We start from the raw sequence: 144,179 nt of genomic DNA, 5'->3' as shown, positions 1-144,179 counted from the left end.
AGGATTCGGACCCACATATTTACCTTTGGAGGGGACCTAGAGAAGACTGCAGTCTTGGGAAAAGGAATGAAATGATTGAAGTATACTGTTCCGAGAGATTCAGATCCTCGAAAGAGGAGATACGAATTCGAATCACAGTCCAGCACAAAATTTTTCAACCTCTCTAGTTCAATCAAGTACAAGTGAAATAAGAGCCCTGTTCCTTTAGACGGCTATCAGTTCTTCAAATAAAATAAAATTTTCTAATGTAAGTAAGTTTACTGGTGACAGTCTAACTGTTTACCCTGACCTCCACCTATGTCATTTTCCAACGTAAACCGGCTCTGCCCAGTTTGGAATGAAGGAACGTGATGTTTAATGCGGATTCTGGATTATAACAGCTTTCTTTTGAGGTTACCAGAGGTAAAGTAAATCTGTTTGTGCCTCTTAAAAGTAAATGCCTGAACTCACGCATTGCACTTGTGATAGTTCTTTCCACCAGACCATTGTGGCCACATTTCCCAGCCCCAGAATTGTGCTGTAATGGATGATGTGCTTAGCTTACCAAACTAGTCACGGTGGAAAAAAACGCGAGTCTATTAAATGGTTAAGTAGAAGCAAGCTTCTGACGTGGAGATTGTGCAATTCTCATGTCAGCAGGATGTAAAGACTCTTCTAGGCGTCGTAGCCTCGATTTGAAGCCATTTTGAAATTTTCACTAATTCAGGTAATTTCTTAGTTTCAGAAAATCCACTGTGAAGTGTGAAGTTACCAGATAATTCGATTATCACCGTCATTATTACTATCATTTTCTTCATACCGCTGCTGGAACACATGCGCTTGAAGATCATTTAAATCTTTTTGGTCATTATAGATATAGTTGCCCAAGAACAAGTTCTTTCCCTCTTTACGGAATGCTTTTCATGTTAATATCAAACATCAGCAATTACTCGTAGATCACATTAAAACTAAAGTAATTGATGAAGACGTTACTTGATAACGAAAATGCGCTGCCTTTCTTCATTTACTTGCGCCTAGAAATGGCTGTAGAATACTGCCAAACCAAAATCCAAGGGATCTTACTGCCTTCCAATATAGGTCGCTGTCGGTTCTTCCATATGATTTGGTCGACGTGACCTGTTTGAAGTTGTGTATGACACAGAATGTTTTAGAAAATCAGTTGTTTCCTTTTTGTTTTCTTTTGCAATAAACAGAAAGATTTTCATTCTAAGCTTGTAAGTAGGCTGTTTATGTTTTCTTATTGGCAACGTTACGTAGCGCTCTGTATGAAAATCACTGGCTGTGCTGTGTGCAGTCTGTGGCTAGTTTGCATTGTTGTCTGCCATTGTAGTGTTGGGCAGCGGCAGCTGGATGAGAACAGCGCTTTAGCGTTGCGCAGTTGGAGGCGAGCAGTGGTGGATGTGGGGAGAGAAATGGCGGAGTTTTGATATTTGCAAGAATGGATGTTATGAACTCCTATATATATTATGACTTTTGATGACTATTAAGGTAAATACATTGTTTGTTCTCTATCAAAATCTTTCATTTGCTAACTATGCCTATCAGTAGTTAGTGCCTTCAGTAGTTTGAATCTTTTATTTAGCTGGCAGTAGTGGCGCTCGCTGTATTGCAGTAGTTCGAGTAACGAAGATTTTTGGTGAGGTAAGTGATTTGTGAAAGGTATAGGTTAATGTTAGTCAGGGCCATTCTTTTGTAGGGATTTTTGAAAGTCAGATTGCGTTGCGCTAAAAATATTGTGTGTCAGTTTCTACATCTACATCTACATCTACATCTACATTCATCTCCGCAAGCCACCCAACGGTGTGTGGCGGAGGGCACTTTACGTGCCACTGTCATTACCTCCCTTTCCTGTTCCAGTCGCGTATGGTTCGCGGGAAGAACGACTGTCTGAAAGCCTCCGTGCGCGCTCTAATATCTCTAATTTTACATTCGTGATCTCCTCGGGAGGTATAAGTAGGGGGAAGCAATATACTCGATACCTCACCCAGAAACGCACCCTCTCGAAACCTGGCGAGCAAGCTACACCGCGATGCAGAGCGCCTCTCTTGCAGAGTCTGCCACTTGAGTTTATTAAACATCTCCGTAACGCTATCACGGTTACCAAATAACCCTGTGACGAAACGCGCCGCTCTTCTTTGGATCTTCTCTATCTCCTCCGTCAACCCGATCTGGTACGGATCCCACACTGATGAGCAATACTCAAGTATGGGTCGAACGAGTGTTTTGTAAGCCACCTCCTTTGTTGCTGGACTACATTTTCTAAGCACTCTCCCAATGAATCTCAACCAGGTACCCGCCTTACCAACAATTAATTTTATATGATCATTCCACTTCAAATCGTTCCGCACGCATACTCCCAGATATTTTACAGAAGTAACTGCTACCAGTGTTTGTTCCGCTATCATATAATCATACAATAAAGGATCCTTCATTCTATGTATTCGCAATACATTACATTTGTCTATGTTAAGGGACAGTTGCCACTCCCTGCACCAAGTGCCTATCCGCTGCAGATCTTCCTGCATTTCGCTACAATTTTCTAATGCTGCAACTTCTCTGTATACTACAGCATCATCCGCGAAAAGCCGCATGGAACTTCCGACACTATCTACTAGGTCATTTATATATATTGTGAAAAGCAATGGTCCCATAACACTCCCCTGTGGCACGCCAGAGGTTACCTTAACGTCTGTAGACGTCTCTCCATTGATAACAACATGCTGTGTTCTGTTTACTAAAAAATCTACAATCCAGCCACACAGCTGGTCTGATATTCCGTAGGCTCTTACTTTGTTTATCAGGCGACAGTGCGGAACTGTATCGAACGCCTTCCGGAAGTCAAGAAAAATAGCATCCACCTGGGAGCCTGTATCTAATATTTTCTGGGTCTCATGAACAAATAACGCGAGTTGGGTCTCACACGATCGCTGTTTCCGGAATCCATGTTGATTCCTACATAGTAGATTCTGGGTTTCCAAAAACGACATTATACTCGAGCAAAAAACATGTTCTAAAATTCTACAACAGATCGACGTCAGAGATATAGGTCTATAGTTTTGCGCATCTGCTCGACGACCCTTCTTGAAGACTGGGACTACCTGTGCTCTTTTCCAATCATTTGGAACCCTCCATTCCTCTAGAGACTTGCGGTACCCGGCTGTTAGAATGGGGGCAAGTTCTTTCGCGTACTCTGTGTAGAATCGAATTGGTATCCCGTCAGGTCCAGTGGACTTTCCTCTGTTGAGTGATTCCAGTTGCTTTTCTATTCCTTGGACACTTATTTCGATGTCAGCCATTTTTCGTTTGTGCGAGGATTTAGAGAAGGAACTGCAGTGCGGTCTTCCTCTGTGAAACAGCTTTGGAAAAAGGTGTTTAGTATTTCAGCTTTACGCGTGTCATCCTCTGTTTCAATGCCATCATCATCCCGGAGTGTGTGGATATGCTGTTTCGAGCCACTTACTGATTTAACGTAAGACTAGAACTTCCTAGGATTTTCTGTCAAGTCTGTACATAGAATTTTACTTTCGAATTCACTGAACGCTTCACGCATAGCCCTCCTTACGCTAACTTTGACATCGCTTAGCTTCTGTTTGTCTGAGAGGTTTTGGCTGCGTTTAAACTTGGAGTGAAGCTCTCTTTGCTTTCGCAGTAGTTTCCTAACTTTGTTGTTGTACCACGGTGGGTTTTTCCCGTCCCTCACAGTTTTACTCGGCACGTACCTGTCTAAAACGCATTTTACGATTGCCTTGAACTTTTTCCATAAACACTCAACATTGTCAGTGTCGGAACAGAAATTTTCGTTTTGCTCTGTTAGGTGGTCTGAAATCTGCCTTCTATTACTCTTGCTAAACAGATAAACCTTCCTCCCTTTTTTTATATTCCTATTAACTTCCATATTCAGGGATGCTACAACGGCCTTATGATCACTGATTCCCTGTTCTGCACTTACAGAGTCGAAAAGTTTGGGTCTGTTTGTTATCAGTAGGTCCAAGATGTTATCTCCACGAGTCGGTTCTCTGTTTAATTGCTCGAGGTAAATTTCGGAAGTGCACTCAGTATAATGTCACTCGATGCTCTGTCCCTACCACCTGTCCTAAACATCTGAGTGTCCCAGTCTATATCTGGTAAATCGAAATCTGCACCTAAGACTATAACATGCTGAGGAAATTTATGCGAAATGTATTCCAGATTTTCTCTCAGTTGTTCTGCCACTAACGCTGCTGAGTCGGGAGGTCGGTAAAAGGAGCCAATTATTAACCCAGCTCGGTTGTTGAGTGTAACCTCCACCCATAACAATTCACAGGAACTATCCACTTCTACTTCACTACAGGATAAACTACTACTAACAGCGACAAACACTCCACCACCGGTTGCATGCAATCTATCCTTCCTAAACACCGTCTGTACCTCTGTAAAAATCGTTTAAGCACAATCGTGTATAATTGTTCAAAGGGGACGTTTCATATGGCGAATGACATTCTTTATTTGAAGTAATTTCTGTGGGATTAAATATGACTTAGCATTTGGTTTCTTTGACAGCTACACAATTATATCACGACGCTAGTAATGTGTGACACAATTTACGTTGTTGCTTTGGCGGTGTATCTGTTTTATATCTGCACAGTTTTTCTGAATTATTCTATAAAGTAAAACATGCTTTAGTAGTAACTTTTGTGGTATAGCTACAATGAGACAGCCTTTTCCGTAGCACAACAACACGTTACAGCACAGTACTTTCTTCATCACGGCAATAAGCGTAATAACTAAGATATCTATACGCAAAGCATTTCACTTTTGTTTATCATGAGGTAAGTACATTGACTTCTGCAGAACTTAGCTTTCGGAGGACGATAACTACGACACTTCCACAGAGATTATCTTACAACAAGACGCACAGTTGAGCGCTACAGGACACGTATTTGAGTGATTAATTTTGTACTTAAATCATTTATTTTTAAAGATATTTGAAGTACAATGATACAAAGGTTTTCCGTGATACATTTCATTCCATTGCTGTAATCTGTAACACCTGAGGGTATAATTATATCCTCATGGGGGTACAGGCCTACTTTGTGTATCATGTGTTTGGCAAGCACAAGGAGCCCTAGGTAATATCGTATTTGCTTATACAACTTTACACATCGGTACCATATTTCCCTAATACATAATTTACACAGCTATCTGATCATTTAACTGAGAGACAAACATTTTTTTACTACATCAATGACAGATGTTTACGTAATTACATCGTTGTAGTAATTCACACTTACAAAATTGTATTTTGTCTGTACTTTTGAACTGTTCATATTTTTTCACACCCATTGTGATATTATGAGAACTTTGAATGATATATTTGGTATCGGATTACGATTTTTAAAGTACGTTTGAGGCAGATGACACTTTTGACACGAGCAGAGAATTTTTTTTAATTATTGGAGGAAGCTACGACGGTTTTGAGAGTTGACTGAGGTGTTATGATGTTATTATTACGATGACTATGTGTATTATGCTGTTGCAGTATGTTTATGATCAATAAGCTGATGCTATATGAGTTATTTGAGTATGATACGTATCTGTTATGATGAAATATTGAAAAAGTGTCGACGAATAAGGTAAGTAATAATGAGTAGTTGTTAGGGACTCTGGTTTGTGAAAAAGGTTGTTGGAAACCAAGAATCGTATTTTAAGAGTTATGAAATGTGTGTACATGTGTGAATGTATCACAATGCCACTGAAACTTTTTTGGACACTGTTATATTCATAGGATTTTGTTTCTACACATTTTTATATGAGACTGCCACTGTAGCGGAAACTGCTGTCGTAAATATTTCCGTAAGAAAGTTAAGTGACCACCTGCACGTAATGCGTCGTGGGCACCCAGCTGTGTCAGATGCCTGGAGAAAAAGCCATTAGTGTGTGCCTTCTTCAGAGGCACAGGTAGAAAAAAAAGGGAGGTCATTATCCTCGCTATTGACATTCCTTTGTAGAAAGCATCGTAAATAGGACACCTTCAAACTTGAAAACATATGATTATACTGTGGAGCTCTTAATTTATGATATTTCCTAAAATGCCTAATGAAACGATGAGAAAAATTTCGTGGCTATTGTCTTGCTAGTTGAGAGAAATGCCATATGGCTTGCTTTATGTATTTATTTACTCATTTTGTTTAATATCTAGTTTCTAGCTGCACTGCAGCATTGGTTAAAATAAAATTTAATAGATGTACTAATATAAATACACTCCTGGAAATTGAAATAAGAACACCGTGAATTCATTGTCCCAGGAAGGGGAAACTTCATTGACACATTCCTGGGGTCAGATACATCACATGATCACACTGACAGAACCACAGGCACATAGACACAGGCAACAGAGCATACACAATGTCGGCATTAGTACAGTGTATATCCACCTTTCGCAGCAATGCAGGCTGCTATTCTCCCATGGAGACGATCGTAGAGATGCTGGATGTAGTCCTGTGGAACGGCTTGCCATGCCATTTCCACCTGGCGCCTCAGTTGGACCAGCGTTCGTGCTGGACGTGCAGACTGCGTGAGACGACGCTTCATCCAGTCCCAAACATGCTCAATGGGGGACAGATCCGGAGATCTTGCTGGCCAGGGTAGTTGACTTACACCTTCTAGAGCACGTTGGGTGGCACGGGATACATGCGGACGTGCATTGTCCTGTTGGAACAGCAAGTTCCCTTGCCGGTCTAGGAATGGTAGAACGATGGATTCGATGACGGTTTGGATGTACCGTGCACTATTCAGTGTCCCCTCGACGATCACCAGTGGTGTACGGCCAGTGTAGGAGATTGCTCCCCACACCATGATGCCGGGTGTTGGCCCTGTGTGCCTCGGTCGCATGCAGTCCTGATTGTGGCGCTCACCTGCACGGCGCCAAACACGCATACGACCATCATTGGCACCAAGGCAGAAGCGACTCTCATCGCTGAAGACGACACGTCTCCATTTGTCCCTCCATTCACGCCTGTCGCGACACCACTGGAGGTGGGCTGCACGATGTTGGGGCGTGAGCGGAAGACGGCCTAACGGTGTGCGGGACCGTAGCCCAGCTTCATGGAGACGGTTGCGAATGGTCCTCGCCGATACCCCAGGAGCAACAGTGTCCCTAATTTGTTGGGAAGTGGCGGTGCGGTCCCCTACGGCACTGCGTAGGATCCTACGGTCTTGGCGTGCATCCGTGCGACGCTGCGGTCCGGTCCCAGGTCGACGGGCACGTGCACCTTCCGCCGACCACTGGCGACAACATCGATGTACTGTGGAGACCTCACGCCCCACGTGTTGAGCAATTCGGCAGTACGTCCACCCGGCCTCCCGCATGCCCACTATACGCCCTCGCTCAAAGTCCGTCAACTGCACATACGGTTCACGTCCACGCTGTCACGGCATGCTACCAGTGTTAAAGACTGCGATGGAGCTCCGTATGCCACGGCAAACTGGCTGACACTGACGGCGGCGGTGCACAAATGCTGCGCAGCTAGCGCCATTCGACGGCCAACACCACGGCTCCTGGTGTGTCCGCTGTGCCGTGCGTGTGATCATTGCTTGTACAGCCCTCTCGCAGTGTGCGGAGCAAGTATGGTGGGTCTGACACACCGGTGTCAATGTGTTCTTTTTTCCATTTCCAGGAGTGTATTTTATGCCTACAGATCCATTAAATAGTAACTTTATGATGGAATAAAAAAAAAACGAAGGAGCACAAAAAAAAATCCCTTCACAGGAATTGCATACAGAATTTTCTTTCCAAGTTCTTGGTAATTTATTTTGTAGAATAAGTTGTGGTGCACCACTTTAATTACATACATATTAAGATGTGAACAGACATTTCCCTTATCTGCATTGTTGTCTTTAATGTAATATTTTTTCTGCTTGAGCTATGTAATGTTTATATATAATTTATTTCATTTGCTGCTGCTGTTTGCCAGGCATAATGTTACTGAATTTGACTTTGTATTACGCTGTTAAGCCAGTTTTACTACGCATTTATTTTTCTTGTTTGCTGCACAGTGCCTTATGTTAGTTGTAATATTGCAATTGCTTTGCCAATTTGAATTTTTTTGTCATTGATGTTTGTGTTAATTGTTTTGTGCTGCTGCATTGCCTAGTCCCTTAGTTTAGCATCTGAGCTCAGTAGATTTAAGTTAGCTTAAAATGGGGTAGGCCATATAAGAGAACAAGCTGTGATGAATTGGAAGAAATACATTGAGAAGCTATAAGAAAATGGTTTGGCCAAAAAAGTATTTTGAAATCGGATATGAACAAAGAAAGTAGGGTTTAGGGACAACAGGTTTAGGTAGGATTTTCTTGGAAATAAATAATGAGGTAAGAAATATGTGAACAAATAAGTACAGAAAGCATGCTTGGATAGGATTTTTTTGGTGGAAACAAATGTTGAAATAAGTCGAAAGATCTATGGAATGAAGTTTTGGGTTGGACTGCAGTAACAAATGTTACACTGAAAACAAACCCTGTCGTGTATTTTTGTGTTATTACACTATGTGAATTTGTGTTTTTCCTGTCTTAATGTGTTTAGCTAATAAGAGTTATGTTGTAGAATTTTCTGACAATATGTTATTTTCCTTGTAAAGATGTTTAGACATTATTTATTCTGTTTTGTTTTAATGCTCATGTGTGAAATTAATGTTTCGAGAACTATTCTCTTTATTTTATATATTCACTTATGTCATAATTCCTGTAACACTGATGTATCTGTTTATTTCTATTCTTTTGTAAAGCCTGTACTACTACACATTTATCTGTATTGTTATGTTCTTTAATTATGTATTTTGTACCTTTGTTATTGTATTCTTATGTTATAAAATTGTAATTGACACCAGTTCATCAAATTAAGTAACTTGTAAGTTACATTTCACTGCACACGTTTCTGTTGGTCATAGTATATGGGCAATATGTGAGAAGTAGGGACTGATAGTGTTTGCACGTGTGTTAATAATTCAGCAAGGGACTGGATAACAGCATTGCCGGTTCTAAGGACATTTCAAACAAATTTTTGTGAGTGGACAAGTGGTGGGTTATGGACTTGCTATATTATCCGCAAGACTCTTCAATGGTGATTGTGCACCTGCACAGTCACAACAGATGGCTGCTGGCCATTTCTACAAGGACTACAGTGGGCTCACCAATACCATTATTTCTACAAGGACTGCAGTGGGTCTGCGCCTCTGGTGGCCCACCAGTACCGTAATCTCTACCAGGACTACAGTGAGTCTGCTCTGTGATGACCTACCTACCAATATTCTTCAAAATGTCGAATGACACTGCTGTGGGTTTGCTCCGTTGTGGCCCATTATCTGTCAGCATGTCAAGAGTCAGCACTGTCTTTCCGTTGGAAGGACAACACTACTTCTTCAAGACTGCATGGAAATCCACTACTTCCGTGTGCATTTTCTCTTACTGCTCAGACTTTGAGAAAAACACTGCAATGTTACTGTGATGAATGATCAGGACTGTCTTTATCGACTGTGAGAAAATTTTAGCTTTTGACCAACATTGTATCAATAAGTGTGTGCCTTTGATTTCTTTGTTATTGTAATTATGAAAAATTTTATCAGATCATTATTGGCCACTGCCCAAAAGAATTTGTAAAATTTTTTGTGGGGAGCATGGGGGCTATGTAAGTAGGCTGTTTATGTTTTCTTATTGGCAACGTTACGTAGCGCTCTGTATGGAAATCACTGGCTGTGCTGTGTGCAGTCTGTGGCTAGTTTGCATTGTTGTCTGCCATTGTAGTGTTGGGCAGCGGCAGCTGGATGTGAACAGCGCTTTAGCGTTGCGCAGTTGGAGGTGAGCCGCCAGCAGTGGTGGATGTGGGGAGAGAAATGACGGAGTTTTGATATTTGTAAGAATGGATGTTATGAACTCCTATATATATTATGACTTTTGATGACTATTAAGGTAAATACATTATTTGTTCTCTATCAAAATCTTTCATTTGCTAACTATGCCTATCAGTAGTTAGTGCCTTCAGTAGTTTGAATCTTTTATTTAGCTGGCAGTAGTGGCGCTCGCTGTATTGCAGTAGTTCGAGTAACGAAGATTTTTGGTGAGGTAAGTGATTTGTGAAAGGTTTAGGTTAATGTTAGTCAGGGCCATTCTTTTGTAGGGATTTTTGAAAGTCAGATTGCGTTGCGCTAAAAATATTGTGTGTCAGTTTAAGCACAATCGTGTATAATTGTTCAAAGGGGACGTTTCAAGCTATCCAAGTCCAAAATTTTCGCAATATTAGTTCAAATTTAATGTTCGCTTCTATAACGTAAGGAAAGAATTTCACAGTTGCAAAACCCGCATCCGACTCACTGTCCTTACAATTAGTCGCTGGCCATAAATCCTAGCTCAAATTGACGCCAGTTTAAGTAACCTAATCTAGCGAAGACAGTGCTCTTTCTCACCGTATAATATGCAATTCACTCATTGGGCTCCATAAGTACACTGTAACAGTAATTTCTGTGTGTATGCAATGCATACGGATTGTAGAATTTAGTGGCGCTCTCTCTTCCACCTCTGTGTACAATATGCCTGACCTAAACGGGCCCTTTATCATCACAGGCCCTGGGCGGTGCAACATCATATTGACAACAGTAATGTGCTTATACTGACAACCTCATTGTTCGTTTTACCCGATTTTGTAATCATTTAAGTAAAACAACAAGACTTTCGAGTTGGAGACATTTCGTCTCCCTTTTCCTTCTGTGAAATTTGTCAGTAAGCTTTTTGCCTTCGGACCAGCGAAATGCGGCAGATTACGGCAGGTAAACGATTCACAAACCACGATTTAGTGCCGTTAACACGATTTCTTTAAACATTGGCGTAGCTGAAGGAATTTAGTTTCTTCTTAAATCGTCTTATGCAGCAACGTTCACAGATATCTCAAATAGGAAAAGCTCTTTATCCAGGTTCGAAGGTTGTAAAACAAACTTCCCACAGTTTGTATCAGGCTGATCTTTTCCTCTGATAGCACTGCGCAAGTATTTTGTGTAAGAGGTATTAAAGTAGTGTTCCTGTAGCTGTGGGAATCATTGGTAGAAAACGAGTTTCACACCAATGGTAACAGTACTGATAAATATTCAAAATGATTATCAACCTAAGTCTGCGTTCATCCACAAACAGGGGCGTATTTGTAATATTAAGGCTAGACTAGGTATCCTTGTCTTCCTTGAGTGGGCATTTGAAGGCGTTTACACACACGTATACGAGGGTAATCCCAAAGGTAAGGTTTCCTAAGGGACACGCAAGTGCCAACGCAGGCACAAACGAGAGATCCTTAATTTTAATTTCAAGCAGAAACCACAGTGTCGGCTGCATGGTGGCAAGGTGATAAAGAGCAAGACTGTGGATACGAAGGTCTCAGGTTAAATCCCTCACCAGTCCCACGATTTTTATGTGCCGTTTTACACATATTTTCCCTGGGGCAGTGTTTGTTGATGTGAAAAATGCCGAATTGCACTGTGGTCCGAAAGCCACGTAAAACTGTAGGTTCCCCTGTTAACTGGCTAGGTAAGTCAACTCAAAGGTCGGATGAAAACAACAGCATACCACCTCCAACAAGTCCGTGCCTATTAAAGCACTGTGGTGTTCAAACCACTCTTGCGACTGATGACTGCTTTACTTTCTATGGGTTCCAAAACTAATGATCTTCGGGTTATTAACATTTTTGTGTTTTCATGCTGTAGTTTTGATACCAGTAAACGGAAGTAACCAGCCGAGCACTGTCACCGCTCGAGTTGTCAAGGTGGTAGACGACGATGCTGTCGACCCCAGTTACAATTTTGGTCATGGCTATGTTTCAGTCGAATACCTCTATGGGCCTTTCTGCGTATTTCAAGATATACTTTTATACACTTGGTACGCTTCCAAATTGATATCTGATAGAGCTGTATTTAGCAACATGAATCAGATATGTTTTCCGTGAAATGTATCGGACAACACGTCAGTGCAGCGAGATTTCGTTTATGTGTTGCGCATGGTGCAAGAAATATTTGTGTTTTGCTTGCTTCTGTGATAGGTTTCACCCAACTGAATGCGAGGAAGCTCACGAATAGACTGTCAGTAACTGGAATAACGCAATAACACACTTAAAAGTTGTATTTTTGCATTATGTATCCCGATGAAAATAACTGTAAAAAGGTTATATGCCTACTTGCTTATTATCGCGCTTCTTGATGCTTTCCTCAAAAGATAAAAATAAAAAGAGAGAGAGAGAGAGACAGAGAGAGAAAACAGAAATGTATTTGAAATATCAGCTCAGTGACGCCATTTTCGTCTCGTGATGTAAAGCAAGGATAGTTTTAACGTAATATCTCGTTGTACTAGCGATATGTATGGCTACAGGGTTCTTTGTTTTCTCGCTGCAAACAACTAGAACAGAATTCAGTAACAAAGCGGTAAGAACAGCTACTCAGTGTGCCAATTAAACACTCAGCCATTCTTGGTTATTTTGTTAATCGTCTGTAATGCAGTGAACACCCTTGATTATTGATTTGTAATTACTACCATTGTTATTGTTATTCGTCACCCCACAACAGCTTTCCTATCACTCATTGCCGCCGATGAACGTAACGAATGGATCAGGATGAATGGAATGTGGGATGTTTCGTCACGGAGAATATACACATTTATCTCGGCGTCTTGTGTCAGGGTAATATGAAAATCTCAATAAGAAAAGACGACAATAACACCCAACTATTCCTGTCCACTTAATAGCATGACGACAGACAAATTGGAGTCTCACTGTATTTTGATTATAATTCGTTAGCCTTTTTGCGACCTCATTTTAATACCTCGTGGGAGCAGGCATAATATTTTGCTTTTTGAACACCGAACAATAACACACAAAGATGGTAGATAGAAGGATACAAAAAAAAAAAAAATGAGACTCATGTGTTTGGATCCAGTTCATCATAAGAAGACTAAACAAGAGGGAAACGTTACGAAAGCAATGGATATGCTGGTGAGTATACATTATTTCTATAGATCTGAAAATGAGAAAGCGCAGATCTGCACGGTGCCCGCATCTGCACTTCAGTTTCTGTCTCAATGGGCATAATTTTTAGTTTCTTCTTAATTATCAAATGAATTGATTATTACATGGTACAGAATAATTAGGTAACTGTGTTTCTTACAGCTTCCATTCGCACCAACATTTTTCTACATTCTCGTGCATTTCATGAAATTCTACTTGTATGATCACAAGACTGCACATAGATGCAATCGATTTCGAGGTGCAAAGTGTTTGTTATCTTACTTTTCGTGACAGGTTGGCAAAGTTGATTTCCAAAGACTTTTTATTGTACTGAAATAATCTTTTGTAACAAAGTATCAAGGTAAGTGTTTTATTAGTATATATACTGTGGGAAACTGTAATCGTGATGGAAGATTACACACCTGAATGTAGGAGAAAACGCTGCTTATTAACCAAACCCCGCGCCTCCTCTCCGTATTCTCCTATGACACGAGCACAGGATTCTCCTCCTATAACGCTACAGAGCTGTTCCTAGCAGAGCTGAGAATTGGCAACATCGTCACAAACATTTGGCTACACTTAAACAGTGCAATCACTTCTCCGTATGGTACTGAACTGACTCGCTAAATTCACTTGATATTCCCTTTCCATTTGAATGACTCGTGGTATATAATCCTCACGTAAACTAAGACACTGAGACAGAAATTTCAATTTTTTGGCAAAAGAAATGCTATTCTTCACATAAGCGACAACTTTTAATATCTTTCACGATGCGTTATGAGGCTCAGCGACCAATACCATGACGAGAGTGGCGTGCTGGCAGCAGTGTGTCTTTAGCCCCGTGTGTTCCAACGGCTAAGAAAATCGTCCGTTCGGACTGTGGTAGGGACAGCGCGTGCGAGCTTTTTTTGTGGATTATTTCATGGAGCTGCGAATTCCCAGACAAAAATCTGTAACAAAATCAGAAGAAAACCTTCACACATCAAATCCTCGTGGCAGCTCGACTCAGTAAGTTGTGTTAATGGTCGTAGATCCCGGCTTTCTGACTGCCAAGCTGCTATACAATACAAGCGTCTCTGAAGAAATTCGAATCGACCGTCAACGATACGAAATTCAATAATGTTCTTCACTTAAGACTCCCATGCCAGGTTGATACGTATGAAGGAAATAAATTGGTAAGCAAATCGCAAGACAATTCTTTCAGCTCAAAGCGCAATGGTGAAAAACTTACAATGCTCCACAACAGTTAACACCTCTTTCCGCTGCTGACAAGCAAATTTTGGGTTTCTAGGAATACGTAACTTTATTTATGAAATGCCAAGTTTGCATACCTGTTGAGTATGACACAGCATACCATTTAAACACAGACCCAATCGAAATCTATGAGAATAGTGTTTTACTAAATCGTGCAGATAGAGGCACGCTTGTGTACAGATAATCAGTTTTGTTAAAACAGACTTACTGTCGTTGTAAGGTTATCGTGGGTAGTTTTATTTCATTTCTTACAATACAGTGCACAGTTTTCGTAAGGTTTCTTTTAGTGTTGTTAAAACAATACTAAACATGAGAGAGAAATTAATCATCAACGATATATGCGAATTCTCTGATGTTATCTATAACAGTCTGACAATGCACATGCAATTTATTGATTACATGCATGTAGAAAACTTGTTCTGAGTTAAAGCTGTCAAACAAGGTTTGAAGAAGAATAAAATGCCACTACCAGACGACAGCTAATGTAGAAAATACTTTTCTGACTATTTTGGCACGATGCGCTCTCCCCATACATAATACAAATGCTTCGAGACGCATCTGCTGCCTGGCCGTCTATTAAACCTGAAAAGAACAAAATGACGCAGAAGTTAGCCTTTTTCCACATGCGACTATTTTGGGTTGAGAAGTGAAGAGAATTATGTTCAAAGTTCCATTACATTGATAATTCCAGCAGACAGCAGAATTGCGTTTTAAAAAAATGTACTAGCGAATGTAATAGAACACGCGACGTCTTACCAATAGTGCGCGACGCTTACCGTTACGCTTCTAGCTGTGACGTAGCTACAGCACCTCTGGCAGTGAACAACAGTTCCTCCAGAACTTCGGCATTCCACAGTGCTGTGAGATAATATATATGGACGGATATAGACTTCTGAGAGACAGACAGTTACATCATTTCTTTTGCACTGCACGATGGTTTCAACAAATAGATAGCGCAATAGAGTAGCTCAAATGGAAAAGAACACTTCCTATTTAAATTTCTGCATCCTACAGTGTTGGCAGTTCTCTGTAGGTGGCAGTTACATTATGTTACGAAGTGGCCGTGCGGTTAAAGGCGCTGCAGTCTGGAACCGCAAGACCGCTACGGTCGCAGGTTCGAATCCTGCCTCGGGCATGGATGTTTGTGATGTCCTTAGGTTAGTTAGGTTTAACTAGTTCTAAGTTCTAGGGGACTAATGACCTCAGCAGTTGAGTCCCATAGTGCTCGGAGCCATTTGAACCATTTATTACATTATTTTATTTCGGTGATTACAAAATAGAGTCGAATGTATGCACTGGGATGATAGTTTCATATGATGATGGTCTCGGTTCGATTCCAACTTCTGCCGATGATCTTTGATAGGGAGAGGCAGATTCTATTCTCTTCTGGCTACGCCATGTGAAGAAGGTATAATGGCATTGTGGTCTGAAAATCACATTAAACATGATATTCCTTCTCTACTTGGTTAGGTGGAGCCACAATAAAGTAAGGAGTGGCGACATGTAGAAACTCTATCAAAATTGTTCAAATGGCTCTGAGCACTATGGGACTAAACTGCTGAGGTCATAAGTCCCCTAGAACTTAGAACAACTTAAACCTAACTAACCTAAGGACAGCACACACATCCATGCCCAAGGCAGGATTCGAACCTACGACCGCAGCGGCCGCGCGGTTCCAGACTGTAGCGCCCAGAAGCACTCGGCCCCCCCGGCCGGCGAAACTCTATCACCAGTAACCTTTCTTATACTAGTTATTTATTTCTAGTGACGAAACACACCCTATGTTTGGTCACAGCACACTTATTCCGTCTTTTATTTGAGCACCTGTATGTCGATAACATTGGTTCTGAACTGGGAATGCAACTCAGACCGCCCTTAACGCGGGATTTGATCCCTTCGTGACAATACAGCTCGACTACAACTTGTTGTTTGTTCAAAACTGCTGATTCCTCAGCATCTCCACATATTGCGCATGAATGGGTTGGAATCCTGGCTCAGCACTAAACGTTTGACGAAGTATTATCAAGCTCTAGCATGAGAACACCTATCTGCTGGTGGATAACAATTTATATTTTTAATGCGTCTTCATTCGTTGTCAACACTAACGATATCTGACGTTTTTGACTCCCAGTGAGACACAGAACTATTTGCGAGATCACTGTAAGTTCAAGGATGTTACTCCGCGCTGCTGGTGGAGAAAAATTCGTTAGCTGACGTCTCTTTGTGTGTAGTCAACAACGATTGTGTGGGGTTCGATTCCTAGTCAGCACTGAACTCTTTGTCATATTATTTCTAGTTCGAACATGCTCACATGTCACTGCTGGTGTAACAAACCCATACTTAACGTTCCTTTTCTCTAGAATATAACTGCGATATGTGCCGGGTTGGAGTCCTGGGAAAGACAAAAATAATGTTTCGTCTCGTCATTTCAGTTAATACGTCTAGCTACTGCCGAGAAAATCCGATATGTCAAAGTTGATTGTGCTTCGATAACAATCCGATTAGGTTCTGGGATCGAATGCCTGTCCAACACAAAGCTTTACCTCACTGACATTTCAAGTAAGTTACTTGTGAAGTAGCAATATTTAACATCTCTCGTAGTTCGTTAACAGGGACAATAGATGCTGTGTAGGAATTCGCGGCCGTTAAAAATGTTACGTTTTGTAATTTAAAGTTGATATTTGTTAACTGATACTGTCTAAAATCGAGGTATATCACTCTCTTTATGCCTAGTCAGGAATGACTGTTAATTTCCGTCAGCCACGAAATATTAGCCTGCGTGATTGGTTCAAATGGCTCTGAGAACTATGAGACTCAACATCTGAGGTCATCAGTCCCCTAGAATCTAGAACTACTTAAACCTAACTAACGTAAGGACATCACACACATCCATGACCGAGGCAGGTTTCGCAGTGCCTAGAACCGCACGGCCACCGCGGCCTAGCCTGCATTACCTGGGTTTGAATCTAATGCAGAACGAGGCGGTTCGTCGTGTCATTTGAAGTTCATACATATTCTCAACTAGCTGCTCGTGGATAACGTAAATTTTTAATGACATTTTGTGTTAAATAACAAGTATGGTATGTTACTTTGAAGAGGAAATCATGAATACGACAAATTTACTACGTGCATTTCCCATCTGACGTAATAATGAGAGTTCTAACATTTCAGGTATGTCATTTATTGCAATAAATGTGAGCTTACAACCTTAAGGACAGTCTTATCTGTGATGAGGTGTTCCCTGATATTTGTAGTATCGTGGTATTACTTTACGTCTAGAGTTATTGCGATACAGAGCAGTGTTTTCTAGTGGTGTTTTGTTGGAACCATTTTCAATACTCATACGACTGTACCAAGGAGAGATTAAAGGACCTGCTAGACTGCTGCGTTATGTAGGTCACATGGGAATCAGGTGATATGCAATTCAGGTCGTTCGGATACTTTTGAGCACGACTGTACATAAAATCAGAAGTTAAATATCAAATGGTTTCACCAATAGCAAAATGCTAGAACCTTAATTGACGATACAATTGTTTTTGCCTGACTGGGATTCGAACCCAGCATCTAGCACCGTCCTTTTCTAGCCAGGAACAGACGATAAATAGCTACTGTTTGTTCACCAGTAGCGAGATGGGCGCATGTTTAGGTAGACGTCAGGCGGCGAAAAGTTCTGTGCTGAATGGAATTCAAACCCCGCACACGTGGCCATGAAGAAACTTAAACTATCAAATTCTTTTCCAGTAATAGCTAGGAATGGCTTGTTTGTACTTTCAATGATGTGATGGAAAATACTCTGCTGGCTAGAAGTTGAATCCACAACATTTCGTCGTTGGTGATTACAACAGACACAACGTCAAACCCAAATCCGTTTTCACCAGTAGGATGGAGAGGAATGTTTGAACTTGAAAAGATGTAAGGAAACGTTTGATCTTGTAATGTGATAAAAAGCTCATCATGGAGCTGTGAGTTGAAACGAACACGTTACAGCTGACAACGCACGAAGAGACGTTGATAATGCAACTATTTTTCACCAGTAGTTTGGAGAGCACATGCTAGGGCTTGAAATGAAATAATGCATATTTTTTGCTGATCAGGATTCGAAGCCAGATAGGTGCCTTTCGAGGACGCCTAGATGAGTTTGCAATCTTCAGGAACACAGTGAAATCGAATTCTAATCCCAGTCCAGCACCACAATTTTCAACGTCTCAGTTTCAAATAAAGTAAGAGCCTTGTGAACTTACATGGCCATTGGTTCATTAAATGAAATACGTTTTCTAGTTTCCGACGGCTTGCAGGTGACAGAGTCTCTGCCTTCCGGGGTTTCTCCATCTGTCACAGCTCAAACGAATGCCCAGTCGGCAGCGAGAGGATGTTATCTTTACTGCGGATATTGAACTACGGAGCTTACTGGCGTTCTGCACTTGGCGTTACTAGGGGTGAAGGAGAGCTACTTGCGTGTGTTAAAAATCTACACCTGACGTGAGATGAGAACCTACACGTTTTACACATCAATACAAGATTAATCACCGGCCGCGGTGGCCATGCGGTTCTAGGCGCTGTAGTCCGGAAGCGCGCGACTGCTACGTTCGCAGGTTCGAATCCTGCCTCGGGCATGGATGTGTGTGATATCCTTAGGTTAATTAGGTTTAAGTAGTTCTAAGTTCTATGGGACTGATGACCTCAGCTGTTAAGTCCCATAGTGCTCAGAGCCATTTGAATCATTTTGCACAAGATTAATCTACCATACCACAGAACCCACTGCCAAGCACATAATTATGAATTGCAGAGTATTCATTTAGATGTAGATGCAGATGTCAAGGGACGCGTAACAGGAAGGAGGGTGGGATCTGGGAATGGATAGAAGTGCAGAAGTGCAAAATATAAGCGTGAAATGCTTGCAAAGTATTGCTTACGTAGATGTGTGCCACATTTCGTTTTATCTTAGGACAGAGAGATAAGGAAGGACTGTTCTCAGAACGAAGAATGAGTTATAGGGAAGGGGAGATCAATGAATACGTTTTCATAGGTGGTGAGAGGAATGATAGAGAGTAAAGACAGCAGCAATTAAAAAAGAAAATGTAGCGTCATTGGAAACCGCTGGATTTGTTTACAAAGTTTTGGGGGAGTGTAATAGGTCACTTGCTGCGATAGTGTCAGAGAGAGAGAGTGTGAGAGAGAACAGAAGAGATATTAACAACGAGTAAACATAAATGTTCAAATGTGTGTGAAATCTTATGGGACTTAACTGCTAAGGTCATCAGTCCCTAATCTTACACACTACTAAACCTAAATTATCCTAACATACACACCCATGCCCGAAGGAGGTCTCGAACCTCCGCCGGGACCAGCCTCACAGTCCATGACTGCAGGGCCCTAGACCGCTCGGCCAATCCCGCGTGGCGAGTAAACATAATATGAAATCCTTGGCGTATTGTGTGGAGGACGGAGGGTGTATTCATGGATGGAGGGGAAAAGAGAGACGTATTTGAAATAACAAAAACTACTGTGACAGAGCCCATCTACGTTGATTAATTTGTAAGTATGTAGACAGGGCATAAATGAAATCAAAATAGAATACTTAACAAACTGTATATTCAAAAGAAACCCACTTCAATTAAAAGGGCAACTCAAAGGAAAGCTAAGCCACATTGTATCTTTTCTATTGCCACGCGATCTTCCACTAGCATGAGGAAAAATGACGAAAAAGAAGACATAACAAAACATTTTAAGAACTCTAATATTTTATTCAGAATCCTTCATTAATCTGTACTTCTATGACGCGTCTTGTCATAGAATGTATAAGCCGTCGGACGTAACAGCCTGAAGAAGCGACTTCCTCCCAGGCTTCCAGGACGCAGTCCCAAAGAGTGTCCGCAGTAGTTGGTTGGTTTCGTGGCCAGTTCTCTCTTAGTGTTCTGGCGACCTCAGCCTATATGTTTTCCATGGAGTTCATATCAGCCGCCCGTGGCGGCCAGTCCATGACGTTGACGCCAATCGTGGAGAGCTGCTGCTGAACAAATGCAGATTTGTGAATGGGAGAATGGTCCTCTTCCAATGTGACGTCCCCTTCTGCGTACAGCTTTCGCACTGACGGAAGCATTACATTTTCCAATATGTGGGCATACTGCGCGCTGTCCAGAGTTCCTTCTATCCCGTGAAGAATTCCCGCCCCTCTCGCAGAATTCCAACCCCAGCAGGTAACAGATAGCCGGCCACTTCTTCTCGTCGTGGTTACATATTCGCGTCGATCGCGAATCCCTTGCGGCCTGTAAACGATTCGTGTACCGTCGTTATTGGTGGAAACCACCTTCTCATCAGTGAAAATGACGTTGTTCCACGACACCCTCAGATGGAGCTCCGCAAATGCTAGCCGGTATAAAACGTTGTCTTCGCTGAGCTCTTGTTTCACGGCGGATCGTCGCGCATGCAGTCCAGCGTCCCTCAGCGTTCGGCGAATCGTGTCACTGGAGCCGTGAATTTGGTCTCCCGCTGCAACTGCTTCGCGTTCAGAAAGGGATTTTCTCTGCTCCTTGACACTAAGTACCTGTCTTCCTGCTGTGAGACCACTCTCTTCCTGCCTGAGCCAGGAGCCCTGTTGGTGGTGCCTCTTTCAAGGTAGATCCTCCACCATCTCCTTGCAGTGGTATGTGGTACACCATACCGGCTGCCAGCTTCTCTGATGGAACATCCTCCTTCCTCAATGAGAGCGACGACTCTACCTCAGCCGGCCGGAGTGGCCGAGCGGTTCTAGGCGCTTCAGTCTGGAACCGCGCGTCCGCTACGGTCGCAAGTTGAATCCTGCCTCGGGCATGGATGTGTTTGATGTCCTTAGATTAGTTAGGTTTAAGCAGTTCTAAGTTCTAGGGGACTGATGACCTCAGACGTTAAGTCCCATAGCGCTCAGAGCCATTTGAACCATTTTTTGACTCTACCTCGAATAGACCTCTCCCAGTGAGCCATTACGGCAGACAGCCTGATGTGTATTTCTGCTTGCCGCTCTTATACTGATTCCAGGAGAGGAGGTAAACATATTTATGTCAAACGGAGCGACAGAGGCAGAGGCATGCGGCGCAGCCGTGCTGGCTCGTCCCGGGCTGTTGGCCCACCAACGCCAACGCCAGCTCGCTCACTTGCGTCTCTCCTCGGCCAGCCTGGCTGGCCCGTTGCTCGCGAGCCGCGGCTAGTACAGACCCGGGCCGCATGGCCACGATGACCCCTTGAAGGATCAAAAGTTACACCTAACCTAACCAAGTCTGTAGTACAAACTAACGCAGCTACAGCTATTATGTTATAACATGTGCACGCACACCTACAGTTGACGATTTATTCAAATATTTGACGAACAATACTTTCAAAAATACATTCATTTTAAACATAGCTACCACAAAATATTTCACCTAGCTAGGAATAGCACGACGCAGGAAACTATACTTTCTTGTTAGCGCTGTGCATTAGATGTACCCTTAAGAAAACCTGTATTCAACTACGACAACTAAGCGGAATGTAAAAGTAAACAGGTTTGACGGCAGCTTCTCCAAATAATAGTATATACTTAGTATATAATACACGTTTTGTGCACTTATAACATGTACTCAGTGTCTCTGAAACAATATGTGCTGCACGACGGAAATTACTTTCCGCTGAGGCACTTCATTTACATCTCAATGATACACCACTACTAGAGAACATTGCTCTTTACGGCAGTCAGTCCGCTTGTAAATGAACATCATGATATCGCCGATATTAGGCAACTCGTCACTAGGGATGAGAATGGCCTTAAGGTTTGCAACTAAACATGCTATTCCTAGCTACTACTGAATATCGAGTTGATTATTTAAGTGTCTTCATAATCATGTGTGCGGCGTTCGACTCTCAGTCAGCATAGACGTTTTCGTCACCATATTTCTAGTTAAACGTGTGCACATCTCGCTGATGGTGGACCAAGATTGGACATTTCTCGTCTGTTCCTGGTTAGACAACAACGGCGGTAGGCGGCGGGTTCGAATCCCGGTCAGGCAATACAACTTCAGTCGTCATTCAAGTTTCCAACCCCACTACTGGTGACAAACTGTGATATCTACAGTCTGATTTTACGTACTTATTCAACAATCCGATTAGGTGCTGGGTTCGCATCCTTGTCCCCAGCATGACATGATGGCATTTCAATTTTAAACATGTGCATCCTTTATTCCTTGACAATGCAACACTATACAACATCTTTCGAGGTTAATTACCAAGAAGGTAATTGTCATGTTTGGGTTCCTGCTTTCGTACAAACATTATCGTCATTTACGTTCAAGTTGAGAATTGCTAACTGATACTGGTGCAAACGTCAATATTTGACGTCTCTTTCTGCCTAGTGATCGAGTCTCGATAAGGCACAAAGCTTTGCTTGGTTAACAATGGCTTTACGGTCTGGGTTTGCATCCAGATCCAGAACGATGACGTTGGTCATGTCATTTAAAGTACAACTGCATGTACAAGTAACTGTTGATGAGTAATGTGAACAATGATATTACTTGTGATTCGCTGTTAATGTTGGGATTTCCGTAGAGTGGTACTATCGTGTGTTACTTTACATCTGGGTGGACTGTCATAAAGACTGGTGTTCTCTAGTAGTCTCTAGTGGTACCCATTGTGTATCTTACAACGACTCTACTATGGCGGGTTGGGAAAATGTGCAACACAGTTATGCTATGTTGGTTGCATACATTCAGGTGCAGCCTACACATTGGAATTCAGGGGTGACCCACTTTTTTTGCTGTCGAGTGTACTTAATCATGGGGATCACACTGCCCAACATACGACGTGACATCGCGGCCGAAGCCGAAAAAACCAAGCAAGAAAAAGACATGCATCATCCTTTATATGGACACCAGCCTGCTGGCAGACAGCTTTGTTCAAGGAAGAGTTTCCTGTCACGTACCCGATCCCTGGAAGGGTCGGCTGCAGAGAACCGTTTGAAACGGTGGGAAATCGACCTGAGAAACGCCCATAAAGATGTAAAAGAAGAACTGGCGCCTGGTGGAGACCTACCATACACAGTCTGGAGGACCCTAAACCGTATGATGGTAGGAGTTCCAAAGTGCAAGACAAACCTGCAGCAATGGGGTTTCCTAAAAGAGAGTGAGAACACTCTCTGTCTGTGTGGTTCTGTCCAGGATCCTCAACACCTGCTTATTTGTCCATATTTATACCAGCCCTGCACAGTGAATGACTTATGGGAGGCAAGTGACAAGGCCATATTGGCTGCTGATTTTTGGAAGTCTAAAGTCTAGTTCCGGACACGGAAAGTAAGTACCGCTTCGCCTTCAAGCTTGCGTACAATGCACCTCAGTTCTGCTTCGGATTTGTTTATCTGGCAGTGTGACTTAAATTATATGATAGCAATGACACAAAGCACTGTTGTTGTTGTTATTCTAGTCTTCAGTTCGAAGACAGGTTTGATACCGTTACTCTTGCTAGTCCATTTTGTGAAAGCCTCTTCATCTTCGCATAACTACTGCAACCCACATCCATTTGAACCTGCTTGTTCTGTTCAAGTGTTGATCTTAAACTGACATACCATGATGCCACAGAATGCGTCCTACCAACCGATCCCTGCCTTTAGTTCATTTTTACAATAAACTTCTTTTTCCCCTAATTCAATTCAATACTTCCTGGTCAATTATTCGGCCTATCCATCTAAACTTCTGATTTTCTCCATTGCATCACGTGTTACAGATTATATTCCTTACTTGTGTGAACTATTTATCACTTCCAAACGAACAATTTTATCTTAAAATGTTAACAAACGCCTCTTTCTCAGAAATTATATTCTTGCTATAGCCAGTGTACGTTTTATATCCTTTACTTCGGCCATCGTTAGCTGTTTTGCAGCCTTAGTAGTAAAACTCATCTACTACTTTATGTTTCTCATTTATTATTCTGATTCCTTTAGCATCGACTGTTTTAATTCGGCGACGTTCCATTTCCAAACTTTTCCATTTGTTGATCTCAAAAGTTCTTTTCAACACACTATCTATTTCGGCGCACTACTCCTCTAGGCCGTTGCCGTAACTGACAGAATTATGTCTTCACTAAACTCAAAGATTTTACTCATTGTCCCCGAGCTTCAATTCTTTTACAGATTTATCCTAGGTTTTCTTCACAGCTCCCATCTATTTACAGTCTGAATGGCCATGCTGATAGGCTACATCCCTGCCTCACTACCTTCCCAACGATGGCTTCCACCTCATGTCCCTCGGCTCCTCTAACCGTAGTTTGATAAATGAAATTCTGACCCCTGTATTTTATCCTTCCTACCTTCGAATTCTCTAAGCGTATAGTCCAGTCAAAATTGTCAAAAGCTTTCTCAAAATCTGCAAGTGCTATAGACGTAGATTTCTTTAGTCTGTCTTCTAGGATAAGTCGTACGATCAATACTATCCTATTTGTTCCTGCATTTCTCAAAAATCCAAACTGAGCTTCCTCAGGGCCGTCTTCTTCAAGGTTTTTCACTCTTCTGTAAATTAATCGCGCCAGTACCTTACAACCATGGCTTATTAAATTGGTAGTATTCAAACTTGTCAGAATTCTTCCTAAAGGCTGAGAGTGTTTCGGCTGTCTCACTTGTGCTGCAAACAGGGTGCAATAATTCTCTAATAGTTTGCTCTACCAAGGATCTCATAAATTCTGAGGGAGTGTCGTTTACTTCGGGGGACTTATTTCCAATTAGATCCTTTAGTTCCCTGTCTGATCCCTCTCGCAATGGTGTATCTTGCATCCGAGATTCGCCTACTTCCTCCTCTCTTTTTGTAACAGAGTCACCAATTTGTTTTTTTTTATTATTATTATTTAAACCCTCTACATGTTCCTTGTACCTTTCAGCTTTCTCTCCTTTTTTTAGCACTGGCTTGCCATCTGAGGTCTTGATACTCATGTAGATCTTTTCTCCAAACGTCTCTTTCTTTAGGTATGCATGCATCTACAGCTTTTAATTTTTATCTCCATCCATTTCTTGTCAGTCATTTTGCATTAACTGTAAGTCTTATATCTCAGACGTATGTAATCGCTTTCACATGCTCCTTTTGCTGCTTTTTACATCGTCTTCTTTTGTCAAATTTATAGTCTTTTGGTGTGTTCAGGGATTTATGCTAGGCCTTGACTTTCCACCTAGTTGATGGTATGCTGACCTCGCTAGTTCAACAACCACTAGTGCCTCTAATTCCTCTTAATTTCGCAACATTTTCTTTCTTCAGTTTAAATGTGCTATGCGTAACAAATAAATTATGACCATAGTCGACATTTGCTGCTGGAAGTGTGTTACAATTTAAAATTTGTACAACTTAAAACCAGTGTAAACTGGCAATTTTTATTCACTCGATAACTAGATAAGGGCCGAGACACATTCTCAAATCATTCAACAGGACCTAAAACCAAATTTTGAGTCATATATAATACAGGAATTACCACATTTTTAAGAATATTCCGGCCGCGCGGGGTAGGCATGCGGTCTCGGGCGTCTTGCCACAGTCCGCGCTGCTCCCCCCGTTGGAGGTTCGAGTCCTCCCTCGGGCATGGGGCATGGATGTGTGTGTCGTCCTTAACGCAAGTTGGTTTAAGTTAATTTAAATAATGTGTAAGCTTAGGGACCGATGACCTCAGCAGTTTGGTCCCATAAGTCCTTACCATAGTTTTAAAAAAGTGTAACCATATGCCAAAATGAAAAACATATCGTTACAAGGCTTAAGTAAGACAGTCGAAAATGGTCTTCCCGAAGATGTGAAAACTATATCAAAAATTGTGCAACGAACTGTTACAGCGCATACAGATAACAGGCAGTTTACTCCTTCCGCTGCCGTAAGGAAATTTCGGGAAGGGTCCCGTTCTGAGGATAAAGGAAAATTTTTTATTTATTACAATGTTTTCCAACCATCAAGAATACAACAGTCTCGTGATGACTGGGTGTTGTGTGATGTGCTTAGGTTAGTTAGGTTTAAGTAGTTCTACGTTCTAGGGGACTGATGACTATAGATGTTAAGTCCCATAGTGCTCAGAGTCATTTGAACCATTTGAACCATTTGAACCCTTATGGCAGCGGAAGGTGTAAACTGCCATTTATCTGTATGCTCTATAACTGTTCGTTACACATTTTGGACACTGTTTTACATCTTCGGAAATGCCATTTGCTACTGTGTTACGTAAGTCTTGAAATGACATGTTCTGTATTTTGGCATAATCTTAGAAATTTGGTAATACCTGTATTACAAATTAGTATAAATTTGGTTTTCTGCCCTGTAGGATGATTTGAAAATGAGACTCGGACTGAAACTAGTCATCGAGTGAATAAAAAAAGTAAAATCTGCAATTTTGGACTGTTTTTTCGTTGCACTGGTTAACAGAAGTTGCTGACCTACAGCTTCTCCAGCATGCGGGAAGTTTGTTTAAAATTTGGTTTAGGAATCTCAGTCTTACGACTGCATAACCAGCCTGAAGTCCTCCACTGTCCCCAGGTCTCTTCCACGTATATAAACTTCCCTCATGACTCTTAAACAAAGAATTAGACATAATTGTAAGGACAGGACAAAAAATTAGTCTCCGTAGTGCACAGGCACAAATGAGTAGCTAAACTTTCAGATGGCGCAGTGATCGGGTCACGTGCTCAACGGCGTGCGCACTGCCTTTACGTGAGCGGAAGACAGCAGCTATCACTGAGTCGTTCATGTTATAAGCGGATATTGCACGTAAGCATGGGGACATAAGAACGTGACAGAGGGGCAAAAAGGGGCTTTTTTTTCGGCCTTGCCAATGGCCATACGGTGTGTGTACAGGTGGATTTGTTGGTGGTTCGCGATAGACTGTTCAACGAATCTACAAGGAGTGGTGTAACGCATCGTCAGAAATGAGGTCAGAATTGAATCCTGACTGACATGGACCAGAGACACGTTTCACGGCTTGTCATTCAAAATCGCTTCCAAACCCGACAGGACATGTTGTTGCAAGAAGTGAATGAAGTTTCCCAGCCAACCATTTAATGAGAGAACATTGCGACAGGATTTGCCAAAATAAACATTTGGAGCAGGTAACCTAGCAAGAGGCCGTTGGCCACAGAGGCACATAAAGACGATAGCAGCAGAGTTCATCGGGCTTGAAGGGTTCTCCGTACACTCCTCCATCCATTTACATCTCGACTAGCCTGCAAAATCGCCTGAATTGAGCCCCATAGACATTTGGGACATGTCTGAACGGTGGGTAAGATGTCAACGCCAGCATTTCCACATATTGGTGGGCCTAGGCTATCAAATTCTCTGCGCGTAGACTTACTGGTACGTGACATACCTAAGCAAGCTTGTGGACTAACTTCCTAACCGAATCCAGGCGGTTATCAAGTCCAGGGGCAGAGTTATTCGCTACTAATTGATAGTTGTAATGATTTTTCTAGGGTTGACTAACTTTCCGTCCGGTCAACTTAATACGCAGTTTGTGGAGTTCTACCAGGTGGCTTTCTCTTTCGTTCCTTTTGACCAGGCCATTTTACCCAACTGCTCTTTTTCTTGTTATCGAATTTCAGTCACCCATCACAATTAAATGTCGTCCCCCATAACACTCCGAGTACTTTTTTTATCTTATTATATATTGTATAATGTCATCATCATCTGCGGAGGTAGCTCGCATATTAAATTCTACTACTGTAGTAACCACAACCACCAACGGGAACGCCTTGGGTTGCGGATCGGAGCCGCCAAGCGGGGAAGCCGCCGGCAGTGGAGCACGCACCACCGGGTAAACACAGGACAAGTCGGACGACAGACCAACGACAACTGACAACAACCGTCCACGACCGACTATGAGCGACACAACATGGAATAGATGAACAACAGAGGCTTGTGGAAACCACAACACCAATCACCAAACGTAAATCCACTCGGAACCAGAGCCAGGCAAATGTCAACAATGAATGAGCAACAACCAGAACGCAGTACCGCCGAGATAGAAACGAAATCCAGAGCGAGTACCAGACTGGCTGGACTAGTTTTTTTCTTTATTGTGATTTCATTCCCCTGCCCCATATGGGCAGGGGAGGGCTGTCAGCGGCACAATCCACCGCTCTTCAGCCGAGTGACACTGCAACTAAAACAAGAATAAAATGATACATACATAAGGAGATAAAAAAGGGGAACATAAAACGGAGTAAGGGGAGAAAATGGAGGTAAAATATACACTGACATGGAGACGTTCATGGGGGACAGTTAAAAATGTCACCAGAAAGTTAAAAACACAGTTGGCGATTCTTAAAACACAGAGAAGAAACTGAATGCGCAGGCACAGGTTAAGAGTCGGCCACAGTAGTAAAAACACTCTGGAACAACACACTTAAAACCCACTTGGAGCACACACGACGAAGAATAAAACTGCCAAGTGGGACCTGCCGAGGGAAAAGGTCAGAGAGGATGGAAAAGGAGGGGAGAGCATGGGGCAACTGGGGAAGCGGCGGGGTGAAGAGAGGAGGGGCATCAGTGGGTTCACGAAGAGGCAGGAGACATGTGGTGTGGGAGAGGAAGAGGGAAGACAGGGCAGGACGGATCGCAGAGACACTGAAAGGAGGCACAAGAGATGGAGGGGGAGTAGGACGGGAAGCCGCTCAGGAGGAGGGAGGGGAGGAGAGGGAGCCCTGAGGAGGAGGCAGGAAGAGGGGGTTGGTAGGAATGGTAGATGTCAGGGCGAAGCACATTATCCGGGAGCGGTAAGCAGTGGGAGTTGTGTTGGGAAAGGAGATGGAGGGTGTGGAGATGGAGAGAGGGTGGGACACAACGGTAAAGGTGCGGCAACTGGTTGGGGGTGGAGAGGATGGGAGAAACCAGGGGGTGAGGGGGATCAAGGCAGCGGACAATATATAGTGTGCGGATGTGTTCAAGGAAAAGGAGAAGGTGGGGGAAGGGGATGAGGTCGTAGAGGATGTGCGTGGGGGATGGAAGGTGGATGCAGAAGGCGAGGCGGAGCGCATGGCGTTCGAGGATTTGGAGGGCTTTACAGAACCGGGGAGGGTCGGAAATCCAAGCGACGCTGACATAACAGAGGATGGGGCAGAACAAGGATTTGTAGGTGTAAAGGATGGTGGAAGGATGCAGACCCCACATCTGGCTGGACAGGAGTTTCAGGAGGCGGAGGCAGTTGTGAGCTTTGTTTTGGACGGTAAGGAGATGGGGAGTCCAGGTGAGGTGGCGGTCGAGTGTGAGGCAAAGGTATTTGAGGGTAGGAGTGAAGTGGATAGGACGGCCATAAATGGTGAGGTAGAAATCATGGAGGCGGAAGGAGCGGGTGGTGCGGCCTATGATGATCGCCTGGGTCTTGGAGGGATTAACACGGAGGAACCACTGGTTGCACCAAGCGGTGAATTGGTCAAGGTGGGTTTAGAGGATACGCTGGGACCGTTTAAGGGTAAGATAAAGGGCTAGGAAGGCGGTGTCATCAGCGAACTGGAGAAGGTGAACAGAAGGGGGAGGTTTGGGCATATCAGCAGTGTACAGGAGATAGAGGAGAGGGGAAAGGACAGAACCTTGGGGCACGTCGGCAGAGGTGTAGAAAGTACAGGAGTTGGAATTGTGGATAGTCACATCAGAATCAAACGATAGAGATGTCAGATATTGAGGGTTCATGAGTTTATGTTTAGTAATGGACAAACATTGATGATTCTCTTTTTCACGCATACTGTGGACTCCTATTCCTTGCGGGTGTATATCGCTAACGTAGGGAATCTACAAAACGTTTGTGGAATAAGGATACGGCGCGGAAAATGTTTAGAGCAACCACGTCCCTAGATACATTTGTAAAATACGGCGCGTCGTGTGATTTGATAAGAGACCCACAAAAGAGGAAAGACGATAATCTGATAAACTTGCCGCAGTTCGCAGTAGTGGTTAGAAGTCCTTCAAAACTGTACAATCTAGGGGAAAATGTTACCGTCGACAAACAGCTTGTAGCATTTAGAGGCCGCTGTCCATCCAAGCACTACATCCCAGGCAAACCGGCAAAATATGGGATCAAGATGTAGACTCTGTATCACAGCAAATCTTCACATGTACTGAAAGCCCTAAATTATACAGGAAAGGAGAGTGGAGCGGCATCAGAACACAATCAGGGGACGAGAGTATTTGCTAAACTTGCCCCTGATTTGAGACATCAGAATGTAAAGTGACAATTTTTTAACGTCATACAATTTGCAAGAGCTGCTCCCGAAAAGGAAACTGACAATGTTAGGAAACACACGCAAAAATAAACCAGATATTCTACAAAATATGATCAACATGGAGGTTCATAGATAATGTGGAAATAAGTGACAGAGCTGATAAGAAGCCAAAATATGACTTTAGATTATAATTCAATCAAAGGTGCTGAAGACCCACTCGAACAGCTAATAGGTACCTATACACCCAAACGAAAAACCAATAGATGGCCCATAACAGTTTTCTACAATATTCTAGATGGTGCTGCTTATTATGTGTATGTCTTGTGGACTTCGATTGACCCTAACTGGAATGCAAGAAAATTGAGTAGAAGGAGAATATTTTTGGAGGAACATGGAAAGTTACTGGTTGCAGAGTACATTGCATCAAGGAATCATTTTCGAAGAACTGAAAACTTTTTGAGAATGGTCAGGAGCGTGCTAGACCCTGAAGGAGTGACAGATATGGCTAAATCAGTAATAATAAGGAACTCTACTAAACGCGCATGCTGTAAGTTGTGTTCTTCAAGCAATAACAGTAAAACGAATATGTTGAATGGAATGTGTAATAAACATTTATGCATAACACACCTCACCTATTTGTGTCGAAACTGCAGTGAGTAAGAAGGAAAGAAAGTGATATGGGCAGACGGATAGATGGTTGTTGAGAGTGACCTTCTTGTGGAAATGACTGTTGTTCCTAATACAGCCAGCATTAATATTAAAATAATAATCTTTAGTGAAGTTCTGCGTATTATTATTATTATTATTTCTTTACTTTCTCAGACTTTTTAGAAGTCTGGTTAAGAATGGAGTGACGCGGACCTTTATCAAGCGTCACTTCCTTTTTGCTGTACGGTACATGTTATATTGCATTTAGGAACTTTCGGGTAATTGAACATGTATCAATAATTACGGATTTCTGTAATTGTATATATATGTTTGGATGTAGCTGTATTGCATTGATGTATTGGTGGATATTGTGTGGTATGACTCCTGTAGTTGATAGTATAATTGGTATGATGTCAACTTTATCCTGATGCCACATGTCTTTGACTTCCTCAGCCAGTTGGATGTATTTTTCAATTTTTTCTCCTGTTTTCTTTTGTATATTTGTTGTATTGGGTATGGATATTTCGATTAATTGTGTTAATTTCTTCTTTTTATTGGTGAGTATGATGTCAGGTTTGTTATGTGGCGTTGTTTTATCTGTTATAATGGTTCTGTTCCAGTATAATTTGTATTCATCATTCTCCAGTACATTTTGTGGTGCATACTTGTATGTAGGAACGTGTTGTTTTATAAGTTTATGTTGTAAGGCAAGCTGTTGATGTATTATTTTTGCGACATTGTCATGTCTTCTGGGGTATTCTGTATTTGCTAGTATTGTACATCCGCTTGTGATGTGATCTACTGTTTCTATTTGTTGTTTACAAAGTCTGCATTTATCTGTTGTGGTATTGGGATCTTTAATAATATGCTTGCTGTAATACCTGGTGTTTATTGTTTGATCCTGTATTGCAATCATGAATCCTTCTGTCTCACTGTATATATTGCCTTTTCTTAGCCATGTGTTGGATGCGTCTTGATCGATGTGTGGCTGTGTTAGATGATACGGGTGCTTGCCATGTAGTGTTTTCTTTTTCCAATTTACTTTCTTCGTATTTGTTGATGTTATGTGATCTAAAGGGTTGTAGAAGTGGTTATGAAGTTGCAGTGGTGTAGCCGATGTATTTATATGAGTGATTGCCTTGTGTATTTTGCTAGTTTCTGCTCGTTCTAGAAAGAATTTTCTTAAATTGTCTACCTGTCCATAGTGTAGGTTTTTTATGTCGATAAATCCCCTTCCTCCTTCCTTTCTGCTTAATGTGAATCTTTCTGTTGCTGAATGTATGTGATGTATTCTATATTTGTGGCATTGTGATCGTGTAAGTGTATTGAGTGCTTCTAGGTCTGTGTTACTCCATTTCACTACTCCAAATGAGTAGGTCAATATTGGTATGGCATAAGTATTTATAGCTTTTGTCTTGTTTCTTGCTGTCAATTCTGTTTTCAGTATTTTTGTTAGTCTTTGTCTATATTTTTCTTTTAGTTCTTCTTTAATATTTGTATTATCTATTCCTATTTTTTGTCTGTATCCTAGATATTTATAGACATCTGTTTTTTTCCATCGCTTCTATGCAGTCGCTGTGGTTAACCAATATGTAATCTTCTTGTTTAGTGTGTTTTCCCTTGACTATGCTATTTTTCTTACATTTGTCTGTTCCAAACACCATACTTATATCATTGCTGAATACTTCTGTTATCTTTAGTAATTGGTTGGGTTGTTGATTTGTTGCTGCCAGTAGTTTTAGATCATCCATGTATAGCAAATGTGTGATTTTGTGTGGGTATGTTCCAGTAATATTGTATCCATAATTTGTATTATTTAGCATGTTGGATAGTGGGTTCAGAGCAAGGCAGAACCAGAAAGGACTTAATGAGTCTCCTTGGTATATTCCACGCTTAATCTGTATTGGCTGTGATGTGATATTATCTGAATTTGTTTGGATATTAAGTGTGGTTTTCCAGTTTTTCATTACTATGTTTAGGAACTGTATCAATTTAGGATCTACTTTGTATATTTCCAATATTTGTAGTAACCATGAGTGGGGTACACTATCAAAAGCTTTTTGGTAATCAATGTATGCGTAGTGTAGAGACCTTTGTTTAGTTTTAGCTTGATATGTCACCTCTGCATCTATTATCAGTTGCTCTTTACATCCTCGTGCTCCTTTGCAGCAGCCTTTTTGTTCTTCATTTATAATTTTGTTCTGTGTTGTATGTGTCATTAATTTCTATGTAATGACTGAAGTTAATATTTTGTAGATTGTTGGTAGGCATGTTATGGGGCGATATTTAGCTGGGTTTGCTGTGTCTGCTTGATCTTTAGGTTTCAGATAAGTTATTCCATGTGTAAGTGTATCAGGGAATATGTATGGGTCTGCAATGTAACTGTTAAATAATTTAGTTAGATGTGAATGTGTTGAGGTGAACTTCTTTAGCCAGAAATTTGCTATTTTATCATTTCCAGGGGCTTTCCAATTGTGCGTAGAATTAATTGCTCGGGTGACTTCATGTTGCAAAATTATCACTTCAGGCATTTGTGGTATCATCTTGTATGTATCTGTTTCTGCTTGTATCCACCGTGCATGCCTATTATGTTGTACCGGGTTTGACCATATGCTGCTCCAGAAGTGTTCCATGTCTCTTATGTTTGGTGGATTGTCTATTTTTATGTGTGTGTTATCTATTGTTTGGTAAAATTTCTTTTGGTTTGTGTTGAATGTTTGGTTTTGTTTCCTTCTATTTTCACTTTTTTTGTATCTTCTAAGTCGTTTCGCCAAAGCTTGTAATTTTTGCTTCTTTTCATCTAATTGCTCTATTGCTTCTTGTTGTGAGATTTTACCTAACCTTTTTCGTTTTTTGTCTGATATTTCATTTCTTATAAATTGTGTTAACTGTCCGATGTCTTTTCTCAGTTTTTCTATTCTGATCTGTAGCCTGTGTTGCCATGCTGGTTTTGTGGGTTTCTTCTGTGTGTTGGTTGGTTCTGATATCTGCCTAGTGTGTATATTTAGTGTAGTGAGTGCTCCTACATAAACCAGTAGTTGTAACTCTTCCATAGTTGTGTATTCATTTATTTTGTTGTGTATGATTGTGTTGATAGTTTTTATTGTTGTTTCGACTTGTGGGCTATTTGGTGGTCTATGCAAGAATGGTCTAATGTCTGTATTTGTGTCTTTGTATTCTATATATGTCAACTGAAATTTTTCTTCTATATCTAACATGTGTGTCACTTCATGTTCTATTTGTGCTTGTGCTGGTGGCTGTCTTAAAATTTCATTTTCCTCTGATTGTTTAATTGATGCGTGTTGTTCTTTGTTTGTTTGCTCTGGGATGTTTGAGTCCATTACTGTATTTTCTTCTTCTTCTTCTAATTGCACATTATTTTGTTCCAGTATTTGTTGTACTTGTTGTTTGATGTTTTCTAATTCTGACTGGGGTATCCTGTTATTTTTTATTATTACACGAATCTGATCAGCTAGACGTTGTTCTGTTAAAAATTTTAATTCTGGGTATCTGGTAATAAATGTTGTGTATACTTGTCATCTGTATCCAGTTGTGTTGGTTCCTAGGTTTGTTGCTTGGGAATAACAGAACATGAGGTGTCGATTAACTTAATCTGACCATCTCATCCTCTGTCTTTGTTTTCCTTCTAGGGTGGTTGCAGGAAGCATATCCTGCAAAACACCTCTATTTGGATTTAAATCATTTTCCAGTTGGCTAGCAGTGTCATTACCACTGTGGGCGGGCATAGGGTTCAAGCGCCGTCCCCGACCATGACGGCGCTTGTCCGAGGCTTCTTTAGTTCTGTCCTGAACCAAGTAATCACACTAAAAGGGGGGTTAGCCCTATTAGTGGTTTGTTCTTTTCGTCGCCTTTTACGACTGGCAGAACATACCGGAGGCCTATTCTTTTCTTATTATTATAACAATTATTATTCTTGCTATGATCATGAACAACATGTAAGGTAACAACAATGTCGATGGCTTCCAATTGTACGAAAGGTACGTGTGGGTAGAAGCTTTTTCACGATATTATTATGTCGGATCATATTGGCCTGAACAGTATGTCTGTATAGTACAAGTGAACAGAACATCTGGGTTAAGGTCCATCTTGTAACATGATCGTCAAATTAACACTCAGCCGCCATCTATTTAATTCCAAAGGGCTATCCAACGTAACCGCAACGGCACACAACCGCCTATTCCAGTACCTTCCTCCTAATTACGACCTTTCTCGGCCGATGGCGATCGCGCCACGCCTTTCCCAACACACTACACTGGGCCTCCTAACTGTCTCCAGACGTAAACACTACTCAACCCCGTTCACGCTGTGCGAGACTCTACAATCGCGTTTTCGGCAGCTCACGGCTCTCTCTCCTCGATAAATCCCCAGGACTAGATCAATAAACGGCATTCGATCGAACATCACCGGCGGCTTACCAAAAAAGTAGCGTTAATGTCCGAGTCTTCTTTTTGACATGTTCAAGGTGTGGATTTGGATTTCGAGTATAGCTGGGAAACAAATGCGGATATGTTCAGGTCTCTGGGTTCACTAATCGATAAGACTGCCCAGTGTGAAGTGTACATACCCTTCAGGATAAGTCAAGCGAAAGTAGCTAACAGGTCATTAAATGGAATGTTTGTGAATCAGCAGACATTCAGACGAACAAATCAAATACCGCCTTTTGCTGTGGTTGAAAGTATTCTGGTATAGGGTTCAGAGTAACGGAGACTGAACGAGAGACGAAGGGATAAAACTGAGGCTGTCAAACTTGGCGGGTTACGGGGGAGCAAGACAGTGAACCGCTTGGATTCACTTAGGAATGTATATTTAAGGAACGAGATGCTTTCATTGGAACCAGTCACAGATGGAATTGATACTCGAGAACTGAGATGACAATGACATTGATGTGTCTGTCGAATTGAGAAACACTGATGGCTGCAAATATATTGTCAATTGGACCCCGCCAGGGAGAAGAAGCAGAGGGAGGCTGAGGCTAAAGTAAAGGGGAACTGCAGCTCAAACCATGGAAGGCAGGGGACTGTTGGAAGAAGATTGGCGTTATAAAAGTTTTCGGCATCTGAGAACAGGCAGCTGCTTAAAAATGGACACGTCTCATAAAGCAAAAGTAAGTATATTTGGTCCAAGAGGATGCCATCACCATTAAGCCAAACAGGAGAGATGAGTCCCCTCAGAGAAAACAAAAAATAACAGCAGTAGTTTTACTTCTCTTACAGTTTTTCGCAATACAACACAGCAAGCCTACGTTGGCTAATATCACAGTGTCAGATTCGTTAGTCATCCGGACTGTTGCCTAGCAACAACCAAAATAATGTTGCACACGAACCACAGGATCGTCAGGCATCTACACACATACCCCTCCATTGTAGCTACAGTTACATTACGGCTACCTGTGTCGTTGATACAGACAAGTTACCCCTTCGCAGCAAGATCCACGTTCATGGTACACGATTCACGAAAAGGGCACAGCGGTATGGACAGATCTGTTGAAAAAGTATTGGAGAACATGCACCTCGAGTAAAGGTTCACTCAATGGAAATGATGGGCGGCTTGACGACACTACGCTGGACTGTATTTGCAACTATGGCAACCATATCACATTTCAGTAGCATTTTTTTCCAGCCTAAAGTACAAGCAGGCCAGGAGTAAAAATGAAGGAAGGAAAATTAGGGTTTGACGTTCCGACGATAACGAGGTCATTAGAGACGGAGCATGAACTCGGCCTCTTTCAAAGAAAGGAGAGGAAATTGGACACGGCCTTTAAAAGGAATCATCCCGTCATTTGCATGGAGCGGTTTATGGAAATCAGGATAATCGGATGGGAAATTGAACCGCCAGTCTTCCGAACTCCCGTTTAGTGTGCTAACCACTGCGCCATCTCGTTCATTGCGCTGCAGACGTGGCAGAGGGAATCGTAATTCGCCATCTAGGATAAGATTATGAATTTCCTGAAAGTAAGATTAATATTTAGTTTGTATGTTTGTTGTAGTTGTGTAGGAGTGTGTGTGTGTGTGTGTGTGTGCATGTGTGTGTGTGTGTGTGTGTGTGTGTGTGTGTGCGCGCGCGCGCGCGCGCCTGAGTGGGCTGTGATACGGTGACAAATGACGGAAACCGCATAAAAGTAATTATTACATATTCACCTCTTACAATATCTGCATCTTACAGGCTTTTCCACTCTAACGAAGGTATTTTTTCACAAAGTAACTGGTCTAGCAAAACGAATAAATAATAATTACAGCATTACTGTGTTAGAAATCACTGGAGACCACATACAAAATACTTCAAATTCACAGAAACCGTCTCTTAATAACCTATAAAATCTTGTCGGACGACCTCTACTTTACCCTCTGTAGCAGTGTTCTTAAGCTATATTAGGAAGAATAAAGCACAGTTTTGATCTTCCTATCTGTATCTTGCGAATATATTAGATATTCGTGAATTTCTCTCGGTAGTTTTATCCAATTTATTTGCCACTGAATTTACGCGTAGTTTGTGTGGTGTCACCGCCAGACACCACACTTGCTAGGTGGTAGCTTAAATCGGCCGCGGTCCATTAGTACATGTCGGACCCGCGTGTCGCCACTGTCAGGATCGCAGACCGAGCGCCACCACAAGGCAGGTCTCGAGAGACGTACGAGCACTCGCCCCAGTTGTACGGACGACATTGCTAGCGACTACACGTACGAAGCCTTTCTCTCATTTGCCGAGAGACAGTTAGAATAGCCCTCAGCTAAGTTAATGGCTACGACCTAGCAAGGCGCCATTGGTACCATTGCATGTATCTGAAGATAGTCTCACTTGTATCATCACGAATGCTGTATACCAAAGGACGATATAAAAGTTAAGTGTTCTAGTAGCTACGTTCTTTTCTTGATCACATTCATTACGAATCCTGTTCCAGACTTAACGCCAGACGGCGTGAGTTGACGCGTGCCCTTTCGGCTACTTCACTGTGGACTGGCTGCCTTGTCAGTCCACTACATTGGCGGCGAGTCTAAAACAGGACTTTAGCGTTCGTATTGTCTTAATTTGCTTGTGTCATGGCTTCGCCACATTCTCCAGATGTACTGTCCGAATTTTTTCGCTTGCAGAATCAGCAGACGCAGGCCTTATTGGATGCCCTTGGACAGCTCGTCCAGGGTCAACGTGCGCTGCAAAGCGATGCGGCCGCCGCCGCTTCATCGCTACCGCAGCCACAACACGCCGTTGCACCGTCCTTCCGTAGTTTTGATGCAGCCAACGAATCTTGGACAGAATGGTCCCGACAATTTGGATTTCATCTCGCCGCCTACAGAATTCAAGGTAATGATCGGCAGCCGTTTTTGCTTTCGTGTGTAGGTGTGTCCACCTACCGTGTGAAAGTGAAATTGTTTCCCCGGCGCGACGTGCAACTCTGACATATGAAGAAATTTTGTCTGCTTTAGATGCCTATTTCAAAGAAACAGTAAATGTCGTTGCAAAAAGGTATACGTTCTTTCGTACAACACGTACGGCCAGTCAGACTAATCGGGAGTGGGTTGCAACCTTGCAGGGACTTACTAGGGAGTGTGCATTTGAATGTGACTGTGGACTCCCTTATTCAGATACTATGGTGCGTGATGCAATAGCACAGAACGTTTCTGATGTTCGCATACGGGAACAGATTTTGAAACTCATCAATCCCTCCCTTCAACAAGTGATAGACATTTTAGATAGGCAAGACACACTTGACTTTGCTCAGGACTCTTTTGCAACTTCGCCAGCCGTGTGTCACATTACCCGGCCCGCCGGGCCCGCTGCACGGAACGCTAACCTGCCCTTGCGCACGTCCGCGCAGCCACGTGTCCCGCGCAGGCAAGCAAATGCAGTGAAATCATGCCCGCGGTGTGCAACTAGACATTCGCGTGACAATTGCCCGTCACGCCAAGCTATTTGCTTTTAATGTCATAAGAAAGGACATGTTCAAAGTGTTTGCCGGAAAAAGCTCAGATCAGACAATCACAACCATTTCCGGCCCTTTGCTTTGCGCCGGAATAGAACCAAGGACAATGAGGCTCGTGAACCTTCGCCCATGGACATTCATGTAGTTAATTCCACCCCATCCAGTGCCACTTTCTCTAACAGTGACTGTGTTCGTCCCACAAAAAGTGTGCGTCGACGTCGACGGAAGTCCCGTCACGTCGCGCGTGATTCTGTTCCAGTGTCTGTTCAAGTTGCACAAAACAGTCGCTCTTGTCGTCAGCAGGACAATAAACTTTTTGTAGACTTGGACCTTGAAGGCAAAGTGATACCGTTCCAGCTCGATACCGGAGCTGCAGTTTCACTACTCAATCACGACACGTACAAACATCTGGGCAAACCTCCGTTGCGTGCAGCAAATGTTCAGCTCACGAGTTTTTCCGGACAAGCTATCCCTGTGTTAGGACGGTGCACTCTTCTTGCCACATACAAGGGACAAACAAAACTGGTGTCATTTTACGTCCTTCGTTCTTCTTCGGCAGTGAACTTGTTTGGTTTAGATTTATTTCAGTTGTTTAACTTGTCTATCGTAAATCAGGTCCTATCAGTGAATCAGACTGTGCCTTCAGCCAGTGTTTCTAGTCTATGTGAAGAATTTGCAGACATTTTTGCACCGGGCCTTGGTGGCGCTAAGAACTATGAAGCACATTTGGAAATGAAAGTGAACGCGCAACCGAAATTTTTCAGAGCGCGCAATGTTCCCCACGCATTGCGTTCTGAGGTCGCCAACCGCTACGATGTATTGTATCGGTCCACTGCTCAGCACGGAAACGCTGATGCGTTGTCCCGTTTGCCTGTTGCTGAGGATAAAGCATTCGATTCTTCCGACCTTGCTTGCATGTTCATTGATTCGGAAACCGATGACGTGGTCGAATCGTTTCCAATTGATTTTCGTCGTGTAGCTACGGCCACAGCTGCTGACCCTGTCCTTGCTACTGTTTTGCGTTTTGTTGCTACGCAATGGCCCTTGTCAAAGTCACGGATCGAGGATCCGTTGGTTCGCCGATTTTTTGCTCACAAGGAGAGACTTTTTGTACGACGTGGTGTTTTGTTGCTGCGTTCTGATAATGATCAGTCCGGAGTCGTGGTCCCACGTTCGTTACAGTCCTCTGTCTTACGGCTTCTTCACCAAGGACATTGGGGTATAGTGCGCACGAAACAACTTGCTCGTCAGCACTGTGCTTGGTTCGGAATCGATGCTGCGATTACGAATATGTGCTCTCCTTGCATGGCGTGAGCCGAACAACAATCCGCACCACCGCGGAAATTCTTTGGGTGGCCAAAAGCCACTTCCCCTTGGCAACGCTTACATATCGATTTTGCTGGTCCCTTGTGGAATGCTCGATGGTTGGTTGTGGTCGAGTCTTTCAGTTATTTTCCTTTTGTTGTCCGGATGTCTTCCACGACGTCATCTGCCACCATACAAGTGTTATCCGCTATTTTTTGCGTTGAAGGTCTTCCGCAGCCTATTGTTTCCGACAATGGCCCACAATTCATGTCCGCAGAATTTCCGTCATTCTGCAAGGCCAATGGTATTCAACATCTGACATCCGCGCCATTTTCGCCTCAGTCAAACGGTGCCGCTGAACGATTGGTCCGGACTTTCAAGTCACAGATGTTGAAGTCGAAAGAGTCGTATTCTCGGGAGGACGCGTTATTGCTCTTTTTGTCCTCGTATCGCTCTCAGCCCCGCGATGGTCGCTCGCCGGCTGAGTTGCTCCATGGTCGTCCTCATTGAACCTTGATGTCTTTGCTGCATCCGCCGCATCAGGTTCCTGTGCAGCGGCAGACTCCTGCTTTTGCTCCTGGCGACGTTGTCTTCTTTCGCAACTATCGAGGTTCACGGCGTTGGCTCGCAGGGCTCATTCTTCGCTGCCTCGGCCGCGCGATGTATTTGGTTTTGGGGGCCTCTGGTGAGGTGCGTCGGCATCTCAATCAGCTGCGCCTCTGCCGTCGCCTGGGTTCTGCCGCTCCCCGTCTGCTTTCAGCGACGGTGCCGTCCGGTCAGCGCCCTGGGGACCCATCTCCTGGCTCGCCTCATCCCCAGGTGTTACCGACGCTGCCTTCCATATTGCCTCATGGCGACATGCCGCCGCCGCCGCCGCCTGTTCTCCCGCCGGCGCCGCCCGCAGCGGACGCGTCGCTGCTGCCGCCGGGCGCCTCCCTGGGTCACGCGCCGCCGATCGCTTCCCGTCACCAGCTATACTCCGCCATGGAACTTGCCCGCTCCGGACCAGATGTCGTCTTCGCCCGTCGGGTGCCCCGACGCGATGGAGGTCGACCCTTCGGCCCCTCCTGTCTCATTACGGGCGCGTACACCGCATGTTGACGTGCACCCTGGACTAGGTTTTCAGGCGTTTCCTAGCTCCCCTCGGACCGAATGGCAGGGTGCGGGTGGCACAGCCTCGCCTGTTGTTAGGCTCCCCACCTCATCGCATACGTCAACATGGGGTCCTCCTTCTGGCGGGCGGAAGCCTTATCACACGACCGTTCGCCGATTTGCGGGGGAGGAATGTGGTGTCACCGCCAGACACCACACTTGCTAAGTGGTAGCTTAAATCGGCCGCGGTCCATTAGTACATGTCGGACCCGCGTGTCGCCACTGTCAGGATCGCAGACCGAGTGCCACCACAAGGCAGGTCTCGAGAGACGTACGAGCACTCGCCCCAGTTGTACGGACGACATTGCTAGCGACTACACGTACGAAGCCTTTCTCTCATTTGCCGAGAGACAGAATAGCCCTCAGCTAATTTAATGGCTACGACCTAGCAAGGCGCCATTTGTACCATTGCATGTATCTGAAGATAGTCTCACTCGTATCATCAAGAATGCTGTATACCAAAGGACGATATAAAAGTTAAGTGTTCTAGTAGCTACGTTCTTTTCTTGATCACATTCATTACGACTCCTGTTCCAGACTTCGCGCCTGCTGGCGTGTGTGTACGTGTGCCTATCGGCTACCCGTCACTGTGGACTGGCTGCCTTGTCAGTCCACTACAGTTTGCACTTCATATCCCTTAGCTATGTTAACAACTCACATACAGGGCGCGTCAGGTAAGACCTAACACCAGTTTCATTTCGTGAACGGTTCCAGGTATCGAAACGAGATTTTCGCTAACGGGCAGGTACTTCGGTATGTGATAAGAATTTGGACTCTTGTAACAATCGGGATATTAAAGCAAGTATGAGTTTTAAATTGTATGATATGTACTTTTTAATGGCATCCGAAAATGTTTGAAAAGACGAGACAGGGACATAATGCTTGGTAATGTTGAGGTTCAATTTCTTTAGAAAATAATCTGAAAAATGTTCTAAAATTGGAAAGCAATGTGGCCACAGTCAGTTATTGCGCTGTATGCGAGGCTCTGTCGTCGTATGCAGCAAGGCCGACCAACGCTGCTAAGATGAAACCTCATTTTCTATACGACATAGGTACAGAATTAGCTATAATTTTTGTATATGGACTATGACATATGGTAGCTTATGGCGCATCAGATGGGGACTTAGGAAAACTATTTCAAATGGGTGTATGTCTCCAAGATTTTTGTAAGCAACTACACTTTCGTCAGGCAGTTAACTCCGTTGCTGCTTACTTGTCAAATTCGATAAAAAATCGCTTGCCATTCATACTTCATAATGATATATATCCCAATTCATGGGAAAAGAAACTATCGTATTAAATTTCCTGGATTTGAAAAGAAGGTAACGTATCTGACCTGTTTTGCCTGCAGATGCTTGAATTCTTCTTATTAGTAAACCGTCCGCAGCTCGTGGTCTTGCGGTAGCGTTCTCGCTTCCTGCGCACGGGGTCCCGCTTTCGATTCCCGGCGGGCTCAGGGATTTTCTCTACCTCGTGATGACTGGGTGTTGTGTGTTCATCATCATCATTTCATCCTCATTGACGTGCAAGTCGCCGAAGAGGCGTCAACTAAAAAGGACTTGCAATACGGCGGCCGAACTTCCCCGCAAGGGGCCTCCCGGCCAACAATGCCATACGATCATTTCATTAGTAAACCACTTCCTGTTGGACAATTTTTTCTATAAATACTACTCGAAATTTTAACTAGGCGGAATACACTTACAAAAAAAAATACAACATTTTATTCAGAATGGCTGAAGACGTGTCACCTATAAAATATATATTTTTCCTAAAAATACGTAGTTTTATATGTTGCTGAAGTATGTGCTCAAATTTATTACTATAACTGCATGGCACATTTGTAAAGCCATTTAAGAGACAAATGAAGAAATGAAAGTACACTGAATGATATGCAATAGCATTCTGTGATGATTCGACAGCGCATATTGTCTAGCGTATTTGAGGCTTTGTAACAGACCGAATCTCTCACTGCTCCCATGGAAAGAAATCAAGAGGCGTGAAGTCAAGAAAACCTGGTCAGCTATTGTGCTGCAGCACTCCGTTCTGTCCAATGGTCAGACAACTTTCCATTCAGTTTCTGCATTGTAGCTCCGGATGAGCTATCTGGGCAACCGTGTTCGAACCACATACTCTGTCACTTATCGAGTGGCACCTCTTCTAGAAGGAACCGTACAATGTGCGTTAGAAAATGTGGAAACTTATTTGTATTTAACATCCCTGAGATAAAGTAAGGTCACTCAATGGCGTATCCTATGCACCATAGGTTGACTATTCACGTTCTTGGTTGTACCTGACGAAGCAAACATGGATTTTCTGCTGCCCAGTAGGTCATGTTACGTAAATTTACATTACCGCGGTCGCTAAACTTTGCTTCATTGGCAAAGAGCACGAGCTGGATAGAGGTAGTGTCGTCTCCCAACTGATGCAGAGCAAACCTAAAATTCTACACGATCTCCTAAATTATGTGCTGCGAGTGGCTGATATAATGACAGATGGTAAGGGAGGAATTTATGGCGATGCAAGATGTGAATGACACTCGTCCGGCTAATCCTGCATTCCTTGGCAGTAAGTCTCGTGCCACCTTTCGCCGTACAAAAGTAGCATGTCTAACTTTTCCTCGTTGGTCTACTTGTCTGCATAGGAGGACCAAGATGCTACTCCAGGTGGGTGTGAAATGCATGTGCGCAACGGAAGATATTGAACACTAAATTGATGACTTGGCCCTGTCTGACTACCCCCTGAAGCAGATCTTAGGATCTCTTAATGTTCTTTAACATATAAATTACAACATCAACTTAAATGAATGACTAAGGCTACAAATACTACTAAATTATAAACGTTGTTTCTTTTTATATATTTATTGTAGATTAAAAAACCCCTTTATATTACAATTGTCTATATTTCCTGACTAAAAACTGCTGATTATTTGCCAAACTCTGCACTTTTTTTATGGCCACGCGATCTAACATAAATAACGCGAAATGACTGTAATCATCTACATACCAAACACTAGTAGACACTACTTTCAAAGATGATCTACGGTGGCGTGGAACCTCAGTGGAAATAAACTAGCGTGATCACAGGTCATTAGCTTTATGGCCCTAATAAGCCGAATCAATTAGCAATATCACCATATGTACTGCATCCGGTTCGTCGGAGTGATGGTTCTCGTACACGTCCGCGACGATGGAAGAACTGCACCCACAAAATAAAACTCTTTAAAGCACTACGACGGCAGAAGGTGGTCCTCTGACTAATACACTCTAATACTGTCTAATACCCGGAGGAGGAGGAGGAGGAGGAAATTAGTGTTTAACGTCCCGTCGACAACGAGGTCATTAGAGACGGAGCGCAAGCTCGGGTGAGGGAAGGATGGGGAAGGAAATCGGCCGTGCCCTTTCAAAGGAACCATCCCGGCATTTGCCTGAAGCGATTGAGGGAAATCACGGAAAACCTAAATCAGGATGGCCGGAGACGGGACTGAACCGTCGTCTTCCCGAATGCGAGTCCAGTGTGCTAACCACTGCGCCACCTCGCCCGGTTAATACCCGGAGGCGAAGTCCAGAATCGTATAAGTTCGGAACAGTACAGTGCCTACCGTTCTAACTATATCTAACTATCCTGAGAGCAAAGACAGCAAGTCCGCTTGTACAAACATGGCTGATACCGAGCGACCGTCACACACAGGCGCTCGGAAACGGAAGACCACTTCCTCTCAATTGCTGGCTTCCCAGCAAGATTCGGCTTCCCTCCCTCATAAATGCAGAAGGTGAATCATATTCCCGAAACCCCGGAATATTCTCCCTCTCTACAGATTCTTCCGAACGCCGACCAACCATATTTTAGTCTTTTGTCGTCCAGTGCGAAAGATTGCGAGGGAATAGCTATACTCGTACGATGGCACGCTTCTGAGTAAAAATCCTTGGAAATGGCCCAGCCTGCATAATTGCCGAGGTTGCGCTTCCTCGTCCCTCTCTGCTGCGTCCAAGATTTGCAGACTTCCCGGTTATCCTTCCGGTCCGGCTCCAAACCGTTCGGCCGCGACTCTATTGTGATCCAGCGATCAGGTGCCCCAACGTCCGTCTTCCTACTTCCTGTGTTTAAGCACGACCAACACACCTGTGCGGGCCTTCCACCCAGGGCTGCAGTTCGCGTCCGCAGCTCGTGGTCGCGCGGTAGCGTTGTCGCTTCCCGCGCCTGGGTTCCCGGGTTCGATTCCCGGCGCGGTCGCAGATTTTCTTTGCCTCGTGATGACTGGGTGTTGTGTGATGTCCTTAGGTTGGTTTAATTTAAGTAGTTCTAAGATCTAGGGGACTGATGACCATAGATGTTAACTCCCATAGTGCTCAGAGCCATTTGAACCAGTTTTTTGCAGTTCCGCCTGCCGTTTCATCTCCACTGGGGTTCCAACCTCTACTAGTAAAGGCAATCATTCATTACGCCGTTTTGATAACAAAGACACTCCGTCGCCTTTCATGCAAAAGCGTTAACAATTATTTACAAGGCGTACATGAAAATGTCAGTCTCCTTAAATATTCCTATGTACAATGTAAAGCCTATCGAATGATACCTAATTGTGGCTGTAGATCATGGCAAAGTATGTTGATGAGTGCTTGTAAGATACGAAATTATAGCCACCTTACAAAGCAATGACGAAGCATAAGTGACCTTTAGATAGACGACAGGGTTCCTGCTAGTTCTGCAATGTAGACAAGTAAAAAATCGAAATGCTTCATACAGCGACGTAACCTGCCGAGAACGTTTTAACAACGCAATAAGCGATTCCGACCTTCTTACCTTTCGGTTTTTCGTCAACATTAACAAACATTATATCGCTGTACTCGTCCCTCGAAGGGCTTTAGTACACCATTAAAAATGGTATATCATCATATTTTTAAAAAAGTCTTAGTTGCTTCATTTTCTCGATCGATACAGGATTTTAGATCCTTCATTACATACAAATTTACATGTCCCTTAACGCACCATCATTTGCCGAAAACCTCGTTTCGATACTTGGTACCGTTCACGAAATAAACTAATCCTGTAAAGGAAATGTTAGAGTTCACAGATTTATTAGTAATAAAGTAAAATTATGATGTTCTATTGCTATTATTAAGCAGTTACTCGTGTTTAAACTGATGTGCAACTCGGGACACGAGGACTACTTTTTGCGTCATTCGCCAGGCAAACTCACCAGTGACAAACATTTCATGTCCTACGCGGGGGTGCTATAGGTCTAGATTTTTTCAAACGGAGCTCATAAGAAAGGAATGTGTTGTATGACTATATCTGTCATCTCAGTCGAGGCTTTGTCAAGGACTCGAACAGCTGGCGAAAATGTATGAATAAAATTTCTTGACTCAGAAAGACATTCATTCTACTGACAGTGCTTCTGTTACGGAGAGGCAATGATGAAATAGCCCTCTATTCACATAAGAGGAATTTTTTGTAGAGATGAGGTGTACAAATGTTTTTATTTATTTTTATGTTTTTCAGTTCCTGTCTTAGAATGTGGAGATACGGATCAGGTTGCTGTGTGTGAACATTTTGGTATTTATTTAACTCAGGTCTGAAGTGCGAATGCTTAACATTGCTTGGAAAGAGTTCCAACGTTGAGGAAACAGTGAATAATTTGCGGCATCATTAAGCGTCGCTGGTTATTACAGTCCGTCTGATGCTGCGTAGGCGGCGGCTAAGCACAGATCGCTTTACACGCTTCTCCTGGCTGGATTAATCCTAACGACGGCGGCCAGCACTCGGCACAAATCTCTTTCTTCATCCCACGTAGTCTCCCAAAGTCAGAGATGAAAAGAATAGGAGCTTTCCCTACTTCACGTCTCACAATGCAACTTCCCCATTTTAATATTTCCTTCCGCTTTGTTTTGTACATTTTTTATCCACCCTTAAAAATTTCATCTCTCGCAAATCCTGCTCATCTCCTTTATGCCGCGCGTGTCACTGAGCGTTATGGGAGTGTGTGGCGGCTGGCTTCGAGTCGGTCCCGTCCCCCTCCCTTCGCTACCGCCGGTGCCGTTGCCGCGGGATTTTCTTGTATATTTCTTTCTGTTCTCTCGTCGGCGCGCGAGCTGGCCAGAGCTCTCGCCCACGGCACGAGATGGGATGCGCCTTCTCCTTTGATTCAGTGCGCTGGCCGTGTTTGAAAATGCCAAGAACAGGGAGATGGATATCTGGAACAACTTCTGTGGCCCGCCGATAAACTTTTCGTGTGCGCACGTTTTCTCGCATTTCTCAGTATTGTCAAGTTATACATTCAGTGCGTACCGGTGGAAAATGAAACACATTTCCGTCGTCTGAAATAAATTACAGAAACTAATATTGCAAGTTTCTTAAATATACTCAGAGCATGTATGCTGATATTCATGAAGGAATATAGGACATCCTGGTTGTCACTAACTATTCCAGTGGCGCTGTTAGATGTATGGTCCTTACTAAGTGTACTGTGTATATAAATTGCGTAGTACACTGACGGATAAAAAGTCGCAACACCAAATAATAATGTATGTAGAAATAATGAAATTTTGGGAGTTCATTAAATGATTAGCACTGCAAGATCACACGTTAATGTAAGTATGAGATAATCCACTGTAAATGAGAAATGGTCGTACATTTATAACCTGTGTAACCGCCAATGTGTTGAATGCAAGTGTGCAAACGTGCATGCACTGTATTGTACAGATGCCGAATGTCAGTTTGTGGGATGCACTTTCATGCCTGCTGCACTTGGTCGGTCAACAAAGGGACTGTTAATGCCGTTTGTGGATGACGATGGGGTTGTCGTCCAATGTGGTCCCATATGTTCTCGACAGGAGACAGATTGATGCGGCTAGCATCAGCTCACCACGTCGAGCCTCAAAGATAACTAACGCTCACTTCCGTTAGAGCGTGTATTTAAGGCAAACTTTATTTGCATTTTCATAAGAGCGCTACACGCCTACCAACTTTCGTTTGTGTCGCATAACTCCTTCTTGGTGTTGTGACTTTCTTCCGTCAATGTATTTATGTTAGGCAGAATATCGTGAAAATACTTTGGTTTATAGTGTTTATGGTTCATGTACTATTCTTTGTTGTTAATTCTGTTACAAGTGTTTGAGAACACTGGAGCATAGGCGACGGACTCGCTACAGCTAGGTACGGCGTCTTGGGAAACCAGTTACCATACGCGCCTGCCTGACTTCAATGTCGAGCTGGAAGACGTCTTCGTTGTGAGCTGGCCTTTGCTCTTTATTAGAAAGATGTTCATTTGTGACTTGAAAGAAAAAATGAAAACGTTTTGTATAATTTCAAACCTGTAACAGTCAGTTGCATAATTGTCTTCATTGCGTTAAGTTGAAACTACTATGTTCGACCAATGAGAGATACTGTTACAACACTGAGGATGTGAAAATGTATTATGTAGAGAAATAACAGATGTTATTAATGAAAATTTAAAGTGTGTTTGTAAGTGATGATAATTATGATGAATGCAGTCAAGATCATTGTACTGAAATTATGCAGGGGAATTGCTAGTTGAGGGAGTCTGAGTAAAGGGATTTGGAATACCTTTGAACTCAAAGATCCTCAGAAATGTTATTCATTTCAGGCGTGCTGCCACGGGGTGATAGGTCCACAACTGTTCAGTACTGAGGAAATCGGACAACTATTTTCCTTATATATTTCGTCCATCTCAGTTACACTGACGCATTGACATGCAATTTACGCTGTAGTGGTTGCCGGCTTCGGTCTGACAGCCCCATTATCAAACAACACACCTTACTATTAAGCGTCATCAGTCACAGAATACGGTACCAAGAGGCAAGAAGAGTTTCATGAGAGAAATTTAAACTGTAGGTAACAAGTACTCTCGTAGATAGTTGCCTATATGTCTACTGCTGACAGGTGCAAAAACCCATTTACAGCGAATGAATAACTCACTATTTAGATACATATTTTACGTAACAAAATAAGGACCTTCATCCCCACTCTTACATGTAACATGTAAACAGACACCTTTTGTGAATTAACAAATAAATACATCTAGTACATTAGTAGCACATAATAACCATACACACTTATGTGTCTGTGTGTTTTTACGGATGTAGCAGTCGTTAACGAAACGAATCTTACACGGATGTCATCCATGGTGAGCTCGAGAAGTCTAGAGTTTTCGCCTTTTTATTGAATTACATCACAGGAGTAAAGATTTGTTACAACTTACAGCTGGATACATTTTTGTTATAATTCTAATGTTTTTTCTTGAAGTTTCGCATAGCAAATGAGCAAGATACTTTGTTCTTCAGAGCTCAAATCTTCATCGTTTTATGTTCTTTGATGACCTGACCGGACACCATAAAGGACCGAAGAAAGAATTTTTATTCACGAAAGAGTTCTCTGCTCAAGTTTTGCTCTGATACGAGGATTCGTTGAGATTGGTTGGAGTAAAAGTTAAGAGCCAGGATTTGTGCCCCTCGTGGTGTTGAACTAGTTACCATTCACAACTGACATAGCAACAGTAATGTCCTTAGGACTGGCACAACTGTGTACAGCTGTACGTTATCAGCATATTAGTGGTAGTTACAATAGTGAGGCAGAGATGAAATGTTTTTGATTTTTCTTAGTCATTGGCCCTCTGCTTGGTTTGATGTGGCCGGCCACGAATTTCTCTCCAGTTCTCTTCACCTCAGAGTAGCATGTGCAGCCTACGTGATCAATTAATTGCTGTACGCATTACAATGTCTGTCTTCCTCTACAGTTCTTACCCTCTGGGTCCTTGAAAGTTATTCCCTGATTCCTTAACAGATGTCCTATCATAATGTATCTTCTTCCTGTTAATGTTTTGCAAACGTTCATTTCCTCTCCGATTCTGTGCAGAACCACTTCATTCCTTACCTTATCAGTCCATCTAATTTTAAACATTCGTCTGTAGCACTACATCTGAAGTGCTTCAGTTCTCTCGTATTCCGGTCCATGTTTCAGCACCATACAATCTTGTACACCAAACGTACATTCTTAGAAATTTTTTCCTCAAATGAAGGCCTATGTTTGATACTAGTAGATTTCTCTTGGCTAGAAATGCCCCTTTTGCCACGGCTAGTCTGCTTTTGATGTCCTCCTTGCTCCGTCCGTCATTGGTTATTGTGCTGCCTAGGTAGCAGACTTCAGAAACTTCACCTACTTTGTGAGCATCAACCATGATGTTAAGTTATCGCTGTCCTCATTTCTGCTACTTCTCTTTACTTCCTTCTTTCATCGATTTACTGTCATTAGACTGTTCATTCCATTCATCAGATCCTGTAATTCTTCTTCACTTTCACCTAGGATAGCAATGTGGTCAGCGAATATTATTACTCATATCCTTTCATCTTGAATGTTAATTCCGTTCTTCAACCTTTCAAAAAAATGGTTCAAATGGCTCTGAGCACTATGGGCCTCAACATCTTAGGTCATAAGTCCCCTAGAACTTAGAACTACTTAAACCTAACTAACCTAAGGACATCACACACACCCATGCCCGAGGCAGGATTCGAACCTGCGACCGTAGCAGTCCCGCGGTTCCGGACTGCAGCGCCAGAACCGCTAGACCACCGCGGCCGGCTCAACCTTTCATTTTCATCATTACTTATTCGTTGTACAGATTCTACAACAGGAGTGAAACACTAAATCCGTGTCTTACATCCTTTTTAAACAGAGCACTTCATTCTTGGTCTTTCACTCTAATTATTCCCTCTTGAATGTTGTACAGTTTCTACATCACCCCTCTCTCCCAACACCTTACCCGTCATAATTTCAAAATTGTAACACCATTTGATATTATTGAACGCTTTTCCAGGCCAACAAATCCTAGGAACCTGCCTTGATTTTTCTTTAGTTTTGGTTTCCTTATCAACCGCAACGTTAGAACCGCCGGTGTCATTACCTTTCCTAAAGCCAAACTGATCGTCAAATAACACATCTTCAGTTTCTTTTTCCACTCTTCTGTATACCATTCTTCTCAGATATTTGTATGCATGAGCTGTTAAGCTGATAGTGCGATAGTTTCCTTACTTTGATATACTGTGAGACAAAATTTGACTAAGAAATGAAACGCTGCAAATGCCAGAGAGCGAATGAACAGCATTAACAGCCTCGCTTCACGCCTGTCTACAGCATGTCTGATGTGACCAGCCACATTGATTTAAGCAGTAGTGTTAGGGTGTTGCCAAACAACTGATTCATGTTTATCGTAGGTGCTATAAATTGCATGGTAGCCCATTATTACATTGTAAATCAGGGCCTTTAGTATCGCCCAGTGATTTTAAACTATGGTTCATGGGTATCGGTCGAGTTAATTGTCGTTTCCTCTCAGTAGCGAACGTATCACTAACGAGAGAGAGGTGCAAGATGCCTTCGAGAACTGAAATAATATTATTATCGGCTGCGTTCTTAATCATACCCATGCTCACCCCATCACTGCGTACTGCCTCAAAACATATTCTCTTGAATGGTTTCCGTACTCTGCTCGTAGAGACATTTTGAAGAGAAGAATACATTTGCTACAAAACGTTACACACAAACACATTAATAATTTGCAATGAATTAAATTGTCACAGATTCCAAGTTGTTTTCTGCCGTCCTTTCAGCAGATTTTGTAACACTGACTTTAGTTTTATGTGTGCTTTGTGGTAGAAGCTCAGCTTGTTGTAATTGCGAATGGTCTGTCTCTTGTGTTTCCTTATTTATTGTCCTGACTTTCAGTTCCCTCACCCTGTACTCACAAAAGTCGAAGGCATTTGCGTCCATAAACTTTGTTCTAATTTATATTTTATGTAGCCTGATGATAGCCAAAAGTGGTAACAAATCCTGATTGAATGATTTACTTTTCACACACGTCGAAAGCTTAGTTTTGATAACCTTATCTTCGTTCCGTCGCTATCCCAAAGAAACAAACATTCACCAATTTCCAGTAGTGTGGAACTTTGTCTTCGATATATTCAGCATATTAAGATTTATTTTCAGACCTGTTCTTATACTCATGTCATTCCTTGTTGAACTCTGTGTGTTCCAGCAGCAAGCTGTAAAATATGAACATAAAAACGGAGTTCGTTCTGTATAGTTGGTGTTAGAGCTGCACCTTTTTTAGATTGAAGTCAGCTGACAGGTACACCTGCCCAAAGGAAGTCCCTCTAACTAAGGCCTCACCTTCAGAGGACGTCATGTTTCAGTACAGAAGGAATTAGCATATTTATCAAAATATAAGATATATTAGAGATAAAGTTAGTGAACAGCTTACAGATGTTGATTCTGAAATTACTGGTATATGGGAGCACCATTTAAATAATTTGGCAATTGAGAGGCTTCCTTTACCAGGATACAGATTAGCTGCCTGTTTTTCTAGAACTTCCTTGCAGGGTGGGGGAGTAGACATGTACGTAAAGAACAGTATTCCATCTGAGTCCACAGACTTATCACAGCACTTCACTGAACAGATATTAGAATGTTGTGCAGGAGTAGTTAAATTTAGTGAAACTAAACTTCTAATCGTTGTTGTTTATAGGTCACCTAAATCTGACTTCAGACCATTTCTGCTCAAGCTAGATAGGTTTCTTGATTCACTTTATAGGAAGTACTAGTAATTAGTTACATGGGGTGACCTTCAATATAAACTTTGTATATGATGGTGCAAGAAAAATAATGCTGACAGATCTACTACATTCATAAGATCTGATGCAGACTGTGCTTTTCCAACAATTGTGCAGTGGAACAGTAGCACAGCCATAGATAATATTTTTGATCATTCTTCGTTACTAGATGGGCATTCTGTTAGTAAAAGGGTGAATGGCCTTTCAGACCATGAAGCACAAAACTTTAATACTAAAAGGCTTTTTTATCCAAACAAATGTCACATATAATTACAAACTATGCAAGAAAGGTAATCGAACAGCAAAAGAGAGTTTTGTAAACCTCGTGAAGAAACTAGAGTGTGAGGATGTTTGTAATGCCGATAACACAGATGAGAAATATAATGTTTTCCTTAACACATTCTAAACGGGGTACTAGCAATAAAAGGCAGCCCAGGTGGCTGACTAGTGGGATAAGGATATCATGTAGAACAAAGCGAGAATTATATCAAAATGTTAGAAGTGGTCACAATCAAGCTACAGTATCCTATTACAAACAGTACTGTAAGGTACTTAAAAATGTTATTAAGAAGGCAAAGAGTATGTGATACGCAAATAGAATAGCTAATTCACAGGATAAAATTAAAACCATATGGTCAGTTATGAAGGAAGTGTCTGTTCCGCAGCACAATGTTCGCGACATAAAGTCAGTTTGTAGTAAAAAATTTCCGTCACTGATAAGTCAGATGTATGTACAGTATTTAACTATCATTTTCGGAGCATTGTTGGTGAATGAAACCAAAATTTAGTTTCTGCAGGCAATCATATAACTCTCTTGGCAAATGCCTTTCCGAGACTGAGGTCTGAAATGCTTCTCCGTGATACAGACAAGGGGGAGATTGAGTCAATAATTAAATCACTGAAGACTAAGGACTCTCATGGATATGATGGCGTGCCTAGCCGAATATTAAACTGCTGCACTGCACACGTTAGGCCTGTATTTAGCCGTATTTGTAATTTTTCCTTTAGGAATCGTCAGTTTACTGAACGATTAAAGTACTCAGTAGTAAATCCGCTTCATAAAAAGGGAGAAAGAGTCAATGTAGACAAATTTAGATCTATTTCTATCCACCAGTGTTTGCTAAAGTTATTGAAAAGACTGTGTAAATAAGGATAATTGATAATTTTATATCACACGATTTGCTATCAAATGTACAATTCGGCTTTAGAAGTCGTTTAACAACTGATAATGCTATATTCTCTTTTCTGTGTGAGATACTCTATGGGTTAAACAAAAGGTTTCGAACGCTAAGCATATTTTTTGATGGGAAGTAGCTCGCAATTGGTTCACCTCTTACTTTAGCAACAGGCAGCAAAAGGTAACTAGTGTTGAGGATGGCTGTGATGTGGGGTCTAGGTGGGGTATGGTCATGTGCGGGGTGCCCCAGGGATCAATGTTGAGGCCACTCCTATTACTTATTCATATAAATGAAATGCCCTCTAGTATTATGGGCAGTTCTAAAATGTTTCTGTTTGCTGATGACACTAGCTTGGTAGTAAAGGATGTTGTGTACATCACTGGCTCTGTTTCAAATAATGCAGTGTCTAACAACCATACCACAACAAAGGTCAAAATTTAATAATGGTTGTGGTGTTGCTCACGCTGCAAAATACTGCATTTTCGGGCAACAACAAAGTTATTATGTGGCAGATGTCATTAGAGCACAGTTAATAAAGTTATTTCATGTATTAATGAATAAACTAGGCACTCATCTTTTCGTGTTTCCCACGCTGGTCTCGTTGAAAAATCATGGCTCAATCTTCGAAAATCTAGGTGGTGATGATTCCAAGCTCGGATGCAAAGAGGCCTAGGTTTTATACTGCGATATTCAAAAGTTTTGTAGAAGCGCTTCACAAACCATTCTTGAAGATCACACTTTTGCAGGACAATGGTGATGTAAAAAAGTAATCAGCACTCAGAATTTAAGTTACACTTCTTTTTTATTACTATTGCTGCAATATCACGTAACACACAAAACATCACTTAACAATACAAAACATACGTGAAAACATCTTCCTCACTGTTAGTTTCCGTTTTATAAGCTGACTACAATATGCGTCTTTCCAACATGACGTCCAAGACTTGACCTTCTCAAGGTTCGACTCTCTAACTCTCTAAGTAATAATCGCTTACGCGCCCAAAAATCAGAGTTGCAAGTACGTCAAAGATCATAGTGACAAAAGAAAGAATACACATACGAATAATATCATTGCAACATAAACATATGGATGTGTCAAAGTACCTCTACATTAATAAAATCAAATCTGATTGTTGTCTCAGAAATATGTTAACTACTTTACAGAAATACAGTAGAATATTGCTTGTATCGAGAGGTTCAAGTGAGCTGCCGTAGTGGTTACGTAATTCAAGTATTGTTACAAGTTCATGTCATAATTTCGTGGCATTTAGAAAATAAACTAACGGTAAATCATAGTAAGACTCAGTTTTTACAGTTTCTAACACACAATTCAACAAAACATGACGTTTTAATTTCACAGAATGGGCACATGATTAGTGGAACTGAACAGTTCAGATTTCTAGGTGTCGTTTGTTATTAAATTTTGGGGTAAATGTTCCCATTCTAAAATCATATTTTTGGCTCAGAAACTGTCGGTTCGGGCAATAAGTGATGTAAGTTCACGAACCTCTTGTCGACCCCTGTTCACGAGGCTAGGTATTCTGACATTGACATTTCTTGTTAACAATATTAGCTTATTCCCAAGAATAAGCAGCTTTCACTCAGTTAATACTCGAGAGAAATCAAACCTGCATTTGGATCTGACTTACTTAACTCTTGTGCAGAAAGGTGTGCAGTATACTCCTGCATCCATTTTCAGTAAGCTACCACTATAATTAAAAAATTCTTAGCAGTAATCCATTCGGTTTCAAATAGAAACTGAATAGTTTCCTAAGGGGTCACTCCTTAAATTCTGTCGAGGAGTTCCTTGAAAAATTAATCTGATTCTTGTTGTACTGTTGATTGCGTTTACTTAAACTTATGGCTTTACTTTTTTCGGGTCCACAGCATTTTATTTTTATCTGTTATTACCTTTATTTTGTAATTTCATGTACTGACACGTTCCATGACCTGGGAGATTTGCTCCTCAAATTTGTCCTACGGAAATTGACGCGTAAAATAAAATAAATAAATAAATAAAAATCATTTTCAATAATCGGATATTTCTTATTTCCCTTGTTTAATGATTTGTCAGAGTCATTTACGGCTGTTAAAAATTACTTTGTCTGAATCCTGTTTCAGTTATGGATTTCCGACTATCCTAACCTACCTCCAGTTCTAAAGCAGGCGTGTTCCCCTGACAGATTAAACTGCAGTTCCTGGCATGAGCATATTCAGGGCATATTGCCATTTAAGAAATTATTTGCCGAATACCATCTCCGCATATAAGACATATACTCACAAGAAGAAGAAGTTACGCATTACTCACCTTGAGTGGGTGGTACGTCTTTAAAAACTAAACCAGAAACTATGATGGTCATTAGGTGCAGGAGATTAGAGGAGAAACACTAACTACACAGTGAACTGATTCGTTATGCATGTTAAAAATAAATATGTACCACCAATAACAAAGTAGTATTTGGCAACATGGTCATATAACATGAAGTTATGGAAATGCTAGGAGCGTGAATACTGTGGAAAGGAGCGCCATTTCGACGAAATTCAATTTCGTCAGTCTACGATGGAATTTTCAAACAGAGTGAAAGTATTGCAACTCCTGGAAACGTCGCCAGTTTTCTCCGGCTTCCATTGAGTAATGACAGAGTCCGGAGGTGCTGTAGGCACTGGCAGTGAGGGGTGATCTTTCGGTGTCTTTCATTGAGGGCTGAGGTTGTTTTGTACTTTTGGAAATGTTTCGTAAATGGAAGGTGAACGTCAGCTTGAAGTATGCTGTAAATCAGTTAGGAAGTACACGACACAATTTTTTACAGAAAATGTCCTTAACCATAGTGATGTACTACTCATCCCACCAAGACTAAATGACAGTGTACTGCCTTCTTGATATAGCGCCAAAAGATCCCTGACTACTTAGATACGAGAAGATAATTGGTAAATTACATTAAGAAAAACTGCTCCCATACCTTGAGGAAAAAGTTAATCCAAACTGAAGGTAGGGGTGTTAATCTCAAATTTTTCAGTAGTTTCACAAAACGACATTTCCGCTTCTTGAAATCAAATGGGTATGCTTTATAGTAAACATAAAAAAGACAAAAATACTGGATAATCATACACTGTGTTATGTTTGCCAGAACCTTTCAGCTGATATTATTCATAAAAACACAACGTCAAATTAAACTTCTCGGAACGCACAGCTCAACAACGACATGATGTTCGGATTCTATCAATGTAATCTTTCTCGTAATAGTCGTAATTAAACGTTAGTTATTCCCAATTTATTTTAATTGATTCGGGAATCCAGTACGTGTAGGAAATAAAAAATAAACGAAGCCCTCATTTCAAAGGAAAAAAAAACTAGAGAATAATACTCTTCCGTGCCTGCGAGAATTTAAAACAGATCACATATTAAATATTTTAAAAATTTATAGTGGCCTGCACCGTAATGATCATGGAATCAATTAATGTAAACAGGTATCTAGCGTTATTTCCAGGTAATTAATTTATTAAAATGCACACTTCGGTGTAGCAACAGCAGTTTCTCACAAAAATGTACTGAGGCGGACTGGCTGTCTTTGACGTATTTCAACAATAAAAACAAGTTTTACTGGACCATTATGTCTGGTGGTGTCATATCTGTATAAAGTTTTGTGTTTCGCTGGCCGCTGTGACCCAGCGGTTGTAGGCGCTTCAGTCCGGAACCACACTGCTGTTACGGTCGCAGGTTTGAATCCTGCCTCGGGCATGGATGTTAGTAATGTCTTTAGGTTAGTTAGGTTTAAGTAGTTCTAAGTCTAGGGGACTGTTGACCTCAGTTGTTAAATCTCATAGTGCTTAGAGCCATTTGAACCATTTTCTTGTATTTCGGCTGTCGGACGTTCAACTACAGTTGAAGAGATGTGAATCTACATTTCAAAGGAATTATCCACGTAAGATTTACATTTATAATTCAATGTCCATCTTTCTTTGTTGCCAGAAGCCTTTCACTAAATCCTTTACAAGAATGTCCCCAAGAGATTATCGTCATCACAAAGCAAGAGAACGAAATAATTCATCTCATTTAGCATAAAAAGTGTTTCAGAAATGTAATGTACCATCATTTCTGCCAAAGTCTACAGTATCTTCTCATGGAGTCAGTGTCAATGTGACTGGCCGTCATACTATGCTCGTACTTCTGTCATTTGAAATGTTTCTCATTAAGCGTTGTGGCATCAAATAGCTTCTGATACAAGGTGCATACTTGCGTTTAGCGCATTACCATAAGGGCTCTTTATAAATGCATCCCATCTAAAAATATTTCTATTCTGTCGGGAAGCGTACACTCTACATAGTTTCGTGCGATACATCTGACCTTCGAAGTTTCCAAATTATGTTATCAGCACCTATCCATTGCTTCCTCTCTGCCTGAATAATCCTGATCGTTAATTAGAGCATATCATGGGTCACTTCCCTTAACAGGCTGTGAGCAGTTTCTATTAGCAGCCACCAATATCAGATAAAAACGAGGGTGTTTTAAAGAAAAATTCCATGCCTTTGTGTGGCAGAGTTAAATAACGAGTCCCTGTCTTGGATGTCCTTCAGTAAATAGTTACTAAAATTTCCATTTAGTAAATCACTCAGGAGATTGCGATTTTTCGTGGCACAATCAAATTTTGTAGATCTTCATTGAGAGCAGACCTCTAAGGGAACCGCTTGTTAAAATGAGAATACTACTTCAGTACAGCAAAGTATTAATGCGACATTCACTTACAACAGTAAAAATTAAGCACTTTATAATATACATATTTAGTCAGCTATGACCCACTTATGGTCACACTTAGCGTTTGCTAACTTGAAAAGGAAGTGGAATATTCCGCACCGCAATAAGTAGTTCCCATCGTTTCTGTCAACATCTTGAAATTGTGAAGAGGCAGACTTATCAAAATACTGATTAACCAAATATCAAACACTCCTAAAGTCAATGAAAAGGATTCGTTTGTTACTGTAAAAATAGAAATAGAGTTTTACACAAAACGTTTTGTCTTTGTAGTTTTTTTTTTTTTTCATTTTTAGCTTACAGAATAAGGTAACTACTTTCACAACGTATAAGGTGATGTCTGGAATCTTGTGTTTTATTATCTACTGAAAATGTCTCTAAAGCATATGAAATGATACTCCTAGACCTAGGAATAAATCAGACCTACAATTGAAGGTAAATACTGATGGGAAGAGACGTGGTTCCATCTCCGCTGTTATTCATTAACTTACAAGTATTTTTAATGACTGCATTTTACTGCGTTTCACAGACCATTCTCGAGTTCCGTTGGTATCAAGTTGATATCAGAACAATAACAGTATGGACGCAAACTCATATCATAGTCTAATTCTTATTTTGTTTGCGTGTTTTGGGTACTTGCATTGCTTAATTCATAAATTTCGGGCGTATTATAGTATTTGAGAGTGTAGCATCGCGTTTTAGTACCTGAATAGTGTAAAATCGCGTAGTCTCCTTCCGCCGCCGAGCAGTGTGTCACCAGTGCGCAAGTAGGAGCATTACTGTATATATTAGGAAATCTTATATTTTAATAACCGTTTAAATTTTGTGTGGAATTGTTTGTGCTCTCTGTAGATTAGTTCAGACGTTCTTTGCACAACATTTTTTAGCATGGATAGGGACTGCAACTGCTGTGTTCGGATGCAGGCTGAGTTGGCATCCCTTCGCTCCCAGCTTCAGGCAGTGTTGGCTTCGGTCATTGGTCACACAGCTTGAGGCTGCTGCCAGTGGGCATCACTGGGGGGGGTCCAGATGGGGGTTTGTCGGGGACGGCCAGCTCGTCCCACGCAACCCCCGATTGGACAACGACTGTGGCTGCCCGGGATACTGCCCACATTGAGGCTGATCCCTCACCTGTGGTAGAGTGTGAGGTCGTCTCGAGGTGTGGCAGGGGGCGAAAGACATTCCAGAGGGCTGAACGAAAGGCCTCTCCAGTTTGTCTGACGAAACGGTTTCAGGCCCTGTCTCAGGCTGATACTGATCTTCGGCCGGACATGGCTGCTTGTCCTTTTCCTGAGGTTTCCCCTCAGTCTGCAAGATCCGGGTGGTCGCAAAGGGTGGGCTTACTGGTTGTTGGAAGCTCCAACGTCAGGCGTGTAATGGGGCCCCTTAGGGGCACTCCATGTGCATACGGGGGGGGGGGGGGGGGAGTCATTTCAGATGTGGAAAGGGTCCTTCCGGATGCCATGAAGGGTACAGGGTGCACCCATCTGCTGGTGGTCGCTCATGTCGGCACCAATGATGTGTGTCGCTATGGAACGGAGGAAATCCTCTCTGGCTTCCGGCGGCTATCTGATTTTGTGAAGACTGCCAGTCTCGCTAGCGGGATGAAAGCAGAGCTCACCATCTGCAGCAACGTCGACAGGACTGACTGCCGACCTTTGGTACAGAGCCGAGTGGAGGGTCTGAATCAGAGGCTGAGACGGTTCTGCGACCGTGTGGGCTGCAGATTCCTCGACTTGCGCCATAGGGTGGTGGGGTTTCGGGTTCCGCTGGATAGGACAGGAGTCCACTACACGCAGCAAGCGGCTACACGGGTAGCAGGGGTTGTGTGGCGTGGACTGGGCGGTTTTTTTTAGGTTAGATGGCCTCGGGCAAGTACAGAAATGGCAACAGCCTGAAAGGGTGAGTGGCAAAGTCAGGACATGCGGGGACCAAGCAGCAATCGGTACTGTAATTGTAAACTGTCGAAGCTGCATTGGTAAAGTACCGGAACTTCAAGCGCTGACAGAAAGCACCGAAGCTGAAATCGTAATAGGTACAGAAAGCTGGCTGAAGCCAGAGATAAATTCTGCCGAAATTTTTACAAAGGCACAGACGGTGTTTAGAAAGGATAGATTGCATGCAACCGGTGGTGGCGTGTTTGTCGCTGTTAGTAGTAGTTTATCCTGTAGTGAAGTAGAAGGGGATAGTTCCTGCGAATTATTATGGGTGGAGGTTACACTCAACAACCGAGCTAGGTTAATAGTTGTCTCCTTTTACCGACCTCCCGACTCAGCAGCATTAGTGGCAGAACAACTGAGAGAATATCTGGAATACATTTCAAAATTTTTTCAGCATGTTATAGTCTTAGGTGGAGATTTCAATTTACCAGATATAGACTGGGACACTCAGATGTTTAGGACGGGTGGTAGGGACAGAGCATCGAGTCACATTTTACTGAGTGCGCTATCCGAAATTTACCTCGAGCAATTAAACAGAGAACCGTCTCGTGGAGATACCATCTTGGATTTACTGTTAACAAACAGACGCGAATTTTTCGGCTCTGTAAGTGTACAACAGGGAACCAGTTATCATAAGGCCGTTGCAGCATCCCTGAATATGGAAGTTAATAGGAATATAAAAACGGGAGGAAGGTTTATCTGTTTAGCAAGAATAATAGAAGGCAGATTTCAGACTACCTAACAGATAGAAACGAAAATTTCTGTTCCGACACTGACAATGTTGAGTGTTTATGGAAAAAGTTCAAGGCAATCGTAAAATGCGTTTTAGACAGGTACGTGCCGAGTAAAACTGTGAGGGACGGGAAAAACCCACCGTGGTTCAACAACAAAGTTAGGAAACTACTGCGGAAGCAAGAGAGCTTCACTCCAAGTTTAAACGCAGCCAAAACCTCTCAGACAAACAGAAGCTAAACGATGTCAAGGTTAGCGTAAGGAGGGCTATGCGTGAAGCGTTCAGTGAATTAGAAAGTAAAATAGTGTGTACCGACTTGTCAGAAAATCCTTGGTAGTTCTGGTCTTACGTTAAATCAGTAAGTGGCTCGAAACAGCATATCCAGACACTCCGGGATGATGATGGCATTGAAACAGAGGATGACAAGCGTAAAGCTGAAATACTAAACACCTTTATCTAAAGCTGTTTCACAGAGGAAGACCGCACTGCAGTTCCTTCTATAAATCCTCGCACAAACGAAAAAATGGCTGACTTCGAAATAAGTGTCCAAGGAATAGAAAAGCAACTGGAATCACTCAACAGAGGAAAGTCCACTGGACCTGACGGGATACCAATTCGATTCTACACAGAGTACGCGAAAGAACTTGCCCCTCTTCTAACAGCCGTGTACCGCAAGTCTCTAGAGGAACGGAAGGTTCCAAATGATGGGAAAAGAGCACAGGTAGTTCCAGTCTTCAAAAAGGGTCGTCGAGCAGATGCGAAAAACTATAGACCTATATCTCTGACGTCGATCTGTTGTAGAACTTTAGAACATGTTTTTTGCTCGCCAATCATGTCGTTTTTGGAATCCCAGAATCTACTCTGTAGGTATCAACATGGATTCCGGAAACAGCGATCGTGTGAGACCCAACTCGCTTTATTTGTTCATGAGACCCAGAAAATATTAGATACAGGCTCCCAGGTATATGCTATTTTCCTTGACTTCCGGAAGGCGTTCGATACAGTTCCGCACTGTCGCCTGATAAACAAAGTAAGAGCCTACGGAATATCAGACCAGCTGTGTGGCTGGATTGAAGAGTTTTTAGCAAACAGAACACAGCATGTAGTTATCAATGGAGTGACATCTACAGACGTTAAGGTAACCTCTGGCGTGCCACAGGGGAGTGTTATGGGACCATTGCTTTTCACAATATATATAAATGACCTAGTAGATAGTGTCGGAAGTTCCATGCGGCTTTTCGCGGATGATGCTGTAGTATACAGAGAAGTTGCAGCATTAGAAAATTGTAGTGAAATGCAGGAACATCTGCAGCGAATAGGCACTTGGTGCAGGTAGTGGCAACTGACCCTTAACACAGATAAATGTAATGTATTGCGAATACATAGAAAGAAGGATCCTTTATTGTATGATTATATGATAGCGGAACAAACACTGGTAGCAGTTACTTCTGTAAAATATCTGGGAGTATGCGTGCGGAACGCTTTGAAGTGGAATGACCACATAAAATTAATTGCTGGTAAGGCGGGTACCAGATTGAGATTCATTGGGAGAGTCCTTAGAAAATGTAGTCCATCAACAAAGGAGGTGACTTACAAAACACTCGTTCGACCAATACGTGAGTATTGCTCATCAGTGTGGGATCCGTACCAGATCGAGTTCACGGAGAAGATAGAGACGATATAAAGAAGAGCGGCGCGTTTCGTCTCAGAGTTATTTGGTAACTGTGATAGCGTTACGGAGATGTTTAGCAAACTCAAGTGGCAGACTCTGCAAGAGAGGCGCTCAGAATCGCGATGTAGCTTGCTCGCCAGGTTTCGAGAGGGTGCGTTTCTGGATGAGATATCGAATATATTTCTTCCCCCTACTTATACCTCCCGACGAGATCACGAATGTAAAATTAGAGAGATACGAGCTCGCACGGAGGCTTTCAGACAGTCGTTCCTCCCGCGAACCATACGCGACTAGAACAGAAAATGGAGGTAATGACAGTGGCACGTAAAGTGCCCTCCGCCACACACCGTTGGGTGACTTGCGGAGTATAAATTTAGATGTAGAAGTAGATGTAGAACATCTACCGATTATTAGAAACACTGTCGCTTCGAAAGCGAGAGAGTTCTACTGCAAGAACCAGATTAAAATAAAAAGTTGTCACTGCAATGCGCTAAAGGTCATCGATAGCCCATTAAGGTCACTGAATACTTGGGATCGTCACTTTTGCACTGAAAATAGAATGTTAAATTAAACGACATTTGTTTGCATTTTAAGCCATAAGAACACAGTACGTTTTTTTTTAGTTTTGAAATATGTTTGAGGCAACTCGAAGGGAAAACCTCCAGTTTTCACTATGAAAGTAGGGAGGGGTGAAGATGTAGACGCATTGTGTCCACGCAGTTTTGCCAACCTCAGAAATAGAATCCACGTTTTGTTTTTCGAGCAGAGCATCCGCAGCTGTTAGATGTTAGAGGATTAAATAATTCCATGTTTTGTGTAGATGAATTTTAAATTCCATTGTTATTGTTTGTGCTTATTGCTACAATGTAACTGTGAGTTCTCATGTATACATACACACACACAGTTTGGTCCATTGATAGTGACCGGGCCAAATATCTCACCAAATAAGCATCAAACGAAAAAACTACGACGACAAAACTCGTCTAGCTTGAAGGGGGAAACGAGATGGCTCTATGGTTGGCCCGCTCCATGGCTCAGCCATAGGTTAAACGGATATCAACTGCGTTTTTTAAAATAGGTACCACCATTTTTTACATATTTGTGTAGTACGTAAAGAAATATGAATGTTTTCGTTGGACCACTTTCTTCGCTTTGTGATAGATGACGCTGTAATAGTCACAAATATATGGCTCACCCTATATATATATATATATATATATATATATATATATATGAGAACTCACTCGTACATATATGTACACTCGTATATATACATATACTCACTCGTGTATATATATATATATGAGTGAGTAGATGTATATATACGAGTGTACATATATGTACGAGTGAGTTCTCACACACACACACACACATATATATATATATATATATATATATATATATATATATATATATATATATATATATGGTACGTCTCCTGCCTCTTCGTTTACCCGCTGACGCCCCTACTCTCTTCATCTCGCCGCTTCCCCTTCTGCCCCTTGCTCACCCCTCCTTTTCCATCCTCTCTGACCTTTCCCTCGGCAGGTCCCATCTGGCAGTTTTATTCTTCGTCGTGTGTGCTCCACTTGGGGTTTTAAATGTGTTGTTCTGGAGTGTTTTTAATACTGTGGCCGACTTTTAACCTGTGCATCTCGATTCAATGTCTTCTCTGTGTTTTTAGAATCGCCAACTGTGGTTTTTTTTTAACTTTCTGGTGACGTTTTTAACTGTCCCCCTTGAACGTCTCCCTGTCAGTCTATTTTTACCTCCATTTTCTCCCATTACTCTGTTTTAAGTTCGCCTTATTTATCGCCTTATGTATGTAACATTTTCATCTTATTTTATGTTGTCATGTCACTCGGCTGAATAGCGGCGGCTTGTGCCGCTGACAGCCCTCCCCTGCCCATATGGGGCAGGGGAATGAAATCACAATAAAGGAAAAAAAATTATGGTACATGCAGACACGGTATTTCTCCAAAGTGTTCCAGCTATCCCTAAATGAGAAGTAGGAAGACGTAAGGCAAAGTAGAACTGCACAGACAGTACCGAATACTATGGTGTAGTATTCTACAAATGATTGTCGTATAACACCACCAAAGCAAGCTAAGATTTTTCGATTGCTACGAGCTTGCAGGACAATTATTCAAAATCCATGTTCAGGGAGTATATGTGAGAGACAGAAATGTAATGCTTACGTGAAGGTTGAATTTTATTTGTCATTTATCAGCTCACGATATATACTTAAAAGCATGCCAAAACATTTTGAGGTTAAAGTTACTTATGTACTCGGAAATAAATCTGAAATTAGCTTTTGAAATTTATGGTGAAATGGTCAGCCAAATACCAGAAGAAGTACATAACATATCCGGTATGGCACATTTTTTTGGGCTTCACAAGGAGGGAAACTCAATAGTTGCTACCAGAACGTTTGCGATGTTTAACCAAGTGCATGAGACTTTCTTCAATGTCAAAGATAATTTTCTAAGTTCAGATCTGATAGGAGGCGCCAGCAAATCTGTGTTATAACATAGAGGAACTCTCACTCTTAACCAACCTGGGTCAATCATTCAAGACCATTTGCAGCAGATTGGTAAAGTCAATTCTAATAGATCCACTACATTCCACTTATTGCTTCAGTGGCACAGTGAAGAAGCGTTTTTTGATCGATGATCACAGGAGGTAAAAAGTAGCTCGTCAATGATAATCCAAAAAGCAAAAGGATTGGGTTCTCCCCAAGTAAATCGCCACGAAATATAGGTAAGCCAGGTTTATACCACAAAAAGGCGGTTAAGTGTATCATGACTATTCACGGGGCTCTGCAAGTGATTCTGAAACCTCAGAAACCTGGACAAACCATGAATGCAAACTCTTTCTGTGAACAACTGAATCGAGTTAGTCAATCTTTAACTGAAAAGTGCCTATCGTCTCCTGCAGCATGGTAATGCAAGGTCACATAGAGGAAGACGATCCCTGCAAAAAATTTATGAAATAATGCCTCATCGGCCATACAGGCTTGATATTGCGCCACCGGATTTCAGTTGATTCTGATCGCTACAACGTTTACTAAGTGGCAAAAAAATGCGAAAGTGTGGATGTTGTCGAATACGCTAACTCAAAATATTTTGCTCAAAAACCGTTTTATATCGATCTGGCATTGAACATTTTTAGACTATATTGGTAAATTGTGGTTGATAAAGAGAGCGATTACATAATTTATGAAATTTAAAAATTTGTTAACAGTTTATCTGTTTGAACTTAATATAAATAAACGACGTTACCTTCCAGTCTTCCTAATACTGCAGGTTGTGCAGGTTGTCTCAATTTTGAGAGTCAATAAATCACAAACAGGAGACATTTTTATGTTAAGAGATGTATCCATTTACTGCACATTTATAATTTCTACAGAGAGGTAGGTTCGTAAACCATAGTAGTAACTTTGCAGTTAACTGCTTCTCTGCCCCTGAGACTATAGCGTGCCTTCTAATTGTAGTTTTCATATGTTGGTTCAAGATTCAGCATGAACGACAGAATGCTTGTGCTGCTGCGCTAGTATTAGTCTTAGGAAAGGGGAATTTGGTTAAAATTCAGTAAAGGCACGGTTCGGCAATGAAGTCTGTGGCCGCTGTCAGTGTGTGGTAATAGTAGGCAGCCAGTAGGCCGGGCAGAGTAAACATGGCGCGGAGCTGCGGCGGCGTATTGCACGTACGATTTGTTTGGAATGGAGCAACAGCGAGGCAGGGAACTGCAGCGTTGCTTTGTTATTGTGGTGTATGAGGTGAGGCAGTAGGCCAGAGCCAGGATTGTGTAGGTGGCTGACGTATGGGAATTTACTACTGCCACAGTTCCTGTCTCTCTCTGACACTACTTCAGAAGCGAGAGGAAAAGGAGTATAAATAGTCAGGCACTTTTAACTTGAGGGGTGTGTGCCAGGTCAGTCGACAGTCGGGTCGGACCTGTGCTGGTCTATGCTTATAGGGGCCAGTCTGGCAGCGATGTTGTAAATATTCTGTGTAAATCTGTACTTTGTTTCTATGTACTTGTTCGGGCTGTATTCCGCCTCTTGGGACACAACACGGAGCGGTACGGAATGGCAACCGTATACTAGTAGTCTGCAAGGTCTGCATGAAGAAGAGCAGTGACAGGGGTCTGCAGCGGGTCCAGGATGGGCCACGTTCGCTTTCCGCCTGGATTACCGTGGTCCGGGCGAGTCTTATGCTGCGGGATGCGCAGCAACGCTGAAACAGCGTTAGGGACAGCAGCGTGTGTGGCCATCTGGCAAGCACCACTAGCAGCAAGTTGCGACACGGAATCCAGGAGGGTGCCTGGTTCGAGTGCGTTCCTGTCCTGGGAGGAGCAGCTGCCGAGGGCCACGGGCGACCAGTACAACCAGCTTTGTTCCATGGTCGGTCACAGCAGGCGAAACGGGGCGGAGGGCGGCGGAGACCAGCGACTGTAGCAGTCTCCAGAATCGCAGGCAGTAGAGCGGCGCCAATCGCTACGCCTCGGCGGGCGGCTACTGGGCGAGCGCGAATGACTTCCATTGTCGGGCAGCCTTGATGACCGCAGCTGCGGTGTCGACAGTCGAGAATTGCTGATACGGCTAGAACAGCGAGCAAGCGGCATACCGACATTACGCTTCTGTAAACTAGGTGAATAAAGGAACACTTCCGAATACCGCTGTATCACTCTGCACTGCCTCTTGACGCTATTGAACTTGCTTCGCCTCCTGACGAGAAACGGCGCCGTGGACCCTGGATTCGGCTCTGCCAACTGGGGTACCGGCTCCGACCATCGACGGTCCGTAACAGTGCTCACTGACATAATTATATGTTACTGATAGGCCATGGAAGAGAGCTCCCCATTTCTACGATGTAGTAAGCATGGCATGTTTAAGACAGTAGACTTCTTGCATTTCATTGATACGTTAAAGAAGAAGGGAGTCTTCACCCAGGAGAAATTGGTGGCTTAAGGCATGATGTAGAATGACCGGATTTTTGAGATGCTATAGTGGAATACCAGTGTGAAATCTCTGTTGATTCATTGTGGATGCGGGACAGCGGCTGGTTAAATATGTACCAAGGAAAATCGCCAAAGAGCTGTACATTCTGGGAAGTTGTTTTATTTTGACAAACAGTTCTGGCATATCAGTGTGCCATTATCAGACCCCTATATATACCGGGTGGTCTCTAACTAAATGTAAAAAATTTAAAGGCAACTAGAGGTAATCTAAATAAGCAAACTTCGTATAGGAATGTATTTGCGGTAATGCCACATTACAACTCTAGCTCGTACAGCAGTATGAATCACAGGAAATTGTTCTGACTTCGTGGATGACGTTTTTCCGCGTTTCCTCTATGGGATATAAATCTTCGATACACTGCCTACTGAAACACCAAACACATCAGCTCCCTTAGTTACGGAAGCACCCACCATACGTGCAGCAGTTAGAATCCACTGAGCTCTGACTTAATGAGCTCACGACTACAAAGGCAACTGTTCTGATCATGACTGACACTTGCAATGTATTGAGGACACTGCACAGGTGCCGTTCGTGGCAAACTACTGTACAGCAACGCAACCTGAAGGCTTCGCCAGCACCTGCAAAAGCAGGCATTTCTCGCTGTGTACCCATTTTTCCACTCCCTGTGTGTATTGTGAAGTAATAGTCCAAATACTCAGTTTTATGAAGGCTGTGTGCAGGAAGTTCTTGAATTAACGCCAGATATAACCTTTACAGTATGGTTTTGTGTTGTGGCGATACCGTCCCTGTAGCTTGAATTTCCACAGAAAAAGATTCTGTAATTTATTAGTCAGTGGAAAGACGCAATTTTGGTTAAAATTATTTGGGGTTCGTCGATATCTGTCATTTGCCGCTACAATGATGCCACATAGACTGCCTGCTACTGTTCGGTCATAAGTGTCACACAAATGCGGCGGGTCACTTCACAAGTGATGTTAATGTGTAAACTTGGAGCAGGGAAAAGGGCGCAGCGAGGTACGACGGAAATGCGAGATGCTCTGTCGACAGCTGATTTTAAGTCACCAGTGGATGAACTGCGGTAGACGATGGGTATTGTAACCTTGAATTTAAATCCTTTGCCGGCCGGTGTGGCCGTGTGGTTCTAGGCGCTTCAGTCTGGAACCGCGTGACCGCTACGGTCGCAGGTTCGAATCCTGCCTTGGGCATGGATTTGTGTGATGTCATTAGGTTAGCTAGGTTTAATTAGTTCTAAGTTCTAGGCGTCTTATGACCTCAGAAGTTAAGTCGCATAGTGCTCAGAGCCATTTGAACCATTTTAAACCCTTGTTCGAACATTAGTACAACCTCGTTATGTGCGATGTATCCGAGAAAACGGAGGTCAACGAACTGCAGCAGAACTAAAATTACGATCACTTTGCACATATAGATTAAAGTTAGTCTCTACTAGCCGGTTCAAGACAGAAAAAATTAAGTTTAAGGGCTAAAAGCAAACTGTATTTTGTCTCTGTCATTTGTTACTATCCTCACACTGTCCACATAATCTGCCACGTTACCAGCCGATGAGCAGTCCTCGATGGCAGTTTTACTGATTATAGACGACACATGCATATTCCAAACGACAAAAGAGTAAAAGGAAGAAAAATAAGAGCAAATAAAAAAGTCAATACGTAGGGGAAAATGACGCTGCAAAGTACTGTATTAGGAATAAAAACATACGTTACACTAATTAACTGAACAAAACTAATAATCAAACTCTTTTGACTAGAGTTAGAAATAAAAACAAATGTCACTACACTTGACGAAATAGTAACTTACAAACTTTTAGACGCCAGTTTTATGCGCTAACCTTTGCACTACGCCCCGGAACAGAGTAACGTTGTGCTATTTACAGCTGTGGTGATCCAATGCAATGTCGTGCGAAGCTTATCTAATGTAAGCGGTGATCTATGGTGTATATGACGCTGGATAGCGTCTAGTGTGGAAGTAGCGAGTAGAACGTGGTTAGTGCTGTGTATGAAATGTATGTATTTCATTAGCATCGCTGTATGCATATGTTGTTTTGGTAAGGTTTTTATGTGTGATGAAATATAAAATAAAAGGGCCAAACTCAGAGTCCAGACACATCAAGAAAGAAACCCGCTTAAGGAATAGGAACTCAACTGGCCACCTGCCGTGGCAGTTTGGCAGCGGCGAACGGTTCGGGAGTAAAGCTGAGCGCTCTGATGGGAGGAAACCAGTTCCAAGCGTGAAGTGTCAACTATCATGTAATTTTAATCTTCCTATAGTTTCTTAATTTTTAAATCGTCTACAGCAGTAATCATACGTAATGCGTAGGTACTGGGTTCTCAAGGTGAGGCCGTCATATTTGGTTTTAAATATTCAGAAAACACGTTACGTTACTCGAAAAGATGAGACTGCGGCCTAGGTCCGAATCACAAACAGTTTTGAACCGGGAAACGCCTCGCAAGCCGTTTGGCGCCGATGAGACACCCTCGCGATGTACTCGAGCCTCGCGCTGAAATATGACGTAAGACTCGGGACGCGCCCCGCAGTGCTAGGTCAGCCAGCGTCAATTAGCTGCGCGCGACGCCCGCGTAGGTGCTCTCGACTGCGGTGACGTCATAAGAACGGCGTCAGCAGCTGACCTCAGCGCAGGCGCACACGTCACAGGGCGCAGCACGGCGCGCCGTTAATGGCCAATCTCAGCTAACAGCCGCTGGCGGCCTCTGGCGGCGCAAACACCTGCCGTGGGCGCGCTCCATCACACGGCGGCGGCACCTGCTCCACTGGCTGCTGGCCGCCCCGGGACGCTGCGCTGGCACCCCTTCATCCCCCCGGCAACCCACCACCCCTACCCTCACCAACATCCTTCCGTAGCACCCGCACCATCACCGGCGCCGTTAGCGCCCCTGGAATGGCCTTCCGAAGTGCTGCGGAACTACCGCCGAATGCAAGAGCGCGACTGTTGCATTTCCTGCGCAGAATGTGCACCGGTCGACTACGAGCCCGGCGGCGTGGCTTATTGATACTTTGGCGCTGCTTCCGACCGGCAACTTCCATGAATAAATTTGTGTTCCGCTCCGGCACGCGGCACTTTACTGCCAATTCCGCGGAGCTCTTATTCCGCGCGGTGGCTACTCGCGCCGAGGTGGAATATATAAGCTTCGCTCGAAATGAAACGTATTAAAACATAAATGCCAAGTTAGAACAAAGGTCTGGTCATTGCACTTGGAACTACTTTGAGACCAGGGGGCAAGTAAAGTAAGAGACGTGAAGTGAGCGTTTCACACAAGAGTAATTTCAGGAATACCATTACAAACCGTCTACATCTGCTTCTACACACCACAAGTGCGTGGCGAAGTGTACTTTTAATGCGACTATTTTTCCACCCCTTCCCTGTTGCATTCACGACTGTCCATAAACCTCCACATGAACTTAAATTTTTCTGATTATACCGTCGTGGTCATTTCATGAGGCGTATAAGGGAGTAAGTAATACGGCATGTTCAGCTGCCTTTCCGGGTCAACCGTAGTATTTTCTCCTCAGATGTCCACATTCTAGTAGCACATTTCGCATCTCAGTACGAAAAAAAGAAATGTTTAGACCATCAAGCAAGAAGCATTACGTTATAGAGACTCTTTGGTTCAGTTATTTCAGTCACCATCCAGATTCAGATTCTCTTTTCTAAACTAATCTGAATCATACCACACGAATAACGATACGGATTTATTTGAAAAGGCCGCGGAAGACTTCCTTCTCCACCCTTGGCCACAGTCTGAGAGAAATCCATTCAAATATGAGTGGTCGAAACCCTGATAAAGGATATATGTGGTCTCGACAGATGGCTATACGGTGATAGTCAAACGCTAATTTCAGTTCTAAAATATAAAATCTATCTTGCTGTCCAACTGCGGTGAACCTCAAGAATTTGAAATGAGACGCATCATAGACCAGTGGGCACATTGCCCATTTAAGTCGCAGTCCCCAACCAGCATAACAACACAGAATTGCACCAGGAGATATTCATGTCCTTGCTGTGGTTAATTTTTTGCACAAACGACGCTACTACTCTCTCGCCAGTGGAGAGCAATATTGTCGACCCATGCACCATTATTGTTAAGCGAAGATGTGACTACCATGACACTCCACTCATCGGGGATGGATGTAACCGAAAATATATATTTAAAAAATAATTAAAATTAAAAAACTCCCTTAAATCGACGTGTAAAAATACTGAAACATCACAACCTTCTGTGTCTAGATCAAAAATCGACCTACATTAAGATACGAGCATCCGTTAACTGAATCTAAAGAACAAAAGGCACTAGATGTGAGCAAGTCTTTCGGCCAAGGAAATGACAAAGCATACACAACGAGTGGCGTATACAATGATGTGCAAAAAAGAATCAAGTTACAATTAGCATACACTCCTCAGAGGCGCTGTAGAGGCTAAGAGGTTAATCATGAAACGGTCCTGTATTCAGAAACATTTGGGAACATTCACACTTTTTTTTCTCAGAAGGCCATGGTGGTGGGATTTAAAGACCTTTTCCGTGAGTACTTCCAAGATAAGGCTGAAGATATCAAATCCCCCACGTCGGGCTAGCAGATAAGAAACCAGCTCGATATTTCCTTATTCATCTACACTCTCAAGACCCAGTCAAACATAATTCGTAAGAGTAAGAAATTTAACGAATGAAATGTACCAATAGGCCTTAAAACATAACCGCGTCCTTTTCAGGCTGAACATAATCACCAGAGACAATTAATACACCACCTCAGGCCTTTACGGCCTGAGAATATGAACGTTGCACTTGCGTATGACTTTTTAGGAACGGCGCTCTCAGAAAGTAAGATGGATGATCAGTTTGTGGGTCGGGGGATGATCTTAGTGGGGCGGACATGAATCTAAATTGCCGTCATCCAGAATGTGAGTCCAGTGGTCTAACAGTACGACATATCGTTCGGTTTCTCTCAAAAATAGGGCCTTGCGAAGAACTATGTGCCAAAAATTTTCAGCACTTATGAAAGAGGGTTCACTCAGCGTAAAATGCGTAACAAACAAATTAAATCAGTAGAGAAGCTCGTCGTTGAGCTTTACGAGGCTGATAGGCTGACAAAGCCTATAACTGGATTTAAATTAACACTTCTTTCTACACAATGATTGACAACATTTATTGGGAACTTAATATCAAGTTTTAAGGATTGAAGATTATTATAAATGTGTATGTAAAATATAACTTATCTATCATGTCTACCAGCTGCTTAAAATATCTTAAAAATAAAACTCTTAAATTTTCGGTGTCATTTACTCACGACAGTTACCTTTGACGAGAGTCATTTCAAAAATTCTTTGCACCGTATAATTCTTGTTATAAATTTTCTTTTATTTCACGGACCTTACAGACCTTCAGTGTAACGTACATTCTCCTCAATAAGAGCGAACCAGCATTTGAGCTACGTTACGACATCATCTTTGTTGATATGTCTCAGTACTCGGGTCACTGCATCAGTAGCCTACTCATTAGTTTGAAAACGTTTCCTTCGGACTGATTTCTAGAAATATGGAAACAAATAAAAGTCATGTCAATAATTTAGGGTGTATGGTGGAGGTTTCCCTGTCGATAATTCTCCAGCCCTGTGCTTACTGGTTCGGCAATATGCGGTCGTGCGTTATCAAGCACAACGAGAACCCAAGCTGCGAAATTGTCGGGCCATCTATGGCGAATTTTTACCGCGCAACATTTCGCAATGTCTGTGTAGTATTGCTCAAAAATGGTTGAAATGCTCTAAGCACTATAGGACTTCAGATCTGAGGTCATCAGTCCCGTAGACTTAGAACTACTTAAACCTAACTAACGTAAGGACACTACACAGATCCATGTCCGAGGCAGGATTCGAACCTGCGACCGTAGCAGCAGCACGGTTCCGGACTGAAGCGCCTAGAACCGCTCGGCCACAGCGGCCGTCTGGAGTATTGCCATGATACAATGGTCCCCTACAGACCTCTACCACTTGCTATCACTCCTTTCTAGCCACATGCCATAATCATCATCAGATTGACTTTAGATTGATGGTGACGGGACTTTTTAGCCGAGTTGAACTAGGAGTATCAGGATACGAGGTCAGTTGAAATAATTCCGTAACTTTATCCAAAAAATTTTCTACGTTTACTTTTTACTTATTGTGCATTGTCTCCTTCGAAATACTCTCCTACAAAACTGATACATGGCTCCCAATGCCGTTTCTACTTCCGGAAGCAGTCACAGTATGCCACTTTCTGGATCGCAAGGAACACCGTCTACGAAATATCTTATACTTCGTCTATCGTTGCAAGTGCACAATTTCGTTGACATTCCTTCCGGACATGAACGTTGTCGGTAGACGTCGAATGGCATCCTGAACGACGGTCATGAGTCGCGCCTGGATAGCTCAGCCTTAGGGTACATTCCAGCAAAAGACAACGGTCCTACTATCGAATACTGGGCTACCACAAAGATCTTATCTGCCACAATGTTTCAAATCAGCATCTACTCCGCTATAGAGTGAACATTCATTTTCGTAAGAAGGTTTTACAACTATTTACCAAAAAAGAGACTCTGTAAATTAAGCGTTCGTTCGTAAGTTTACTGGTAAAAGCCCGGTGGTGGAAAGTAGTTCCTGGGAAAAGCATCACAATGAAAAATTAAGCGCTTGTCCTAAAGTGAAGTACGTTATGCGGCAGTGTCACCAATGAAACTAAGCAGATAATCAGCCACGATTAATAATTGCATGTGGAAATGAAATAGAATGTGTGGAACCGTTCCACCAAGGATCTCATAACACAGTGAACATGAATAATAGCACAATAACAGACACTGAAGTGGTCGAAATAATGCTCAGTGGGCTGTGGACAAATTAATCCTGCCATAATGCATTCCTTGTCACCTTTATATTTCTCATATATGTCAGTCTAACGCTTGTCCTCAGCACACAACGCAAGCTCTTCACACTGAAGCAACATCATGAAAATATAGCGGGTTGTATTTATTATTTTTAACTCACTTAACCAAGGGAACAGTGTAGAAAATTAGGGATGTGTAATTGTAAGTTAAGATAGTAAACACAAAACATTTCTTGGTTCTAGACAAGTGAAGATTTGGCAACAAAATGACACAAAGCAATGGTCTGAAAAACGGAATAATCTAAAGAAAGAATGACGCAAGCGCCGTGAAACTCGCATTTTATTCGAAGACTGGAGGAGGCAAATTTTAATTAGACTTCCACATCTAGGCATCTCTCAAATTTAAGATAAAAGAGACAAATATTAAATACTCTAGAAAGAAATGAGCATAAAACATGAATAACTGAATCAGTACGTGCGAGCTGTCCAGAAGATGGATTGCTCTACAGAATGAGCAACACTTACATTTTCCAAGTAGAGTGAGTGGGTGCCAGTCAAGATGAGACGACAGGCGGGAATCAGATAGTTACCAAATGCATGTCCTCTCTCCTGAACTGCCTACTATTCTCAGTCCCAATTTCGAAGAATATCTGAACGTTGCTGCCAATGTGACGAGTTAGAATGTGCAAGTACACACATTGAAACAACAAAACGTGGCAGAAAACTCACACTCAGGCTGTAAAAAATGCATGTTATGGTTCATAATTTGATACTGGTGCCGTACAGTCTCTCTCCATTTTAGCATCATTCCGCCTCGTCTGGTGGCAGAGGTGGTACGTTGGATTGTACACGCCATAAGTTGGAGGGAAAGCAAGGAATGTGTCATGGGGTTAGAGCAGCGCCGGTAGGCGGCTGTTTGAAATGTGCAGACAAAAAGGCAAATTTGAAGCTCAAGTACCCGCAAGGGAACGCTGCGATATCGAGCAGTTTTGTGGCTGTTGCCACGGATTAGCGCCAGAAAGTGACCACAGTAACATTCCGAAAACAAGGACCTCAGCACGATAACTGGTCACTTCTCAGGAGGCTGTTGTTCCCTGAATTTGAGATACAGACGTATGTCGACCAAAATGTCGACTCCTGTGTTACCCAATTCGCTCCCTCCCCGCAAGAAATAAAATAACTTATCACTCCCAGTACAAGTAGTAAGGTCACGAAATAAATTTTCATTTAATCGTAAGTTTCATCTAATGGTAAACTGAGAAAATTATTATGATTACATTGCGGTTCACTAAAACATTGAAAACGAAATAGATTTTTTAATGGTTTTCCTGATTTGATGAGGATAGTGGGGATGGGAATGACACCCACACACAAGTGTGGGTGAGTGAGTGTGGAGTGAGGAGTGAAGGGAGGGGTGGGCTACCTGCAAGGTCAGTTGTGTGGGCAACGTTTCATTGAGTTTGAGATGGGGAGCAGGCATGTTGGAAGGGGAACGGACGTCACTTTATACTTACGGCCACTGTGCTTAACTGTAGTAAATAGTAGTAAATAGGTTGTATGTTGCGATTACTAGGCCGAGGTAAAAAAGACTTGCACAAGAAAGAGCAGCATGGACACTGAGACGTGGCGGATTCCTTCTTCCAACTCTCCCGCCGTGCGCACCAGACAACCAGCGATAGCGATTCCTCGCCATAGATAGCACTTTCCGACCCGGGGGCGCGGCCGATTCGCGGCGTGCAGCTCGTTGGTTGCTGTCAGCGACTGTGTGGTTTGCGGCATCAAGTCGGACTCGGCTACTCTCGGATTGGTGGGCTTTGTGAGGCCGTGCTTTGGTCACATTAGCCGTTGGGGTATGGTACAAGGCCTGTTCTCCGACGTTTTTCCCAGTGATCTTGCCCCTGTGTGTTCTTTGAGCGCCAAACTTTTCTTCATTTGTATGTTGAACTCATTCTCCACTCGTTTTTATGAACTAACTTACGGATATTCTGGTGTTTTAGACACTCTGCTTCGTTAGGTCCTTTAGCATTTGTATTACGGGATTACTGTGGTGTCCGTCGGCCCAGTGAGCTTTGAGCTGGTTAAGTACGTTAGGCAGGCAAAGCCAGGGGAAAGTGATATTAATGGTGTTTGGATTTGTTTCGTGTCCCGGTATCTTGTTTCCCGGTGCCCGGCAGAATCAAGGGCTGCAAAGCCTGAGATGTGGTTCTGGTAAGCGTATTGTTGGTTCTTACGCTCAGCAGTGAACCTGACAGGGTAAAACTATTTAAAATTGCATAACTTATTAGTGACTGATTTTGAGGAGAACTGTCGGCTTTTGCGGAGGTGGTGCCTACCAATGGAATCTTTTCCCGACTGAACACTCGACTACGGAAGATTGAGACACGTGCTGGTTCAAAATGGTTCAAATGGTTCTGAGCACTATGGGACTTAACATCTATGGTCATCAGTCCCCTAGAACTTAGAACTACTTAAACCTAACTAACCTAAGGACATCACACAACACCATGTGCTGGTGTATGGGTGTCGTGACACACGTAAAGCACACCGAACCCTTGGCCCCATAGTTCTCTTGTGGATCGGCCGCCTGCATGCATCGGCCGCCGACATCGTCTTCGCTGAGCCTGGCGCCTCCCGCATCACCTCACGGCGGAGAGAGTTAAGCTACGTAACATTGTTACGGGATTCTTCCGCAATAATTGTATATGTTTGTTTTATTTTCCTTTCTTAAATAGAGTTATTATCCTATTTCGTGTTTTAATTAATGTGAGGTTAAGAGTTTCACTCTGTTGGGTTGATGTTTCTCTGAGCTGTGGACGGCCGTAGCCCAGGTTGTTACATTTCCGTAAATATTATTATCTGGCGCTGGTCAGGCTTAAACATCTGACAAACCGTGATTAGGCGCTTCTTAATTTTCTAAATTATTTTTAAGGTTTTATTATCCGGACGTGGCCAACTTTTCTGAATTAAAGGGGCCTTTATATGTAGAGACAATATATTAATGGGATGCATTTACAAGTAATTGTCCTTATTACCCGTCACATTCTTGGTTTAATATTAGTCGAGATCCCATTTGTAGATTTGAATTGTGGTATGTGGTATAGGATTGTAGAAGGCTAGCTGGCCCCTATAGACAGTACCTAAGCCGCATGTTGGCACTGTAGTATTTTTCCTCTTTTTTCTAAATGTGTAAACCCAAAATTAAAGTAAATTGCGTTATTCTTTGTTCATGTTCTTTTAAGTGCCCTGTGGGATTGTTATTAAACGGTTAAATTTTTTGGGTTCATTTTATTTAAAATTTATGAAGCGGCATTAGCCGTTGTGTACTTTCTGAAGGTTTACCTTTTCTAAAATGGGATATTTGAAATTAATCATATTTTGCAATAAGTGTTTTACAAATTGTGAATGATTTTTACCCGAACACCTGTCCAGTTCTTCCACTAAATCTATCCTGAGCGCTTGGGCACCATTTGAGAGATCTGCTTGAAACCAGTGTGCGAAATAAAGGCTACAACATGAAGGAATGTCCTTTCGAATTACGAGAAGCCCTTGACATATTTGCGGTACTGAAAGCTGATGTAGAAGAAATAAGGACACGTACTTGTATAATGCTGCTGAATCATTACCAGCTCGTACAGCGTAACGCGCTAGGTTTCGAGACTGGCAGGTGAGTCACACCTGGACCGAAACCAAGCGGCGGACTGACGATCTTGTCGGGTGCTGCGATACCTGTGTTTTTAGGCAGTTCCCCACACTCGTTCTCTTCGGGCTGGTCCCCACTTGGATAAAAAGACATTTAAAATATGTTTACACCCAGAACAAAGTGTACGCAATTTACAGACAAGGGGAGCAAACGGCTTCCTTCCTTTAGGTAACTGACAGCTGCGCCGAAGGGAAGGGGATCCAGGTGAAAAATTAAATAAAAAAGGATTGGCTAAAACTTAAATACAGCAGAGCCCAGACTAAAATACGATGTAGACGCTAACTAAAAGGCAAGGGTGAACTGTGTTGAGTAAGTAGCGACTAATATGGAGGTCGGATAATTAAATACAGTCCGTGTGGTGAAGTGCAGCAACATCACAGTGTTCTAGATCCTGTATGATATCTGAGAACAACGGACTTTGCATTTTCACCCTGACTACTGGCACCTCCGCAAGATACATATGATGTCAGAAAATTAATAAGAGTGTTGCCCAGAAAGTAATGCACTTCAACATTTTCTTATTGAACGTAATGAGAATTACGCACATGAAAGAACAGTGTTTTATCTAAATACCCTATTTTTCCACAAAACCTGCATCCCGTTATTCGGTCTTCCTCCAGCACGAAACAAGGCTGTGTGTGTCCTGTCGGTACCAGTCCTTGTCCTGGTGGCGTAGCCAGTGCTTCACTGTGTGAATCACCTCCTCATCGTTATAAAAATGTTTTCCACGAATGACACCCTTTAATGGCCCAAACAAGTGGAAGTCCAAGGGGGCAAGGTCATGGCTGTCACGCATGACTGCCGTGGATGGTCTACCCGATCGCTGCCAATCATGGAGCTTCATCGAATCCGCTTCTGATGACCTTCCAACTTAGCCTACGGTGGCGGCAGTTCTCCGTCTGCCAAAGGACTAAAAACTCGTAACCACTATAGCCAAGAGGTGCCACATTTATCGATAGTACAAGGAGATCTGACATAATATTGGCCCCTGTGTGGATCACTTAGTGAGCTGAATAGCCTGACATAAAATTAGTTTAATTCCTTCAGACCCACAACAAAATAAATTACATCGTAGGGTTTGAGAACGGGTGTCATCGAAAAATTGATAACGTGGATCTATGGTGTCACAAAGAGATTTGGTAACTAATATCAAGGTCAAGAGAGAACAAACGTATAAACAGGTAGTTCAGCTGTATAACATTTCATTAACACGAACTCATGTTGATCGGCAGTATACTTGGGGAAACGAACTGGAATTTATAGGTAGCTGAGAGTGGCTACGAGAGTGGAAGAATGCCACTCTAGTCAAGCACCCTTCGCTATATCATTCCACTGACTGGTCTCTCGCATCAAATTATAATTAAGCATGCAATGGACACTGAGAGTGACTACCATGAGTACAAGGCTGCTAAAAAAAAAAAAAAAAAAAAAAAAAAAAAAAAAAAAAAAAAAAAGGGCGTGAAAACGATTGATAAGCAGCTGCTGAGTTTGTCGAAGCTGCGCATTGTTACCGATATAGCCGGTGAAAGACGAGATGGTGTTGTCTGCATGCATGCGCTGCTGAAGCTGCTAGGTTCAGTGGCGCGTCGTACTGCGGGAAATGACCCCACGTCTGCCGGTGATTGTCTCACGTCGGCGAAAATATAAAGTTTCGTCCGGGTGTCAGGACGTGTTTACAACTAACTGCCCTCTCCATACTCCGCAACGATCGAGAAACAATTCCACGCCTCTCCTGTTGCTCAAAACCTTCCTAAGAAGCAGCCGTTCCTCCCCCTTGTTCTTGAATAAACCTATCATGGCCCAGCAGTGGTTACCGTGCCAATCATGTTTTCTGTCAAGGAGCCCCGATCTTCCTCAACCAATCACTGCAGTGCAGTACACCTTCAGTGTCCAAAAATGTAGCCGATTTTAATTCTATTACTGCTACTCAATGAGACGTCCCCTCTCCCCTTTTGTTGTCGTTGTTGATGTCGAGCCGCTACTGCTACAGCTAGGTCAGTGGAATGGAGACGCGACGCGCAGTGATCGTTGTCCCCATCGGATAACGTGGAACAGCACCTGAAAATCTCTCAAGGAAATTGTTCCTCGCGTAATGTATGAAAGTCCGTTTGCGAGTCCGCACAGTCTTCTCAGCGATGCAAACTGCTGATTTTAATTGTCTGTTATGGTTTTATGATGATTTGTTATGCCCGGTTAGTTATTTATTGCAGTACTGAGTGAATCATTCATCACTGGCGTCGTTTCACACCACTGAGCCGGCCGAAGTGGCCGTGCGGTTAAAGGCGCTGCAGTCTGGAACCGCAAGACCGCTACGGTCGCAGGTTCGAATCCTGCCTCGGGCATGGATGTTTGTGATGTCCTTCGGTTAGTTAGGTTTAACTAGTTCTAAGTTCTAGGGGACTAATGACCTCAGCAGTTGAGTCCCATAGTGCTCAGAGCCATTTGAACCATTTGAACCACACCACTGAAGCGAGGAAAAATTCATTTGCGGTTCAGTATCAGTAGTTGTTGTTACGTTGCTGGGCAGAATTGTTCACTACGGCACGACGCACATTCGGAGAGAGTCTATAATGCTATTTTGCTTTCGTGGGTCGTGATATTATTTCGGCAAGACACACCTTTCAATGCTCAAAGTTCATCAAGTCACTCTTTCAATTAAAATGTTCACAGTTAATTAAATTTGATCATCAACTATAACACAGTTCAATTAATGATGGAGCCAACACGTGAGATTTCCATTACTGACGAGTAATTTTATTGTTCCTTCTTAGCAAATAGTTTATAAACAGCACACCACACGCACACCAATGGAACAGATTAATTACGATTCTTTTCAATTCAGTGATGGTGACAAATACGACATCTTTTACAACTGGCGTATTTGTATTATCTTCGTGTGGTCGTACTAATGTTTCCTACTCTAGGCTAATCAGGTATTGCAGTCTTCGATACTACGTCCTTTCTTCGTTGTGGCTGTTCACTTTGATGAAGGTTGAGTCCAACAATAATATCTCCCATAAATAAAGTTCATTAACTCGTCGTACACAATCAGAATATCACTTCAGTTCAAGTTCTGAAGTCAAAATAACTCAGAACAAAGTTCGCTCATCTCTATCACACAATATTACTTCTTTTTGAAAAGAAACAATCTCGTAGCGTTCCGTTTGTAGTACTATAACGGTGCTCTCTCACGACTTGATAGCAAGCAAGTTTGCAAGCGAGTAACATTTCCATGATCGAGCATTGTAGACGCATTGAATTTCCTTTTCGCCGCGTTTACACCTCTCTTTCACAATAAATGTTATCTCTGACCGACATATTACTTTGGACTTAACTTTCGTCGTACTAATTGGCAGTTATTACTGAGATGTTTGATATGTAATTATAAATAACCTTTCTTTCTTTCTACCTTCATATAATGACATACTCAGTAATTATCGAAATTGCTGTTCATTAAAACTTTAAGGTGTTATATTATTGTCAAAGTTTTCGTCAGGATAACATTATTCCCTACTTTAAATTATCATGACATTCTTATTTGGGTTTTCGGGTTTCTTGGGGTGTTACATCATGTCTTGCATGTACTGTGAGATCAAACAGTGGTTTACCCTAACCCTTATAGTCCATCAGATTAATATCAATCAGGGAAAATTTTGATACACCAAACGTCAATGAAACTGTACGATAATCACCGAAACAAAATGTAAGTGGAAGTGCCTGACAGATATTACCACAGCCCGGAAGGCTCCGCTGTCTTTCAAACTCAACCTCTGTGCCCAGCGACTAACTGTACTTCTGTCGACAGCAGAGCTCCATAGACTTTGCGCAAGTGTTTGTGAATATTCCCCACAATTTCTTTCTATGCAGTGAGAAACTCAATGATGGCACATTGTTTGTAACGTACATTAGCTACAGACGCCATTTTCAAACTGTCCTGCAGCTACGCTATCTGTCAGAATTGATGGAAACTTGGCGTGCTCACTAAGGTGACTTCAGATAATACATACGTAACCTTTCGCATTCATAGCATTGTTTTCGACTGAGATAAAAAATGCTGTGCGTTACTTTCTAGGCGTTCTTTGTATTTAGTTACATCGTGACACACCATTTCAGAAACACCTATATTATGAATTCATTTCAATGCACGGTTAAGGAAATATGCACTGAGAATCATTAATATGTTATTTTATCATGGAACGTTATTTGTAAGGGATTGTAAACATCAATAGGAATTTTCTATAGGAAAGTTGAGGTAACTTCCTGGGAATGTAGGGTGAGTCACACACCAACTGGCGAACGAAACGGGACAAGTCTCGTGGAAGAGCCGATGCATGGACTTCCTTAGATGGCGGAGGATTTGATAATTACGAAACGTCGCTAAATCTAGGTATATGTAACTATTAGAGATATTTTCATTGAATTAGGCTTACTGTGGAATTCAGATAAAGTAGAGTGCGCAAAATGTAATATTTACATATAAAAAGTGATTAGCTAATTGTTAAAAGTATTGAGTGCAAAAGGAGCCTGCGTCAGATACATTTCTCCAGGATGTGATGTTCTGGAAAGCGACTGTAGGACGAGTTACACGATCGGAATGTATGACCAAGAAGAAGTAGATGTATCGGTTGTGTGCAAATAACCAGTGACAACAGAATTAGGTTGCTTTAGAATTTGAGTGTGTTCCACAGACTGGATGATGGTATGGAAAACTTCAGAAATGCCAAAGCTGATTATCTAAAACAAACATTTCAGCAGAGAAATTAACTACTTAGATTAGTGTTTACAATGCAGTCAACATATTTTCACAATACGTTTCGAATACGGAATTGGATCGTGGGTCACTACTCTTGAAATTAGCGAAATGAAGGACCTTCACTTGTCAAGCGTTAGAACAGGGCTTAGTCTTGGGAGAAAGCTATCGACTCTAATACGGTACTGTCTTTCCATGAATGTGGTGAGATGTTCTCAAAGATTCTATGGATGAATTCTACCACACAGAGATTCTATTTTACCTCAAAAATCAATCGTGCTATATAAATCTGTAGCTGGCTAATTCAATAAAACCACTCCATTTCAGATTAGTGTTCCACCGTTGTCTAAAATGCTTTCAACCTATTATACCCTAAAAAAATTGACGATATGTTACATGATGATCAGTTCGCCTTTAGGAAAGGTAAAAGCATCAGATAGGAAGATCTGATGTTGTGGTTGATAATGGAAGCAATACTAAAGAAAAGCCAAGACACGTTAATGGGATCTGTTAATTTTTGGAACTCAACATACGACCAGCTTAGATACAGAAGCAATGACACGTTCTGCAGGACCTGACCATCATTTTGCAGGACAATGCTCAAGCACGTACAGTGCAAGCTGTTACTGATTTGTTTGACTGATGGGGCTGCTAAGTGCTATACCAGTTAATTCACTCACCTGACTTAAGCCCTCGTGAGTTCAATTCGATTTCTAAACTGAAGGAAACTATTCACGGCATTTGCTTCAGATCTGCTACAAATCAGTCGGGCAATCGCCCGCGCTACTCGAACTGTCAACACAACTGGCACTGCTAAGAGTCTCCTATGACTTCCACATCGCTGGCTACGGGTTATACACAATGCTGGTGACTACTTTGAATGTCAATAAAACTTTGACACTTTTATCTATTTTGTACGAGCTGTAAATAAATAGCTGCCACTATTAAAGTTCCAACCCTCGTATTTTCATTTCCTTGTTACATTTTTTGTAGTTGTTAAGATGTAATAATTTTCGAAAATGTTTATGATACAGAAAGTTGATTCTGCACTATCAGTGCAATTGTACTGAGTATTTCTATTTTTGTTCAATAGTGTTATGGGCATTACTTTGGGTAAGTAACTAAACGACATTATACATTTCAGACCGGTTGAAGCCGAGTGAAGTAGCGGCTCCAGTCCCGTAAACTGAGATGTGGCTGGGGGAGCGGTGTGCTGACCACATGCCCCGCCATATTCGCATCCAGTGATGCCTGTAGATCGAGGATGACACGGCGGCCCGTCGGTACCGTTGGGCCATCATGGCCTGTTCAGGGGGAGTTACGGTTTCCTTCTTCTTTTTTCAAACTGCATAGCTTAACAAAAATGTTTCAACTCTGTCTTTTGTCTTTAATGCCTATGAATTTTGACGGAATTAAAACAACATATTACTTGTCAAGTTAAGCCGCTAAATCAAAAGCGTTTACTTTTTCCCCAAATCTTTCTGAGATAGTAGTCAATCACCCACCCACAATCACAGCACCATCCGGACATTGTTTACGTCAGTCAAAAAACAACTTTTGCAAAAATGTTGTGTGAACCTATCTGGCAAATTCAGCCAATCAGATCGTTCCTACCCTTAACTATAAGTTCCCGAAACGAGTTACCGCCCGCTATATGTGAGTTTTACGGGTTTTACGGCAGGGGAAAGAATTTTGCAGTCTAGCGGGTGTTACAGATTTTCATTTTTGTTTTTAATGTTCCACTTACATTTTCATCTGCAACGTCCAAGTGAACTACTTGTAGTCTACATGCCAAACGAAACAGTCGCTTCAACGAAAGTTGTTTGATCCTGTGCAACGTGCTGGCGTCAAACCACAATGCACCACTGTGAGTAGCCAGTAGTGAACGAGGGACTGAATTCATGTGTTGCGTACCGGCTGTCACCTGGAGTATTGGGTCCAGACGGAGGAGGAGGACGATATTACTGTTTAACGTCCCGTCGACAACAAGGTCATTAGAGACGGAGCACAAGCTCGGATCAGGGAGGGATGGGAAAGGAAATCTACCGTGCCCTTTCAAAGGAACGATCCCGGCATTTGCCTGAAACGATTTAAGGAAATCACAAAAAACGTAAATCAGGATGGCTGGTGACGGATTCGAACCGTCGTCCTCCCGAATGCGAGCCCAGTGTGCTAACCACTGCCTCACCTCGCTCGGTGTATCCAGACGGGTCTCTCTCTCTCTCTCTCGGGCGTTGGATTTCAGCAAGCAATGACGTGAACCGCCACCCCGCAATATTAGTTTTCCGGGCTTCGTTCTGACACTAACCTTAATATCCGCTCATGGCCGCGCTGACTGGATTATGGCCTCACACGTCTGTCTGGGTGCACCCATATGTGTTCTGTATGAAACAATATAGAGGACTGGAATTTAATTTATCTTGCATTATGAAACTCACATCCATGTCTGCCATGCCCTGGAGGCACTCGGGCCCGGCACGGTCAATCGAGGCTGATACACCAGTTGTTTTAAGTCAATGAGGGTATGAGGGCTTTTCCTGAACCAGTAACAAGTGTTCTTTGTAATTATCTGTTTTAACATGAGAAGGAACATGTATTGACGACTTTCCGACTTACGCACTATTAAGTTTGAGGCTGTTGGAAGCCAGCGACGGGATCTCAAGGAGGGAAACTACAGACACATAGCAGAGGGCAGTGGCAAGTTGTAGCGTTTAGGTTACATAAGGTAAATTGTAAAGGAAGGCGCATGCGACCTGGAAGAAGCTCTTGGCAACTGTCCCACGTAAGAGTTTCAGTTCAGAGAACTAACTGGTAACTTCATACACCGTCAAACCTCTGTTTTAAGGTGTCACAGTAGATGATGGTCGCGAACAGCCACATCAATGGATTTACACAGGTTACAGTGGGTTGGGAAATGCGTAAAGCTGCTGAAACAGTAGTACCTATTCTCGAGAGAGAGTCTCCACCCACAGGACTGGGTTAAGTGACGTAAAACGTGGTTTTTGCTAAGTATATGAGAAAAATTAATGACATTTAGTTTCCAGCTGAAAGAGAGTCCGTTAGTGTAAAGTCTAGCAACATTCCAACCTACAGAGTACGAGAACGGAAAGGACCTTAGCGTTGTGGGCCAAAGGCACAGGGAGATGCGCAGCTCACGTCAAGATTGGCCAACTCTTGTAAAGTGCCGCTGGACTGACGGGCCGACTACAGCTAGAGAGAAAGAGTACAGCACCACGAACCCTTAAAAACTCCGGGTTTTCGTATTCAAAAGAGTTCTCAGTCTGAAGGCTGCGAATCCAAATCCGTGTCGCTCGGCCCCAACATTGTGCAAGCTGTAGCCTAAGAGTGTTCACTCACTTGGAGTGATGCTCTCAAATATTTGTACCTTAGGAGGCTGATAATGACAGCTAATTCACTTAGCTCTTACTTCGCAGAACCAGCCACTAATTTCTATCATGCAAATAATGGAATCCTTTGCTTTTTTTAACGCTTAGAATTAGCCATTAGTGCAGTAATTAGTCTGAATGAAGTAAATACGTTTTATTCAGATTCTTGAAATCCGTGAGTATCTTGCAAGTAGCCTTATAGAACTCAGCACTCCGCATGTATTGTAGTGTAAGTAGGCTGTTTAAGTTTTGATGTTAGTAACGCCATGTAGCGCTCTATATGAAAATCACTGACCGTGCTGTGTGCAGTCTGTGGTCCGTTTGCATTGTTGGAATTTGTTATTGTAGTGTTGGGCAGTTGGCTGTTAACAGCACGTAGCGTTGCGCAGTTGGAGGGTTGCCGACAGCAGTGATGGATGTGGGGAGAGAGATGGGCAGAATTTTGTGAGCGGACGATCTGGACGTGTGTCCATCAGAAAGAGTAAATTTGTAATACTGGATATCATGAACTGATATATATATATATATATATATATATATATATATATATATATATATATATATATATATATGAGACTTTTGAACACTATTGAGGTAAATACATTGTTTGTTCTTTATCAAAATCTTTCATTTGCTAACTATGCCTATGTAGTTAGTCCCTTCAGTAGTTTGAATCTTTTATTTAGTTGGTAGTAGTGGCGCTCGCTGTATTGTAGTAGTTCGAGTAACGAAGATTTTTGTGAGGTAAGTGATTCATGAAAGGTATAGGTTATTGTTAGTCAGGGCCATTCTTTTGTAGGGATTTTTGAAAGTCAGATTGCGTTGCGCTAAATATATTGTGTGTCAGTTTAGTGTTGATCAGAATAAGTAAAGAGCGAAATGTCTGAGTACATTCAGTTCTGCTCAGCTGTTTGAAAATCAAATAACGTAAGGGATTTACCAGCACAGTAATTCAATAATTTTTCTAAGGGGACGTTTCATACGTCGACACTTAGCCGAGGATACCTCACTGGAATCTTCTAATTTTTTTCTTGTAATTTATATAATTAGTGTAGCTATTGTTTATTGTTAGTGCGTAATTATAGAGAGAATTTCCTTTGCAGTTGTAGTTTTTCATTGTTGTACAGTAAAACAGTTACGGCATGCATATAGATTTGCACCAAGTATTTCGCAGCTGCGCTTGCAATTAACTAGATATTATTTTCAGTGCTATGTTAATGTGTTTTCTTATTTTGCTCTTAAAATTGTGCATTTCTGTGTTGTCGTGTAAAATATTGTGACAATAATGGCGTGTGAAAAACGTAACACTAGGCTCCAAATAAAAACTGAGAAATAATAGTGACGACTAGCGTAACTTATCAGCACCACCGTGTAATGAATTAACAGACATTCAAAGTAGTAATTTGGTAATTGTGCATAGGGAAATGGAGCGTGCGGCAAATAATGGCGTAGACAGTGAAACAAATAGTGAACAGGGAAGCATTACCGATCGATCGGTCGGCAACAGATCACCTCAGGAATCCGAAATGACAGCACACGATCTTGCAAATACTGTAGATTGACGTTTTGCGTCCTCACCGTTTTCTCGAATAAGTCAAGACACATTTCCTGTTGTTGAAAATGCGAATATTGCCGGTTCAAAGGCACTGCCGAATAGCACTGAGGAACATGTTTCAGACACCAGTGCATTGTTATTACAATTAATGCAACAAATGGGACAAAAGTTTCAAAAGTTAGACACAATGGAACAAAATCAAAAACAGTCACAGCAACAGCTTCAAAAAGTAGACACCACGCTTGAACAAACACGTGAAGGTTTAACTGCTGAGTTACTTAAAATCGAATCTAAATGTCAAAAAGTCTGTAATGACGTAAAAACACAAATTTGTGAGCATTTTCAACCTATTTTTCGCGTCATGAAAATGCATTACAGAATCACGAAGCAGCCTAAAGAAATGCAAACTATTGTTCATGAAAATCATGACACCTTGCAAGTTAAAATTGACTCAGTTGCATCTACTGATTCGGTTACGCAACTTGCAAAAATTCAGGAACACTAAAGGACACAGCAGATACGATTTCAACACAAATGGACACTGATACTTGGTTCAGAAAAACACACTGAGGAAATCAGTTCACTATCGGATAAAGTAGCCGAACTTTCGGATCAGTTCACTAACTTATCTACAAAGGTAGATGATGATCTGAATGACACAAGACCCGTATCCCTCAATGACATAGAAGAATCCTAACAAATTAGGAAATTCAAACAAAATCAGAATCAAGTTAATACGCAACACAAAAGAGAAATCCGGGAAGTACAAGATCAGTTGGCACAAATAATACAAGAATTGCATATTTCAGAGGAAACTCGCGCTCCAACACGGGAAGAGGGACATAGAAATACGGAACAGCCACAAAATAATAACACAGGGCACTTCGGAAATTATGAAAGAAATTGGCAAGGTACACCGAATTTTGAGATGGAACCGCCGAAACGAAGTAAGAATGACCGATATGCGACTCGCCGACATGATAATTTTGACTATAAGCTGTTCATTACTACACGTAAATTCAAAACATTTAAGAATTCTGGCAACGACATTCATCTACAAGCATGGCTCCATCAAATCTCTCATTGTTTTCCTCCCAGCTGGTCATTGGAGCACAGGTTAGAATTTATGTGGGCTACTTAGAGAATGAACCAGCTGTAAGATGCGATCGGTGATTCACGATTGTCACAGTGAAGGAGAATTTTATCATGCCTTCCTCTCAGCATATTAGTCTCAAGCTACACAAGACCGAGTAAAACATAGCATCGTAATGATGAAACATTTCGAACAATCTGAATTTTCCAGTCATGTCAAATGTTTCGAAGACATGTTACATAAGAATCAGTATATTTCAAACCCATACAGCCCCTCAGAACTCATCCGCATTTGGTTAATCAAATTGCCTGAACATTTACGACATATTATTTTGGCGGGACGTTGCAAGGGCGACATTGAAGCTTTTCAGGGACTGTTAGAAGAATTGGAAACTGGCACTGACAATAGCGGAACGCGAAAACAGGAGCACAACAATTACAGGTCACATCCGTCACAATTCCGCGATGACAGAAATAATAACTGGACACGACAAGGCTATTCTTATAACGCAAATCGTGACCAAAACAGACACCACCCGTATGACAACCGTTGGCAGACTAGTAATAATTACAGAGAAAGATCGCATTTCCATAGTAATCAATGTGACAAGGACAACCATATAAACAGATAATATGGGAACCAAAACAATTATTATCATGGGAGACAGAAAAACTTCAGACACAACGGTCCTCCGCGCAACTACGGCTCAGGGAGAAGTTCTCCACCACGTGACCGACAAGAAATTAATTACAGAAATTACCGACATGACGACAGACGATATAATCATAATGATAGATCCGAATTTCATCAGAACTGGCGAGATTCAAACAGGGCAGGACCTTCTCGTCAGGATGAATTTGTAGAAGTTCGGTTGCCTAATCCTAATAACGACGCGCGCCAACAAAGAGACCGACAACGACTCGTACCGCAGGCAGCCACGTGCACCAGCTGGCTCAGAGAAAAATAACATAAGCTGACCTTGTGAAAAATTCCAGTATTCTTTACCGACGTAAACCACATGATAATTGGGTTGATGCTGAAACTGTGAGTACTAGGAAAAGTAAAGGAATGCACCACATTTTACATGTAAAAGCGTTTATTGAGAGATAATCTGTTTTTTAATTTAGTCTCTGCTATAAAATTTTTCACTTCACGTTACTAGTACTCTTTGTCACACTTATAAACTGTTAACATGCAACTATGTTCAAAAGTTAACTATCCAATCAAGAACCTAGGGAACTTATTTAGACAAGTAGTTACAAATGCATTGTTGTAGTGAACAGAGGACCCAATAGTACTGAGTGTGTACATTCTTGCTTGTTTGTTGCACGATTACGTAACGACTATAAGACTTACATACTTAGAACATATACTGCTAATGAGATTTTAATGCAACATTTTGGTTTACTTGAAAAGACATTCTTTATTTGAAGTACTTTCTGTGACATTAAAGGTGACTTAGTATTTGGTTTCTTTGACAGCTACATGATTATATCATGACGCTACTAATGTGTGACACAATTTACATTGTTGCTTTTGTGCTGTATCTGTTTTATATCTGCACAGTTTTTCTGAATTCTTCTGGAAAGTAAAACATGTTTTGGTAGTAACTTTTGTGGTATAGCTACAATGAGACAGCCTTTTTCGTAGCACAACAATACGTTACAGTATAGTACTTTCTTGATCACAGTAATGTACATAATGACTATGATATCTATACGCATAGAATTTCACTTTTGTTTATGATGAGGTAAGGACATTGACTTCTGCAGAACTTAGCTTTCGGAGTACGATAACTACGACACTTCCACAGAATTATCTTCCAGCAAGATGCACAGTTTAGCGCTACAGTACACGCATTTGAGTGATTAATTTTGTACTTAAAACATTTATTTTTAAAGATTTTTGAATTACAATGACACAAAGGTTTTCTGTGATACATTTCATTCGATTGCTGTAATCCGTAACACCGGAGGGTATAATTACATTAATCCTCAGGGGGTACACGCCTACTTTGTGTGCTAAGCGTGTAGCGGGCGCTAGGAGCTCTAGCTAATATGGTATTTGCTTATACAACTTTACAAATCGGTACCATAATTCTCTAACACAGAATTACACAGCTATCTGATTATTTAACAGAGAAACAAACATTTTTTATTTCTATGTCAGTGACATATTTACGCAATTACACAGTTGGATAACTTCATACTTATGAAATCGTATTCCGTCTGTACTTTGTGAACTGTTCATATTTTTTCACAACCATTATGATACTATGAGACCTTTGAATGATGTATTTGGTATGGGATCATGATTTTTAAAGTACGTTTGAGGTAGATGACACTATTGAAATGCGCAGAGAATTTTTTTTTAGGTTTTGAAATTATTGCAGAAAGCTACAACGTTTTTGAGATTTAACTGAGGTGTTATGATGTTATTATTATGACGACGATATATTTTATGTTGTTGAGGTATGTTTATGATCAATGAGCTGATGCTATATGAGGAATTTGATTATGCTACGTATTTCTTATGATGAAATATTGAAGAAGTGTCGATGAATATGTATGTGTGTAATAAAGTAAGGAATATTGAGTAGTGGTTAGCGACTCTGATTTGTGAAAAAGGATGTTGGAAACCAAGAAACGTACTTTAAGAGTTATGAAATGTGTTTACATGTGTGAATGTATCAGAATGCCGGCGAAAATTTTTAGGACACTGTTATATTTATAGGATTTTGTTTCTATACATTTGTAACGCAAATTCTCAACCTGTGAAATTTTTTATATGAGACTGTCACTGCTGTCGTAAATATTTCGGTAAGAAAGTTAAGTGACCTTCATGTAATGCGTTGTGGGCGCTCTGCTGCGCCACCTGCCTGGAGAAAAAGCCATTAGGTGGAGAAACAAAGAGACCATTAACCTCGCTATTGACATTCCTTTGTAGAAAGCATCACAAATACGACACGCTCATTACTTGGAAACATATCGTACTTTGTGCTACTTACTGAAATGCTTATGAATTGATGGGAAATATTCTTACATCTGCACACCTGATTATGACAAGTGTCTTTCTACGAGAATTGAGAGCATTTTTACTAACTTATGAAATGCCACATGACTATTGAATGATATTTTTATGGTTTGCTTTACATAGTTGCTTATTTCATATATCTGTTTTCCAGCTGTGTTGCAGCATTGGTCTTATAAAATAAAATTAAACGCATTTGCTAATGTGAACACTTTCTGTCAACAGATATATTAAATAATAATTTTATGATCCACATTCTTCGAAGGAGGAGCACTTGGAAAGGAGAGAACAATAAGAAGGGATTAATAACAGTAACTGCATTCATAATTTTCTTTTCAACTATTTGGTAATTTTTTTGGTACAATAACTTGTTGTGGTGCACCACTTTAATGACATAGACACTAAGTTGTGAATAGACATTTCCCTCATCTGCATTGTTGTCTTTAGTGTACTATTTTTTGAGCTTGAGCAATGTCATATTTAGGTATAAGTTATTGCATTTGCTGCTGCTGTTTGCCAGGCATAGTCCTACTGAATTTCACTTTGTATTACTCTGTTAAGCCAGTTTTACTACTCATTTAATTTTCTTGTTGCTTCACATGGCTCATATTAGTTGTAATGTTGCATTAGCTTTGCTAATTTATATTTATTGCTACTAGCTTTGCCAATTTGTATTTTTTTGCCATTGCTGTTTGTATTAATTGTTTTGTACTGCTGCGTTGCCTCGTCCCTTAGTTTAGCATCTGAGCTCAGTAAATTTAAGTTAGCTTAAGAGGGGGTAGGCTATATAAGAGAATGAGTTGTGATGAATTGGAAGAAATGCATTGACAAGGTATTAAAAAAAGTGAAATAAGAGGAAACATGTATGAAATGAAGTTTTTGGTTGGACTGCTGTATCAAATGTCACACTGAAAACAAACCCTGACCTGTCATTTTGTGTTATTCCACTATGTGTCTGTGTACCGTGTGTATTTGTGTTCTTCCTGTCTTTATGTGTTTATCTGATACGACTTATGTTGTAGAATTTTTCTAATACTCAGCTACATTCACTGTGATGAGGAATACCGTTATCCTCAAATACAATTTGCATTTATAATATGTTATTTTCTTTGTAAAGATGTTTAGACATTATTTATTCTGTTCTGTTTCAATGCTCATGTGTGAAATTAATGTTTCGAAAACTATTCTCATTATTTTATTGTGTGTCAGTTTAGTGTTGATCAGAATAAGTAAAGAGCGAAATGTCTGAGTACGTTCAGTTCTGCTCAGCTGTTTGAAAATCAAATAATGTAAGAGGTTTACCAGCACAGTAATTCAATAATTTTTCTAAGGGGACGTTTCAGTAGGACCCCTGCGACAGTGTTTGGCACTGATCGCAGCGATCATCTGCCGTCACTGCATTTTGTCTTCCTGCATCGGCCCCAAACAGCTCAGAAATTGCAGACCAACCTGAGCCCCTTTGAATTCTCATACGCTTCATGTCAGGACATGACACAGGCAAATAATTTTTGGTGTTAGATGTGGAATAGTTTGATGGTTTTAAGTCATGTAGGTCCTTCGCACATATCCAGCCCGTCTTCATGACTGGACTGACTGTCTCTTAACAGAAACTGTGGTGTTCTGCACACTCTTCTCTTATAGGATGCCTAAAGGATGCCGCTTTCTCGGATAGCTATACAACAATTCAAGCAAATCATATTAATTTTTTATTACCATAAAGTAGATTGACAATACTTAATTTAGGTTTACAACGGTGTCGCAAGCGATGGGTGACATTCAAATAACCAATGTCTTTCGCTGTATACGATTCCATGCAAGTAACATATATGGATCACTAATAACAGTTCTTGTAGTGCTGTCTTCTATTCCGGGGCTACTAGTATCCGCCTTCTACTGTCCGGGTCTGCTAGTGCAGGTCTATTACTGTCCGGCCGAGGCTGGCAGGAGCAGCACTTATATTCTCTTCGGCTAGAGTCCGCTCCTGTCGTGGTGCGGTCCTAGTCAGCGGGCTATTGGCTGACATTGTCTCACAACCTTCTCTGCTCTTAAGTTCTTTGAGCCATCGCTTGTCGTTATGTTGGAACAGAAAAAGCAAATGCACACTAGTGAGAATAGACGGAGCGAGAAGAGCGGAAGAAAGACGCAAAGGTCCAGCGCTCGATGTAAAACGACGGTTTACACTGCCAGATCATCCTGTCTTCACAACCGCACGACATTGGGGAGGTCGCGGGAACGGCCAAGCGACAATATACCACAACGGGGATCGTGGTCATGAGAGGACCGCCAGGGTAACGACTTAGCCGCGACTGCGGCAGAGGCAGCACGGTCCACAGGCGGAGATTGCTAGGCGCCATTGCAAGTGCCAGCGGCGGCCATGCGGGCTGCGAGCGACGGACAATGGCACGGAGTAACAAAGCTGAGGACATGCGACATCGCTTGAGCTGCACAAGTCATGTACCACACTGAACTTGAGGTACACAGCCCATTCAGCGACAGCAATTTCTTGACTCTTGTTGGTACAACTCGCCAGTAAGCAATGTAGGTCATGGCCTCGTCTAACACTGCAGTTGCTGTGAGTGGAGCAGCAGCTATTCCGTAGTATTAGTGACGATCTGAAACTAATTTCCCAAACTTTTGATGGTACGAAACTTTCATGAATGTGTAAATAATGTTGGCATACATTTTGAACTAGCGCGTGCGGCGAATCATCTAACACAAATTTATGAAAACCTGTATTCAAGGTCCAGCATTGAGTATTTTCCTCGTACGTGAATTATCGTCCACATTGGAAGACGCCAGATATTATACTTTAGGAAACACTGCAACCAACCACAAATTTTCTTAAAATGATTTTTTTATACTATTACTAGTTTGTGGCCTAACCCCATCGTCGGATGGTACAACTGCCTTCTTCTAAATTTTACACTTCTGTCCTAAAATATAACTAAGTTTTTGTGAGGCATAGTTTACAAAAATTTTTATTTTACACTTTAGTCCTACAATGTAACGAAGTTTTTTGGTTACATAGCATTACACTTATATACTCTCTATACATTACACTAACTTCCTGACTGCCCTCCTTTACATATTGGAAGACATAGGTTTGGTTTTCTTTTACAGTCGGTACTGATATATGAACTCAATTAAATACAAGATAGCGGATACATTTGTTTACATTGGCTGTTGACATGATGTCCCAAAGAATGTTATATGTGTACAGATATGTTACGCTTCTGGAGTTACTTCGAAGATACTTGTACATAGTACAGACAATTTTGTATACTTAGACATTTAATAATTTAATTTAGAAACATGCTTGTACTGGCCAATGAAAAACTTTTTCTCTGTAAATCAATTGTTTCTATCGTTTGGAGTATATAAGTTGTAGGAAATTCTGGATGTAGATTTGGTTTTTTAATAATGTTCTGTAGTCAGTGTGGCTCTTTATAAATGTGCCTGAATATTTGTAATTCCTCTAAGAAATTCATCTATACTCCTTTTTCGGCAAAATGTAATATTTATAAATTCTCTTTGACGATTATGTCTGAGTTTCCGTGTTGGGTCAAGTGAGTAGCGACAGCTGACTTATTTAAGTTATTGTGCCAGAGAGCATTCATGTGTTCCCGGAATCGTACATTGAAACTCCTACCATTATGCCCAATGTAAAATTTGGGGCCCACCACGAATACCAGGCCCGTGATGTAGTTCACTTTATAAATATAATCTGAGAATAATTTTGTGTTTCATTTTATCACTCGTGCAAAAACGAATTTTGATATATTTGACATGGAGTAGTTTACAGTCTGATATGGCAATTTACCAATAAACGGTATGCAGACCTATATCACAGAGTTTTGAGAAGCTATTTATGTTAAAATGCTATTTATTTTGGACGTAGAGCTACCTTCGTTACTGTATTTCATTCTAATTCAATTGTGAGGTCTAGTGAAGGTGTAAGACATGTAACCATTATTGTGGGCTACAAGTTTGATTGTCTTCAGTTCTTGTAATTTTTCTTCCGTGTCCAAAGACATTTTTTCCATTCTGTTGAGCATTATACTATAATATGCTAGTTTCTATTGCTCGGGGTGACGTGAAGAGCTGTTGAGTATGACATCAGTTGTTGTGGGTTTTCTGTTTACTTTAAATTTATGTTCACCTTTATATTTACTAATTGTCAGATCGGAGAAATTATGTAATTATCAGTGTCATGTTCAAAAGTAAATTTTTATGTTTCGGTGGATTCCGTTAAACACTTTTGCAAACTGATCAATTTCTTCTTCTGCTCTGCCAAACAAGATAAGCATGTCCCCCACATAGCATTTGTAATATATTATTATTTTTTTATTTGTTGTCAAATTGGTATTGAAACAGAATGTTTCTGAGCTGTTTACGTAAATATTGGATAGGCAACTGCCCATTGGAAGACCACATTCCTGTCCATACAAAGAAAGCAGAAGTAGCTGTTCAAAAATGGCTCTGAGCACTATGGTACTCAACTTCTGAGGTCATCAGTCCCCTAGAACTTAGAACTACTTAAACCTAAGGACATCACACACATCCATGCCCGAGGCAGGATTCGAACCTTCGACCGTAGCGGTCGCGCGGTTCCAGACTGTGGCGCCTAGAAGTAGTTGTGAGATGGCATTACGGTTAGAAGTTCAACAAGCGCATCTAAAGTCTACCTAATATTTTTGAGCTTGTTGAACTTCTAAATTTAGTGTAATCACCTAACTACTTATCTTTAAAGTAACTCAAGAAGTGTAACATATTTATGCACGTATCACGTTCCTAGGAACATCCTGTCAACAACCGAAGAAAACAAATGCATCCGCTGTCTTGTTTTTAGTTCCGTTCATGAATAAGTACGGGTTGTAAAAGAGAACCAAAATTCTGACCTCTGTCTTATAGCATGTAAAGGAGACTTTTTCTGGAAATAGGTGCAATGTGTAGAGCGTATATAAGTGTAACATTATGCAATCCAAAAAACTTTTAAATTCTGGGATGAAAATGTAAAGCGCAATATCTTTCGTTAATTATGTATCCCAAAAACTTTGTCATATTTTAGCACAGACGTAAAACTTTCCATATTGTTTGAAATATTTTAAACTTAACATTATTCTGGCATAACATAAATAAAGAAACACACAGCACAATGGAGAACCGTATTTCTAATCCACTGCTCTGTCATCCGGGCATGTCTTCTCGTGTGCGTATGGTATCCACCGATTATTATCTTGTAATCATTTTTGATTAGAAGATAATAATATAGCCTCTCCCCGATGTTATTCAATCTGTATATTGAGCAAGCAGTAAAGAAAACAAAGGAAAAATTTGGGGTCGGTATTAAAATCCATGGAGAAGAAATAAAAAATTTGATGTTCGCCGATGACATTGTAATTCTGTCAGAGACAGCAAAGGACTTGGGAGAGCAGTTGAACGGAATGGACAGTGTCTTGATAGGAGGATATAAGATGAACATCAACAAAAGCAAAACGAGGATAATGGAATGTAGTCAAATTAAATCGGGTGATGCTGAGGGGATTAGATTAGGAAATGAGACACTTAAAGTAGTAAAGGAGTTTTGCTATTTAGGGAGCAAAATAACTGATGATGGTCGAAGTAGAGAGGATATAAAATGTAGACTGGCAATGGCAAGGAAAGCGTTTCTGAAGAAGAGAAATTTGTTAACATCGAGTATAGATTTAAGTGTCAGGAAGTCGTTTCTGAAAGTATTTGTATGGAGTGTAGCCATGTATGGAAGTGAAACATGGACGATAACCAGTTTGGACAAGAAGAGAATAGAAGCTTTCGAAATGTGGTGCTACAGAAGAATGCTGAAGATAAGGTGGGTAGATCACGTAACTAATGAGGAGATATTGAATAGGACTGGGGAGAAGAGAAGTTTGTGGCACAACTTGACTAGAAGAAGGGATCGGTTGGTAGGACATGTTTTGAGGTATCAAGGGATCGCAAATTTAGCATTGGAGGGCAGCGTGGAGGGTAAAAATCGTAGAGGGAGACCAAGAGATCAATACACTAAGCAGATTCAGAAGGATGTAGGTTGCAGTAGGTACTGGGAGATGAAGAAGCTTGCACAGGATAGAGTAGCATGGAGAGCTGCATCAAACCAGTCTCAGGACTGAAGACCACAACAACAACAACAATCATTTTTTCATTGCATCGATTATTTAACATCTCCTACCCGGAAGTTCCAGTTATGCGGGTGATTTTGAAATGCTCTCCATAGGAAGCTAGAGAAATACTGCCGGTATTTAGGATTGCTTACGATCTTTTTGATGTCCATTCTGTAAAAAGGTCCAAACGTCCATTATATTCTATGAGCCATCTCTGAAGAAATGGAGCACCGTCTGGCCTCTGAGCCAAGTTACTGCATTCATTTTACTACGTGAATAGCACGACCAGTCCGGGAAGAATATAATACATGGTCCAGTGTCGATTCGAAGAAGGAAATTGATCATTTGTGTCACCAAACGCCAAGCTCTTGCCGAGGGGCCGCATGTGAGGCGGTGTTCATCGTTGTCCAGAGTTAGGCACTGAGGGCACAAAGGTGAATCTCTCATATGAATCGCATGCAGTCTGGATCGGGTCACAATTGTACCATTAACTGTTAGGTGTCACAATGCACGTGTCTCTATGTCTAACTAAACACGGTGTATCGATGGCCAACTGGTATGTGGATGTTTCCACTCAGTAGGATTGCTGCGTCGCCCGGTCGTTAGTATCTTATACATGTTACGCGGCTTTGAGGTCGGGCTCCTGCAGAGCAGCGTGAACGTAGCTGTGCTCTGTTAAAAAAAAAGCTCGTGTTTGGGGAAGTGAATGGGAAATGTGCTAGACAACCACTGTCGGCATTCGAGAAACTGTTGCTAGTTATTCTATTAAGATTCCTGACAGACAAGTTAGATGTCATCCCAACAGTATAATACAGTGCAGATATATAGCGCTGCCGCTCGATCCTAAATACGCGCAAGACCAAGTCCACTCCTAGTAAGACGGAGGGTAAGGGCATCGTATTTTACTATAAATAGTAGACTTGCGCTCACGAAGGAACCGAAAGCCGTCAGTATTCGTCCTGCTATTATCACGGGCATCAGGAGTACATGGGCAAAGTGTGGAACCCGTGAGGTCACGTTGGTGATCTACTGGATGATGTCTAATGCCAGTGTATGTTCCATTTGACGTCCGTCCGGAGTGACTGTAGTAGTCTTTTAAAGTTGTACGTTGCTGTGCGACGTATGTCATTCGCAAAAACAATAGCTAGGCATTTAAAGGTATCTATCAACCGCACAGGTGCTACATATGCTTCCGTTAGTCGGACACCAGTATTCATCGCTAGAGGCTTTCCCCTTTTATACGACTGCTGGTGGCCTATCCAATCCAAAGCCACGCTCGTATCGTTTTCATTCCGCACTATCTGCACTATGGCATCCGCATATGTCTTGCACGTAAATGTGTATCCTCGCAAAGTCAACCCTGTCAAGTGGTGCCGAAGGCCGCACAGTAATGGGTGGAGGGTCAGAGCATGTAATATCGTAGATAAGGGACATACTTGTCTGACCGATCTCGTTACGATGAGAGATTTTGTCGTACGTTCATTGATGATCACTTTGGAGGCATTGCTGAGTAGCCACATCACGACAGCGATAAATGGTCGTGGAAACCGCACATGTGTCAGGACTTTTGCAAGATAGATATGGCTTACTCTATCAAAGGCTTGATCAATATCTATCGACGCTATTGCTGCGCGGAGGCGGAGCGTCTTTGCTAGGGTGATCAAATCACGATATGCAAAAAGCGACGTCAGGATGTTGTTATCTCCTACGAGCCAAGTTTGGTCGAGTGTGATAACTTGGAGCAATACTCTTCGGTGGCGTGCTGGTGAATATTCTTAAGTCGGTGTTAAGGATCGTGAGTGGTCGGCAGTCCCGTATCCGTGTACCACCCGAGGGGTTTGTGTATCGGAATAATCAGCCCTTCCACAAAAACCGGTGCTAAGGGCACGTCTGGAGACAATAATTCGCGGCAGTTAACAATCTATCAGATAGCTAGAGGTCCTATAGAATTCCAGAGGGAGACCATCTGGTCCCGGTGATTTGTTCACTTTCCCTTACCAATGGTCTGCGTCACTTACTCTTCTGTAGTTTCCTCTATTTGTACTTACGCGTGTAGTTCAATGGTGTCGAAAATCGCATATATAACTTCGGTAATGGCCACCATATCGGTATCCGTTGCAGTATAAAGCTGAGTGTAACGGTCTACAAAAACTACAAAGGCATTGCCAGTTTCTTGTTGTGATATTAGGTGTCTGCCATCATCCACATCCATGGCATGTACCAGGCCTCCTGTGGTCTTTTGCTTTCGTTGCTGATCGATGGACCTTGAATCGACAACTCTGTGAGTAAGTTCCAATATAAGATTCTTTTCTATCTCCAATCTAAGTCTGTTTTCTGAGTTGGAGTGCTGCTCTCAAGTATGTGTACCAAGCGACTCTGCTAGTGATTTCTACTTCTGTTAGCTCCCATCCCACAGATTCAGCCACTGACTTCTTTTGTGAAGCTACTCGAATCATTTGTTTCTTCTAATGCTTAGAATTAGCCATGTGTGTAGCAGTTAGTCTGAACGAAAGAAATTCGTTATATTCAGGAGGTAGAACTCCCTGAGTCTCCTGCAAGTATCAGCACCTCTCGTAGGTGCCCTGTGATAGCGTTGTTTGGCTGTTGTCCTCGCTATCACTGAATTTTGTCTTCTACCATTTGCTCCTAATCGCTCGGAAATTGCAGACTGACCTGAAACCCCTTTGAGTTCTCATATGCTTACCCTTTCCTGTCCCAAAACGCGATAAACATTCTTCGGTGAAAAGGAACATGGAAGAAAATGTTCTGTTTGCTCCCGTACCTAATGACAGAGCTCTACCGATTCTGAAAGTCGTTTCCATGCAACTCTTTGAGCACGTGTAGAGGATAACAACGGAATTGGTGACGTGTTAGAATGCAATTTACGGTGGTTTGGAAATGCTAATTTCCTGTTCAAGCTGTCGTGTGCTCACGAGTATGTTTATTGCAGGAGGAACAACAACACTAACTTCGGTGTTTGACTGTGCGAGTTCTATGACCATTGCGTTGCGTTGTGTTGAAGCTTCATAAGAACACGACACATCGGGTAGGGAGGGTGAATTCTTGTCAGGGTTTCTGTCTCTGTTCAGTTCACATGACTGAGTTGTGTTATGCCTACCTTTAATCACAATAAATGAAAAGTAACGGTGGTCCAGCTTTCAGTGAAAGACTGCCTTGGTACTATTTGTACCATAATTACAATAAGAGAATATCATGGTAATAGTTGTTTTGCTCACTTACATTCGCCTCAGATGACTGTAAATTTTAGCCTCTCTTCGTTAGCGTACATTGAACTCATACGAACATTTAACTGAAGACAGTTGATTGAATGACCGGGGAGCATTTTCCCTTTGTTCCCATTTATTTACCATCAACTCCAGCAAATATATGAGTTATGTTACTCCAGGTACCGCAGTATGTGCTAGTACAGGGGAGTCAAAGTCAGTTTCTGTGTTATGTTTTTAATATCGTCACGGTCACTTGGATCGTACACGATGGTACATTTTGGAATATCTAGCGAGGAGAGGACGTTGATTACCGAATAAAAACTATAGGGTGCTATTTAAAAAGTATTTATGTATGTTTGCAGGTGGCTGTCCTTTATTTTGCACAATTCACTACTACTTTTGGTCAAATTACTAATATCAAGTTAAACCTAAAACGAATAAATCAAGTCATTGGTGATTAGACAGTTTACACGGAAATATAAGGTTAAATAATATATCGCTTACTGGAAATATACACGGAAATATAAGGTTAAATAGTGTATCACTTATTGGGGTAAACGGCTGGAATGTCATACCATAATTCGAACAAAAGTAATTTGCACTTTTGAGTCCACAATAGTGCGTAAAAGTTTTTTACAGTAACAACAGTGTACAATAATTTTCGTCAAGAAGCACAGTCCATATCGACAGGTAGTAACACACTCACAGGTTTACTTAGGCCACACATTCGAGGATACAGTCAAAGACAACGCCATATCAGAGACAGCATAGGTCCTTTGGTAACTTTTTATTTTCTACTTCATATCGAGTTATTTGTTTAGGTCTTGGACAACAGATCCTTGACGTTATTTGTAATTTTTATCAGAAAGTATAGAAAAGAAAAATAAATAAATAAAACAATTTGAAATGTCCTACTGTTTATAAAGGTTCTCACCCCCCCCCCCCCCCCCACTCCTGACCCCGCACATCCTTCTTTGGATAAGTGGAATTAAAAGTGTGATAACGTTTTAATCTCTATGTTCAAGAGGAATGGATGTTACTGTTAAGATTTATTTTGGTGTAGGGTACTGTGTGAAGTTAACTTTCTTGTTACTCGCACTGTACGTGATAGTTTACGATACATCATTTTCGTTTTCATCCATTAACATAACAACATCCTAGCCTAATAATATGACCTAGCGGAATAATTTTTCGGCAACTACGACGTCTTCTAATATGCAAAATTTGACCAATGTCGGTTTACCTCACGTAAATCTCAATAAAGGGTTTTCTGTAGTTTAAGCCGTTTTATGTTAGGCAGCTACAATGTATTTTTCTGTAAACTGTGTAATCTGTAATGGTTTGAATTATTCATTTTAGGCTTAGCTTGATAATGGTCATTTGACCCAAAGTATTAGCGAATTGTGCAAAATAAATGAGACCTGACAGTTTCACCATGAATTTTAACGATTTATGAACGACCTACTGCCGTTATTTCTGTGTAACCAACTACGTTAGAAGAGAGGAAACCATTGTTAGTGTCAATGTGGTAGCTTAACAACATTTGCTTGATGCTCTTTTCACTCTGATTCTGGACTAAAAGAGCTCTGGTCTACTAAAGATAAGAAGGACGCTCTATACGTGAGCACTGACTTCCCCAGTCATAAACTTCAGACTTACTTTCTATTTTTTTCAAACCGGGTAACTGCACGGCGGTGGATAGCAATGTGGAAACTACGAAACCCACAACACATTTTCATACCTAATGCGGTGTGGGAAAACCTATCGGAACCCAAAACTGCTTCCAGACGTCTCGGACTGGACAAATACAGATCCTTTACGGTTTTCAAGGGAATCTTATAGAATTTTCCTTCAAAATAGTGGCAAGTTCAGGTAATAGTTATAAATGTTTACAGCTATCATGTGCACTTCTCTTCAAAGTACAGCACAAAAATTCAGTAGTACTGAGATTTGGTGACAGTGGTGGTCAGGGACGATGCGACATCCCCGGCTCACAAAACCAGTCCTGGGTGATGAGAAATGTGTGACCTGTTGTCCTGAACCACAGCGTCAGCCTTAGGGAACAAACATACTATAGCGCAGACCTGATCGGCCTAAATGGTCTCATAATTGTTGACAGTAAAGCGACCTTGCAGAGTAACTATGGTGCTAATGGAGTACAACACTATGGCTGCCTAAATCATCACCGAATCCGCGCCACGTTTCGCTCTTGAGACATAAATTGGGCCAAAAGTTGGAAACTGTGTGAAATAAGACTCGCCGATCAAGTGACATCCTTCTATTGCGTCTTAGTCAATGTTTTATGTTTGCATCACCGCGTTTTCCCACGTTTTCTCGTTAAGAGCATTTGCATCACTGATCAATGGTTCTGGCATTCCAACTCGCCCCGTAATTCCCTGTTTATGGAGCTCCCTTCGTGTTCTTTTGGAGCTGACAGGATCGTGTGTGTGACTTTCAGTTCTGCAGTAATATTTGCAGCTGTCGTCCTCTTATGTTTCGTCACAAAGCTCTTCAATATCCATATGTCGCGATCACTCAACACACAGTTTCGCAAGCGTTGTAGACTAACGATGATATTTTTCCACTTCCTCTTGGTGCTGCATAAATCTTCCGTACGGTTCCTCGTGAAACACTTAATATCTTCGCTCCCTTGGTTACGGAAACACCCAACATACGAGCGCCAATAATTTTCCCATTTTCGATTTCACTTCGCTCCGACGCAATATCGTTACCACCACTCTTCTGACCACGACTGACACCTCCGACGTACTGAGGACTTGGCGTAGTTGCCGTTAGTAGTCAAATACAACAACACAACCTGCAGGCTCGGCTACCGTCTTAATTTATGTTCCAGCCTGCATATCTCGAGGTGTTTCCATGGTGTACATGGATAATCAGCAGACGGCCAATAAACCTCACCCAGAAACTCGGTCGCTGCGTTCAATAAGTAAAAACAGATCTTTTATTTCCAGCATGGAAGTTGAGCTCATACTGACGAAACGTAGGTGTTAATGGAAAAGAGTTTTTGAGGTGTTATCAGTAATGAGAAACTACTGAAAAATTTTTCTAGAGCCAAACAACTAATTTTTAAGACACACCGCCAGCAATGTTCCTGTTTCACTTCAAGCAAAAATGCCACGGAAGGGCTGCAGCAGTTTCGAAGAAAGGACATAGTACTTTCTGCGGGACGGTAATTAGCTTACAAGAACTTCCCCCCGCCCTGCACTACACGTCTCTCGGTCGTTTCCGAGTTAATTAAATTTTTCGCAAGCTCCCTTTATAGGGGTGCCAGGGAGTTGAAACCGTAGAACTCGGCTCGCGAATATTTTCTTTCCGGTTCAAGACACAGATTCATGAGGCAGCATATCGTCCGTTCCAGCGAGTGAGGGAAAGTGCCTTCATTTCGGTCGGTACAAAATGGAGTTGTTCCGCGAGGCGGCTCCAATTTATTTAGTTGTCATGTACTTTAATATAGGACGTAAGATAAATCCCGGGTCGTCGGGATTTTGCCGCTCGACAGCGGCGCGGAGGCGGGCAGCGACCCAGAAGCAACGGGGCCACGGGCGCCGGCAGGCGGTCCGCCCGGCCACTGTGCGCCAAGACAAACGCCGGCGGATACCAGATAAATCATCTGCGGGGCCCGGCGTCGGCCGGCGCAGCTTACAAGTCAGCCGGCTGCGTTCCGCACAGAACCGCGCCGCGCCGCGCCGCGTCTCCTGCGACAACCCATCTGCGGCTCCTCGCACTACTCCGTAATGAGAAAACTTGTGCCTATCAATTTGGCTTACGATCTGGGTCGCGAGCTGATCGATATTTCACAAGTCTCAGACAATTATTCTTAAGCGGACGCATCGCATACGTCAAATCGTTTGTTCCCAAGGTCAGAATAGTTGGCGCTCCAGAGTTCGCTTATAATCTAAGTCCATCGACAAGTTGGAGAGCACGGGCTGCTATAGGAGGGTAATGGTGTTCTGGCGAGATTTAAAACTTACGGGCAGCCAAAATGAGTTCTCAGAGAGACTTCCTTGAGCTCCACATGACTGGAAGAGGTCTATTATTTCATTCTTTTGTTCCGCAGCGAAGTATTCTCTCCAGCACTCACGTATGAGTAGAGGAAAGGTGCCTATTATGCGATAGTTCCCTAATATGAGACACCCCAACTGTGCTCATGTTAGAGGTTGCACTCTGGTGGAGAGTTTCTTAAACACGTCTATTGCGTGCCAGACGACGACACAGCGAGTAGGACGCCATAGTTGAGCCGGACACAGAACGTAGAGGCTGATACAAAATTTCTTGTGTTTGGAGGTTTTGCGACATCGGTGTTAAGACAATATTTCAGATTAAAGGTGAGTGGATATTACTGCACTCTTTTATTGTTGTTATTTGTGACGGTATTACCTATAATTATTCACAATTAGGTTCATTTTTCAACAAACGTTGTTAACAAGTGCGTGATTCTTTGTGTAAGATGGCGAAATTCCTAATATGCGATAGTATGGGGATCCAAATATGCGACAGTGTCGCGTATTACGATACCTATCGCATATTGAGGGAACATAATTCCCACACAAAGAATCTCGATGTGTTAGATAAAGCACGTGAAAACAATGTTCATATCGTATGTTTGCCACCTCACTCAACGCATAAAGTGCAGCCACTTGACGTCGGATTTATGGGGCCCAAGTGATAGAAACGTGGCTGGCAAGTAACCCAGGTCATGTTATCACCCCGTTATTAATAGCCAGGTTATTTGGGGCAGCTTACAACCGAGCAGCAGCAATGGAAGCATCTGTGAATGCATTCAGAAAAACAGGCCTCATCACATACAACAGAAACATCTTTAGGAAACATGAATTTTCAGTTCATCGCCATGCTGACGCTCTTCAAGAAAGAGATGCCAGAAACTAAAATGAAACTACTGATGGTGATGTCAATCTGTGAGCCCGGCAGACATCAGACCTCTCCTACACATCGCAAAACCACTTGGAGACAGTCAAGTAAGTCAAACATCGCGTTCGTGCTCTGCTGCGTTACTAACTTCAACTCCTTATGTGAAGCAATTGCAAGAATCTACACAGAAGAGGCTGAAGCTAAGAAAGCAGCCAGAAAGCTATTTTGGGAGAAGAGTGTAAAACCTTCAAACCGTAGGTCTAAAGCAGAAGAGTCGTCTAGTGACTCGGCATACGATGTCCATCTTGATGACAGTGGGGATTCAGACAGCAGTGATGACGATGACACAGAGTGTCTGCTCTGTACTGGGCGCTTTTCTGAAGACAAACACGGGTATAAATGGGCACAGCGCATCAAATGTTGTCGCTGGGCTCATGAAGAGTGCGGTATCACATAAGACAATATTGTTTGCCCCGGATGTCGTAAATTTAAACCTAAGTAGTTTGAAATGAGTGAAGGATAACAGAAATGAATGAACATATAAAAATTGTATATTCATATGTCATTATTCTGTAATAAAATAATTAAAGCAAAATATTATTACTGTCTCATATTAGGAAACCTTGATGTCATTTCTACGAAATGCTTTGTTTGTAAAGATTTAATAACTACTCTGAAACATTATTTATTATTGCAAATACGATAATTGTATGATAAAATTAAATAATTCAAGATATTATTACCATAAAAAAATACAATTGCACTTACTTTTAGGTCATTCAAATAGGTTTACAAAAGTGTGTCTCATATTAGGCACCTTTCCTCTACTGTATTAAACACTTTACTGTCGGCCGGTGTGGCCGAGCGGTTCTACGCGCTTCAGCCTGGAACCGCGCGACCGATACGGTCGCAGGTTCGAATCTTGCCTCGGGCATCGATGTGTGTGATGTCCTTAGGTTAGTTAGGTTTAAGTGTTTCTAAGTTCTAGGGGACTGCTGACCTCAGATTTTGAGTCCCATAGTGCTCAGAGCTATTTGAACCATTTTGAAAAACGTAACTACAGGTAAGATGCAACTCTTATGCGTTTTCAGGACGGTTATATGTTCAGGACATATGTTAAAACAGGCCATATTCGGAAGTTCATGTGAGGTGTAAGGTGGGTTATTAACGTCACATTGGCGTCAAATTTCACGATAATTCTGCTGAAGGCACCGTGGTCGTGTCACACGATGGGAAGACTGTCATACTTCAAAAATGGTTCAAATGGCTCTGAGCTCTATGGGACTTAACTTCGGAGGTCATCAGTCCCCTAGAACTTAGAACTACTTAAACCTAACTAACCTAAGGACATCACACACATCCATGCCCAAGGCAGGATTCGAAACTGCGACCGTTGCGGTCGCGAGGTTGCAGACTGTAACGCCTAGAACCGCTCGGCCACTCTGGCCGGCTGTCATACTTCACCAGTACTTTTGACGCCTTTGCGATGGTGGTCTCAATCGTGACGCGTAGCGTTAAAATCACATGGTTTTTCTGTAGGTAGCCGAGGAAAACTTTTCAGACTTACCGCCGCTCATAATCGGCACAAAAATACCTAGGACGTAGCATTAAGGGCGTTAATGAAACAGCCATTTCCTTTGAGGCGTTGATTCCCACACATGTTGCTGTTAAAAACAACAGTTCGTAGTACGATGAGCCACAAGACGACGTTTTTGACAACGTTCGAAACTGCTGACACTCTACGGGAGATTCTACCCTCCACTAAGGAAAATCATGGGCTCCAACCCCGCTGAACGTAATCTGACACTTGTGAAATGCAGTGCGATTGCAAGTTTTGCTCTAGTATACGCGACAGAAGCACTAGGGACCGTTCAGAGCGTTTAGAAAAATCTGAACGTGATCCAAAGCTGCTTTTTCAACCCTTGATTCGCACACTCCTGTGGCGTGATCACGGAGAAGGGGGGCAAGGGTTGCAACATTGACACATTAGTGAACCTAAACGGGAAATGGTCCCTCTTAGCTGCCCCCCCCCCCCCCCCCGTCATTTTGTGTAAATTTGTTGAGCACTTTCAAAATGTTCCCTGCACAGAGACTTCGACAACCATTCAGCTGCGAGGCACTAAGCTGTTGCTGTAGCGCCTACGGGTAGACAATCCCTTCGACGTCTCTTAGATTCTGACTTTCCACATTTGGTGCAATTGTGACATTACATCTCAGATGAATTTCTGTCCTTGAGCTTTCTTTTTCGCGTGGATCGATATTTTGCTGTTTGAAGCACCACCGGACCCGAGGATGACGTCGCAGGGCGCCACTGTTTCATACCATTACAGAGGAAGTTTGTAGGCACCTTTTCACCAAGTTTCAAATTTGTGCTTCGCAAAGAGAGACAGTTAGAGACTTTTTAAAAGGGGACCTATTAATTAAGTCGGACAGTGTAACTTTTAGGTGGCAATAAAGTTTATTTTATACAATTGTCGTCTAAATCACCTACCTAAAGTTCTTGCAAAGGCTTTTCCGTCATCTGAAATGCTGCCTTCCGTTACACTAAGATGTTTCAATTCAGTAGTATGTGGAGGGTATGCATGGTTACTGTCATACTGATTAAGGTGATTCAGTTCTAGTAAAAGTCATCTCTCTTCTGTACTTTGTTCTTTAGGGCTGCATTGTTCACACAGATTTCTCATGCACAAATTTAACTTCGGCCAAACGGCACAAGTATTCTGACCCGCCTTTCTCGTGAACCTAGTCACCAAGTTCCTGGTTGAGCCAAAGTTTCACGGCAGATGTATACAAATATAAACTGATTATCCAGAAATTTTGATCACCGACCTGCTATCGACAGAAACCCATCCAGGTGATAACAGCATCACCTGCTGTGGAACTACTGCTAGTCACACGAGCATGTTGTCCGTGTGTAGAATGGGGGAGGCGGGCAATCTGAGTTTGAATGAGGGCGTTTTCGTCCGGAGGCTTGTCACGAGCTTTTCGGAAACTACACAACGTGTCGGGTGCTCGAGAAGTGCTGTGGTCAGTGTCTTCAACACATGGCGAAACCAACGTGATAGAGCATCGAGACGTCGTGTGGTTGGGTGGCCACAACTCGTTACTGATGCCGGACGCCGAAGGCTGAGCAGACTGGTGAAACTGGATAGGCGGCGAACTGTGGCAAAACTAAGATCAGATTTTAATGCTGCGTAAAGTGTCTCTGTACACACAATGCACTATGCCCGGTAATTTCTTCATCAAGCTAAAGGGAGGCCAACCAGTTTCTTACTTCCCCCCAGAAAAGAGGAAGAAGCCAGTGTGCATCATGTCAGTAGAATATGGGAGATGTTGTAAATGTTGATGGCCCAAAGAAGCAGCAACTTTTACTGCCCCTTCTCATAATGAGATACGACGTGGTCTCGAAGAAAAAGCACCACTTTGGACAGCTGCTTGCGACGCTTCGTCTTGACAGCCACCCTTATCCCTGTCAAGATGTTTTGGTTTCATGCGTACATGATACCACCACACTACGACAATCCTGAAAACAAAAACAAGCTGTCAGCATCACCCTCCTGTAGCACATAAACGCTTGTTCAGTCATTGGTTTGTGTGGGAAATAAATGTACTGTGAGAAATTACAGCCGGCCGGTGTGGCCGTGCGGTTCTAGGCGCTTCAGTTTGGAACCGCGTGACCGCTACGGTCGCAGGTTCGAATCCTGCCTCGGGCATGGATGTGTGTGATGTCCTTAGGTTAGTTGGTTTAAGTAGTTCTAAGTTCTAGGGGACTGATGACCTCAGATGTTGAGTTCCATAGTGCTCAGAGCCATTTGAACCATTTGAGAAAATTGCATTACATGCTACGGACGTAGAAAGCATACCCGTGCACATAAACATGTTTACATTTTACACTCTCTGAAAAGTAGCAAGTATAGTATTTCCCTAGCGGCAACAGCTTTTATTCATTTTCACACGTTGATACTTCAATATCACAGTTTATGCTTTTGTGCGCCATCTCTATAAATAGTCTCCAACAAAGTTCGCAAGCGCCAGAAGAACAATGAGAGGTTACTAGAGTCACCTGATCCTCTGTGCAATCATTTCTACGCAGTAACTTCTATCGTTTTGGAATAGGTAAATTTTTATACTTGACTGCACTCCGTTATCGCCTGTCGTCGTTGTTCTTCTAGTTCTGACGCCTGATTTTTACTGCGAGCCAATAAGTAGCTTCTACTTCGATTATTTGTCAGACTTCATAAAATGGCGTTTATTTAATAGGAAACTTTGTGTCTTCCAGAAAGGCTCAGTCAGGTGGGAGTTTATGAAATCATATGAGTGAATAATAAGTGACCCTTAAGATAAATGATATCTGCAAAGATGACTCATACTGTTAATGTATATTAATTAAGGAAATTCAAACAAAATTTACAGATGATGAGAAATATTTTATAATTCAAGAGAATAAGTCACCAAACAATTAAAAGCTTGTATATCATATGCTTTCTCTTCACATTACCTCAACATTTAGAGAAAGAGAGTTATCGCTGATGGGTCCATACCAGCAGGAAGAAAAAGGTTGAATAAATTGAAGTAAAAAAGGAAATGCTCATTTATTTATATATAACTTTGTAATTTAATTGTTATTTACGATGTAGCACCAATTCTAAACCTTTCAGAACCAACCAATAGCTCACACTTAGTGCTAACACTACGGAAAAACTTAGACGAGTAAATAAAAACTTAAACTTTGAAAACACCTCATTTAATGAGAATGTACTTTATCCTTTAAATAAGATGCGTTACTTGTCTCTGAAAAGAGTCGGTGACCATAATCATGGGTCAGCTCACTTATAACCGAAGATGCGAAACGTGTGAAAGTGAAGCCACTAAAACATGGAGACTTATTTCAGAGTCTTGTGCTGTTCGATTCTCTTACGCTGAATGAAGCCACTCAGACCTAGATAGCGAGAAACATTCATACAACGGACGTTGCACATGATCGTCCCAGTCCCGTTATTTTGTGTGCTAGAAGTCTGTTGGATGGAGGGAGACAGTCCTTCGTTAGTATTATTCTTATTTACAATGTAGAACAGCACATTTGTCGAACGGTATAGAACACCATAGTACTCGAATGTACGTAGTCATTCACAACAATATGTTCTAGAAATGCAGAGCATTTTCCGAAATTTTTTTAAGTCTATGTCCATGCCTGTGTTGCGGATGTCTCCAATAAACCCTGCTGGTGGATCGAGCACGCATTATATCCGTAACGGTGTCTAGAGGATGATTCGCAGAGCATTACGTCTGGGATAGAGTTCGATGATGGATTCACTATCAAGAAGACTGGGTTAGGTTTATGACAGCCATCCATGAGACTCGCATAGACATAGACGCACAGAAACTAGAGCAAATGCACTGCATCTGTAGAATATTGTGAGTGACTTGGTGCGTTCGAGTTGGCTGGGTGGATTCGAGTACAGTGCTATACTGTACCATCCGACTAATGTGCTGTTCTATCTTGTACGTAAGAATAATACTCACGAAGGACTGTCTCCCTCCACGCAGCGGACATCTAGCACACAAAATATCGGAACTGGGGCGATCATGTGCCTTAGTCGTGGAAGAGTATAAAAGGAGGTGTGATGGGCCCAAAAGGATCCTTTGGTTTGTTGTTATTACTGGAGAATCTATAAAATATTGTTATGAAATATCGGTAATATAACTTGCATAGAAGATGTTAGCCTTCTTAGTAGGATGAATTTAAATGTGGGTTGGGTTGTTTTGGGGGAAGAGACCAAACAGCGAGGTCATCGGTCTCATCGGGTTAGGAAAGGACGGGGAAGCAAGTCGTCCGTGCCGTTTCAAAGGAACCATCCCGGCATTTGCCTGGAGCGATTTAGAGAAATCACAATTTAAATGTGCTTTTATCCCTTACTGAACCGTTTTACAAAGAGGTTTTCTCTATTTTCGGGGCTGTAGCAATGTCAAAAATAACGTGCAAGCTGCTGAAATAGAGATTTCGCGACTGATAACATGTATGTATAGTCTGCGTATGTATGTGTGTAGAGCTGTCGGCAGCGGACGGTTCAGGTTCAAATGTGTAATTTCGTGTGTAAATTACTTTGCCAGGATTGCACACTCTGTAGGTACGGGGAAGTGAAACTACCAAGTTCCAGGATGCTAAGTGCAAAAAATGGATCAAATGGCTCTAAGCACTATGGGACTTAACATCTGAGGTCATAAGTCCCGTAGAGTTAGAACTACCTAAACCTAAGTAACCAAAGGACTTCACACACATCCATGCCCAACGCAGGATTCGAACCTGTGACCGTTCCGATCTGAAGCGCCAAGAACCGCTCGGCCACAGCAGCCGACTGCTAAGTGAAGACGACACAAAGTCAGCTAACGGAAAACGTATTACTAACATAAAAAAATCAAAATATCCACGGGTGTACTGCCGGTCTATAGTGTCCAACGGGCACAATATTTCGGCGATCATACATATATCCATCATCAGCTGAACTGACGGACTGAGCTCCTGTGAACGTGCCGGCACGGAGATCCGTACACTATGGCTGCTCAGGGGGAACTGGGTTCGGTCGCGACGGTGGCCGATTTAAATACCCTCCGCCCGCGGCGCGCTCACTCCGCCGTCCGCGCCCCGCGCCACGGTCGCGCGGTGGAACAGATTGCGACGGCGTTTGAGATGACGTCGGTGTGATGGCTCTGTCCGCCGTGGTCGTCACAACTATACATTTGCTCGATTTACTCTTGATTAACCCAATCGCTGGTTCCCAAGCCTTGCTAAGATTATAGCCACAGTCATGGTTTATGAGGTCGTCATTGGTGCGAATTTCGATGGCCTCTCTAACAACGCTGTCCCAGTATGTCGACGTCTGTACCAGAATCCTCGTACGTTCATACTCCATAGCGTGATTTTCCGACAAACAATGTTCAGCGACCGCCGACTTGCTCGGATACATCAGTCGAGTGTGCCTCTGGTGTTCACGGCATCGATCCTCGACGGTACGCATCGTTTGACCAATATACGACTTGCCAGATTGACACGGAATCTGGTACACGCCGGCCTTCCTCAAACCGAGGTCATCTTTGGCGCTCCCCACTAGTGCACGAGTTTTATTCGGAGGACAAAACATAGTTCCGACCCGGTGTTTCTTCAAAATGCGGGCGATTTTCCCCGAGAGTGCGCCTGTATATGGGATAAACGCAGTGCCTACCTCCTCCCTCGTGATTTCATCCATCTCCACAGGTTGTGCTGTAGTGGTTGGGCGGAGAGCACGTTGAATCTGCCACTCTGAGTACCCATTTTTTCGAAATACAGTTCTCAGATGTTCCAATTCCTGGGGTAGACTCTCTGCGTCAGAGATAGTGCGCGCCCTATGTACTAGAGTTGTAAGTACCCCATTCCTCTGTGAAGGGTGGTGGCATCTGTCTGCGTGCAAATAAAGATCAGTGTGCGTTGTCTTCCGATACACCCCATGACCTAGGGTGCCGTCAGGCCTTCTCTTGACCCGGACGTCAAGGAAAGGTAGTTTACCCTCCGTTTCAGTCTCCATAGTGAATTTGATGTTGGGGTGTATGGAGTTTAGATGTGTAAGGAAGTCAAGGAGTTTATCCATACCATGTGGCCAGATGACGAAAGTGTCGTCCACGTAACGGAAAAAGCAAGTAGGTTTCCATTCGGATGACGACAGGGCTTGCTCCTCGAAGTTCTCCATGTACAAATTCGCTACCACCGGTGAGAGTGGGCTACCCATGGCGACTCCCTCCGTTTGTTCGTAGTATTCTCCATTAAAAAGAAAATACGTGGAAGTCAAGACATGCCTAAAAAATTCAGTGGTCTTCTCGTCAAAGTTCTGACTAATCAATTCTAGTGACTCTCGCAGGGGTACCCTCGTGAATAAGGAAACGACGCCAAAACTCACCATGATATCTGACTCACCCAACGTGAAGTTATCAAGGCGTTTAACAAAATCCACGGAATTACGGATTTGATGAGGGCATTTACCCACAAAAGGACTTAATGTTCCCGTCAGGTATTTGGCCAACAAATATGTAGGTGCCCTGATGTTACTGACAATGGAGCGTAATGGTACCCCCTCTTTGTGAACCTTCGGGAGTCCATATAGTCTAGGCGGTACCGGACCTTGGGGTAACAATTTCTTAGCGTCACACTCCGGTAAATCTGCGTCCTTGAGAAGCGACCTCGTCTTGTTGTCCACCTTCTTTGTAGGGTCAACGCTGATCTTCCGGTAGGAATCGTCATTTGGCAGGCTCTGCATCTTATCAGTGTAGTCCTGACAACAACTGTAGCATTGCCTTTGTCAGCCGGTAAGACAACAATTTCAGAGCGCTCCCTCAGATCACGAATGGTCGCCCTCCCTTTACTAGTGATATTTGACTTCATCGGCTTGGATTTCGTCAACGCACGACAAGTTTCACGACGTATTTCCTCAGCTGATTCAGGCGGAAGTCCAGCTGCAACCTGTTCAACAGCACTAACAATTTCTGCGACCGGAGTGAACTTGGGGGTGGGAGCGAAGTTGAGACCTTTCTGCAAAACCGAGACCGCATCATCACTCAACACCATGCCACTCTAATTGATGACAGTCTTGCCCGGAACCTGCAGAGATGGTTTGTCAAGGAGACGTGAGAACTGAGCTGTTTGACGTCCCGTTGCCTTCTTATGGGCGGAATCAGCTGAAACCCAGGTGACACCATCAATCCAATCCCAGGAAAAAGAAGTGAAATTACCAGCCAGTTGCAAATGTAGTTTGAGTAATTCCTGTGAGATAAACTCAAGGCTCTGGCGGGTGAATTGCACTCTCTCACGTACCAATCTAAACATCTAAACTCCATACACCCCAACATCAAATTCACTATGGAGACTGAAACGGAGGGTAAACTACCTTTCCTTGACGTCCGGGTCAAGAGAAGGCCTGACGGCACCCTAGGTCATGGGGTGTATCGGAAGACAACGCACACTGATCTGTATTTGCACGCAGACAGATGCCACCACCCTTCACAGAGGAATGGGGTACTTACAACTCTAGTACATAGGGCGCGCACTATCTCTGACGCAGAGAGTCTACCCCAGGAATTGGAACATCTGAGAACTGTATTTCGAAAAAATGGGTACTCAGAGTGGCAGATTCAACGTGCTCTCCGCCCAACCACTATAGCACAACCTGTGGAGATGGATGAAATCACGAGGGAGGAGGTAGGCACTGCGTTTATCCCAAATACAGGCGCACTCTCGGGGAAAATCGCCCGCATTTTGAAGAAACACCGGGTCGGAACTGTGTTTTGTCCTCCGAATAAAACTCGTGCACTAGTGGGGAGCGCCAAAGATGACCTCGGTTTGAGGAAGGCCGGCGTGTACCAGATTCCGTGTCAATCTGGCAAGTCGTATATTGGTCAAACGATGCGTACCGTCGAGGATCGATGCCGTGAACACCAGAGGCACACTCGACTGATGCATCCGAGCAAGTCGGCGGTCGCTGAACATTGTTTGTCGGAAAATCACGCTATGGAGTATGAACGCACGAGGATTCTGGTACAGACGTCGAGATACTGGGACAGCGTTGTTAGAGAGGCCATCGAAATTCGCACCAATGACGACCTCATAAACCGTGTCTGTGGCTATAATTTTAGCAAGGCTTGGGAACCAGCGATTGGGTTAATCAAGAGTCGGCGGACAGAGCCATCACACCGACGTCATCTCAAACGCCGTCGCAATCTGTTCCACCGCGCGACCGTGGCACGGGGCGCGGACGGCGGAGTGAGCGCGCAGCGGGCGGAGGGTATTTAAATCGGCCGCCGCCGCGACCGAACCCAGTTCCCCCTGAGCAGCCATAGTGTACGGATCTCCGTGCCGGCACGTTCACAGGAGCTCAGTCCGTCAGTTCAGCTGATGATGGATATATGTATTATCGCCGAAATATGGTTCCCGTTGAACACTGTAGACCGGCAGTACACCCGTGGATATTTTGACTATCAAATACGCCAGGAGGAACTAAAGAATCACAACATAAAAAATACCCGAAATATACAGATTGTAGATATCCTGTTGTGGTTGTAAGGGCATATCAGAGTTGGAAGGTGTAAACAAAAATAACGAAGCTAATTTTGTGAGCAATAAGAGCAACTCTGTACACATGTCAACTCCCTGTTGCAGATCCCTACACGGTAGAATGGAAATCCGGATAATATGTAGATCTGTGCCACACTCTGAGTTTCCATCGAGTGCATCGCTACATCAGTCTGCACACAAGTTCTCTGATGGGTCGCAGCGGTACTCGGAATTGTTTCCCGACTACGATTTTCCTATCTGCATCTCTCTTTGAGTCTTATTTGGCTAAGAGGCGAGTGTTACCATACTATTCATGATCTACCTTTCCAAAATGCACTCCTGTACATCATCGGAAAGAGGGGAATTCTTAGGATTATTTAGTAGGTTTGTATCTAGGACACGCAAATATCCTGGTATAAAATCAAACAACGCGTGGGTACCGGTACGGCAGCAGTATGACCATATACTCATACACACGGAAGAATATCATAAAATAAGAGAAAATGATAGAAAATCGGAAAAATCGAGGAAATCCTAGTATAATTGATGGGAAATGGGTAAAAATTATGGAAATATGACTAAATCTGTAAATTCGCGAAGAAACTTGCAAAATTAAGTAAATTGAATGACAATAGATAAAGAAAAAGTACCATGAAATGCGGAGAACTGAGGTGGGTTGGGGGTCCCCGACTCTCAAAACCGACAAAAGCTTAAAAATTATGCTCTGGCTGCATTCAGTTTTAACCCTACCCCTCCGCCTATAAACTACGTGGGTTTTCGTAAGACATACTTCAACATAGGCGACGGAAGTATTACACTGAGGCGCTATATTAAAGCACGCAAAACATATCTATCCCAGTCCATAAATGTGTTTTCACACATGCAGTCGATTACAGATGTTACCGAATTACGACTGATTTTTACAAGCAGTATTATTTCTGAAGTATTAAGAAGAAGAATCAATATGTTTACCTGACTTAAGCCATTGCCTACAGTATTCTGCAGGAGAGTGGAGCAATGCGAAATTTATCACCTTTAATAGTGTGAGTGGCGAAGGTGGGGTGTACTCGAGAGACGTGGTGTTAGGACGAAACTGCTATATTATCCTACAGATGAGTAAGACTACCTAACTTCAGACGAGGACTTCTTTGTACAAGAGGAATGCTACCAGAGCTGTGGTTACGCTACTGTAATATGTTAAAGGCTCCTTTGGCTACTGTTCGCGGTGCTTGCTCCATCAAAAAAGGTACCTGCTTCTTCATGTGCATTTTCGTGCAGCAGGGGGTGGGTGGTACCTCAGTGCGTTAGCTACCGAAAATATTCATGTCGGTTTTTCGACGCTCTATTTCCTTAGGAGACTTACACTATGTGACCAAAAGTATCCGGACACCGGCAAAAATATTCGTTTTTCATATTAGGTATATTTTGTTGCCACCTACAGCCAGGTACTCCATATCAGGGACCTCAGTAGTCATTAGACATCGTGAGAGAGCAGAATGAGGCGCTCCGCGGAACTCATGAACTTCGATCATGGTCAGATGACTGAGTGTCACTTGTGTCACACATCCGTACACAAGATTTCGACACTCCTAAACATCCCTATGTCCACTGTTCCCGATGTGATAGTGAAGTGGATACGTGAAGGGACACCTACAGCACAAAAGCGTAGAGGCCGACCTCGTCTGTTGACAGAGAGAGACCGTCGACAGTTGAAGAGGGTGGTAATGTGTAATCGGCAGACATCTATGCAGACCATCACACAGGAATTCCAAACTGCATCTGGATCCACTGCAAGTACCATGACAGTTAGGCGGGAGGTGAGAAAACTAGGATTTCATGGTTGAGCGGCTGCTCTGAAGCCATACATCACGCCGGTAAATGCTAAACGTCGCCTCGCTTGGTGTAAGGAGCTTAAAAATTGGACGGTTGAACAGTGGAAAAACGTTGTGTGGAGTGACGAACACGGTACACAATGTGGCGACCCGATGGCAGGGTGTGGGTAAGGAGAATGCCCGGTGAACGTCATTTGCCAGAGTGTGGAGTGCCAACAGTAAAATTCGAAGGCGGTGGGGTTATGGCGTGGTTGTGTTTTTCATGGAGGGGGCTTGCAGCCCTTATTGTTTTGCGTGGCACTATCACGGCACAGGCCTACACTGATGTTTTAAGCTCCTTATTGCTCCCCACTGTTGAAGAGCAATTCTGAGATGGCGAGTGCAAATTTCAACACGGTCGAGTACCTGTTCATAAAGCGCGGCCTGTGGTGGAGTCGTTACACGACAATAACATCTCTGTAATGGACTGGCCTGCACAGAGTCCTGATCTGAATTCCTACAGAACTCTTTTGGGATGTTTTGTAACACCGACTTCGTGCCACGCCTCACCGACCGACATCGATACCTCTCCTCAGTGCAGCATTCCGAGAAGTATGGGCTGCCATTCCCCAAGAAACGTTCGAGCACTTCATTGAATGTATGCCTGCGAGAGTGGAAGCTATCATCAAGGCTGAGAGTGGGCCCATACCATATTGAAATCCATCGTTACCGATGGAGGGCGCTACGAACTTGTAAGTCATTTTCAGCCAGGTGTCCGGATACTTTTGATCACATAGTGTACAAGCATCCATCAAAACTGATACTACTACTAATTATAAGCACGAATGATGGGAGAAGTGTGATTGACAGTATTTACGTTTCCGACTTAAATAGACATATAAAATCCATTAAATTCTAAGAGACAGAACAGCAGTCCCCAGACTTTGTCCTGGTCGGCTATAAGCGGCTTGAGCCCCGGGTACACACTGACGATGCCTGCCTGGGACACCAGACTAGTGTAGATGGAAGTAGTTTTATCATTTTAATGTTCGTCATGTTAGTGACTGGGGTGGGAAACTTGCACGATGGTCGTATGTGTGGTGTTGAAGAAATATATATAGCATTAGACTATTAAGAGCGTTGCATTTGGCAGGACTAATACTTTGGAAACTATACAGCTCTAACAATATAGCATTTTTAGACGCAGGACCATGTATCACAGGTGTGTGTGTTTATGCTGTACGACCGTTTCTCTCATGCCTATAACTTCCTGGTTCTGACTCTAGACAGTTGAATAATATTTCAGAACTGATGGCAGAGTAGATTTACATGGAGTGTTTCAAACTCCATCCATCTGGATCTCCATCGTGTACAAACTACACTTTTTTTCTGAACTGTCTGTTATATCACAGCAACAATGTCATGTCTTTTGTACACCGATAAGAGGTGCTACTCTCGTCGACATGCACGCATCTTGAGAGATCTTGTGCATTAGTGTAGGTGCAATTGCTAATATTGGTGCAGAACAGTCTTCGCTGAACACCAGTTACGGACACGGCTCGCACTGTTCCTTCACTAGATCTGGAACATAGTGAGTGTACTACTCTCATACTTCTGGTCAGTTGCAGATTAAACTGGCGATCGTTTTGCAAGGAGCGTTAGCCAAGGACAATATGGCAGGTGTCTTTCAAACTCCCACTTTATCTACGAATGCGAGAATACTCTGTCACGCCCATCCACACAGGGATGGCCAGTCATAATAGTAAATTCTGCACTATAATTAATATGCTGCAAATATGTAGATAATCTAACTGCATTACGTAACTGCATCGGTATAGGACACTGTCTGGTATACATTGGTGTATATGGCGGAATTGGCCTAATGCACAGTCATCTATCTGCATCTGCAATTTAGTGTATGGTGCTTGCAAAATAGTAGAGGGGCGATTTAGCGACGTTGCAGTTATTGGAACAATCTGTTGTGTCCCCGTCTGGCATTGAAATCACGGAACAATTGGTAAAATTGCTAAAACTGATCTCTCTGTCAACAGTGGTGTGTATTACGCGTAGCGTTCTATATCAACGATGTATTTCCAGTCCCATCCATCCACTGTTATGCTGTTAATTACCGCATAATGACTGACTGACACCACTTGGTCGAGATGGAGAGAGTCATGGCGAAACACTGGATACCTAATGATTGTCACTGTGGAGCATTGGATTAAATGTAGAGGTCTTCTCTTCCACACAGTTGCTTGGAAGCATTCCTGAATCCTGCAGTCTATTCTTAGTTCCAAAAGAAGCGATGTCCTCCACAAGTTTTTTTTTCTTTTTATCAATAAGATAAAAGTATCTCTTCTTATTTCCAGTAAATCATTCGTGTTGTGAACAGCATCTTCAAGCGATGGTCAACATTAGAAGAGTAATCATGTACATGACAGAAAAACGATGAAACAACGCTCTTCGAAACGGGACACCGAGACATCCGCTGCATATCCTGTCGAAAAAGAGATTAACTGTATAGGTCATCACCTTCGAATAACTGTTCTAAATACTCTACAAGGCCGTAAAGTCTTCCAGTTTCATTATTTTCCGGAGTCTTCCACATTTTTGCCAATGAGAAAGATCGTCTCTGTGTTTTATTTCTACCAACGTATGTTTTGTGGGAGCTCCATAGTTTACACCTTCAAATGTTTGTAATTCACACAAGTATGACATTTTATATACAGACACTTCATAATTTCACACTTCATAACCTCTTATTACAAAGTAGACACCACTTGAATTATAGTTCGTTGTGGATCCTCGAAAAGATAGTGTTTTTCCCGACATGTGAGCAAATGATAGGAATGCGAGACATGCTCTCATGTTGTGTAATTTGTCCATCAGGCTGAAAGAGATTGCTTAACACAGATCTTTTTCGGATTTTAAATTCTTGCCTTTTCTTTAATCTCACGACGGTTACGAAATAACAACGACATTCTGCGACGATCGGTAGTTTTTGCCCCAAAATATTGGAATTTTTTCCCCCGATTTCATGCAGTGTGGACATGTATAGGCCTCTGCAGTCTGGTCGTCTGTAATCGGTGGCGATGCTGTGCTGTGATCCTTTTTTTTTCATTTCATTGAATGTCGCATTATATCCTGCAGTCAAACGTAAAAACTATGCCGATTTTGCTCATAAAACTAAAAGAAAATTGACTGCGGCTATATTCGTGGAAAGATACGTTTATTATCGTCGTGATTGTGTTTACCTTTTTTAGTAGATGTTCGGTTATAAGAGATGCGTTCATATTACAAACAATTTTTACAGTGAATTTTTTTTTCAGGTTCTGGCTGGCACACTGTACTGTGTGTGTGCTGTCCCTGACCAGGAGGTGGTGCGTGGGGTGGTAGGGTGCCTCTACATTTTAGACGAACAAAGAAGGTGCGCTTGGGATGGCCCTCATTTCTCTCGTATAGGTTAGTTGGCTTGCCATCCTTTTGTGTTGGCTAAGGGCCAATGCTTGGACTGTGGGCTCAAGGCGGGCCAGGTGCCACTGGTCCACTGGTGGAATGGTGGTATGCCGGTTGACTGAGTACTCTGCTTCCAGATATGATGGGGGGGGGGGGGGGAGGAGGGGGCTGTGATCAGCAGAGGTGGTGGAAGCAGCTGCCTGTTCTCCAAGTAGTGGATATTTGAAAAAAGTTACCAGGAGAACTCTCGAAAATTTCTTTGTTCCAAGGGGGTCCAGTCTTTCCAGTAAATAAGTTTAACAGACTGCAAGAAGCATCCTCGTTTTTTGTCTATCTCTGACTGATTTCCGCTGACTGGAGACAGTATACCGATACCATCAGAAGGATCTCTTTTGGACCACCAGCGGCAAGTTAGAACAGGCGTCCATCCCTACCTACAGTGTGGAGAGGGAGGGATGAGGTGTGGTAGGGTGGGGGGAAGGGTGAGATTGCCTCTACGATGGTTAGTTCGTGAGTGTCCATCGAGGAGGACACAGCTGTAGTTGCTGACCCCTCTGCAATCTTTGGGGACTGCCATTTTCTGCAGTACATGTGTTGCACTATGTCCCATTGATTACAAGTGTTGGTTTCCTTTTCACAACAATTTCGATTTGAAATTGGAACAGTGAAGCATTTTCCATCAGCTGTGGTAGTGTGTATTGGCTCCGATTACTTGGGCTGCAGAGTGATTGTCGAGCAGGTGTCTGTATGCTTACAGATAATAGGCTTATTAACTCCTCTCTGTGCAGCACCAGCATCTCATCAGTTGAACACAATTCCCACAAACAAAAAACAAAAAAAGCCGGTAAAGATAGTACCATCCACCCAAGCTTTTTTCCTGCCAGCTTGTAGGTGAAGGGTAGATTTCAGTACATCTGCCACTAGTTTAGAGTCGTGTTGTGAAACTTTCCCCAGGAGGATAACAGCAGCTGTATGGCATCGTTAATTTTTAGCTGTATTGCGATTTTAGACGCTATAATTGTGTTAGTGGTGTGGATCATTGCGATTAATTACATAATTAGGACCGATCCCACTTCAGTTTACCAACTAAAATAAATAAAGCACACTAACCTAACCTTCATTTCCTGCATCTGGACAGTTTTCATGTGTTTGGAGCTGCACTTGGGCTTTCTGTCTAGAAGGACCAGAGTTCAAGTGGAAAGAAAAGTATCACTATTTTCAATTATCTACCAATTCCCGGGTAGGAGAGGGGTGGGAAGTCAGCACGCCCCTGGGACAAAGAAATTTCCACTAGTTTTGAAACTTCTTCCTAAATGTGAAATACCTGCCAACCGGGCAGCCCCCCCCCCCCCTCCGTACAGGCTGAGGCAGATACATTATGTTATCTGGAGGATGGGGTTGTGGGGTGGTTTGAGTGTGGGGTTGGGTGTGGGCGGTGGGGATGTGGGGGTAATGACTTGATCAGTTTAGTTAATTTGCATGGCAATTTAATATCAAAATTGGGTTGCTACCCCAGTTACACTACTAGTAATAAACCAGTATAGATTAAAATAAAGGGATGTGTTTTTGCTAATTGAAAAGAAAAACAGCTGTTTGAGACATCTTCTTCGCACTTTATTATTTGTTTGCATAATCCACAATAGCGGGCATCACACAGCAGCTACCAGTCCTTGCAGTTAATCAGTGTAGCATCGACAATATCCAGATTAACTTTCTATATACGTTTTCAAGCATTATTGTATTCACCGTTCTGAATTTTGGAAATTTGTAACTCTAGAGAACAGTTCACATCACTTATCTCTTCCACTACAAGGTGGTATGATCGTCGTTTATGAGAGCAAACACTGCGATGTTAAGTATCTGTCATGTATGTATCACATCATTGGGCACATGATTGGGCACATAAGAAAGCACACATCCAAAATCCTTCAGTTTGCTCATGTAATGGGTTCGCTCACCCACAGTTTCTTATGTTTAAAAAAATAACCCTAGCTACTTACAAAAACAACAACCTAGAATCCTGTCACTATTTATATTTCTGATCTCCTGTTACATTCATTACTGAAGGTCCGCATTGTATGTCTCTTCTAGCGCCCAGTATGTAAAACGAACAACGCGTACGGTGATTCCTATTTTGGTATTCTCATGCCATCTATACAGGATAAAATCTGCTCTGCTAAAATCCAAAATGCTATTGAATCCATCTAAATAAACTGGAAGATGTCAGACATGAAACCAAACTATTAAAGACTGTTATGGAACATCCAAGACTGACTACTCTGAACCTGTGATTATTATTATACAAAATCTTACACTGGAGCACTTGACACTAAAGAGCAGCAAGTACTTATGATAACAGCATACGTAACATCATATGCTGTAATTAGACTCGAAAGGGAATCAAAAGTCAGAATACATTCATAGCTTCTGTACATTTAAAAATATTGAATGAAACATTATATGTTTGTTACATGTAACATTTGACAAGCCCATAAACATTTGACATGCTTATCTGTGAATTGCTTTACACCTTAGCATGTATATAAAGCTTGATTCTTCCTGAATCAGGAAAACAGAATAGATATGATCCCAGATGATGGATTCGAGCTGTAACAAAAGGTTCTATGTAAAGCAATTCCCTTTTATTTGTCTGCCTTTACACAAAGGATCGTTTTCAGTGGTTGTTAATAAGCACACAATCAGCAACTTGGTACTTGCGCCCTTATGTCATCTTACGGTCAAAATATTTCTTTCATTTAGCAACCTTTTCCGAAAGTGTGAGTATAGCTGGTTTTACTTTGTCTGTTCATGAAATGTCAACCTGCTTGTATGTTGGTAAAGCTGTATATCACTTGTTATTTTAATTTTGAATAAACGTTAGTTCTTGTGACGTGTAATCACTGGAAAAATATGGTAAATCATACAACATGCTTTCAAACTGATGATACATGAAGCAATTGATATAATTTTTTGCGCATTACACTCGTATAACACTGTTACACTTGCTCTAAACTTATGCTGTTGGACTCACTTCCGACAAGGGACATCTCAGAGCTTCAACAAGAATATGTAGTTGAACATTTGCACACAGACCCATCTGACATATCTAACCACGCCTGTGACTGCGTGAGATGTGTTTTTCTTGGTTTATAAACGACAGCATTTGTAGTTCTTGGAGCAGTCATTGAGTTGCTTCAGCCGATAATTGACGTGTTTAGTATACACGTGTCAATATCGTCATACATATATATACAGCAAAAACTTAATGAAACCATTAATGTTTGGAACGTTTTATATATTGTGTCATCGACGTTAAGGCGTTGCCCAACCGAAGATGGCGTAGGGCAGAATCGCTATGTAACAAATAAGTACTTATGTGGTTTTGGGGAATTCTTGTAAACTTCGTATAGCTATGGCTAGAAGGTAGTAGTTATTGGACCGATTGTCATGGGGTGGCAGGTGCGGGCAATTTTGATCTGCAAATGATTCTGCTCGGCAGGTTTACGACATCGCTTGAAGGTGAGGAGGTACGGCCTGGTGGCCACTGTATACAATTGTGAAGTATTTAGGGTAGCACAGAGCACTGATGTGCTGTGAAGATGCGATAGGTTGGTCTCACAACAATTGGCTAAGGAAAGTCGACACTGTAATTATTAAAGAGCTCTCCACTTGTCCCCTCCAGTGTCGCAAGTCCAGAACCGGAGAGAACGACGACTGTATAAGTTGTAGGCCAACCACGACGACCTTCTGGTGATGAATATCAGCGGCCCGCTGAAACTACCACCAACCTCCTCTGCACGGACACCCATAGCTGTGACGGGGCAAGTCGCATCGGTACGAGGAGCGAGAGAGCTGCTTGCCTCCACTTTCTGGGTGACGTCCGGCGGACTGCAAGCTGCCATCTGCAGGGGCGGGACTGGGGCGTGAACTCAGGTCCTCCCGGGTGCACAGCTGTCTGCGGTCACTGACAGAGCTGCCCTGGACAGACAACTGGAGCTGCTCAGGCTCATTGCAACGACAGCGGTCGGTTATTTCGCTTCGGCAATCTACATGGGCTCCACGACTTACCCTAGAGGGGGAAGTCAGCCATGTCTCGGGCTACCGGCGCAGACAACACGCACTGCAGCCACTAAACCTTGGCGTGAGTAGAACTGCTACGTCTGCAAGGCTGGACGGCCGGATGCTGATGCAACAGATCCCGGCATTTGGCATTGGTGCTAACCTGCACACGTGCAAAAACAGTGTGGTTTCATCACTGGAAAGCTCCTATGTACCTTTGATGCTATAAAATCAATGACACACTTGCCGGTTGTCTGCATACTTCCGCGTGAGTCACCCCTCTCTCGTAAAATATACGTCTCGGTCGCTGTGACACATTACAGCTCCTGTTCTGAGGGGTTTGTAACTATTTTATATTAGGGAGTGGTCGTTTCGCTATCCAACACAATATGTTGTGTCAGAAATTGTTTATACATATCTAACGCTACGTTTGTGACACTACCTTTGCACGTATGGTGAATGGACGGGAGTACCTTAGAGTTGGTAAGCTAGAACACAAGGTCCTGGAGTGAAAGTCACTGGACTTTTAGAACAACAATGTGTTAATAAAAAAAGGTGCAAACAATTTGTCTGAGTGGGCAAAGTGTTATTTTAAAACTTTCCCCAAAGTGAAATTTATGAGCACTACCCCCCTTTAGCAATTTTGCTTTGTTACACAAGATATGCTGAATATTAAACACTTTAAAAAATTAAGACTTTTCTCAAGATGCAGTTTAAGGGCACTAGCGTACAGCAGCAGTTACTCTTTCTTGAAAAGAACGTAGTGAACTTCCAACAATCGTAAAGGCAGCAGTTCACTGGAACAGTTGCCTTGCAAAATTCAATTGAATTTATGAGCGCTACAGCGAGTGGCAGTTACTGCAAAAGCAGTAACACTTTTATACAGTGCTTATTAAGTGAGTTAACCACTATTAATGGATAGCAGCAAGTATTCTACAATTAGAATAATACCCGGTGACAGATAAGGTCAAATAGAAAAGATTTGTGCTAGCCGTTCCAATGAACCTTTCGCCAATAACACACTGTGACACTTACACTTTAACTTCAAACAAATGATCAAATGCAATAACGTGCGCTAACACATTGTGGCAGCTACTCTCAAAACTGGTACTACTCAAACAAAATTTGTACGCCAACTCTTAGAGATCATAGCCCTCAACGCGACCTCAGGGAACACCCACCAAGAAAATCCAGATGTGAAATACGTCGAACAATCAGTGTGATAATTGTAGTAAGTTCATTTGTGGACAACATACCTGAATGAGATTTTCACTCTGCAGCGGAGTGTGCGCTGATATGAAACTTCCCGGCAGATTAAAACTGTGTGCCCGACCGAGACTCGAACTCGGGACCTTTGCCTTTCGCGGGCAAGTGCTCTACCACTGAGCTACCGAAGCACGACTCACGACCGGTACTCACAGCTTCACTTCTGCCAGTACCTCGTCTCCTACCTTCCAAACTTTACAGAAGCTCTCCTGCGAACCTTGCAGAACTAGCACTCCTGAAAGAAAGGATATTGCGGAGACATGGCTTAGCCACAGCCTGGGGGATGTTTCCAGAATGAGATTTTCACTCTGCAGCGGAGTGTGCGCTGATATGAAACTTCCTGGCAGATTAAAACTGTGTGCCCGACCGAGACTCGAACTCGGGACCTTTGCCTTTCGCGGGCAAGTGCTCTACCACTGAGCTACCGAAGCACGACTCACGACCGGTACTCACAGCTTCACTTCTGCCAGTACCTCGTCTCCTACCTTCCAAACTTTACAGAAGCTCTCCTGCGAACCTTGCAGAACTAGCACTCCTGAAAGAAAGGATATTGCGGAGACATGGCTTAGCCACAGCCTGGGGGATGTTTCCAGAATGAGATTTTCACTCTGCAGCGGAGTGTGCGCTGATATGAAACTTCCTGGCAGATTAAAACTGTGTGCCCGACCGAGACTCGAACTCGGGACCTTTGCCTTTCGCGGGCAAGTGCTCTACCACTGAGCTACCGAAGCACGACTCACGACCGGTACTCACAGCTTCACTTCTGCCAGTACCTCGTCTCCTACCTTGCAAACTTTACAGAAGCTCTCCTGCGAACCTTGCAGAACTAGCACTCCTGAAAGAAAGGATATTGCGGAGACATGGCTTAGCCACAGCCTGGGGGATGTTTCCAGAATGAGATTTTCACTCTGCAGCGGAGTGTGCGCTGATATGAAACTTCCTGGCAGATTAAAACTGTGTGCCCGACCGAGACTCGAACTCGGGACCTTTGCCTTTCGCGGGCAAGTGCTCTACCACTGAGCTACCGAAGCACGACTCACGACCGGTACTCACAGCTTCACTTCTGCCAGTACCTCGTCTCCTACCTTCCAAACTTTACAGAAGCTCTCCTGCGAACCTTGCAGAACTACCTATTTTGTATGCAAAAACTGTTAGTAACACTGTCTCATTGGGTACCATATTGTACCTTTTCATAATATTATATTTTATAGAAACATTTGTTTGTTTGTCCTAAATCAGACAGAAAAACTGAAAATTGGTGTGGAAAGAGTTTTATACCTGTTTGCAGTCTATTTGCGCATTTACAATGCGAAATTGTGAATAACATTGTCTCATCAGTTACTGTGTTGCATTTGTACATAATAGTATGTTTTACAAACAACATAGTTGTATTTTAAATTTTTATAACTTTTTTTTTTGTTTGGGTTATGTAAGACCGCACCAGCACGTTAGCGCAAATTGAAAATACCATCATAGTTGAGGTTTCAGCATCATCGATATCAGTTAATGCAATTATTTACACAGGCAGCATGGATTGACTATAAAACATTAGCCTACACAAATATGAGTGTCTCTCTCCACGGAAGTATTCGCACCACAGATTGTGTAATTATACCTCATAGCAATCATTCTACATCCCGAAGATTGTGAAACAATTGAATTTCAAAACTCATTAGTGTATTTGCACAATTCCTTTTTATTCCCTCTTAATTCATTTCAATCTTTTATTTGTTTCCAATTAACATGAGGTGTTTTCGTGAGCAGTTATTACGTATTATGTGATCATCACCCTTCACACAAATTTTATAATCAGGTATATTTATATATTAAAATTATGGCTCCGATGTTTGTTCACCAAACGCAATCAAAAAAACTGTGTCAAAGGGATTTTTCTTTATATGTTTACGAATGTATCTTCGAAATTCCACTCAGAAGAGTGACTGATAAACGCTTAGAGTGTCCCCAGTACTGATTTATTTTTCACAGGAGAGGTTTACAGACTTGCTAGTACCGCAGGCAGCCACAAGTTCAAAATTAATAAATTGGCGTGTGACGACTTATTATTCCGATTACACATCTCCCTGCCCCAGTGTTAGCTAGACCGAGGTTCTACCTTGGCCCGCTTTCTTCTTTTCGGGAGGGAATGAAAGATGAGTTAAGAAAATACGAAACCGAACTTTGAGGGGGCGGGCTGTCACCAGCTCAGTGACGGGCCCATACAGCCCGCGGGCTGCTGTCTGTGTACCCTGGTGTAAAGCTACGTGTGCACCATCACATATTGCTCTTTATTAGATATTTATTAGATTGTAGGTCTCTCTTATTCACAAAGAATTTACTACACTAACAAATCACGACTTCTTAAAATTAGCATAATTGTTGAATACCACACTGATTAGATTGTAGGTTCTTCTTCTTGAAAGAGAATTTACGGCACTAATAAATCACTACTTCGAGAAATTAGCAAAATTGTTGAACACCACAATGATTGGAGAACCAAAGATTATGCGGGACAGAGCGCTCACCAACCATGGCGCTAACGATGCACTCCCAGAAAGACTTTGATCTCTAGATTCTGTTCTGTTAGTCACATTGAAATTCAATACTTTCAACATTAATGCATGTTATGGTTACTTTCAATTAATCGCAGTAAAATATCTTTCGTGCAAATTACATTTTCAGCTAATTTCGCTTTTATAAACACCACATACTGATCAGGATATGTATTTCAGCAAACTATTTTTTAAACCAGGAATATTTACTTTCACTTTATATACTGCTCACAAAAGAAATACTTCTTTCATTATATAGCTTCAGTGGGTCAAACATTTATAACGTAAATCACGAAGTACAGGGTGCATTCACATTAATGTGACCACTGCCTCTATTCCACCACAACGTGCAATAACGACTTCAGCTTACAGACGGAAGGTGGCAGCTCTAACAGTGTAGGATATACAGAGTAAGACTGACGATAAATAGTAAGCATTGTATTTGAGGTCAATGTAACCATGGATTGGCGGAAACTAATACGCAACAAAAGTTGTGCTCCGTTGTGTGATAAAATCAGGCATTTAAATACTTCAGAATGGCTGGAGATAAATCAAGTTATCGTTAAAAATTTTCACTCCTAAAATAATGGTGGTCGGTGCTGACTGGAGCAAATTAAGTTGTCTCATATCTCAGGAGGAATGGTCAGCAGTCTGGGTTATGACAGGAACACACATTTTAAGCAAAATTTTCATATGGACATATGCCCCATTCCGTATGGTTTTCGAGATGGAATACATTGAATGCACACTTGTCCTTGGGCTAGCTATGCACATGTATGCCGATGGCCCACCCAAACTCTTTGACGTTTTAGTCTAGCCCAGCCTGTCTGACCGCTTTCAGTCTCTTTGCTCGGTACATCTTTCTGCTGTTAAAATAGCCACTTGAATGCGCATTTGTCCACGACGTTCTGTGAATCAATAACTCCGAGGGATCCAGAGTGTATCATTATGAAGCATCGGCTGACTGTATTCCTACATAACTGCCATTATTTGCACATGCGTTGGTTAGAATGCCACACATCTACAGTAATGAAGAATATGCAGATGTGGTATACGTTTACAGCTTCTGCGAAAACAGGACTCCTGCCGCCGCCTAAGAAAGCCGTCGGCGCTTTGCGACACGTCGAATTCCTGGTCATGAAGTTATTACCAGAGTTTTCTGCACCTTGCATGAAACAGGTTTCCATTGCTCTTCTGAGAGTGTAGTACAATACTTTGTGCAGGAAGAGTAACACATTATTGAAATGGTGCAGCATAGTCCTACTATCAGTACACTGCGACATTCTGCAGGTATGATTGTTCCACGAACTCGTGTATGGCGAGACGGAAAACTTATCCCCACTTCACACGCTGCGTTTCCATAATCTTCACATTGGCGACATGCCACTCAACTAGAATTTTGACCCAGATTAAACTAAATCGCCATTTGCTTTCATTAATACTATTCATTCATTAAACCACGTGTACATGTAATGCAACTACGGAAAGAAATCAACAATACATTCAATAATCACCGATGGTCACAGGAAAATCCACACGGTACCCTGGAAACAAAATTACAAGCTCATTTTTCGATCAATGTTTGGTGTCGTATGGTCGGTAACATGTTGATCGGTACAGTCATTTTAGAAGAGGGTTTGGCGGGACAGAATTACTTGTAGTTTTTGGAAAATTTGTTTTTTAACACCGTGAGAACATTCCCTTTGCCACGCGGACTGCAAAGTACTTCCAGTACGACGGAGCCTCTCCAGTTTTACCAGACGTAGGAGAGAACATTTTAGCCGCAGTTGCCCTAAACGCCGGATTGGTCGTGGTAATATTAAGCGACCACCAAAATCGCTAGATTTTACACCATCCGATTTGTTACAGATGTTGGATGAAACCTGAAGTATACAATTGAAAAGTGAATAAGCGAGATGAACTAATTGGTCGCATCATGAACACTGCTGCCCTCTTTAGGAAAGAAGCATCATTAGGGTTTAACATTCTGTCGACATAGAGGTCGTTAGAGACAGATCACAAGCTCGGAATGTTTTAAAGATGAGGAAAGAAATCAGGCGCGCTCTTTCAAAGGAACCATTCTGGCATTTGGCTGGAGCGATTTACGGAAATAAAGGAAAATATAGCTCTGGGTGGCCAGATGCGGATTTGGACCGTTGTCCTTACGAACAGGAGTCCATAGTGCTAACCACTACGCCACGTTGCTCGGTGCCTCATTAGGGAATGTGCAGAAGCATTCGGACAAGCAACACATGTCCTTCCTAGAGAACACAAAAGCATTGAAGCTGACCGTGGGATATTCGAACATTTGTTGTGAGCTTACACTGGTTGTAATCTGGCGTTTTTAGGGGTGAACGTGTGTAAAAGCGTAATTTTCAACTACTGTTTTGTAGAACGCATGTTGCAGTGCTTACTAGCTGTCCTACATGTGTATGTGTAAATCTGACAATCTATTGAATAATACAGAAAAGAAATAAAATACATATTAAATGTGAATAGAGCATATGTCTGTATGAAGGTTTTTGGTTCAAATGATCTTTCCTATCATGTTCCTGATAACTGATTATTCCACCTGGGAGCCCTATATTCATAGAAACTTTCAGATGTCATGTTAACTGATTTAGGTTTTATGGTACCACATGAAGATAATCCAGCAGTCACAACACCAAACGTTTTAGCACTTTCGAATTGCGATCACAAGGTTTAACACTACATCATTTTCTGATAACATCTACCTGATTTTATTATGACTGCCATACCACAGTTATCACTCTGCTCATTAACGAAAGAAAATTTCCCTTTGCTAAAATAGTGCAAATATGTGATGTTCCGAATCTAATCTTTGTGTATCAGTATGTCAGGCGTAGTTCCTGTGCCCTGCAGTGTACAGCTTTCGTAGTAGGTCACGTTTTGTGTCAGTGAAACAGTACACAGATATGTGGATGTTGCCATGTATTCAGGCCCATCCAATTGAAGGACCAGCAATCGGACTAGCAAGGTAGTAAGATGAAACACTGCACATTTCAATTTGTATTTTAATTATTTAAGCGCTTCTGTCTCTGAACATCAGTTGCAATCAACATATGAAAGAAATGTAAGTTCCCTCTGGGGTGTCTCACCGTCATTCCTTTCGATACAGTCCATAGGCGAATAAGCTAGATATATGCAGCGTGAAACTTTAATAAAGCACCTCAGTGTAACGTAACTCGTTAGACAGTAATACTGAAAAGAAGCATCATTCACGTGCCCTGTCATGTTAGCACAAGAAATAAATCACAGCACAGCAAACAGATCGAGATAACTGAGATAAACACTCCAACCCTTTCTCGGGCTGTGGAGGATATACTTCCCACTAAACGTACTTTTTTTATTTTTTATTTTTTTATTTACAGCGTATAAGGGAAAATGAGTAACCACTTTTGTACGTTCCAGCCATCTCGTGGCAGGCCACTGCACCAGCTGTAGCTTCTGTTTGTTGTGAAATATAACCTACAGGACTGTGGAAAGTACATACTTACCACCAACTTTGGGGTATCCGAAAGCTTTTGGGAATACGTTTTACCACCTCTGTCTATGCCTGACGTCTTGTGGTAGTACAATGAAGCAGGTCTATGGAAGCTGATGCAACAATAGTTTCTGTTTGCCGTGCGATCACTATTGTTTCGGAACACATTGCATCGCTTCTGCAATATACGTTATTGTGACCTACATCAGCTCATACTTTATTGCGCGATAAAATTGCAAGGACTGTTTTCACATTGTGGTAAGTAGACTTTACTATCTGTAACAAATGATTTTAAATAAAGTAAAACAAAACACAAAATAAAAACAGAAAACACTGTTCACTATTTTTGGCATGTAACGGCAACACATATCAGCACACAAAAGGGAAGTGGGAGATCCATTTGCCACCAGTTTTAATACCTCAAAAGGTGCCATGGTGATATGGGTGACACCACGGTTTTTGGTCCTAAATCAGAACAATGAAATTATCAAAAACTTAAAGTAGGCAGTTGATCACTTTTGAAATAGGATAGCAAAAAAATTATCTTTGCTGAGTTGCTACAAAAATGCGCTTGCCAAAGGGTTAAGCACGGTATGTGACCTAAATATGTTCATCTATTTAGTGGCTTAGTAATGATTCCAACACACAGTTTGCTAGCAACAAGTTAGACAACTAGTGTTAATGATTTCAATTACAGTTTCTTATATATTTTGATATATCGCTTTATATACTCGTTATCAAGTGTATTAGGCCATTAATTCAAATAAACTATCAGTAGAGGAAATAGATACGTAATGAGGACATGAATAACCCATAGATCCGTAGCTTTTTAAGCTGTACAATTTCAGAGATTCAGATCATTCGAGGGAGAGGCAGGAATTTACAATTTCAAACAGTCGCAGCTACATGCGGTTACAGTGCAGTGATTTCGATGCTTTTGTTTTGTGTCGTTGGAAGTGCGCCAAAAAATCTCGTCTGAGTGGTAGAGGCTCTACAGTTTTACGAAGTGTGTGTTTGTGTTTTTCGGAGTGTGTGGTGTGTGTGTGTGTGTGTGTGTGAGTGTGTGTGTGTGTGTGTGTGTGTGTTCAAGTGAATGGGAACATGTACTTTCAAATAAAAAAACCACAGCTGAAACAGTGTACATGAAATTTCTATAAAATAATACTTATATTTCTATATCATTGATGAAATGTGACACTATGACAATGAAGGTAGTTAGAATAATTCTTTTTTTTTTCTACTCGCATGTAAGAAGTGCTAAATATGAGCAATTTACCGACAGGTGACAATGAACTTCAGAATCCGTTATTGACGCCACGTGAAGTCAGAACTTGCCTTTATTTATTTAAATTTTTTACCGAAAAAATAGTCAAATGAGCAATGTTTTGTGGTTGACTACAGCGTTACAACGACGCGGATATCTCTATCATATGTTGAATCAATGATTTATGTTACTAAATGGTAAACACTTCTATAAATTAGTAGGTTTCCTTTTCGAAGTAAAGATCATTCTACGGCAGGCTATTGTCACTGCTACACTGACAGATTGTCACGAACCAACCACACGAATTTCAAATTGCAGATAGAAATAGTCAGGCAGTTATACAAATATCTTTTCTGTAATCAGAGCTCCGATTTATTACTGTTTTGCTGTTAATGCTGTTTGACATCAAAATCGTTTTGCTCTGCTGGAGAACTGCGTAATACCATTACTTTATTTGCGAAACTCGTGCAATTTACAGGCACTGCTGGCAACATTAAAACGATCTGTCAAATATTTGTAAAACTTGCTAGTCATTTAAATACTTGACCAATCTTGAGACTAATTGTTGTCATAGGTAAACAACAGTAGAGCTCCAGTCATTAAAATAATACCAGTTATATTTTTACTGTCCAGCTGACAAAAATATCATCTTGTCATAGTTACGTGACAGCATATCAAGACGTTACTCAGCATAATTAATTTAACAAGAATTTCATAATAAATACCCCAACATGTGAAACGTCCCCTTTAAACAATTATACACGACTGTCCTTTAATCTGACACACAATATTTTTTTAGCGCAACGCAATCTGACTTTCAAAAATCCCTACAAAAGAATGGCCCTGACTATCATTAAACTATACCTTTCACAAATCACTAAATCACTTACCTCACAATAATCTTCGTTTCTCCCACTACTGCAATTCATCATAATAGTAATTACAGTTTTTTTTCTCAAAGTCTCATTAGTAAAAGAAATTGCACACAGAAGAAGTGGATTTCCATGCAGTCTTGAAGAAGTAGTGTTGTCCTTCCAACGGAAAGACAGTGCTGACTCTTGACATGCTGACAGGTAATGACCCACAACAGAGTAAACCCACAGCAGAGTCAGTCGACGTTTTGAAGAATATTGGTAGGTAGGTCATCACAGAGTAGACCCACTGTAGTCCTGGTAGAGATTACGGTATTGGTGGGCCACCAGAGGTGCAGACCCACTGCAGTCCTTGTAGAAATTGGTGGGCCATCAAAGATGCAGACCCACTGTAGTCCTGGTAGAGATAATGGTACTGGTGGGTCATCAAAGATGTAGACCCACTGTAGTCCTTGTAGAGATGGCCAGCAGCCATCTGTTGTGACTATGCAGGTGCACAATCACCATTGAAGAGTCTTGCGGATAATATAGCAAGTCCATAAACCACCACTTGTGCACTCACAAAGTTTTTGGAATTGTCCTTAGAACCAGCAATGCTGTTATCCAGTCCCTTGCTGAATTATTAACACACGTGCAAACACTAACAGTCCCTACTTCTCACATATTGTCCATATACTATGACCAACAGAAACATGTGCAGTGAAAAGTAACTTACAAGTTAATAATAAGATGAACTGGTGTCAATTACAATTTTATAACATAAGAATACAATAACAAAGGTACAAAATACATCATTAAAGAACATAACAATACAGATAACATTTGTAGTAAAACAGGCGTTACAAAAGAATAGAAATAGACATATACGTCAGTGTTACAGGAATTATGACATGAGTACATACGTAAAAGATCAGAATAACTTTCGAAACATCAACTTCACACATGAGCATTAACACAAAACAGAATAAATAATGTCTAAACATCTTTACAAAGTAAATAACATATTATTAATGCAAATTGTATTTGAGGATAACAGTATGCCTCATCATAGTGAATGTAGCTTAGTATTAGAAGAGGAAAAAAGTCTATTAAACTACACAGAGACAGGAAGAAAACAAATACACAAGGGTACACAAACACATAGTGGGATAACACAAAAGGAAAGGACAGGGTTTGTTTTCCGTATAACATTTGGTACTGCAGTCCAACCCAAAACTTCATTCCATAGATCGTTCGTCTTATTTCAACCTTTGCTTCCACCAAAAAAATCCTATCCAAGCATGCTTTCTGTATTTATTTCACATATTTCTTACCTCATTATTTATTTCCAAGAAAATCCTACCTATATCTGTTGTCCCTAAACCCTACTTTTTTGGTTCATATCCTCTTTCAAAATACCTTTTTTTTTGCCAAATCATTTTCTTTGAGCTTCTCAATGCATTTCTTCCAATCCATCATAGCTAGTTTCTTATATAGTCTACCCCCTCTTAAGCTAACTTAAATTACTGAGCTCAGATGCTAAACTAAGGGACGAGGCAATGCAGCAGCATAAAACAATTAACACAAACATCAATGACAAAAAATTTAAATAGGCAAAGCAATTGCAATATTACAACTAATATAAGGCAATGAGCAGCAAACAAGAAAAATAAATCTGGCTTAGCAGAGTAACACAAATTAAAATTCAGTAGCACTATGCCTGGCAACCAGCAGCAGCAAATATAAAAAATATAAAACTTATATCTATACATGACAAAGCTCAAGCAGAAAAAATATTACAGTAAAAATGGCCATGTTTAATACCTATGTCACATCATAACACTAAAGTGATGCATCACGAGAACTTACACTAGCAGGTAAGTTACTAAATCGTAAAGAAATTATTTATGCAATTCCTGTGAAGGGAAATGTCTATTTATGTGCCCTCGTTTTCTTGGAAGTAGATCATAAATTTCTTATTGACTGGATCTGTAGGCATAAAATAACTATATTAGTACATATATTAAATTTTATTTTAACCAATGCTGCAGTGCAGCTAGAAACTAGATATTAAAGAAAATGAGCAAATATGTACAAAGTACGGCATGAACCATCATTCATTAGCCATATGGCATTTCATAACGCAGTAAAATTCCCTCAATTCTAGAGAAAGACGCTTGTCATAATCAGGTGTGCAGATGTAAGCGTGTCGTGTTTGCGGTGCTTTCTACAAAGGTATGTCAAAAGCGAGGATAAAGGCCTCCCTTTTTTTTTTCTACCTGTGCTTCCGGAAAGGCACACCCTAATGGCTTGTTCTCCAGGTGTCTGACACAGCTGTGTGCCGACGACGCACGTGCAGGTGGTCACTTAACTTTCTTACGGAAATATTTACGACAGCAGTTTCCGCTAGAGTGACAGTCTCATATAAAAATATTTCACAGGTCAAGAATTTGGGTTACAAATCTGTAGAAACAAAATCCTATAAATATAACAGCATCCAAAAAAATTTTCGCCAGCATTGTGATACATTCACGCATATACACACATTTCATAACTCTTAAAGTACGATTCTTGGTTTCCAACAACCTTTTTCACAAACCATAGTCCCTAACTTCTATTCATTATTCATATACATATAAACACGTAATCACATTCCTTATATAGCATCAGCTTATTGATCATAAACATACCTCAACAGCATAATACACATCGTCGCCGTAATAATAACATCATAAAACCTCAGTCAAATCTCAAAAACGTCGTAGCTTCCTCCAATAATTTCAAAACCTAAAAAAATTCTCTGCTCATGTCAAAAGTGTCATCTACCTCAAATGTACTTTAAAATCATGCTCCCTTACCAAATACATCATTCAAAGCTCTCATAGTATCACAATGGTTCCGAAAAAATATGAACAGTTCACAAAGTACAGACAAAATACAATTTCATAAGTGTGAAGGTATCCAACTGTGTAATTGCGTAAACATGTGTCACTGATGTAGTAAAAAAGTTTATCTCTCAGTTAAATGATCAGATAGCTGTGTAATTTGTGTGTTAGAGAAATATGGTACCGATGTGTAAAGTTGTATAAGCAAATACCATATTAGCTAGGGTTCCTTGTGGTTGCCACACACATGGTACACAAAGTAAGCGTGTACCCCCCTGAGGATTAATGTAATTACACCCTCAGGTGTTACAAATTACAGCAATGGAATGAAATGTATCACGGAAAACCTTCTATGCAATTCAAAAATCTTGAAAAATAAATGGCTTAAGTACAAAATTAATCTCTCAAATGCGTGTCCTGTAGCGCTAAATGTGCGTCTTGCTGTAAGATAATTCTGTGGAACTGTCGTAGTTATCGTCCTCTGTAAGCAAAGTTCTGCTAAAGTCAATGTACTTACCTCATGATACACAAAAGTGAAATGCTTTGCGTATAGATATCTTAGTTATTATGCTTATTGCCGTGATGAGGAAAGTACTTTACTGTAACGTATTGTTGTGCTACGAAAAAGGCTGTCTCATTGTTGCTATACCACAAAACTTACTACTAAAACATGTTTTAATTTCTTGAATAATGCCGAAAAACTGTGCAGATGTAAAACAGATACACCGCAAAAGCAACATTGTAAATTGTCACTCATTAGTAGCGTCGTGATATAGTCGTGTAGCTGTCAAATAAACTAACCACTGTGTCACCTGGTATCTCTCAGAAAGCACCTTGAATCCATAATGTATTTGCAAGTAAACCAAAATGTTGCATTAAAATGTCATTAGCAGTACTGGTAAATGTTCTAAGTATGTGAGCCTTATAGTCGTTACGTAAACGTGCAACTAACAAGCAAAAATGTACACACACAATAACACTGTGTCGCCTGTTCACAATGCATTCGTAATTTCTGCTTAAATAAGTTCTCTTGGTTCTTGATTGGATATTTAACTTCAACCATTGTTGCATGTTAACAGTTTCTTAAGTCTTACAATGCATACTAGTAATGTAAAGTGAAAAGTTATATGGCAAAGACAAAGTTAAAAAGCAGATTATCTTTCAATAAACGGTTTTACATTTAAAATGTGGTACAATCTTTTACTCTTCATAGTACTCACAGTTTGATTTGAATGCAATTATCATGTTGTATACGTCGGTAAAAAAATACTGGAATTTTTCTCTAGGCTAGCGTCATGTTATTTTTCTTTCGAGCCAGCGGGCGCACGCGGCTGCCTGCTTGTGCGAGTCATTGTCTGTCTCTTTGTTGGCGCGCGCCGTTATTGGGATTTGGAGACCTACAAATTCACCGTGACGAGAGGGCCCTGCCCTGTTTAAATCCCGCCAGTTCTGATGCAATTCAGGTCTGTCGTTACGAATATATCGTCTGTCGTCATGTCGGTAGGTTCCGTAGTTTCTTCCTTGTCCGTCACGTGGTGGAGAATTTCTCCCTGAATCGTAGCTGTGCGCCGAACTGTTGCGTCTGAAGTTATTCTGTCTCCCTTGATAATAATTGTTTTGGTTCCCATATTGTCTGTTTCCATGGTAATCTCTATCATATTCAGTACTATGGAAGTGCGATCTTTCTCTGTAACTATTACTCTGCCAGTGGTTGTCATATGGGTGGTGTCTGTTTTGTTCACGATTTGCGTTGTAAGAATGGCCTTGTCGTGTCCAGTAACTATTTCTTTCATCGCGGAATCGTGACGGATGTGACCTGTAATTGTTATGTTCTTGTTTTCGCGTTCCGCGATTGTCAGTGTCAATTTCCAATTCTTGTAACAGTCCCTGAAAAGCTTCAATGTTGTCTTTGCAACGTCCTGCCAAAATAATGTGTCGTAAATGTTCAGGCAATTTGATTAAGCAAATGCGGATGAGTTTTGAGGGGCTGTATGGGTTTGAAAGATACTGATTCTTATGCAACATGTCTTCAAAATATTTGACAAGACTGGAAAATTCAGATTGTTCAAAGTGTTTCATCATCATGATGCTATGTTTTACTCGGTCTTGTGTAGCTTGAGACCAATATGCTGAGAGGAAGGCATGGTAAAATTCTCCTTCGCTGTGACAATCGTGAATGACCGATCGCATTCTTACAGCTGGTTCATTCTCTAAGTACCCACACATAAATTCTAATCTGTGTTCTAACGACCAGTTGGGAGGAAAACAATGAGAGAATTGATGAAGCCACACTTGTGGATGAATGTCGTTGGCAGAATTCTTAAACGTTTTGAATTTACGTGTAGTAATGAACAGCTTATAGTCAAAATCATCATGTCGGCGAGTCGCATATCGGTCATTGTTAGGTCGTGTCGGCCGTTCCATCTCAAAATTCGGTGCATATTGCCAATTTCTTTCATAACTTCCGAAATGCCCTGTGTTATTATTTTGCGGCTTTTCCGTATTTCTAAGTCCCTCATCCCGTATTGGGGCGCGAGTGTCCTCTGAAATACGTAATTCTTGTATTACCTGTGTCAGCTGATCTTGTACTTCCCGGATTTCTCTTTGGTGTTGATTCAGATTTTGTTTCAGTTTCCTAATTTGTTCGCTCTCTTCTGTGTCATTAAAGACTACCGGTTTTGTGTCATTCAGATTATCATCTACCTTCGTAGATAAATTAGTGAACTGATCCGAAAGTTCGGCTACTTCATCCGATAGTGTACTTATTTCCTCAGTGTGTTTTTCTGAACCAACTTTCAGAGTATCTACTGTGTCCTTTAAGTTTTCCTGAGTTTTTGCAAGTTGCGTAACCGAATCGGTAGATGCAACTGAGTCAAATTTAGCTTGCAAGGTCTCATGATTTTCATGAACAATAGTTTGCAGTTCTTTTATGACTGCTTCGTGATTCTGTAATGCATTTTCATGCCGCGAAAAAATAGGTTGAAAATGCTCACAAATTTGTGTTTTTACGTCGTTACAGACTTTTTGACATTTCGATTCGATTTTATGTAACTCAGTAGTTAAATCTTCACGTGTTTGTTCAAGAGTTTGTTCCAATGAGTCTAACTTTTGAAGATTTTGTTCCATTGTGTCTAACTTTTGAAGATTTTGTTCTATTGTGTCTAACTTTTGTAGCTTTTGCTGTGTTTGACTCTGATTTTGTTCCATTTGTTTCTGATTTTGTTCAAGCGTTGTGTCTAACTTTTGTAGCCTTTGTCCCATTTGTTGCATTAACTGTAATAACAATGCACTGGTGTCTGAAAAACGTTCCTCAGTGCTTTTCGGCAGTGACGTTGCACCGGCAACATTCACATTTTGACAAGCAGAAAATGTGTCTTGACTTATTTGAGAAAACGGTGAGGACCCAAATCCTGAATCCACAGCATTTGCGAGATTGTTTCCTGTCATTTCGGATTCCTGAGGCGAGCTGTCGCCGACCGATCGATCGATAATGCTTCCCTGTTCTCTAATTGTTTCACTGTCTACACCATTGTTTGCCGCCCGCTCCATTTCCCTATGCACAATTACCAAATTACTACTTTGAACATTAGTTAATTCATTACTCGGTGGCGCTAACACACTGCTTTCGTCTTTACTGTCATTTCTCTGTTTACTTTGGAGCCTAGTATTACGTTTCTCACACGCCATTATTGTCACAATATTTCACACGATAACACAGAAAAACACAATTTGAAGAGCAAAAATAAGAGAACACACTAACATAGCACTGAAAATAATATCTCGTTAATTGTAAGTGCAGCTGCGAAATACTTGCTGCAAATCTACATGCATGCCACAACTGTTTCACTGTACAACAATGAAAAACTACAACTACAAAGGAAATTCTCTCTATGATTACGCGCTAGCAATAAACAATAGCTACACTAATTACACAAACTACAAGAAAAAAATCAGAAGATTCCAGTGAGGTATCCTAGGCTAAGGGTCGACATATGAAACGTCCCCTTTAAACAATTATACACGACTGTCCTTTAATCTGACACACAATATTTTTTTAGCGCAATGCAATCTGACTTTCAAAAATCCCTACAAAAGAATGGCCCTGACTATCATTAAACTATACCTTTCACAAATCACTAAATCACTTACCTCACAATAATCTTCGTTTCTCCCACTACTGCAATACAGCAAGCGCCACTACTGCCAGCTAAATAAAAGATTCAAACTACTGAAGGCACTAACTACTGATAGGGATAGTTAGCAAATGAAAGATATTAATAGAGAACATACAATGTATTTACCTTGATATCATCATATATAAATATAGCAGTTCATGACAAATTTCAAAACTGCGCCATCTCTCTCCCCACATCCACCACTGCTGGCGGCTCACCTCCAACTGCGCAACGCTACGCGCTGTTCACAGCCAGCTGCCTAACACTACAATGGCGAGTATTACAACAATGCAAAGCAACCACAGACTGCACACAGCACAGCCAGTGATTTTCATACAGAGGTGGCGTTACCAATAAAAAAACCAAAACAGCCTACTTACACATGTTCTACGTCGCGCGGGCTAGCCGCGTGGTCTGGGCGTCCTGCACGGTTCGCGCGGCTCCTCCCGTCGGAGGTTCGAGTCGTCCCTCGGGCATAGGTGGGTGTGTTGTCAGTAGCTTAAGTTATTTTAAGTTAGATTACGTAGTGTGTAAGCTTAGGGACGGATGACCTCAGCAGTTTGGTCCCATAAGATCTTACCAAAAATTTCCAAATTTCAACATGTTCTATACAAGAGAAAGTCAATAATTAAATACAGGGAGCACAGCTACAAACACATCAGTACATATCAAGAGACACATATTACGTTTTACTATGGTTTGCAGATAAGAAACAGGAATGGCTAGATAAAAATAATATTGTCCAAAATTACAATGCTCAGCTTTATTAAGCGCTCCACAAACGGGCGACCGATCGCGTTGTTTAGCAGCGGCAGCAGTTAATCTCCTTATCCTCACATACACTTGCAAGAAATGAATTTAAAAAATGGAGGAATTGGAATTTATTGAACTTTTTTCGAAACGCTTTTCGTTTGAACTATAGGTTACTCTATAGAATAAGTTACTTGTTTTACTGTTGCCATGTAGGATATGTATAACATTCTAGTACACTAGTACGAATCCCTTTTCATTGACTGATCCTCAATTACATTTTCGTTCATTAAACATATAGATAATCTGCACATATTTAGACAGTCTGTGATCTTGATGTGTCTACAGAAATGTTGACCATAGAAGCACTATTGATTAACATAACTCTCGTTATAAATTGAATGAGGGAGAAATATATTATATGAAATGACAAGGGATTTGACTATAGCAGTATAACAGATTTGTCCCGAACATTTAAACTGAAATGTCCACTTAATATTACAGTACGTCATTTTATTTAAAAGTTACAGACTTTAAT

This window comes from Schistocerca nitens, chromosome 5, assembly GCF_023898315.1.
Source record: "Schistocerca nitens isolate TAMUIC-IGC-003100 chromosome 5, iqSchNite1.1, whole genome shotgun sequence".
Classification (NCBI taxonomy): domain Eukaryota; kingdom Metazoa; phylum Arthropoda; class Insecta; order Orthoptera; family Acrididae; genus Schistocerca; species Schistocerca nitens.
Note: the sequence above shows the minus strand (reverse complement) of the source record.